Genomic DNA, 144179 nt, shown 5'->3' on the forward strand with positions numbered 1-144179 from the left:
AAAAACCGGGAAGGCAGTCCAAGGCAGAGAAAAACAGAAGCAGGGATCAAACACAGAAACCAAGGCAAAATGGCAGGCAGAGACAAAGCCAAGGTCAGCACAGGAATTTCCAAAACAGAACATACAGGCAGAACCGAGACAGGCCAAAAAAAAAAAAAAAAAAAAAAAAAAAAAAAACTGCAACAAACTGGCAACAAGGCAGAGACAAGCAGGGTATAAATAGGGCTGGGCTGATAAGGACATAGGATGCAGGTGAGCAGGCAGGCAGGTGGGGGCGATCAGGTGATCAGGTGGGCGGGGACAGGGCAGAGGGCAGGACAGGGCCGGAACACATGGGAACAGTAAACAAAAGCACACGGAAGACACTGACAGACAGGGAAAACACAAAAACAACAGCTAGGGGGCCGGAGTACTGACAATTACTGTTAATGTTTAAGGTTATGTATATTTTTTTATTATTATATCCACGAATATAAGACATTTAGAGGTAGTGTATGACAAGATATCAGGACAGTAGGAGATGAGCTGTCCTCATGTCAGGATGGCTCTTACAGTCTACAGCTCTTTATTAGCTGCAATAAATTTTAATGTCATTGTTTCAGAGAAAGTCACCATGGACTTGGACCCATGGACCCGTTTGTTCAGATATCATTTTTGCATCATTCGTTCATTCTTTCCTTTTTTCCTCATTTCAGATTAAAGACATTCACGCACTGCCTTCGTCGACTATACATATTATTTTGTGGTAAGAAATCCCCAATTGTGGACACGCCCAGTAACCGCTAGTGGTAAAGTAAAAAAAAAAAACTGCGTCAACTCCGTATATGAAACTGAAACTAACATTTAACGCCATTAGATGAGCGAGTTGGAGAGAAGAGAAAAACGGAATTACCCAGAAGTGTGGTGGGTGAGGAACTGCATCCAATTTTATAATCTTGTATTAAGACACTATTTCACCACGAAGGTAATTGCCAGCAGAAACGCATACAAAACGATGATTTTAACTTTAAACGCTAACATTTACGTTTACATTTTATTATTTTATTTAGCAGACGCTTTTATCCAAAGCGACGTACAAAAGTGCATACAGTAGCCTAAGTATAGCACTTGTTGCACAAATTCCTGTGGCCGATTTAAATGGCGTTTTACAAATTTTGACATCCATTTGTCTTACATAACAAGTAGGCCTAAGACCTGGAGCTGTTATAGTTTTTATGCATTTCTATATGTATCCACCTGGTAGGTGCGCTTTATACAGTTTTTAGACCAGAATAGTTCAAGGAAGTAACGTAAGGTGTAGTATTCAATTAATTACTTTTACTTGCTAATTAAATGTTTCTTCAGTAGAATGTGCAATAGTGTATTTATACAATTTACCGCTAGCCCAAAATAGTACTTACTGCTGCTTCTTCGAATGTGACTTGTAGCGTCTTGTATGTATAACTTGTCATGCCGTTTTCCTAGATGCGTGTGTACCCACACATTTTAAGTCATAGGCCTACTGGATAAGCGAATCGGCTAAATCAGCGGTTCCCAACCACCGGGTCGCGGACCGGTACCGGGCCACGGCACATTCGCTACCGGGCCGCACGGAAAGGATAAATATATATATTTTTTAATCGGTAAAATAAAGTAATATTAAAATAATAATTATATACAATTGTGGGCTATTCGTGCAGTAATTACACTGAACTTGGTGCAGTCTGTTGGTCCTATCTCTCACACCCACAAGTTTACAGATTTTGAACTCGTGTAAGGTGCGCGCCGCGAGTTCATCACTTACTATACGGTCTGCTTGAGCTGTGTTGCCAACTTTGTACTAGCTAGCTAGCTGAGATGATAGAAGTCGTTAAAATCAAGGCTGAATATCCTGAGAAAAGCACAAAAGCACTGAAAACGTTGCTTCCCTTTCCACTATCCCATCTCTGCGAAGCGGGGGTTTTCCTTAATGACAGCAACAAAAACGAAATTTACGGAGTAGACTGGACATAAGGAACACACTTCGGGTTGCAGTGTTTTTAATATATGGTCATTGAGAGAAATATGCACTTAACGTTTTTAATAATATCATCACGTTAGACCTACTTAAACTAAAATGTTATGAAAAAGCGGCAATCGATATTCCGGTCGTGTCGTGATACTCTCCAACACCCCCCCCCCCCCCCCCCCCCCCCGCTGGAGGACCGCTGGGCTAAATGACAACATAATGTAAGCCCAGAGGCGACTATATTAGTCAGGAAGTGTGTGCTAACAGAGTGGGTTTTTCTTTTTCTGTACAGAATCGTTGTCCACTTAAGAGCAGATGCTTCCTCAGAAGTTGACTGAAAGAGGTCACTATGTTTTTTTTTTTATTGAAACGTTGAAATATGAAGCAGAAAAGGTTCGCACTCTGAGTGACTGAAAGACAATGTCTACAGACGTTTCAGCCCTCTGGCTTTTCTTGCGAAGCCAGTGGAAAGCCAGAGGGCTGAAACGTCTGCTCTGTTATCTATATTTATTAATAAAAGTAGCTCCTTTTCTCTAAGACTTTGTTTTTCAGTCACTCAGAGTGCGAACCTTTTCTACTTCATTTTTCTACAACTGGTTTTTACGCACCTGTCCTAAAGTCTACATCTGAGCGCAACAATATTCTCCTCTTTTTTAATCAACGTTAAAATAAAAGTTTTTGTGTAGGTGAAATTTTCCTGGATGTTATTATGTGAGTGACTGAGGGTACATGTTGACTCCCTGCGTTACGATGTGTAGATTTGTAACGCACTTAGTAAGTCAACAGATTCTTACACACGAGTGTAGGTCACTCCATTTATGATGTGTGAGTATGTGTGTGTGTGTGTAATTGAGTGTGTTTGTATCAGTATGTTTGTCTATTGTCTATCTTGTGTGTATGTGTAAGTCTATCTGTGGTGTGTGTGGCAGCTTCAGATTTGGCAGGCAAGTAGAGCCTTTAGCCGAGCCTTATTGTACTGATCAAGGGTGGTCTTATGGCAATTAGTTTTAATTCCATAATCTGATTTAAAATCTCTTTTATATTTCAGAAGTCTGAACCTTGCTCAGTGCACTACAGCACTACTGCACTAATTAAAATATCTAGTCATAGCAGTAAAGCCTGTAAAATTTAAGTGAATGAAACTGAACTGATTTGACCTGCACCAAAATGTATTGTGTGTGGAAGCTGAATTGATCTGTCGGTGATATTTGTGATTTGTCATTCTGTGTTATGCTTGATTAAAGGTCTGCTGATCTGGGTCAGAAGCCCATACTGGACTGTGCTGGTCTGAAATGGACCAGACTCCTGAGATAAGGGGTGCTGTTCCTGAAATGAGGGCCTCTCGAAAGCGCAAGAAGGGGGCCACAGACTCTGAAGTGAGTCTCTCTGGAGAGCTTGAGACTGATATTGGAGCCCTCAGCCCTGCTAACAAGAGGTACTGATATATATTAGTTTATTATAGTGCTAGCTCACTGGGAAATTAGCAAGGTAGCAAGCTCACTTTATCTTGAGCCTTAATACCTCATAGATAAAAAGCTGATACAGTTCAAAAATAGATTTGGTACTTGCCAGTATTCTGAATGGTATTTCCACTAACTTCAGTAAACATCCATTTGTTAACACATTTGGAAATGTTTAAGATAGTGAAGCTCTTGCCAAAAATATTTACTTTCTATTAATATACCGTTTTCACATGTTTTCTGTTTATATAATAATCTATATTAATATGTTCTGAAATAGGGTATATTTACCTTTCGGTATATGTCCAGGTATTGCTTTTGTATGAAACAGCTATGTTTTTAATAAAATGAAAATTATCTAAATCTTTGTTTTTAAAATATATTTTGATCAATATGGAAAACTGTAACGTTCATTTAACTACATTTTTGTTCTCTTAATGTGTGTTCAAGCGGGGAAGTTGATATTCCATTCAAGTCGGCATTGGGTGCAGGGGTACTTTATTTTTGGGGGTCCAAATGTTAATGCAGGAAAAAAAAATAATTATTCTGATTTTCTTTGGTATATGACTGATACACTTGAGTATAACCGTTTAACTACCACCACTGCTACTAGCAGAACTGTACAGCTCTATCCATACCTCTACTGTTTTATGCCAACTGTCAGCAGGGGAAAGCCAATGGAGTAAGATAAAGTAAACAGCCAGTTCATGAGGGATCTGTGATGTGTCTGGTGTAGCAAAGAGTTGTTGCTGAAATTGTGAAGTCCCCCAGTAATCTAGCCATAATGGTTATCTATATATTGTATATAATTTATTGTAGATTTCCGTTATTACTCCTTCAAGTCCTGTACATGTTTTTGTTTCCAATATAAAACATAAAAGCTAGTTCCGATTATGCTAACATTTTGACTAAATTTTGCTCTAATTCCAGGCGTTTATTAACAGAATCGTCAAACAAGCAGGCAGTCCAAAACAGGCAGGGTCAAAATACCAGGCAGGCAGTCCAAGGGCAAAACAAGGATCTAAACAGCAACAGGCAGGGTCAAACCATGAAGGCAGGCAGATCAGGCAATCAGGACAGAAGGGCAGACAAAAACAATGTCGAGGAACAGGCGAGGCGCAAAAAAAAAAAACCCCAAAAAATCCAAACGGGGAACCACAGGCGGTAACGAGACAGGCAGAAACACTGAAATGATCTGGCAAACAAGACAGAGACAAGCAGGGTAGATATAGGGCTAGGCTGATGAGGTGATGGGAAGCAGGTGTGCAGGCAGGCAGGTGGAGACAATCAGGTGGGCGGAGACAGGGCGGAGAGCGGGGCAGGGCTAGAACACAAGGAAAACAAAAGCACAACAGCTAGGGGGCGGGAGCCCTGACATTTCGTCCCAAACTTAGCTGTGACAAGAGTCTCAGCTCAGTGGAGTTGAGTTTCCTATTTTACTTTCACCCTGCTGATATTTCTGCCGTAGTGCTCATCGCCATTCCTTCTGGACCACATGTGAGAAGATTGTGCAGCTTTTCATATGTTGTGAATTAAAGTTAGAGTAAGAGGATGAGGGTAATTGGAAGGGTCTGTCCTCATATGCTGTGGGCTATGGCAGCAGTAAGAGGATGTGGTTAGCTGGAGGCTTGGTCTCTGTGATGTGAGTTAGATCTGCGGTACGTGGAGGAGGCTAATAAGTGGACGCTCTGTGTCCATGTTTGTTTTTCCACAGTATCCACCTGGAGAGAGCAGGGTCACCTGCACCCAGCTGTCTGTCAATGAAGAGTGACGACTCAATGCATCATCCAGTCAATATGAGCGGAGAGCACACAGGTGATCCAAGGTAATCTAAGAAATTATCATATTTTATACGGTCAAACTGTGTAGGCTCAGTGGTCTTGTGGGTAGTCTTCATCTTTACAAGGGTAAGATGTTAGACTGTGGTCCTGACATAGACAAAAGCCAAAACGTGCTATGGCCTACCACACTGATAATTACTCAACAGTAGAGTTTAAACTGGGTTCATGACTTTGTAATAGATTTAATTGTATAAGGAATAAATTAACAAGGGGATCCAGCAGACATAGAAGAATGAGGTCAGCTGGAAGCTCTGTCTCCTTGTGCTGTGAGATAGAGCTGCAGTTAAGAGGATGGGGTTGACAGGATGCTCTGTGTCCATGCGTTTTTCCACAGTATCCACCTGGAGAGAGCAGGGTCACCTGCACCCAGCTGTCTGTCAATGAAGAGTGACGACTCAATGCATCATCCAGTCAATGTCAAAGGAGGTCACAGAGTTCATCCACGGTAATCTAATCTTTGGATTCTACACAGTTAGTCCATGCTGTAGGCCTTGCAGGTTGAGTGCTTGCAATAGTATGGAATTAGCAGAGGAATTAGCTGTCACGACTCAGGCAAGGACTCAGTCGCAGACCGCAGGAGCTTCGGGTTCCAGACGGGATTTATTCAAAACGCTAGGCAAGATCGCAAACAGTGACAGGCAGGTTCGAAACCAGAAAGGCAGTCCGTGGGCAGATCCAGGATCAGGGAACAGGGAGGATCGAGCACCAGGCAGGCAGAATATCGGGCGATCAGGGCAGAGCATCAGGCAGGAATCGGGTCGAAGAACACTGCACACTGACAAACACCGGCGGGGATGAAACAGGCGAAAATGCACACTGCTACAAACTAGCAACAGGACAGGGACACGCAGGGAACATATAGGGCAGGGCTGATGAAGGAATGGGAAGCAGGTGTGCAGGCAGGCAGGCGGGCAGAGACTGGGCGGGGAGCGGGGCAGGGCTAGAACACAAGGAAAACAAAAGCACATGGACAGGGAAAAACAAAACACCACAGCTAAGGGGGCGGAGCACTAACATTAGCAGTAGATTATAAAATACATATTTTTGATGGTGAGGACAAGTTATTCAACCATTGTCACTGGTCAGTGTTAAAGGATCAGTAGCCTTGTGGGTGGAGTGGGTGGAGTGCCAACTCATCGCCATTCCTTCTGGGCCACATGTGAGAGTTGGAAGATTGTGCAGCTTTTCATATGTTTGAGGCTTGGTCTCTGTGATGTGAGTTAGATCTGCGGTACGTGGAGGAGGCTAATAAGTGGACGCTCTGTGTCCATGTTTGTTTTTCACAGGATCCAGCTGGAGAGAGCAGGGTCACCTGCACCCAGCTGTCTGTCAATGAAGAGTGACGACTCAATGCATCATCCAGTCAATATGAGCGGAGAGCACACAGGTGATCCAAGGTAATCTAAGAAATTATCATATTTTGTACGGTCAAACTGTGTAGGTTCAGTGGTCTTGTGGGTAGTCTTCATCTTTACAAGGGTAAGATGTTAGACTGTGGTCCTGACATAGTCAGACAAAAGCCAAAACGTGCTATAGCCTACCGCACTGATAGTTACTCAACAGTAGAGTTTAACCTGGGTTCATGAGTTTGTAATAGATTTAATCGTATAAGGAATAAATTAACAAGGGGATCCAGCAGACATAGAAGAATGAGGTCAGCTGGAAGCTCTGTCTCCTTGTGCTGTGAGATAGAGCTGCAGTTAAGAGGATGGGGTTGACAGGATGCTCTGTGTCCATGTGTTTTTCACAGTATCCACCTGGAGAGAGCAGGGTCACCTGCACCCAGCTGTCTGTCAATGAAGAGTGACGACTCAATGCATCATCCAGTCAATATGAGTGGAGAGCACACAGGTGATCCAAGGTAATCTAAGAAATTATCATATTTTGTACGGTCAAACTGTGTAGGCTCAGTGGTCTTGTGGGTAGTCTTCATCTTTACAAGGGTAAGATGTTAGACTGTGGTCCTGACATAGTCAGACAAAAGCCAAAACGTGCTATAGCCTACCACACTGATAGTTACTCAACAGTAGAGTTTAACCTGGGTTCATGACTTTGTAATAGATTATAGACATATTTTTGATGGTGAGGACAAGTTATTCAACCATTGTCACTGGTCAGTGTTAAAGGATCAGTAGCCTTGTCGGTGGAGTGGGTGGAGTGCCAACACTTACATGGCCAAGACATTTGTGTCTCAGCATTGTCATACTGAAGACTAAAAATTGTGCCAATTGCAAATAGTTACCTCTCAAAATTACTTTGTTTAAACAGGATTAATTATTTCATAACCAGGAAGTCTGTCTCCATATCCTGTGAGTTGGGCTGTGGTAAGAGGATAACTGGAAGCTCTGTGTCCATGTTGTCTGCACAGGATCCAGAAGTCAGCAGAGACGGGCTGTCTGTTAGAGAAGAGAGACCAGTCCATGGATTTAATTCTCATAAACAAGGTATTATACCTGTTCATATATTCTATGTTAATTAAGTTGGCTTGGAAAAGGCAGCTTATTGTTCTTACTATTTCTTCTGTTTATTCCACCCAATTTCTCTATACGTAACTCCTGCTATAGCTTTTAAGTTACCCTGACAAAACTTGGCAAATACGTTTAGCTGCTGTGTGTTGGCATTGCTTGTGCATTTTTGGTCAATACATAACTTTTTTTGTAGATATTTACTCTTTTATATAGAAAATTTTCCTATTGACTAACATGGGTGGAAAGTTCAGAATCTGCCCATTCTGTCGTATGCAGCTGATGCGACGGTCAGACTGCTACAGTTGCCACAGACCATCTCTTGCACAAAGGTTTCCTACTAAAGCAGCCAGAGATACAGACACAGGCCTGATACCGTCTCAGTCTGTCCACAGATCTTTTTTTAAAAGTAGAACTGGACTAGCAAGCAAGATACCTGGCTGAAAACATAATTTGCTAGCTTGGTAGCAAACTGCCTGATTTAGTGAGATACATAGCTACAATTAATTCTCTAGCTAGCTAGTGCATCAGTGATCAGAGGTGTAAACTAGCTTTAAGCAGCTAGTGATTCATCAACTAAGATAACAAATGAAAAAAGAATGGATTTGCTAGCTAACCATAATAGTAATCATGTAATCAGTTGTTTAACTTCTTAGCATGCTAGTTAGAAAGCTAACAAGCTGACTGGCTCAATGAATTTGTGGATGTAACCACAAGAAGTGCATGCTTATTTGTGTGAGATGGTCAGATTGACAATCTCATTCAAGATAGCTGACCAAAGTTTACAACCCTGATAACCGCTAGCTACCATGCTTTTATACACCAACATAAACGTGTTTCCTCAAATTTTCCTCTTAAGTCATTGTTATTTGTTTTTGTTTAATCTTGTTTGGACGATGATCTTACTCTGGATATCCTCCAGTTCTGATCATTCTGCTATTCATACAAGAAAATTAAACTCTTGCATTCCACTTTGTACAAGCTGAATTTTTTTTTATCGTAGGGACTGCAGTTCAACAGCAGGGACAATAACTCATCTTTAGAGAGAATTACAGCTCATTCCCTCACCCTGACCCCCAGTGTGTGTTAAAAATGCAGAGAAAGTGCTGAACCTGTGCTGATACAGCTCACCTCTTCGTGTGTTTATTTCAGTCACTGCATCACACGCTGAAGAAGTTGGACAAGGATTCGTTGGAACAGTTTAAGAAATGTCTGAGTCAGGATTACCCAGAATGCTTAGAGAGCCAGCTGGAGGACCATGAGGTGCTGGATGTTGTTGAGAAGATGCTGGAGAGCTGTGGCACAGAGAGGTCTGTGAAGATCACGCTGCACATCCTGAGAAACATGAACCAGAAGGATCTTGCTTACTCACTGGAGAACGACCACCAGAGGAGTACGTTTTCTTGCAATGACTATTCTCTTTTATTAGAAAGTGCATATGACTTCAAAAAAATGCACACAAACGTTAAGAATTGCTTCTTAAAAGCATTCATTCTTTCCATTGTATATGAACTGTTTGCCAAGGATGTTGTTCTTTGCAGAAATGACATGATGTTAGAGTGCTTGTGTTTCTTCTTAACCTCAAAATCTTAAGGAAGTTTATAATCTTATGTACATCACCATTGTATCTCACATATCCTTTCCACAGATGAATCCGCAATAAAAGCCCAAAACACGCTGAAAGCTAATCTGAAGAAGAGGTTTGAATGTATATTTGAAGGATTAGCAAAGCAGGGCCATGCAACCCTCCTCAAAGAGATCTACACAGAGCTCTACATCACAGAGGGGGGAAATGGGGAAGTCAATTACGAACATGAAGTGAGACTGATTGAGACAATGTCCAAAAGACATGCCACGCAAGAGAGAAAGATCCACTGCGATGACATTTTTCAACTTTTACCTTGTCAAAGAAAGACGATCAGAACAGTGCTGACAAAGGGGATCGCTGGCATTGGAAAAACTGTCTCTGTGCAGAAATTCATTCTCAACTGGGCAGAGGGAGAAGCCAATCAGGACATTCATTTTATCTTCAATCTTCCTTTTCGAGATCTGAATTTGAAGAAAGAGAAAGATTTCAGTCTAATGCAACTTCTGCAGCATTACTTTCCAGAACTGAAAGAGATTAAATGTGTTGAACATGAAGAAGTCAAAGTTGTGTTCATCTTTGATGGTCTGGATGAGTGTCGACTTCCTCTAGACTTCCAGAACAATGAGATCCTGTGTGATGTAACAAAGCCAACATCAGTGGATGTGCTGCTGACGAACCTCATTAAGGGGAATCTGCTTCCCTCTGCCCTTCTCTGGATCACTGCCCGACCTGCAGCAGCCAGTCAGATCCCTCCTGATTGTATCCACCGGGTGACAGAGATACAAGGGTTTAGTGACCCGCAAAAAGAGGAGTACTTCAGGAAGAGGATCAAAGATCAGAATCTGGCCAGCAGAATTATCTCACACATAAAGTCATCCAGAAGTCTCTACATCATGTGTCATATACCGATCTTCTGTTGGATTTCTGCTACAGTTCTTCAGACTGTGATGAGTGAAACAGACAGTGGAGAAATCCCCAAAACTCTGACTGAAATGTACACCCACTTCCTGCTCATTCAAACTAATGTGAAGAATCAGAAGTATCATGGCACTAATATAATAAAGTCGGATGCAGAAATCATCCTGAAACTGGGGCAGTTGGCTTTTCAACAGCTGCAAAAGGGAAATCTGATATTCTATGAGGAGGACTTGAGGGATGCTTGCATTGATGTCCGTGAGGCATCAGTGTACTCTGGGATTTGCACAGAAATCTTTAGAGAGTTGCCTGGGTTGTTTCAGAAGAAAGCCTACTGCTTTGTGCATCTGACCATTCAGGAGTATCTGGCTGCCTTATTTGTGTTTCTTTCATGTGTAAATGAGAACAAAAATGTTCTCACACCACAGAAGTCTAAAATTCAACATCACAGACTCCAGCTGTCTGCGTTGCACAGGAGTGCAGTGGATCAGGCCTTACAGAGTAAGAATGGGCACCTGGACCTTTTCCTCCGATTTCTTCTTGGCCTCTCGCTTGACCCCAGTCAAACTCTCTTAGGAGGACTACTGACACAGTCAGGATGTATATCTCAGAGCACTGAGGAAACTGTGAACTATGTTAAATGGAAGATAAAGGAGGAATCCTCAGCAGAGAGGACCATCAGTCTGTTCCACTGTCTGAATGAACTACACGACAGCCGTCTGGTGAATGAAATCCAGGCTTCCCTGGAGTCGGGAACACTTTCAGAAAAAAAGCTGGAACCAGACCAATGTTCAGCACTGGCCTTTGTGCTACTGATGTCAGAGGAGGTTCTGGATGTGTTCGATCTGAAGATGTACACAACATCAGAGGCAAGTCAGGAGAGACTGGTACCAGTAGTCAGGTACTGCATGAAGGCGAAGTAAGTATTGCTGTGTTATCTGATCCATTTCAGTCTGGAGCAGCTCAAGGCTTAAAACAGGCTTAAAAGTGTGGTTTCTTAATGTGGAAGAAAGGGATATTCACTGGTGCACTTCAGCACTGACTTTTTTTAGGAAACATTATCTCACTGGGTAGAGCAGCTATTGGGGAATGAGGATTGCTGAAATACAACCAAAATTTACTGACTGAGTGATGTTCTCTAATAATCCAAAGCAAACGTACATACAATTTCTCAAGTTTAACCTATTGTGAAGCTGCTGAGTTCAGTATGACCCTGTTGATTAACTGCACAGCTGCAGTTGATCGTACCTTACTGTAAACTAAACCTATGGGCTGCCTGTGTATCTGTACTTTATCCCTCTGTGGTTTTACTTGTGGTGAATAAGTGCATGTACTATGTACAGACACAAGATATAACACAATTAATGCAGTAGCACATTTTTTCCATCAGGCAGTAGGAATTATGTGCATACAGTACAGCGTTTGAATTTCAGGTTTAAAGTTGAAGAGCTTAGCACATTTTCCTCCAAACAACCATAAAATATCCTGTCCAATCATAAAGTGTTTCACACTGAAAATATTCATAATGTTAAATGTTTTTATATTAAAAATCTTTTCTACAGACTGGACAGCTGTGATCTCACAGAGAGGTCATGTAAAATTGTGGCCTCATCTCTCAAGTCAGTTCCCTCACACCTGATAGAGCTGAACCTCAGCTTCAGTAACCTGGGAGATTCAGGAGTAGAGCTTCTCTTCCCTGGACTCAAGAGTCCAAAGTGTAAAGTACAGAGACTGAAGTAAGCACTGTTTTGGATTACTTTATTTTTGGTAAATGGTTATAAGTAACTGTGGCTGTATATAGAGGTGCAGTGAAATTGTACACAGCTCATTTTCTCTGCAGGCTGTCAGGCTGTCGGGTCACAGAGAAAGGCTGCGCTTCTCTGGCTTCTGCTCTGCGTTCAAACCCCTCCCACCTGAGAGAGCTGGATCTGAGCTACAATCACCCAGGAGAATCAGGAGTGAGAGCGCTCTCTGCAGTACTGGGGGACCCCAGCTGCAAACTGGAGACACTGCGGTGAGTACAGAGTGAGAGCACAGTGTGTGTAAATCTTACTTTACTCCTCCCTCTCCCAGCCTTGCTTCTTTGTCTGCATTAGACCCACCTTCTCTACTTATTCCTCTGTCATAGGCAACAACATTATGAAAAACCATAACAACTTTCAGATGAGTAACTGTACAGTATCATTAGAAAGAAGAATCTCATAATGTATATGTGTGTGTATTACATAATGAGCAGAGGTCTTTTCTCTACAGGTTGGGTTGCTGCAGTCTCTCAGGGGGCTGCTGTGATGATCTTGCCTCAGTTCTGCATTTACCCCTCTCAGAGCTGAAGGATCTGGAGCTCAGAGACAATGACCTGCAGGATTCAGGAGTGAAAGCGCTTTCTGCTGGGCTGGAGGACCCACACTGTAAACTGCAGAGATTAGGGTGAGGAACATTTTGTTGCTGATGTGGTTTCACACAGAGGAGGATGTGGGACAGTGACAGACATAATCAAATGATAAAGCGAAACCCATCATTCTCACATACCCCTTATTCATTCTGTTGCTGTGCTGTACCCAGATAATTTATCAGCAACTTCATTCACATGTATGTGTCTACTAACTATCCTGGATTATGGCTTCCTCCTCACCAGTAATTTTTAAGTGACTGTGGCTGTATATAGAGGAACAGTACTGTACATTCAGGTCATTTTTTCTGCAGGTTGTCAGGCTGTGGAGTCACAGAGAAAGGCTGTGCTTCTCTGGCTTCTGCTCTGCATTCAAACCCCTCCCACCTGAGAGAGCTGGATCTGAGCTACAATCACCCAGGAGACTCAGGAGTGAGAGCGCTCTCTGCAGTACTGGAGGACCCCAGCTGCAAACTGGAGACACTGCAGTAAGTACAGAGAACAGGAGAGGCGTGACAGTGTGGGAGACACTCCCATTGTCATAATGCCCTGCGTTTCCACATTGCTCCTCATAGACAGGCTGTGTGTCTCTCAAAAACTGCCTGCTCTTCTGTTCCTACAGTGTGGACCATGGTGGAGAGAGCAGAAACAAACCAGGACCAAGGAAATGTAAGTTCGTCTGTACATTCTCTAAACAAATGTCACTCAGACAGGCGTAACATGTGGAGAGAGTGACAGAAGAGGAAAGGTCTCCCTCAATTCCCTCTCCTCCTTCATTCCCTCATTTCCATCGTTCCTTTGTGTTGTTAGTGTTTCTGCTTGACAGCTACAACAACAAACTGCACACAAACTGTGCATTTCTCTATAAGCAGAATTGAAAACAGAGCATCAGTCACACACACACAGTTACATTAATATTATTTACAGTAATGAACCTCACTAATCTTACTCTGGTCTACAGATGCCTGCCAGCTCACACTGGACCCCAACACAGCAAACAGACGGTTGTCTCTGTCTAATGGGGACAGGGCAGCGGTGTGGGTGAAGGAGGAGGAGCCATATCCTGGTCATCCAGAGAGATTTGACACACTGCTCCAAGTGCTGTGCAGAGAGGGCCTGTGTGGGCGCTGCTACTGGGAGGCTGAGTGGAGTGGGAGAGGGGTTGGTATAGCAGTGACAAATAGGGGAATCAGCAGGAGAGGATGGGGTGATGATTCTGAGCTGGGCTGGAATCACAACTCCTGGAGTCTTTATAGCACTAATGGCGATTACTCTGTTTGTCACAAGAAGAGCAAAAACATTCCTCACCCCTATACCCTGTCACAAAGGGTGGGAGTGTATCTGGACTGGCCAGCCGGCACTCTGTCCTTCTACAGCATCTCCTCTGACACAGTGACCCTCCTGCACACATTCCACACCAGGTTCACTGAGCCCCTCTATCCTGGGTTTTATGTTTGGTCTGAGTCCTCAGTGTCCCTGTGCCAACTGGACTAGTGTCCTGTCTCCTGGAGGGACACCTGCTTCTCTCTCCTACTCACCCCCACAAAAAGACACACATTCCCTCAACTACACAAACAAACACACACACACACACACACACAAGTGCTGACCAATAAATCGCATTTTCATTGTCATCGCGATATGAACATGCGCGATAAACACATAGCAAAAAACTGCCTGAAATGCGATGAATAAGAATCATTTTATTTACACGCGCCATGCATTCAGACTCAGCACACGAACATTTGACCTATCACAGGGCCGCCCAGTTTCGCTCCCTTTGTTTTGGCCCGCCATGAGATAAACGCTCCAGCCACCACGTTCTTCCGGGTAAGATGACGCGTCCCTTGAAACTGATGTTCCACCAAAGGGTGGAAAGGGGCAGGGGCGTAGCGAGCGCTGGTTGTGATAAACTACAGGTCGGCCTTTTCTTGACAGGGTTGCCAGTCTGATTTCAAGTGACGTCACTTAAAAAGCTGAAATCGTGTTACACGCTGTCAAAACCGATTCCCGACAAGGTTTACTTTGGAAAAAGCACTAAAACACCACACTCTGCCAAGTGTTTACTTACATTAAACTGCTAACCGTGGAAACACACCTTTAGAAGAAAATATTTTAACGAGAGCAGGGGAAATTAAACTTTAATTTCTTATAATTCTTATTTAAATTAATGTTCTGTTTAATTGGTTGGGTATTCATGTGGAATTTATTCAATAAAAGCATGTTCGAAATAAATTATTTCATTTCTTTATTCAATGGGCATAGGCTAGTCAATGTTTGGGGTCCATGTTAACAGTGTACCTATTAAAACAGAAGGATATAGGAACTGTATAGCTAATATGCATACTTCAATATTTGTTTATTTGTTGTGAGTCATATCGTCATTGCAATATTGAACAATGTTATTGCACATCTCAGATTTTCCTTATATCGTGCAGGCCTAACACACGCACACACACACACAAATACGCACAGCTGGAAACACACATGAACTGTCGCATTTTTAAAAGCCTTTTACCCTCTTTCCCCCTGACTTTGGAAATGGCAAATCCTCTGTTGCAATGGCATGTGGCCGGCAGCTGTTTTTCATACTACAAGCCCCATAATGCACCACAGGGGAGTGAGTGTCGAATGGAGAACAGGCCTATGTCTCATTTATGGCTATTGACACAGCTCCGACTCAAAACAGCTTATGTTTGGGGCTACAGGACTCAGGATTCATTCAAAGCAAGTGCCTCTGCTGACTGAGCCACATGGAAGCCCTCGGGCAAAATACTGCTAGAGCTGCAGTATGTGTTTATCACAGTCTTGTGTCCATAGTTTTATAGGACAAGTGCCTCAATAAACCACAATGACTCAGATTCTGAAGTGAACTTGTTTACCATTGATGTTTATCTTGTAAAGTAGTACTGTATTTTTTTCATTCCTGCTTTTAACATGCGAGTCCTGGAGGACCTGCAACATTTGACGTGGGGAAGATAGGGTTTACAGATGTCTGATTTTAGTGCAGTAGAAATTTTTAGATGCACAGTTCTTGAAAACACCAAGCTCATTGTAAAAGATTGATTGCAATTTATAAGTTGTGTTATTTTTTTCATTGTTGTTCTGTGGTGACTTCTACAGAACCTTGTTAACAGATGTAATTATGTTCACTAGACGGAAGCTCTGAAAGAGCTTTGTGAGCTGCTGTATATGGGCCACATTGTAAGCAATCATGAATAAAAGCAGTTGCTAGTTTTCAGATTTCAGTGTTGTGCACAGCATGAAGGACACAATTCTAATTATATACTGTGGGCAGAGTTAATCCAAGCAGAGACACTTGCACAATCAATCACTCTGTTTATAATAGTTTTTTATAGATGCAATTCTGCTGAAGTGTCTTGCCAGCGGGGCTCAACCTTCACCCTCTTGGTAATGAGTTAATTTTTAACCATAAAACCACAAAGTCATGTCAACACTTCACTGTCAGTTAAGACATTCAAACCCATTAGGGTTCAGCCAAATCAGGAAAGGAATGAAAGTATGATTTAAAAGCATTTTAACATGTTTTGCATGAAAACAGCTGGATATTTACCAAAGCAGGTCACTGACCTGTGCAAACTCCACACTTAGTGTATGACTTGTATGATGATGACCTCTAGTGGTTGTAATCTGGTATGATAGGTAAAAATCTCAAACTTAAACCTGCCTCCCTGAAGCTGTATTTTCACACAATCATTATGAATTTGATAGTACACAAAACATGTCTTCATAAAATGATAGTACTCAACAAATTCATACCATGATTACACCTCAAGGGACCAAGTAAATGTTGCTCATGATGAATACTGGAGCTTGTTGGAAAAATACACAGAAACTTTCCTCACTGAGAGCTTCCAACCTTACTGAAATATAGTTTTTGTTGATTTTGAATCAACCTTAAGGAAATAACACATATGACAAGAGAACGGAATCACAGACATCATCTTTATTCCATTAAGCATTTCAACTCTCACAAGCAAAGCGGCATATTTGTCAAAGCGTGGGATATACTTAGTAAAATATGGTGAAGAAATATACTAATCCATTTGTTGCTTTGTCCTGTCTACAACAGCATGTTCAGGAAAATACTACAGATAGAACAAATCAATGCGTTAATCAATTATCTAAGTGCCAAAGACACCCCCCCATTCAGAAAATCACATTTATGTCATATTTTAATTATTAACCTGTAAATAACAAACAAGATCACTCCTTCCACTGCTGTCCTGTATTGGTTTTAGTATGCAGTGTGTTTTGAATGTAAAGGCTGTTCATTGTAGAGACACCTGTCACAGACAGAGCCTCAGGCCTGGCTGATTTGGTCTTTCTGATGAGGCATGAGGCTGATGATTGGGATGGTGCCCACCAATTGATTGTGATGTTACGCCTCCTCTTTCTTTGGGTGATCTGGAGAAACAGTCAGAAACACCAGCATGCTTTAGTAACCTCTGAGGGTGACTGCCTTAGGCCTTCCGGTAGCTATTTAACCTGATAAGATGCCTTCAGGACTCCAAAATACTTGTAAAATTAGGAACAATCTTAAAGCTAAAAATGCTTTATCATCAGCTTTTATGTTTACTTTTAAAAATTTGAGGTAAATGTGTCACAACACTCAACACTTTTCACAACCTGGATGTCTGTTTAATACAAGTAAAACATTAAACTATAAATATGTTATCGTTCAAGTTTGAGTATTCAAGTTGAGCATTTCAACACTGCTTTAAACTACTGTATGTACTTGGGGTATCATTACATTACATTATTGACATTATTAGCTCTTATCTTACCCATTTATACAGCTGGATATTTACTGAGGCAATTGTGTGTTAAGTACCTTGCCCAAGAGTATAGCAGCAGTTCCCCCATGGGGAATCAAATCAGTGACATCTTAGTTACAAGTCCTGCTCCTTAACCACTATGCTGCACTGCCACATCGGTTGGTGTCACTGTGGAACACACTATGTAGTGTGGTATCCTGGTCATTATTGGCCAATGATGCGACTCATTTCAAACCTGGTCCACAGGCCTTTCTGACCCTTTCAAAGCCAATATTGTTTCATTTGAAATATATGAAATAAAACAAAAATCAGTTAGTACATTAATGTGGTGTCGGAGAGTCCTACCTGAGCAGATCACTCCAGCGTCCTCCTTGTGACTGCAGACGTGTAGATGCCAACCTGCTGAGTGACAGTTTTTCAGAAAGGCCTCTGACCCACTGCAGGCCACTTTATCCATCCAAATTCTCCCATCTCCAGACCCAAAGTGAGCAGAACCCGGAGCTTCTAACGCAGCTCCACAGCCCAGCTGTCTACACACCACCTCAGCATCTTTCAAATCCCAGTCATCATCACACACTGTGCCCCACTGTCCTTTATGGAGAACCTCCACTCTCCCAGCACAGCGACTGCCACCATCCACAAGCCTCAGGTCACGCTTGCCTGGGCACATAAGAGAGAGAGAGGCCTTTTGAGTAAAAGTAACTAAGGAAAAGGTTACTAATTTTACAAATTGGCACTCATACAATTTTTCAGTCAGTAAGAAACAGACAATGAAGACAAGTAATTATCAACTGTGATATATTTCACTGTGTTTTGAGTTATTTTTTGATTGTGGTTAGCCTATTAAATGGTTGTGTTGCAGTTGGCCTTTTCTGTGAACAGTAGGCGTCTGAATTGTTTTTCTCGTGTTGCAAGTAAGATGCTCGATGGTAATGAATGGAGAGTGCTGACGTGTTTAGCCAGATAGCTGGATATACAAAAAACTGTAGACGACAGAACACATTATGCAGGTGCTAAATTTACATTGCACTTTTACCATGTTCAGTGCTCATTAATCATTTACAGCAAAATGCATTCTATACAGTAGCCTTACATATTATGAATATTTAATTTATCATTAAACTTTTTTTGTATTTTACAATATCTAAAATTAATATCAAAAATGCTATTCATTTAAAATAAGATAAAAAGTGGTATTACTCCGAATATGCACACTAAGGGAGCAGAGCTGGTGTTTCCTACCTGTGCAGATGACTGCAGCATCCTCTGCATGACTGCAGCTGTGTTCACCCTGACCTGCTGATTTGCAGCTCTTCAGAGAGGACTCTGACCCATCGCAGGACACATCGCTCATCCAGATTTCCCCTGCCCCAGAACCAAACTTAGCACCGCGTAGTGCTTCCAAAGCGGTCCCACAGTCCAGCTGTCTACACACCACCTCAGCATCAGCCAGATCCCAGCTGTTATCACACACTGTCCCCCACTGTCCTTCATGGAGAACCTCCACTCTCCCCTCACAGCGACTGGCACCAGTCGTCAGCCTCACATCTGGACACATAGTAGAGAATGACACCATGTGAGTAGGATTATTTTTCCAAGACAGTCACACACTTCCTCTTTAGTAAATACAAAGACAGGGCAGACATCACTTTGAGGATTGGCGATCACATGGAAAATATGTCAGTATACCAATCCACCACTCTGTCACGTATGAATACTCACCATGGAGCAAGGAGAAAAGAGGACTGAAATTAAATGGACTCAATCAGTTTAACTCTTGCATACTGTTTTATGGTGATTAGTATTAGTTATGGGGGAGGGAAGGTGCACCCTTTTCTTTGGGTAGGTTTATTGTTTTCCTGTCATAAAACTGTGTAACTTCCATGCTGTTTCTTTGAATGTTATGACTCATCAACATAGCAGGGGGGCTATGGCATGTACACTCAATGCGTTTTCCACTCGTAAGTCAACCAATATCACTTCCATATTTGTTTTTAAATGTTTGTATGGTGTGAGGTTGGTGACATTTGGAGATAAGGATCTGTAATGGAAGAATGTGCTTCATAATTTCACATCACCACTTGTGAATGTAGAACAAAATCTGCAACTGAAAAGTCTTGAGGTGTAAAATTAACAGCAAATTAGCATACAGCACATAATTGTTTGGCCTGAAAATGTTTCGTTAAAATTAAAATGCAATTCATTTTTGCAGGTTCATTTTCACTTTCACCTCCAGCTCTTCCGACCTTCAGAGGTTTGTGCATCTATTCTGTATGCATTTGGCCCAACTGTAGCAGATATTTTTGTAATTTAATGAATTTTGAGATTTTCAACAGTTGGCTTCCATTTGTGATTTTACATCTATTTTCAAAAGTACTGTACATCAGCAAGAACAGTCGTCAAGAATGTGACAATGGTATCTACCAATAAATCTAACTTCATGTAACCTTATGAACTGTCATAAAGTTCTACTTTAAACTTCACACAGTCATGGCATACAGTTATGTTCTACAGACCAACAAGTCATTGGCTGTTTCTCAAAGTCAAGGATGCTTGCTTGGTAGGACGGGTCTTTCCAAGTCGGGTCCTTAAGAGGCTAGGCAAAACTCCTTCCTAGCATTTGGAGAACAGATAATGGAACAGTCTAGCGAGTGTGCACATGTGCGTCATTGTGTCTTGTACGTGCACACAGGATTGTGGGTGCTTTAAGAACGCTGAGGATACACGCTTTGCATCCTTGAAAATTGTCTGAACGAAGGACTCGGTCCTTGGTAGAATTCGAAGGATCCTCGACATCGGAACAGTCCTTCAGCGAGATTTGATGATGTAGCATCCTTGAAATGCAGCTGTTAAGGATCCTTTCTTGACTTTGAGAAGCAGCCATTGTGCGAGACTGGATATTGTTGCTAGTCTCAGAGTTGTTCAAAAATGATTTTTATTGTACTTATTCTAAAAACTTACAATAATAGCCCCAACTAACAAATGGTTCCTTGAGAACATACAAGATTTTGCAGGTTTCTACAAAGCTATGAGATGCAGAATTGAGAAAACATGCCAACAGCCCACATTTTGTGGCTGTAATGCTGAAATTTGTAGCAGGTACTGGAATAAAAAAATCTTCCAAATAGTCACCAAATATGATATAAATTCACAACACTCAAATTAAGAAAGTTTTAAGAAACATAAAAAGCAGTTTCTTGTTTGGCAAGTATTGTTGGGCAAATAAGTGAACTACCATCTATCATATTTACAGAATGCTGAATTTTAGGTCACCCAGTATATAGCAGCTACATGCTAAGAAAATTGCAACTTTTGTGCATGAAGTACAAGTGAGTAAATCTCATTCACCATTTGGTCAATTGTAATTGATATGAACCACATGAAAACTAACACCTGTAATTACCACATAGTATATTAAGATGCAATCACATTTCACTTTGCATACTGCACTCTGATGGTTAGAGACAGACCCTGTACATCAGAAACAAAAAATCTAATATCCTCCTTGATTTTCCAAGTATATGTTTTGATTTATAACTATGTAATTCAATTTCGTTTCAATATAAATATTCAAAAGTACAATTAAAATCAGCTGTAGCACTGGTAGAACATGCACGCAAGAATATAAACCGACGAATAACTAAGTGTGTTTGTCCTACCTGAGCATATGGCACCAGCATCCTCTTTATGATGACAGTCATGGTTACCCCATCCTCTTGAGCCACAGTCCTTCAGTGAGGTCTCAGACCCATTGCAGGCCACATCATCCAGCCAGATTGTTCCATCCCCAGGTCCAAACAGAGCAGAACTCACTGCTTCTACAGCAGCTCCACAGCCCAGCTGTCTACACACCACCTCAGCATCAGCCATATCCCAGCCATCATTACACACTGTTCCCCATTGGCTATTATGTTGAACCTCCACTCTCCCAGCACAGGGACTGCCACCATCCACCAGCCTCAGTTGACGGCTGCCTGGACACACAGGTGAGAGAAACAGTGTAAAACTGTTAACAGTCATAATAAAGGCTGTTATTATGACTGCTCCCCTTCTGAGTCTGATGATTGTCATGGCATCATTTCAAAATGTGTACCGGAAGGTGCATTAAATAAGTGACATCTGGAACAAACTTGATGCACGTCTCTCATTTGACTGCAGGTAAGAGGACGAACCTTATTCATATAAGTATGTCTTTTAAACTTCTGTTTCCTGATGTTCCAAGTCAGGCTGATCTCTTGGTCCATTGCTCTAATGCTGGCAATGCTGTTCCAATCAAGCAACACACATACCATGGCCCTGAATAACGGGCTCACCTGAATGAAGAGGTTGCTTAGGTGATTGAGAATGGCATAGATTAGTCCAGCCATGGTTAATGATAATGTCTGTTTCAAGCCGTTCAGAGACACAACTATTCTGATGTGGAGGTGGTGGAAGCCACAAGTCTGAGGTTCTTTTTTAGTTACACAATTATGATTCAGTAGCTAGATAGTAGACCTTGCTACCTTTCTTCACTAGTTGTGGTAGCGTAAGCCAACAGTACATAAACTAGGTAGCTAGCTAGTGTTAACTTTGACTTATGTGGCCTAAATGTTTTTTTCTGTTTCTGTTGGAACTAGCTTGCTAAACATTAATGTCATTTGCCTTCTGAAAGGGTTTTTGTGTGGTTTGATGCATAGCTAGATATTCATATTAATTAGCTAGCTAAATTGATTAACTAGTCATTTTCAATTGTGGGAAAGCTTATTATGTCAAAGTCATACAAAAACAGGGCAGGAAGCCAACTACAGAAGCATGATCCATACAGCTGACTAGCCACTTTAACTGTTAGCCCTGGAAGTCTATATGGAAACAGTGCTAACAACGGTCTTCATAATTTCTGGTATTGATTAGGATGCAAGAACGGATGCTCAGTGGAGTGTACTAACTGGAGAGTAATGTTAAAACTTCGATACAACTGACAAACTTAGCTTGCAGGCTAGCTTTATGTGAAGTCATAGGACTCATTCAGTATTAAATCACCTAGAGAGAGGAGGCTAAAACACCAACCATCTGAGAACTTGTTGCCACTCTATCAGAGGGTGTAACGGGATAGAAGAGGTGTTACCCAGCTGCTTATGTGAAAGTGTTTAATGGCTATGTGGATAACAGTAAATAAATTTTTACCAAGCTGGCCAGGTGTGGGTAGCTTTGTGGTTGGATTGCAGTGTGTTCAACCCAACCAATAAGTGACTAGCAGGAGCAAGCAAGCTAGCTAGCAGGTTTGCTGCCTTCCCAAGAGAAATTTGACAGCAAATTATTTAGTGTATTACCCTGCGCTGTGATGAAGTGAACACATTTTATTTAACTCGCTAACCTGATTTTATTTCTCCATATCCAGAGCAGGACATGGGAAACTCGACAACACTGAACTGTTGCCTTATTCATTCAAATTGCCAGACTACAGTGGATAAAAAATACTTTGTGTTCAAATAAAGAGTTGAATCCTGTTCTGCTGTCCTCTTTTGTTCTTAGAGGATGGGTGTATTTCCTCACCACTGTCAACCTGGTCTTGCTTACATGGATGTTAAACATTTCACAATTTATGGAAAAATATTTATAAAAATTAATTAAATTTTTTCTCCCCTCAGAAGTCACCAAAAGTAACTATTTTCAAGTGACATTTGGCCAATAGTTTTCTTCCAACTAATAGATGATGAGCAGAGCTGGTGTTTCCTACCTGTGCAGATGACTGCAGCATCCTCTGCATGACTGCAGCTGTGTTCACCCTGACCTGCTGATTTGCAGCTCTTCAGAGAGGACTCTGACCCATCGCAGGACACATCGCTCATAAAGATTGGCCCAGTTCCATTTCCAAAGTGAGCATCACGCGGTGCTTTCACAGCAGTCCCACAACTCAGCTGTTTACACACCACCTCAGCATCAGTCATATCCCAGCCATCATTACACACTGTCCCCCACTGTCCTTCATGGAGAACCTCCACTCTTCCCTCACAGTGACTGCTACCATCCTTCAACCTCACATCACGACTGCCTAGACAGACAAGAGAAAAAAGTCTGTTTGATTAGAGTTATTTCTCATAGACATTCATATATTTCATCTTCAGTAAATATAAGAAGAGACAGAAATGACTTTAAGAACCAGAGATCACATGCTGTATTCAGTTTTATGATAATACATATTATAATACAGGGGCTAAGAACACAAAGGTACAGGGTGCCAAAGTATTCTTTTGGTAGGTTTTCATATTATTTGGCAAAGCAATGTAGCGACCTGAAGATAATCAATTTGCCACAATTGTGTACTAACTTAAGGAAACCTCATATAAACTTTGACACTTGTTGAGGGACAGCAACTGAATCCTCATTACAAATTGTGGCCGATGAGATCATATGATCATTTATGATTTTGCATCTATTTTCTGATAGACTACACTGCAGAAATCTTGATCGGATTTTGAAGATAGTATTGCCCAATAATACCTCATATTTTCATGAAATCTGTCTTGAATGAAATCCTATTTGTTTGAGTCATGGAATATAGTCATACTCTACAGTCCAATAAGCAGCTGTGTGAGATTGGACATGGTAGCATTACATTACATTACAGTACATCATTTACAGGTCACGTGGTTTGGAAGTCAATTCTTTACAGAGTGGCCTCAGAGTTGCTTAACTCTAATTTTTATTTTATTTTTATTTTTATTATAAACATTATTCTGTTGATTTACAATAGTTTGCTGAAAACATACACAACTGCAGGTTTCAAAGCTATAAGATTCACAATTCAGAAAATTTGTCAATAAAAAAATTTGTCACCCATCATATGGTTATAATGCTGTATTTAGAAGAGTTCTCGTTTTTCATTTTCTAAAGAAAAATCTTCCCAATATTTCCCATTTAGAGTCATCAAATTTCTCATATTACAATGATTCTGAATTCCATTTAAGATTTTTAAAGAGGACATTTTCTCATCTATTTTTTGGCAATATAAAATATTGGGTACATAAAATATGTGAATTGCCATCTATCACAAATTAAAAAATAAATACAAACACAAAAAATAAATAAAAAGTAATAAGTAATGATTTTTAGGTCACAGCATATAGTATGGTATCTCTAAGCCAATTAAATGTATGTAAGATCTGCAAAAGAATTTCGTTCACCCTTTAGTCAGTTGCTCTCATTAATGTGCAACTATACGCATAGATGTGTGTATAAAGATCATATATTACATGAAATAGCATAATATGATGCAATAATATTTCAGCTGTCCCTTCACAGTTAGATACAGATAGATCATGCACAGCAGAAACATATGTATGAGATATTGCTTTGATTCTGCAATATCTCAATCTATGTTGAAAATACACACATATACACATATACACGTATAAACAGTATATACACAACATATAAACAAATTTACTTTGTGAATTTATAAAATATAACCTTGTTGTTCATAAATATTAAATTTAGTATGACACATTTTAATTTTAAGTATAAAAACACAATCAGCTACAGCACTGTTGGAACATGCATGAATGAGGATACGTGAATAGCTGAGTGGGTTTGCCCTACCTGAACATATGACTCCAGCATCTTCTTTATGACCACAGTTACTCATCCCCCATCCTCTGGAAGCACAGTCCTTCAGTGAGGACTCTGATCCATTACAAGACACCTCATCCATCCAGATATGTCCCGTCCCGCGTCCAAAGTGAGCATCACGTAGTGCTTCTACAGCATCTCCACAGCCCAGCTGTTTACACACCACCTCAGCATCAGTCATATCCCAGTTATCGTCGCACACCGTCCCCCACTGTGCTTGATGGTAAACTTCCACTCTCCCATCACAGGTGCTGCCGCCACCCACCAGCCTCACACCACGACTTACTAGACACACAGGAGGGAGAGACCATTTGGTTAGGGTTTTTAATTATTTATATATCAGCGGTGGCTGCTTGGAGGAGACAAAGGAAGCTAAGACTCCTCTAAAAAATTAAGCAATAATTTTTGTGACACATTTAAAATTTGTAATCATGAAGTAGCATTGCATGTGCTTTTGCAATCATGCAATCAGCCCACCATTCGATCCTTTCTGGTGGTGGTGTGGGTGGGGGCGAGTAACATTTGCGTAGTTTATCATGCAGTTTTACCATGTTTAGTGTTCATTCATCAGACATTGCGGCTATGTTTGAATTTGTCTATATACATAAAAACATCAGTTTGATCAAAAATTACATTGGTCAATGGCATTGAACACATTTAAACCTCTGGGCTGGGGCTGATCAGATGCCTGATTGGTGCATCAGTGCACTTGTTCATAGTAATATAATATGGCACAAGCAAACTTCAGCTATACCTTAATGGCTGGATTTATTTTAATAGTAAAAATGTATGCATGAAATCACATTTAAAGATTTAAAATTTAGTGTTATAAATATTTATTTTTGTGTTTAACATTTGTCTTATGTTTTTAATTAGCATTATTAGCACATTAAACATTTTGTTTAATCTTATACACCAAAAAGCCTAAGAGTTAGTTGCATTGCTTTGAGATTATGGACAATAGGTGAAGAACAGAGCTGGTGTTTCCTACCTGAGCAAATCACTCCAGCATCCTCTTTATGACCGCAGCTGTTTTCACCCCAACCTGCTGATGTACAGCTCTCCAGCGAGGACTCCGACCCATTGCAGGACACTTGACTCATCCAGATTTTTCCGCTCCCGTGTCCAAATTGAGCAGAAGTCAGAGCTCCCACAGCATCTCCACAATCCAGCTGTCTACACACCACCTGAGCGTCAGTCACATCCCAGCCATCATCACACACTGTCCCCCACTGTCCTTCATGGAAAACCTCCACTCTCCCCTCACAGTGACTGCTACCTTCCACCAGTCTCACGTCACGGTTGCCTGGACACACAAGGAATAAAGAGTCCATTTGGCTATGGTTATTTCTTGTAGACAGTCATACAGTTTCTCTTCAGTAAGAGACAGACATTACTTTTAAGATCTGAGATCACATGGAAAATAAGTCAACATTAGTACCATCCCGCCACTGCGAGAATGCTTATTGGCAAGTAAGGAGAAAATAGAGAGAAAATCAAATGGGTTTCATCAATTTAACTGCTGCATTCAATTTAATGATAATAATTGTTATAATAAGGGGGTAAGAACCAGGGGTACAACGCATTGTATTATTTTTTGAGGTTTGCATTAATCTGCTGGAAAGACGCTACTGGGTTACTAGCCACTCTAGCAATTGCTTTTTGTTCAAATAGATAAATAAAATTGTCACAGCCTATTATGTTAGTCAAGGAATCCTTGACAAAAAAACACAAGATATACAAATACATGCCCATTTCAATCTGGTTCCAGTAGGTTTGTTTTTTGTATTTTCTTGAAATTGCTGAAATAACAGTTGTAGTGGTGCACAACAGCTATCTACAATTCTAGCACTTTTTAAAAATACAAATTCTTATTTTGGCTTGTAAAAAATCCAACTGGCTGGTGAATTTTTCCATCTACCAGCTGGTGGACCAAAAAGTTAATACTGGATGTTTCCACTCCACCTTGATGGTCAGACACAGACAGATCATGTACATCCAAAACATATGTTGAGATTTGGCTGTAACTACACGTATTCTGGAATCATGTAAAATCATTAGTTATTATTAAAAGACAGTTTTATGTCTCATGAATATTTAGTGTACCATAAAACATTCTGTTAAACTTCATATATGAAAAATACAATTAAATTCATTTAGCTGTAGTACAACATGGATGAAAAAATATGGAATGAATGAGTGGGTGTGTCCTACCTATGCATATGACTCCAGCATCTTCTTTATGATGACAGATATGATTACCCCATCCTTTCAAATCACAGTCCTTCAGTGTGGACTCTGAACCATTGCAGGACACATCACTCATCCAGATTGTTCCATCCCCAGATCCAAAGTAAGCAGATTGCAGAGCTTCTACAGCAGCTCCACAGCCCAGCTGTCTACACACCACCTCAGCATCAGCCATATCCCAGCCATCATCACACACTGTCCCCCACTGTCCTTCATGGAGAACCTCCACTCTCCCAGCACAGGGACGCCCACTATCCACCAGCCTCACAGTAATACTGTCTGGAGACACAGGGGAGAGAGAGGCCATTTTGGTTCATTTCATTTCGAATGGTCATTCCCACAGTTACTGTGTGATAAATATAAGTATGAGATCAGATGTTAATTTCAGAAACAGTGATCACATGAAAGTATAACCATAGCTCTTCACACATGGAGGAAGTCACCTTAATGCCTGAATGCATTAAAATGAACTAACCCTGTAGCTACCACCACCACCACACCAAGAGCTATATTCCATCAATAATCTGTTCGAGTGTACATAATGTATGCATCATTTGTACCAATAACCATTGAACATTAAATGCCATCTGCAGATATGAGTAGGAGAATCCCCCTCAGGAGGATTAGAAATGGTGAAGGAAATGATGCAGGCAGTGTATAGCTCCACTGATGTGAAGGAACTAGTCTTAACATATGAATATGATTGAAATTGCACCTGTAATTATCCTTGATTTTACAAACTACCTCATTCTTTACCACAACTTCCTGAAAAATGCAGTGCGGATTATTAAGAATGAATATGTCTGTCTGTCTGTCTAATATGATATGATACTGATGTGTTCATATTGTTCATGTACAATATGATCAACAGAATTAATAAAAATTTGTAAAATATCCCTTTGTTTGTTATATTCTTCAGTCCATAACCAAGAGTCATTACAGAATCATTGTGATCCACTGTTGCTTTATTTAACATTGGCCAAACAAGACAATATTTATCTGGCCCCTACTGCGGCCCAGTTTGTGAATCCCTAATTTTGTTACTTTAGGCTCACCCATTCACACACTGTATACTGGCATAAGTGACATAAATGCAATCCTATAATACACTTGCAGATACCTGATTAGCAGAAAGAGGGCGGAATAGAGGGGAATGGGCAAGTACAGAGCTGTATATCTAGCCAATGTGAAACAATTATCTTACAGTCTGAAGCCAGTGAGATTTGAAAACATGTTTAGTAAAGGCTGTGTTGATTTGTGGCTTGAATTACACTGTAAGGTACATTCATTTCCAGTAATAATTGTTACTAATTATAAACCAATGACTAACTTTCCATTAAAATGCAGGTTTCATTGAATCATGTGGCCACAAAACAGATATCTGTGTGTCACCCATGTAGACCTAATGAAAGTCTGGTAGAGGTGGGGACAGAGAATGGAAACAGCTCTTACCATCAGCCCTAGTCCCCACCAGTAGGAGTGAAGCCCAGACCGTGTAGAGAAGGAACAGGGTCACCCCTCTCTGCTCACTCATGGTGTCTCTGTTGGAGGCCAACACCTAACGTCTCTGCTGGTTACTGAAGCTGCATTCACGTAAAGATGAACAGAAAATACTTCCATTGGAAAATAGGACAGCCTATGCACTGGAAAAAAATGGACTTATGATTCCATAAGCAGGTAATATACCTTCATTCTCAGATATTCACCTTTTTTTTAACATGCTCTTTTTTCCTGATCATGGTCAAAATTACTCATGGAGCATTTGTCATTCGTTTCCACTGTTTCTGAAATTCTTGTGAAGCTATTACATTTTGTAATATATTTCCTTTGAATTTAAACACATGTCAATTCAAGAGATCATTTTGAAAATTAAGCATCGTTGGAAGTAATTTCTTACACATGTCCAGAGGAAGACCAAATACATTGGAAATGCATAGTCATGTGAATTGAAGAACAAAGGAGACAAAACACCTTCAGATAAACAGACATGGTGATTTCCCCTGACAGTGTATCTGAAAATTAAATTTCAATAACTCACATAGCCATACCACAGCAAACCATAACATGCTTTTGTTGGTGTGGCCACTTCTGAAATCTGGTTCATATGAAGTAATGCCAGAACAGCAGATAAATTGGATTCCATCTGGATTAGTGTGATAATTCTGAATGCAGGTCTGTATGATAGTGATTCAATGGCACTTGTACCAGTCCTGTGGTATCCTAACATTCAGACATAATGACTTACACAATCTTCTGTGCAGAGAAACAGGGATTTCTTCAGGAAGTATTGCTGTCATACTCTACAACTAGCCAACTCTGTGATAAAGGCTACAATAGGTGATCCAAGAGATTTTTGTGCAACAATAAATGTTACAGACGTGTAAAGAAAATCTGGGCTGTGAAATCAAATCTGTGACAGAATGAGCAGAATTTGTACAATAATTTCATCTTACATGATTAATTTTGTCTTTACAGTGAGAGAGTGACTGACTTTTATCGCCACCAATTTGTGCCACCCACCTGTGCAGCATGGCATGGTTTTTGTGCAAGGACGCTCGCAGCACATTGGCTGAAGTGCAGAGGGAGGGACTATTTACCTAATTAAACCTGCTGATGATTGGATGAAACAGACAGACCAGGAATGTGGCCAGGAAGTCTAGGAACTACCTCACAATTCACAGTAAAGACCCTTCTGTCATTACTTTAGGTGGCTCAGACGCAGACTTTCTCTCTTAGGCTCAGTGCACTCTATAACTTCCCCCAGCAGCCCTGTCTGTGTAGACCTGGACACTAAGCAGCAGAGACTCCTTAGTAAAGGGGATGTTAAGCCACGATCAGGCCACGAGTCTGAACTGGGAGAAAAAGGGTTACAGATCTCTTATTTTAGTTCAATAGGAAAGGTATTATTATGGGCCCATTCTTGAAAACACGTTTTGTTTCATATAAAAAAAAAAACTGGATGCGTTGTTCTTTGCTATAAGCAATAGGAGGTAAGCAAGCCATGGAGTGTAAAAACCAATTGCCTGAAGATATTTAGTGTAAATCACTTATGTCCCTCTGGAAGGAGATTACGTACTGTATTTATTTGCCTCTACAAACATGCATTTAGCCTGTATATTATGCATATTGGACAGATGGATATTTGTAAAGAGATTATTTTCAACCACTACAACACAACTAATGTCAATGCTTTGGGATCAACTGAAATATATTAAGGTTCAGCCAAATCTGAAAAAGAGCTAGAAAAATATAATAAAAATAATGTATTGCTTTTGTCATCCTTTAAAAACAATGACAATTTTTTTTTTTTTTTAGCATTGGTGGATAACAGGTTGGATATAGTTGGATAATTACTGCAGCAGTTCAGTTACATTGCTGAAGAGTATAGCCACCACACCACAGAGGTTTTACGATGAAACATTCAGGCACATTCTATAGGAAAATAAATGAAATTGCCATGGTGGAATAAGGGAAACAGTTAATGTAACTGTTCTTTAGTGACCCACAGCCTGTGTGGGTCACTAAACTGTACAGAGTCCATATTCACACTCAGAGGTTATTTTAACCCTTTCTTTATTAATTACAACAGTCAGCCCTAGTTCTTGAGAGCTACAGCTGTGTCTTTCTCTTCATAGCTACCGGTCTCTATGTTTCAACTGTTCTAATTTGTTTAAATGAGGTATGTAATCATCATTTTTCAAAATGTTTCAGTTCTGTGAGCAAAGCAGTCTTTTGGTTATGGTGCAGTAGCTGTGAAATATTCCTCAAAAAGTGTTTTGTTTTCATAAAGGCACTGTGAATTTGATTGTATCAAAATCCTGTTCCACAAAAACATAATAATGCAATAAAACAATTTACACCTGAGGTCACCCAGCAACAGTAGCTGCCACAGAGATACCCTGAGAGTTTTCAGTGGCCTGATATATAAAAAGAACCTCCATTTACAGACCACATAACCTTATATCAATATAATTTTAGGGCTCTGGAATAATCCCTCAGGAAATAACACAAATAAAACCATAAATAGCATCTTAATTGTATTATGCATTTTAATTGTCACAAGCAATAAATAGGACATGCAAAGTAAAACACAGAGTTGAAATCATACCTGTGTAAGAGCTTTGTCCAGTTCTGACAGGGTATCTTGTGTTGAGTGGTAATATTTAATAATTATAATATTGCCGGTTTGCACAGGCTACTGTTGACGGCTTATGCCCTTCTATTCTCAGTGACAGCTGTCAGTATTCTGCTAGATTCAGCCTATTATGCTCAATGAGCAACCTGTTTGATTTGGGCAGACAGGCACCTGCTTATAAAGGCTGTTATTTTAGCATTTCGCAATAATGTTGAGAGAAAGGGACTTCCAAATTCTGAGGTGAATGGTGAAAGGTGACTGTGTTGCGACATATTATCAGTTTTATCTGAAACCTGTTTAATTTATCCTTTTACCTATGAGGGGGTGTTGGAGTGGATGCTGAGCCCAACTATGATCAGGACTGCAATGTTGGACCCTTTGAACGTATTTGTTTTGGACCAAGTTCATTGTAAAGGAACCATCTGTTGCCATTTAGGTTGTGTTATTCCTTATTGATTTCATTGTTTTTTATGGATACGGGTGTAAGTATGCTCAGTGGTTAGAGAAGTAGTTAGTAGTTTTACTGCAAATGTATTTAATTCTCTGTTTTTCAGGTTTCAGATTTCAGTATTATGCCTAACATGAACTCAAAACTCTTTAAACTTTTAGGAGTGGGCCAGCAGAAAAACTGCCTAAAGTTCTCCTGTGTAACTGACTTGTGACCCCTTGGAAAGGGGTTTCATATATTTTTGCCTTTATCCAGGGGAACATATATTCTCTCCTACATATTATGCATATTTAATAAATTCATATTCATTGTGGAAAGTCAAGATAAATGGCTTGCTCAGGCTGGCACTGCAGTGCACCAGTTACAAATAGAACTTTCATCTTCTCGGTGCTGAGGTCATTTTCAACTTGTCAGTTTACATATTCTAACACATTAGTATTCAGCCATATCAGGAGAATAGTAGAAATCAATTTCAGAAGTGCAGTGAAACTATTTTTATATATTGTACATGTAGTTTTTCTCCACCACAGGACATGCTGGTCTTTCAACCTGTATTTAATCACTATCCTCCAGGTGTCCCTGTAGGCATTCCTATCTTAGCAATCAGCATAGGCAAGTGAAAAATTCCATGTAATAATTAGGATTTTCAAACAAAAAATGTGTTACATGTAATGGAGGAATAAATGAAACATGAATGCATAAACAGTGTCATCAGTGTCATTCATGATTAGACAGATGCATTCTGACTATTCATGCATTCATCCAAATATTGCCCTTAAAAATAGGTCTGGCAAAAAGATATGTATTTCTGAACAAGCACTGAAAAAACAGCAAGGCAATTTCATTAACCGGTCAACTCCAGGAGCTGCATCTGCTGTGGACTGCTGACTTGTATGAAATCAAAATCAAAGGACTGATCAAAACCTCTGACAATATGTCAGTAGTCACAGATACAATATCATTATATTTTCCATACTTTGTTTTGCAAGGACATTTAATTACAGCTGTATAAAAAAGGGCCAACTCCAATCTCCACAAGAAAATGGGTTTATTCCAATAATAGCAGTGCTAGACTTTATGAGTGCAAAATACAAGATACAGGATATAATGTGACATGCAGTCTGGAATCAGTGGAGTTTTACTGAATAACCAGATATAAATCTGCACATCTCTTATCCTGTTGTAACCCTTTCTTTGTACAAGTTCCTGTGCTTACCCCATGGCCAATTTTATTTATAAATATTAGCCTACAGGTTGGTTTTCATTAGTTGTCAGGCTCTCCCCTGCAGGCCTTTTGACTTCCATCACAAGCCTCCAAGCAGGAGAACATTTACACATCTAACTGTAACACAATTCTGATGGCAGCTTTGTAAGATGACCTTTATTAAAACCATTCAACCCCACTTTTGATGCCTATTTGCAATAAAACATCATGCAAAGTGAACATGGGGAATGTTATGGACAAATATACCAGTGGCAATGCTGTCTTGGCAAAATTCAAGATCAGACCTTTCAGCCATTGATTTAATATACAGAGTGATTTATTCAAGTGTTGCATGAATTAATGAATACAGGAAAAACAGTGTGGACATATCAATTATTATTGTAATTTAAAAGCTTATCAAGTATACAGTACAGTTCCAATCATTTAAACTTCAATTACACCTTGTGGGCAATTACCAGCTGATAATATCTTGCTTTCATGGTAAGAGAATGTCAAGTTTAGATTTTATGGGAAAAGTAGTAAGTTGCTAAAATAGACAGTAATGTATCTAGCCTCTAAAGCTAACTGATGTATTGACCTCCAGAATGTATATATTTAGCTATAGGAGTGCAAGAAAGTTGAACCAGTGAGGAGAGCAGGTCAGTTGAACAGATTGCTAGCTACTTATAACTTTTGTCACCATTCTAAATAAAGGCTGCTGTGCTTTTCCCCTTCGAAATGATTGAAATGACCACTGCAGGTCATCTTGGACAATGCCATTTCTCTCAGAATTTTATTGCAGCTGCACTCTCAGATTTTTGTTAGCCAAGTAAAACAAGAGACCAAACATGAGACTCAGACAGAGGTAATGGCTTGATGATATCATTAGTGAATGAAATGTTTTACTGTTTCTATAGGAGGGTTTGGGTTGTTATAGTTACCTTCTGTTTGAGTTTGTTCTATTTTAGTTGCTGTGCACCTGTCCAGTGAGAAACTCTCAGTCTGGTTCCAGGGGTCTTGAATTACTTTCTAGTGAGCCAAGCAAATTTCTCACAGTAGTTGCAGGTCAAGAAAAGCCATTGAGATACTTTCTGGCAATAATGTCATGGAATTTCCAGAAGGTGGTTGTAGTGAGGCTCTTTACTTGTAGTCACTCCTGTTTGAATTCACTGTTCAGGTCTACGGTCTGTGCAGTCAGGTTGACAAAGACTGGCACACGAGACCATGAATCCATGATATTGATGCTCAGCGTACCTGGCTGTGGTCTGGGGTCTTGCAGGATGGTGGTCCTGGGTCATCCTTGCATCATTACCCCCAATTGCTAAAGGACCCCCAGTTTTCCCATACATATCAGCATGCTGTTTTATTAGCATTCACTTGCTTGGCATAGTATATGTGGTACCATTTCTTTGAGAATTTTTCTTTGTTGGTCTTGCAATAGACATTATTTACTGATTTTCCAGTTTCTCCAGGCCCTTTTCCATTTGCAGCCCAAAGATCTTCATGATGGTAAATATTTACCACGGTTTCAACATCTTGGTAAAATGCCTTTTCCTTTATCTGTTGACTTAATTGACCATTCTGTTGCACTTTTGGCCCATCCCAGTCTGGTGGGCTGCTTGGCAGTGGACTGTAGGGATGTGCACAGACTTCTCTGAAAAGCTTCTGATGTCCACCCCTTAGCCACCCCCCAACAGTCAATGTTTGGGCATTTGCATCTTCCTTCCGGTCATTAGTTCACACAAAGTGTTGTCTGTGCTTGCTTGACTTTACAACAGACCATAGAGCTTGTGTGGGTCCAATGTGAGTAAGCGCTCATGAATCCTTGTGTTTGCCTGAATTAAACACAAATGCTGAATCACAACAGATACTCAGGGATGACTCTGTGGAAATAATTGCTTGTAGAACTGACACACTTTTTTCTTTCTGTGCTCAGTAGTGGTGTGAACATCAATATGGATAGAACAATACGGGAAACCTTTGTCTGAATGACTGGCAAAAAAAGGTTTGTACTCTGTCTCATGCCAACAACAAGACCCGTCAACATAGATGTGCTTCATCAATTGGACCCCTCAAAAACTCACCCTGAAACAAGTTCAGATTCGGAGTTATGAGGCATGACTGATAAAGATCTCAATCCTGTGGAACCGGAAGCCTTTGAACAATTTTTACCTTGTATGGATCTTGTTTTCTGTTCTTAATGCCTAAATATGTGACTCCTGGCTTAAAGAGATGGGCCTTTTTGCACTTCAACTTTGCACTCTTAAGCAAAACATTTAATTCAACCATCAGGGTTATGTGTTCCTATCTAGTGGCTGTCTGTAGCAATCGATCATCATCATACTGAATGAGAAACTCTGGCCTTGAAAAGGCCGAAAGCAAATTTGCTAAACATTATTGAAACAGAGTGGGAGAGTTGATTAAACCTTGAAGTATCACAATCCATGTGTACTGTATGTTCTTGACTTTAAAAGCAAATTTATCTTGGCAGTCACGATGCAAAGACATAGACCAAAACTGGTCTGAAATGTTTAGAGCATTTCCCTAAGTCTTCCCCCTTGTCATTTGACAAAGATGCGATGCTTGTCATGGAGGCCCGACATTCGTGTCCTACACATGACTGCTTACCGTATTTTTCTGTTCATTTTTTTGTGATGCTGCATGCAGGTCATTATTCTCTGAGCTCCGTCTTGTAAGGAATGCCAGCAGGTCACTATCCTTCTTACTCAGATCCTAGCACTATAGCTGGATCCCTCACTGTGAACAGATTTCCATTCTCTACATGTATGTGTCCCACTGTGCACCATGCTTAGCAAAGAATAACCCCTTCAGGACTGAACAGTGGAAGTTTCTCCCCCTTTTTTTAAGATAAGAGAGATTTATTGTCATTGTTCAGGTCAACAAAATTAGTTGCGACCCAATGTCAGTGCCATGACAACATATAACAAGAACTTCAAACAACAAGGATCTGTACAAAACACACGAATGTATAAAATTTAAGGAGTGTATGAATAATAAATAAATAAACAATAATAATAAAGTATCTGTGCATTGACAGGAACAGTCAGCAAGAGTATGTAAAAGTGTCCATGTAAGACACTTGAAGTTGTGGTATAGTAGTAATATACTCCATAGCTGTTACCATAAAAATCTCTGTTGCACACGTATCTGAATTCTCAGTGAATATCATCCGGTGCATATGCTTCTTTTTACATGACAGTTTTGCATGCAAATTATTTTGAAATGATAAGCTGCTGAAGGTTTAATATTAGTTTATAAAAAACTAAAAGTTCTGAAACTTCTTGAGGAGGGACAATTTAACTGGAGTAGAAATTATGCAATACAGGGTTGTCTGGCTCCAAGCTGGGAAGCTTATCATATCAGGTTTCACGTTAGGCCAGTGTCACTGCCCGATCTGCTTGGTCTACCTGTGTCATGCTGCATTAGTGGGTGTGGGTAAACATGATACAAACTCCCTTCCTTTCCAAGAACATGGCTGGCTAGCTGGCTGGTCACCTGGCCATTTAACTAGTTAGGGAAAGTAGGTGAAATTAGCTAGCTAGCAGCAAACTCATTTAGTTAGGGACTAACTCATGTAGTTAGCGATGGAGTTTTTGTTTACCAGCTAGACTGCTTGTTTGAGACAAATATCAATGGCCCTTTTTATACGTTTCATTGTAAATGTTGCACATTTTGTTCAAACTGCTGCATGGCAGGCTACGTATGATTAATATATGTAGCTATTTAACTTTACTGTACACTCCACAGATATTGGGGCCGTGACTGGTTGTTGGTGCGGCAGAACAAATCATTCCCATTGCATTGCATCTGATCAATTGACTTGGTTGACTCACAGCCAGCACATGCACATGGGAGCACCTTATACTAACACTTTGTAAGTTACACTGGGTAAGAGTGTCTGCTAAACTGTGATAATGTAATGTAATGCACCAAATAGGACTAAATAGTGTGTTCTGAACAAGTGCCATTCTCAAACAAACAATTCTTGAATTTTTCACAGATCCTCCGGCCACAGTTTCAGTGATTTATTGTATGTTATAGGTGTTACACACACATTTTTTTTGCATAATCTAAAAGTCAACAGCCTTTGTCGAGTAGATTTTATTGAGAGGGGGAAATCTGATGTATTTGTGACATTGCAGGGGATATGCCCCCCTGTCCATCCTGTTTCTGTATCCTTGAATAACACAAGCTCCTGCACCTGTAAGTGTATTCAAAAGGAAGTGCATTCATGACTGGCAAAAAGTTCAAGTGGATCTTGATTGGATGGTTAAAATGTGCCAACATCCTTAACCAGAGCACCAAGTTTTACTAGGGCTTAGCAGCTTAACAACTGTACTGGTGATAATATGTTCTCTTTGATCTTTCTCTCTGGAATGTTTGGTGTTGTCTTGTGTATTAGTGTCATTGGAAATTTCATTGTTGCATCACAATGGTTATCCTATCAACTGACTGAGTCATGCTGTGTGTCTTTCCCAAAAACCGTTAAGGCTGCAATTGAAACTTAACTAAATTTAACCAGAATACGCCCCCCCCACACACACACACACACCAAATAAATAAATAAATAATGACAAAGCCAAAATTTGAGAAATTTTTATTAAAAATTAAAAATCAAAAACTGAAACCTCATTTACATAAGTATTCAGACCTTTTTATTCAGTACTTTGTAGAGGTACCTTTGGCAGCAATCGCAGCTCTTAGCCTTGTTGGGTAAGTCTCTACAAGCTTTGCACATCTGGATTTAGGCAGTTTGTCCCATTCTTACTCACAGAACCTCTCAAGCTCAGTCAGGTTGGATGGGGAGTGTCTGTGAGCTGCCATCTTCAGGTCTCTCCACAGATGTTCTGTGGGGTTCATGTCCAGACTTTGGCTGGGCCACTACATTCAGAGACTTCTCCCAAAGCCACTCCAGCATTGTCTTGGCTGTATGTTTTAGGTTGTTGTCATGCTGAAAGGGGAAACTTTGCCCCAGTCTGAGGTTGTGTGCACTCATAAGCAAGTTTTCTTCAAGAACCTCTCTGTATTTGGCTAATTGACAAAGTGCTTCTGAAATGGTTGTCCTTCCAACAAGTTCTCCCAACTGTGCAGAGAACTTCTGAAGCTCTGTTAGGCTGGCCATTGGGTTCTTGGTCACCTCCATGACCAAGGCTCTTCTTGTCCTATTACCGAGTTTGGCCAGATGGCTAGCTCTAGGAAGAGTCCTGGTGGTTCCAAACTTCTTCCATTTCACAATGATAGAGCCCAGTGTGTACCTGAGAGCATTTAAATCTGTAGACATGGTTTTATACCCTTGCCCAGATCTATGCCTCGACAAAATTTGATTGCAGAGGTCTGTGGTGAGCTCCTTCAACTTCATAGCTTGGATTTTGGTCTGACATGCACTGTGAATTGTGGGACCTTACATACACAGGTTTGTGCCTGTCTAAATCATGTCCAATCAATTCAATTTGCCAAAGGTGGACTCCAATCAAGAGACATGTCAAGGATAATCATAGGAAACAGGTTGACCTGATATCAATTTGGAATGCCACAGCAAACATTCTGAATAATTATGTAAATTAGATATTCTAAAATTAAAAATTAAAAATTCTAAAACATGTTATTTGCTTTGTCATTATGGGTTATTGTGTGTAGATTGACAGCCAAAAGAATACATTTAATCCATTTCTAGATTGTCATTACACAACAAAGTGTGCAAAAAATGAAGAAGTTTGAATATTTTCTGAAGCCAGTGCATTTTTCAGCCTGCTCTGTGGTGTGCCAGCTGTTAAATTTGTACATTTACTCATCAAACAGCAATCCTACGCCTGTGCTTTCTGTGTATCAGTTGTGATAATTTATCAGAACAAGTTATGTAAATACTGACCTTTTAAGACCTGTGCCACTTTCCTGAAACTGTATTTTTTCACACTGTGAACTAGATTTTAAACATCAGAATGCTCTTCTTCAAAATAATTATGTTAGAATTTTTTTATTAATAATAACAAGACATTTACAATTTCATATCACATATGATATCAGCACCAGCATTCTTTGTTTCAATTCATATCACATATCAAGATTACACCCCAAGTGATCAAGTAACAGTTGCTAATAGTGAAACACTAAGGACAGCTTTGCATATGTGGAAATATACACTGAATCTGAAAAGCAGTATTAAAATATTTTTTGATGATTTGGCATTAATAAAAAGGAGGAAAAAAGGCATGGACAGCATCTTTATTTCATTAAACATTTGAGCTCTAAATGAGTGTGAATTTTTTGTCTTATGTCTAAGAGGTTTACTGCCTCAGGTCACTGCCATGTATAAACTTGAGACTGAGATCCTTTTATTTCAACTTCATCGATTTTTCACAACAATAAACAATGCCTCCATACACACATTCAATTGGTCACTTTTCAGAGGAACTGTTTGGAAAGAAGCTAAGATGGTGCAAACAGTAGAATTAAGTGCTTGGCTGCTATGAACCCACGTTGCAGGTCTCCACAGATTATATATTTTAAAGGGCAGCACAAAAAACAAGCAAAAGTTTTTGACAAGGGATACGTTGATGGTGACTGTTTTAGAGTTGTGGTTGGAGTGATAAGATAGTAAGATGGTACAGATAAATGGCTAAAATCACAGGGGCATCAGGATCCGTATTTATTAAGTAACTGAGAGTTATTCCTAAGACCCCTGTTAAAAGCACTTTTAGGAATAAAAAAGTACTCAGAGTAGGCAATGGGAGTTAATCATGAACCCTCCTATTCTACCCTCCTACTCTCAGATGGGAGTGAGACCATCTACTTTGAGCAGATCTGAGCTGATTTTTATAACATGAAGTGCCGCAAAAAGATGACAGCAATGAGATTTTTCACAGTTTGTCCCATATGTTGAGAAAATGCCCAATAAATTCAATAGTTGAATGGAAAAATGCTGTCATGGCGCTGATGTTTGTGAACATGATCAAACGTGTCATGAACGTAAATAAATGGCAACAAATTTGCACGGATGATTTCAGTTTTTAATCATCCTGATAGCAACAAAATCTAATTATTTCAACTGGTTTTTGTTAACAGTCTGGAGGACAGCAGGCTCTAAATGCCACATGTACCAACTTGAGTCTTTTACATATAGCAGGGCTGCACAAGCTGATGTCATGCAGCTGGCTTTCTGGGGGCTGTTGCCCGATTTATGTTTGGAGAATATGAAATCTTGTTCTCCAACTGCCAAATTCCTGTCTCCACAATGCTATGCGTTTATGGGAGTCATACAGTGCCATATGTTGCTATAAATACTGAAATGTAGCATAAATGCTTGACGTGTATCTATGATGTGTATATATCAACGCTGTGAGGGCTGCCAGAAAAGGGGGTGATGGGGATGAGCCACCTAAGATTTATAAGCTGATTTATTTGATCAAAAAACTCTTTCCAGAGCTGCTGGACCAGTGGAAATTCCCAAAAGGTATGAAGGTAGCTGCCTATGGAAGAGTGTGAGAGAGTGTGTGCATTATGCATACTATGTATGTATACACTATATGGACAAAAGTATTTGGGAGTTTGTGCCCATTCATTCTGTAGAGCATTTATGAGGTTAGGCACTGATGTTGGATGAGAAGGCCTGGCTCGCAATCTCCGTTCCAGTTCATCCCAAAGGTTCTCGATGGGGTTGAGGTCAGGGCTCTGTGCGGGCCAGTCAAGTTCTTCCACACCAAACTGAAGCATTAAGATTGCCCTTCACTGGAGATAAGGGGCCTAGCCCAAACCCTGAAAAACAGCCCCATACCATTATCCCTCCTCCACCAAACTTCACAGTTGGCACAATCCAGTCAGGCAGGTAACATTATCCGGCATCCGCCAAACCCAGACTCACCCATCTGACTGCCAAACAGAGAAGCGTGATTCATCACTTCACAGAACACGTTTCCACTGCTCCACAGTCCAGTGTCGGTGTGCTTTACACATTGGACTTGGTGATGTGAGGCTTGCATGCAGCTGCTCAGCCATGGAAAGCCATTCCATGAAGCTCCTGCCGCACAGTTTTTGTGCTTACATTAATGCCAGTGGAAGTGCGGAACTCTTCAGCTATGGAATCAGCAGAGCGTTGGCGACTTTTATGCACCATGCGACTTAGCAGTCATTGACCCCGCTCTGTGATTTTATGTGGTCTTCCGCTTCGTGGCTGAGTTGCTGTTGTTCCTAAACGCTTCCACTTTCTAATAATATCACTTACAGTGGAACATCCAGCAGGGATGAAATTTCACGAACCGTCTTATTGCAATGGTGGCATCCTATCACAGTACCACGCTTGAAGTCACTGAGCTCTTCAGAACGACCCATTTTGTATCACAAATGTTTGCAAATGGAGATTGCACGGCTAGGTGCTTGATTTTATACACCTGTGGCAACGGGTCTGATTGAAACATCTGAATTCAGTAATTAACAGGTGTGGCCAAATACTTTTGTCTATATAGTGTATAATATTATGTATATGTATTATGTGTATATTAATATTATGTATAATAATATTATTCAAGATGGATCTCTTTTCCCCATTTCTCAGTAGGGATAACTGGATTGTTGTCAAGAATGGATATTAACCTGTACTGTATATGATGATAATGATATGATATATGATATGATATGACATGATATGATTATTTTATCCAGATTTGTCAACCAATCAGTAGTTCAGAAAACATGCGCCATTTTGAAGAAATAAGCAGATGATTAATTTTGTTTGTGGCAAATCATTTAAATAATGGCAGACAAAGTTAATTTCATCTGTTCATCAGTGTGGTTGGAAGTTTTCTCTGAAGAGGGTATTGGAGATATGAGAGTACATTTGAACTCTTTATTGGAGCCAATCACAGAGTACTATAATATGACACAAATGCACTTCAGCTACACCTTGGCTCGATGGTGAACTACAGAGACTTGTCATGCGGCCTACTCCTTACCACTATACCACACTACTGTCCAAATTAAAAAATAAAATGAAATGAATTAACTGTACATGAAGGTGATAAGCAGAGGTGGTGTGTCCTACCTGAGCAGATCACTTCAGCATCCTCCCCATGATTGCATCTGTGTTTACCCCAACCTTTTGATGTACAGTCCTTCAGTGTGGACTCTGACCCATTGCAGGACACAAGACTCATCCAGATTGTTCCATCCTCCTGCCCAAAGTGAGCAGAACCCAGGGCTTCTACAGCAGTTCCACAGCCCAGCTGTCTACACACCACCTCAGCATCAGCCATATCCCAGCCATCATCACACACCGTCCCCCACTGTCCTTCATGGAGAACCTCCACTCTCCCAGCACAGGGACTGCCACCACCCATAAGCCTCACTTCATGACTACCTGGAAATAGAGGAGAAAAAAGTCCATTTGATTAGGGTTATTTCACATAGACATATAGTTTCTCTTATGCAACACAAAGACAGAGACAGACATTACCAGAGATCAGATGGAAAATATGTCAGTGTAACAGCCCACCATTCTGTCCTGTAAGAATGCTCACCAGCAAGCAAAGTTACAAATAGGCTTACTTAATTGAACTATATGTAACCCAGCTAAATTAGTAAGTTAATACTAATAATTAGTTAATACTTTTCTCTGAGAGTATACAACCATATCTTGTAAGGAGTGTTAGATGCGCAATTGCAAAGAGATTGTCCCAAAGCGGAGCAGAGATTGCTGCCCTTAAACAGAGTGTCCATTCTATGACAAAAATCTTTAATTTATTTAAAGTTTTATTTTCCCACAAAATACTGAAAAAAAATCTGGTGAGTTATCTTTTCTTTTCATTGTTAGATATCTGAGAATTGTAGCTTAATAGCTTAAAAGCTATATAGCTCACCATGAAACATAATAGCGGTATTTCACATTTGGAAGTGCCTAATGTTGAGCTGATGATATATACACCCTAAAATTTTGAGTATTGTATTAAAAAAATGAATTATGTCTGAAAGTGAAAGTTTACCTTAATTTTCCAGAGTGAATGTGAATGTAAGTGAATGTAAAATTGTGCAGTAGCCAAATTATCATTACCAGTGATTAATGGTCTGTGCAATATGAATATGAAAATGTTCTATGTGTAAGGATTACAACAACGATCACCAGATGGCCTGGGTCCATAAACCCCATATTGCACAACCGTTCTCTGAAACTTTTTACATGCTAGGTGCTTTGGTAAAAACACGCCAAATCTCTAGATGAGATGTCACTGCAGCGAGGCTCGAGCCGTGCCTGATGCTGCTCACGCGGGCTGTGTGGCTGCTCTAACCTGTTAATACGGGCACCAAGATGAAAATCGAGAGGTTCCGTGACTGTCACGCCCACGCGACGCAACTGGTGTGGCTAAGCACTTTTGGACGCAACAGGGCAGCGGTGTGGTATGGTGGTAAGGAGTAGGGCTGGTAACCCAAACATTGCTGTTTCCCCACTGGGGCACTGCTGTTGTACCCTTGGGCATGGATTTTAACCCAAAATCACCTTAGCAAATATGCAGCTTTACTAATGGATAACATATACGAATTGTAACATTAGTTCCTCTGGATAACGGCATCTGCTAAGCAGCCAAATGTAAACACTGCTGAAGTCTGAAAACAAGTTGAGTGAAGGCTATATTGATTTGTGGCCTACAGTACACTAGACTGAGTACATTCGTTTCCAGTAATATTAACAGTTACTGCTTACAGACTAAAAGCAGAATTTATATCGAAAACGCAATTCTAATTGATGAACTTTGTGGCCACATATCAGAAACGTTGTAGGGCAGAATACTTAAACTCTGTGTCCCTGACCATGCTTTAAGTGATAAAAGGATGGTAACAGCACTTACCAGCAACCCTGGTTCCCACCAGTAGGAGTGTAGCACAGACCGTGTAGAGAAGGAACAGGGGCACCCATCTCTGCTCACTCATGGTGTCTCACCTGGTGTCCGCTGACTGGCGGCTCTGAAGTTGTGTGGGGTTAAGGCATGAAGAGGAAATGATTACTTTAATAAAGGAAGCTTAGTGCTTTCATTTCTTAGTGAGATCCTGCACTGCCCCACCCCAGTGCGCCCCACCAACCCTGAAAATAGAAGGACAGCTTTACACACCAAGATAGAAGCTGGACCTGTGATTCCTTGGGGGATAATAATCAACATTCTCTCTCTTCTAATTGTGGTACACCATTAATGATTAAAGCATTTGCTGTTTGTTTCCAAAGTTTCAGAAATGTTTGGAAGGCTCTTTTATCCCTTTCAAATGAAACACAAGTTCATCCAAGAGAGGATCATTTTGAAAATCAAACATTTACATTTTACATTTATTCATTTAGCAGACGCTTTTATCCAAAGCGACTTACATAGGTTACAGTTATTTACAATGTCATCCATTTATACAGCTGGATATTTACTGAGGCAAGTGTGGGTTAAGTACCTTGCCCAAGGGTACAGCAGCAGTGTCCCAGCAGGGATCGAACCGGCAACCTTTCGGTTACGAGTCCTGCTCCTTAACCACTATGCTACACTGCCGCCTACATCCTTGAAATCAATGAAATCATTTCCTAGACTTGTCTGCATGAAGACCATGTACATTTGAGCAGTAAAGTGACGGCAAATGAAAAAATGAGAGAGGAGACAACACACCTTCAGATAAACAGGCATGTCTATTTCACCGGACAGTGTACTTACAGATACAGGGGCGGACTGGCAACAAAAAGGAACCCGGGATTTGCTGTCAAGCGGCCCCAATTTGATACACCAAATTCGAACTGAACACATTCAAAAACAACATGTTTGTCGATCAACAAATCATTAAAAAAAAACACACACAATATGTTAATTTGTATTGTTTGTGTTAGGCTAATATGTAAAACGATGAAACTAATTTTCCAGGGTTTTCCTCCCCATGTTTGTGTGTACAGAAAGCAAAAATTCAAAGTTAAATTAATGTAACGATCACCTGACACCTAATTTGACTTAATAGCCTGCTTTTATTATCAGAATTATTTAAAATATTGCAAAACAGTCAACAGTCCTTTCCCTTTCTTGTTCAGAGCCATGTTCACCTGTTTGCTTAGATTGTAGAGTAAGTATTTAACAAATCATTTTTATTGCTGGGCTGGCTATCAAATATTATATGCCTTATTCCTTATAAGGCTATAATGCGAAAAAGGATTGATGAGTAGGCTAGAAGAAAATGATCAAATTTACATGTTCATTTTACCAATTTACAGTCGAAGTTGATGACCATTTTTTAAACAATTTAGAGAAATTTAGCATAAACTTCTCTAAATGTTTGTGCACTGAGTCTGACTAGTTAAACCTTGGAAATGGTCAAACCTGCAGTGGGACTCTAGCATTGAAACCCCAAGATTAACAAAAACATTTTGTTCTTTCGTTCATTTCGCTAGTTCACAGTGCATAGCATGTAAGCATGACAACCTGCTCCCTGCTCACTCCTCTTTGATGTTTCTGCCTCTTCGCCACTGTCCTCATCAGTGGCGTCGTTAGGCCTGGGCATCCAAGGCTACAGCCCCGAATGTTTTATGATCTTTTTTTTTTTTTTTTTACAAAATTAAGAATAAATATAGCTGCAAGCAGCAATGAAGGGGCCAAGCACCACAGGGCCACCAGGTAGACAACTAATCAGAACAACCCCTGAACAAGACACCGGTCCGGCACAGGGTGAACAGACACATTGACACCCACTCTTACACTCACACCTACTGTATGGGCAATATAGCATGTCCAATTGACATTACCTGTATGTGTTTGGACTGTGGTAAAAAAACAGAATACCCAGAGAAAAGCCACATGAACACAGGCACAAGGTACAAACTGAACGCAGACGCACCCCAAACTTGAATCCTCCATATTGTTAGGCAGTAGTGCTACTCATTTGCAACACCCTACTGCCCCCCCCCCCCCCCCACTACATACTGTATATGTCAAGCTTAAACATAAGTAGTGCCATAAAATGCAGTGTGCCTTCTTGGGACATTGCAATAAGAAATGCCAATGCTGTTGAAGGAGTGCAATTTTTTGGGTATTTTAAAAAATCCAAAATCGTGGGAAAAATGGCAGAGAACATACCATATTAGCTGAATATAATAACATGTCCCTGATTAGTAAAGGACCCCCCATTTTTCAACACCTGTAATAATAAGATCAGATCTTATTTTTTAAAGAAATCATTTCATTTGATATCAATGTAATAAAACACACTGAATAAAACAAGGTATGGTGATATATTTTCTACATCTTTTAGATGAAATTGCCACATTTAAATAAAAATAAAATGTAATCACATTTTCAAATGAATAAGTTATTTAAATAAAAGAGTGTACTGGGATTTCTACTACCACTGAAAAATCTCAGATAAATGGCGCCATCTGTTGTTGTTAATGTATAATGACATTAAAAAGTTTAGTCCTCTCGTGTAAGACACACTTTTCAAATGTAATTTCTGAAGTAGGAAAAAAAAACCTTTCTTACATTCAGGCCAATATGGAAAGTCCAAGTGTTTCTTCAAAAGTATTTAGTGTATTAGTTGTGGCAATAGGTCAAAAGGTGCAGGAGATGTGCCTATTTTAAGTGCTACAAACTGATTGTATTTTAGCAGCCATGCCATTTGGACATTGAACTGTGTTGTGTTGAAATGTGTTCATTTCCCAGTTAGGACCTGACATGTAATGATCTACAAAAACCTGGTCACAATATCTGTTTTTCTGTGCCTTGTGATGTCCATTGGAACAAAATGTCATTAAAATCTACAGTAAAGTACATGGACACATGGTGTTTAATCCTGTATATCAGTATAGTGGCCAAATTTCACTAAAGTTGGTGTATGTCACCTAGGCCTCATGGTAAGCATGTGTATTAACTTTTATGCCAATGAACAAAAGCATTGCACAGATATGGCCACTCTTCCTTTATGGCGCCTTCACATGCTGTAGCAGCAGAGGAGTCGTCCTGAGAGTGCCACTGCCTCATCTACGAGCTGAGGTTGGTGAAGAAGAGGACTCTTTAGCTAGCTAGCTAGTCTAGCTCAGGGGTTCTCAAAGGTTTTTGTCACAAGGCACACCATTTATGAAAATAAGTATTTCCACGGCACACCTTTACATATGATTATAGCTGTGTAAATCATCATAAATAAGACTAATTCCAGGCACACCTGGCCAGCTCCCAAGGCACACCGGTGTGTGACGGCACACAGTTTTAGAACCACTGGTCTAGCTAGCCTGCACTCACTGTGATATTAATGTGGAACATGGGCTAAGCATAGAAAGAAAGTGGGATGACCTTACTTTGCCTTTGTAGAATCCAATTGATAAGTCTTTAAGCCATAATTCGTTTCCCCTGAAGCACATGTATGAAGCATATGCATCTCTGCAACTGATTTGGCGACTGAAACACGTATTCCACAGATGGGTAGCTAGCTAGGTAGCTACCAGGATACCATAGTTCAACAAAGTTAAATGAGAACTCAGATTGCACTTATTTTGTTTATTTTGATTTTATGTTGTGAAAGCCAGCCTATGCACCTGACCGGAACCTTTTGGTAGAGTACAGTGTCTCACATCTTATATTCATTTTAATCTGAAATAACTTGTAAATGGTGCAATTATCAGGTGAAAATCTATAGATTTTTGGGCTGGGCTAAGCCCCCAATGTTTCAAGATCCTATGTATGTATGTTGTATGCATGTATCCTATGTTTCAAGGTATGTACCCCTTTATGAAAATAGAGCTGAAATTGGCTCCGGTCCTTTTTCACTTTTTCACATACATGAATGTAATATGTTGCTGATGATTCAATCTGGGCCAAATTTCAAGATTTCCCTTTCAGAATTTTAACCCCTTTTTTCTGTTGTTAGGTCTTTTGAATGCATCTCAATGGGATTTTCAAGTGTGAAATGGGTTCTGCTACAGAAAATATGGGGAAATTTTTGGAATACAAGGTTAACTCAATGATTGATTCAAACTCAAAGCCATGGACTTGCAAAGCATCATCCTCATGCCACTTTGTAACAGAGAAGGTGCAACTTTCAGTGGTTTTGGTCAGGGTAATTTTCCTGTTGGGCTCAATAGTAAAATCAGCCTGAAGAAAACTGCTTCCAAGGGGGTGCATACTTTTGCATACAACTGTATATCATCCCAAACTAAAAAGCGATGGAAATGGTTTTGTGCTGGTATATGGCATACTTTGTCTATGTTTTTTGGGTCCATTTTAAAGGAAAAACAAGTTCTATTCTAGAAGCAAATTGACGTCCATCTGAGACACGCTTCTGTCCTCCACGCCCTCCCTGCTAAAACTGTGGGATGTAAGTCAGTGCGTTTTTTTTTTTTTTTTTACATAAAAGGATATATAAAGGATTTGTAAGAGTTTTTGTAGCTGTTGAAAAGACAAATATATTTTTTGTCCCTCTGGGAACCAGGGGCCTATACGTCACCATGTTGTCCACAGTTCAGAGCAGCATATCTTCAAATTTAATTGGTGGATCACCATGCATGTTGGTTAAGCCTAGAGCATGAAACCTGTCACTTTGGGTGACCCTATGACGTTTCCTCTTGTACCACCAGCAGGATACATGATGACAGGTTATCATGTCTCATGTGGGCGGCCCTGGAATATTTCTGTGGACATGGGGGGGGCCTTGGCGGCAAAAAGGTTGAGAACCACTGCTTTAGAAAGTAATGGATTTTGTGCTCATGTCTCCATATCAGGTGGCCCAGAGCAATGAACCTGACCTGGGTGAAATGCCTGTTGGGCTCCTCATAGTGGGCAGTGCAATGGATGAAACCCACCTGAATCCTGAGAGGACTGCCATTGTTTTGGAAGGTAACATTGTAGTCCATGGTTTTTCCACATTGGCTGAGGCCTTTGTGATGCTGTTTGGTTTGATATATGCCCTGCATCTTAAGTTACCCAGAAAATATGTCCAATACCTTTGACTTCACACAGAAAGTCTTGATGGGACTAGAGGATGGGAAGTTGAAGCCTAGGATGTTGTGTCTGAAAAACGATCTTTTGGCATTGGAATAATTTAGGTGACCAAAGCAAATGTTCTAGTCTTGAGACGAAACAAGCGACAAGATATTTTAATGCACTACTATTATTAGCTTACTATTATGCCAATTTGTGTTTGAGTTTTATGTTCTCATCAATTTATATGATTGTAAGTGACAATTTAAATGTCACTGTTACTGATGACTATTCTTTCCAAAAAGCAGTGCTATATTTTCAGATTGCACTTAAGGTTACAATGCACTTGTTTGTCATAGTTGTTTTATGAGTTATGGCTGCACTTGAATTTGATGGGCTGATAAGAAACTATAGAAGTTTCAAAGTGTTTTTTCTACACAATTTTAATACTTGAACACTATTTTTACTGTATTGAAGTTATTAAAACTTGAACTGTTGTTCAGTGTTGCTGCTAATGATTAATCTGGTTGCGTAAGAGTAATGCAATGCAATAAGTAATCAATTAATTTAATCAGCTGTTTTGTTTTCAATTAATCCATACAATTACTTTAGACCTAAAAAGAAAAATAAGGTTTCACACATGATTGTGGAAATGTGCATCACAATGTCATCGGAAGCCAAAGAAACATTTTTTTCTTTTTTCTTTTTTTTTTTTTTTTAGCTTTACATAGCCAGCATTAAATATAACTTTGCAACTTTGGTCAAGTTTTAGATGTTATACTTTGTTTGTAAACCAATCAACCAAAATTTGATTAAGTTTGTGTATTGTTGAATAATCGATTATTCATTACTCACAGCACCAATTTTATTGCAGCTTTTGACACATTTTGATGTTAGCTTCTTTAAAGAAATGTGTTTCAATGTGAATGTAAAAATATCTGAATGTTATTTCTTGGGCTGGACCCGAATATTTGACTATTCGGATATTCGTTTGTTGGGTAGGTATTTGGTTTTCAATTTTGGGATTCGGATATTCTTTTTTTTTTTTATTTGCTAAATGTAGACTATCAATAAAGGCAAACTGCAAAATACATTTTGTCAGCACATTCTTGTACTATATTTGTACTTTTTAATTGCACTGTTAAAATGTGGAAATATATACCATCTCAGCCAGACGTCCCTCTCACTCACAGCAGTGAACGTCATGGGATTTTGGGACTCGAACGGAGGGTCCAATTGTTTCAACCGATGCTTAGCTAAGTTTGTCACCCTGGAAGGATGCTAGCTGCAGTGATTCCATGCTTCTCTCTGCTTCCGGAGGGGCGTGAGACCATTTTTACCGCGGCTCCGTAAGCAGCAACGGCGATGAGTGTATAGGATGGGTTAAATGCAGAGGACAAATTTTGTTTCAATGTATGCGAGTACTGAGAAATGATAATAAAGAAATTACAAATACATGTAAATCTTATAAATATAAATCTCAAATCTTAAATTTGTTGGAGCTAGTAGGCCTATGCTGTTTCTGTGCTTCTGTTTCACAGTGCTTTGTCAGGCATTATCTCGGATTCGGAACCTACACTAAATGGACAAAAGTATTTGGCCACACCTGTTTTTCAGGGTTTGGGCTGGGCCAACATTTTGGACAATGCTATGCTTCCAACTTTGTGGCAACAGTTAAGGGAAGGCCCTTTTCTATTTCCAACATGACTGTGCCCCAGTGCACAAAGCAAGGACTATAAAGACATGGATTGATGAGTTCGGTGTGGAAGACCTTGACTGGCCTGCACAGAGCCCTGAACACAACCCCATCAAGCACCTTTGGGATGAACTGGAATGGGTATTGCGAGCCAGGCCTTCTCATCCAACATCAGTGCCTGACCTCATAAATGCTCTACAGAATGAATGGGCGCAAATTCCTACAGAAACACTCCAAAATCTTGTGGAAAGCCTTCCAAGAAGAGTGGAAGCTGTTATAGCTGCAAAAGGGGGACCAGCTCCATATTAAAGTATATGTATTTGAATACAATGTCATTACAATCCCTGTTGGTGTAATGGTCAGGCGTCCAAATACTTTTGTCCATATAGTGTATTATGAGCATTTATGTAGGTCTATAATTTATCCATGATAAGAAAAATTGTCACAAAAAGTACATAGATGGGACCTCGTTCAACCAAACCCCTCGGGATTACAAACATGCATAAAACACACCAAACCTTTTGGAAAATGTTTTTTTTTTATTAACAAATAACAATACAAACAATACTGTAGAATAACAGAATCCTTAAAAATTAATGCCTTTAATTAAACTGAAAGACACGTATTGCAGTGCTATGCCATCCATTTCAGCTGAGAACGGAGAAATGTCTGGCTGAGTCCTTCCCGATTCATGTTCAGCAGCCCGCACCACCCCAACCGAAGCTTTGAAAATTCGCTTTTGATTACTACCGAAGCTCCGGAGCCCTAAACATTTGGGACAGCCCTAGTTATTTCTACAAATGCTTGGAATTTCACACTGGTCTTGGAATGTATATACATTACCATTAGCATTGAATTTATTTCCAAATAAATAATACCAAATAATATTTTAATGACATTTTTTAATAAAAAGGCCAGTAAATTGTCCATACATTGTCTTATGATTTTTGTATGATATTTACTTGAGACATTGTTTATGGTTGTGGATTTTAAGTTAATTAGCGTGGTTTTCATTGAATTTAAAGGTTTTAAATATGGGTTAGCAAGCAGAGGTTTGTGAAACTTCTACTTACTTGTGAAGTGAGTGTGCCTAAAATAATAAAAAAAAATACTTTACAGATAGACTAAATATTTAGTTAATTTTAAGTTAACTCTGAGTTAAGTGTACTCAGATTTGTTAAGCACACTGAGAACAAAAACCCTAAGTAAAAAGTACTTTAATCAAAAAAGTTAATTATGCTTGGATTTGTTAAGCACATTGAATGCAAAAACCCTAAGTAACAGGTTCTTGAATCGAAAAATTTAATTGTACTTGAATCAAAACTTTTGTTGTACTTAAAAGTTTTTGTGTAATCAGTTTCAACAATTTTTTGAGTTCAATTAACTCATTGAGTCCCATCCAAACTCTTTCCTAAAGATCTCTCCTTTGATTGGTTAATTTTGTACTCAAATAGAATCAGGTGGGTAAATAATTATGTGCTTGATTTAACCAATTCAACTTGGGGTTCACTTATTTTTGCACCTGCACTACTTTTTAATTTTGTTTTTCTACCACACGCATGATTTCCTCTAAACCAACATTTGGGCTCCTGTATGACTACTGCTATACCCTTAGGCCCTGATATAAGCACTTCACAGAAGAACACATTCTCACCCATAAGACTGGGGTTATCAATGGTGAAACATGATTTGCGGATCAAAAGTTTTCTTCCATCGTCCCTGTGTGTAAAATTTCCCAAACATGCATTCATCATTGTCTCCAGTGAAGTTGAACATTGTTGAAAAATTTAGCTAAAAAAGTTGTGTAAAGCAATCACACAATAATGACAGACATACAAATCAATCTGCTCTTTTAGGTTACAGTAAACATGATGAACATTTACCCTCCATCCCAAAAAACAATTCTTCAACCACCAGGTTAACTGCTACAAATATGTGAACAATATTGCACATCTATTTTGTTGTGAAAGGGGACAAAAAACACTACATTTTTCCACATTTCAGCACATTTCTGAGGTTTCAGAATACAATTCAGAATACAAATGTAATTGTGTTACATTTTCTGTTGGTGCTGTTTAGATAAAAAGATTCTGTAACTTTATGATCTGAATGTGCTCCAGTGGTCAAGTAGCTTAATGTCACAGCTGAAACTAGTCACATTAATGAAAAAGTTGCATCTTCAGTGGTCACAAACATATGTGCAACTGCACTCTGAAGTGTGGGAAACTGAATGTTCTATACTAAAAATAATACATTTTGATCTCACTTTTTTGTGGGTGAAATTCTGTTGAAATCTGGGTGAAATGATTCATAACATCACTACCTAGCTGTGATCAAGGGGTTGATTGTACTCCTCCATGATAACACAAGTGGATGAGAAGTTTTTTTTTTTTAAATTTGCATACTTAAAGCTGACTAAAGTTCAAATTCGTGGATTCACCCACTATTTAGTTTAGTAATTAATTAAGTAAATATTTTAGTAATTTTTTTACTTAAGTAGAATGGGCCTTGGAAACATCCAATAGGGGTGATCAATTCAAAACTTTAGGCAAGTTGTTCCTCGATGCACTCACAGCTGGGCACAAAGCACTGTTCCTGACCCTGTACTTCCAGACTGGGGAATTTAAGTAAAACCCTTATGGGCAATGCTGCAAGGACTCACGAAAGAAGCTCCAAGGATCTGGTACATCGTGGCTACAAAATCGATATGCTCCAAAATATTACAGTTACTCAAAAAAGTCAGTGACATGCATGTGATAGTGAGTGCTGAGCGGAGGGTTTCACCACATGAGAGCAAAAGCTTTGAGCTGATCTTTATCTCAGTCTAAAGGACAGCTAGCTGCAACCACTACGTGTGGTTTAAATGGAACATCGATAACGTGACTGACTGTGGGCTCAGTAAGAAAAAATACATTTAACCTCATAGAAGTAAAGCAGAGGGTTGCTCAACCTGAAAGCAAAAAATGTTCTGCATTCTGATCTTTATCTCAGTAAACAGGTCATGATACAGCTTGCAGGAGGTGGTGGTTTGATACTGCACATCATCATTCAACCACATATAACAGATAACGCACAATCCCCCAAGAGTTTTCCGTGGCTAGAAATAAACATCAAATTACTATTAGGGGGCACATAACCATGTTTAAATATGGTATTTAGGATTTGACATGATTTTAAAGGAAATAACACATCCAGCAGAGAACAGAAAACCATAGAGAACCATTTGAGTTCCACTGCATTTTCAATGCGTGGAAAATGCATGGTATATGAACACAGTTCTGGCAGGTTTTTAAGCACAAAATTCAGGAAAACACCATAGATACAAATTTGCGCATTAGGCACACCTCTGCTAAGAATTACAAGTGAACACCCTACTGCTACATGTAGTTGTGCTTCTGAAGTGGGGGCCCAAACGTTCATACAAAGTGTGTTTCATTTGTGATTGCAAATTAGAGACAGATGGCTGTTCACTATGGAGATTATTAAATTAAATTATGCACATGGTGAGTAAAAGTGATGAATCTTTATTTTTCAGCAATTCATTGAAAACAGTTACAAACTGCACACGCTGTTGTTTCTCACACCTGTTCCACAAATAGCACAGGGGTCTTGTATGCAGAAGAGGAAGTTGCACTGGTAATCTATACTTCATGCCACGCTAAGTGTTTTAATGGAGGAAGTCCGTTGTATTAGCAGTGATAAATGAGCGCTAAGCCACACCCCGTTTCACCTGAGTCACGTGCTGCGTGTAAATTTACAGGCCCCAGCAGTGCATGCTGTAACCACAGTTGCTTTGGAATTTGGCTGTGAAAACACTGTGTTAACCCCCCTCCATGGACCTCAAGGTGCTTGCGATGATGACCCTGTTGATGATGTTGATGGACACTCAGCTGACACATGGTGAGTTGGATGGGCTCTGAGAGAGGAAGGGACAGGATCTGAACCATGTACCCCTGAACAGTACATTTTGTGTCTGGTGCAGGATGTAGAAAGATGTCAGATGCAGCTGCCTTTGAAGTGTGATGGTATCGGCCTACATGCTCATTTTGGTTTCATTATTTACTAGTTATGTGTGCAGCTGAGTTGAGATGCAGAGGCATCCATGTGTGTGTATGCGGGGGCTTTACAGGGGAAGAGTGGGGTGGTCTGTCCCAGCTGTGGTCAGAGTAGCACCTATGCAGGAGGATAATCTCATGCTCCCTTCTCTGAAATTCCCTTCCAGAAAATCTAACAAGACCGGTAGAGAGGTGCTGGTGTCTTAAGACCATGAACACTATCCCATGGAAATTCATCAAAGAGATCAGGATCATTCCAATCCCTCACTGCCCTCTCCAGGTCGTGTGAGTATAACCGTGCCTCGGCCGGAGCGAGCACGTTGAGCTCCTCTCTACACCTGTTCAGCGTGCTAATGGCAGCCAGACCTTGTTAAACAGCCTTTAGTTTGGCCTTTTATCCCCCTGTTCAGGCAGTCTTTCTTTATAGGAAGGGTTTAATAGTGCATAGCAGGGTGTGTCCTGTCCCATTCTAGGACATATTAATAAATTAAACACAGACAGGGAAAAGAAGGGAGGCAGTGAGAGCAAGAAGGTGGTGGCAACAGGAAGTGAGAATGAAGGCTTGAAATAATTGTACTTTCTGTAATTGAAATAATTGTACTTTCTGATATTTTTTTCAGTTTCATAATGTTATCTGTATTTATGTAATGCCATTGCCCTGCTTACTCACAAATTAAATGTTGTGGAAGCCGCTAACCTGTTATCACCTGTTAATGGGTTAGTGAAAAGAGAGTCTAGAAAAAGAAGCCAGCCAAGATGCAGGACTCAGGATTGAGCCCCCTGGGGTCCCTGGCTTCCCAGTTGAAAAAAGCACTTGCTATTACTTAGCTTGCTATTGCTATGAAGTAATTACCACCTGCTGTCTTCATTTTAGACCAATTCAATTACATAGGCATGCAGGCTAGACTGATAACCAGGACAAAACTCAGACCTGACAGAATGTGTTATTGATTTATTTTAGCACACCTGTCTGTGATGAATGCTGCGTGGTCCATTGGTAATTCCTAACTCTACATAAGCGGATGTGACACAAAAAAGTACTACTGGGCAAATTAAACTTTTGCTTGCGTTACTCATTTATCACATTATAAATGTTAATTTGTTTATATTATTTGTTAAATATGTTGCACACAGTGTCCTCCTATATAAAGAGCATTCTGTACAGTTTATCCCTCCAACAAATTTATAAAGACATCAAGCAGAGGGTGTTTGGGGCTTTTAGTGTACAAATGGACAGAGGCACCAAAAACGTAAGATTGTTAATCAAGTATAACAGTGAATCCTCAAGAGATTAGGGTAAAACATCCTTTGTACTTATTTAAATACTATAAAAATTCGTTTTAATTTACACTGATCTACAGTTTACATTGAACATGTTTGAAAAAACACAAACTGATCTTTACCTTGTATTGGCATGTGTGCAACATTTAATCAGAGAAATCTGTTGGGTCCAGGTGGTTTATCAAATAAATAAATAAAATAATAAAAATAAATAAATAAAATAAAACAATTCACAAGCCATAATCCCTGAAATAGAACTTGGACCGTCATTCATAGCCATGTGCTGTGTCTTGCTGTATCTGTAAAATTTCATTTAAATGCTGTATATTCCGTATATCATTGTGGAGCTGTGTTGGACAAACTGGGACTTGGTGAGACTGAAGAGAATTTAACGTGCACACACAGGAGAAGAGAGACAAGAAGTTTCAGGGAGTTGCTGGAAAGGAGAGATGGATAGACACTGCCAAGATGTGTGTGGAGCCCACACAGGCTATCAGATAAGGGGCCAGGGTAGTAGGAACTGTTCTCTTTCAGTGAACCCTAACCCTAACCCTAACCCTAACCCTAACCCTAGCCCTAACCCTAACTCCTCTCTTTCCCTCTTTCCACGCAGTGCCACACTGAAGAACAACAGAGAAGTCTGCCTTGATCCGGAGAACAAAAAGGTCCAGCAGTTACTCAAGAGAGTTCATAACAGGTGAGGAGAAACCCCTACTGTGTGAAACAGGAAATGAAATACACCCCTGTTTTAATGTATACCTTACCATTGTTGTAAATAATATATATAAAAAAACATATTTGTTGGCCTTGTGTTTGTTTTCCAGCAACATACATGTTAATATGGAAGGAAAGCCACAAGTTTTTATTCTGACTTTCTACTGGAATAATGATCACATTGATTGGAATAAAATACAGGTATCTTTCAGTCAGAAGAGTGGAAGCTGTTATATTGTACAGTATTGTAAGTATTCGGATGCCTGACCATTACATTGTATTTGAATACAATGTAATGGTCAGGCATCCGAATACTTTTGTCCATATAGTGTATGTTATCCTACTAGGTGTATTATGCTACTATAGGTATAGCATCCTACTAAGAGTTGGTATACAGAAAAAATATTCATTCTGACAGAAGGATGGGGAAAAAAATTCTATTCATGTTAGAGATTTGGTAAAAATCCTCTTTTTGTGGCCCCCAATTATACCATGTAAAAAATTCAGAAGGTGAATTGTGCACGCTTTGATGGTATGATTGATGCAAAGGGTTGTTTGTGCTCTATTACTTATATATTTCTTATCTATTAAAGTATCAAGGCCAGAAGGGAGCACTAACTGTGAAACAGTGACTGCTGGAGAATGGCTTTACTGGTGTCCTGTGTGGAATAAAGTGTTAAATATAGTGTCATCTGTGCCGTGGTGGCTAATGAGCAACTACTCACTAAGTCAGCAATGTAGAATTGCAGGGTTTCATTTCTACAGATTCTACAGATTCTACAGATCTGAAACCAGGGCTCGCCCAAGTCTTTATGGGGCCCTAAGCAGAATTTGATTTTGGGGCCTCCCACCGCCTCGGCGCCGCCAGTTCTATTGAATATTGTCCATGCTTGATCATTCAAACGCAAACCTACTGTAAATCTAACACACCCATTATCAATTTTATAACATAATATTGCGTTTTTGTATGATTAACATTGACATAGTATAATATATCACAAAAACATTTCAAGCTCTCTTGTGGGACATTTCAAGTGCTCTTGGGGGTCCTCTGGTGGCCACAGGGGCCCTCAGCAGGTGCTTAGTTCGCTTATGCATCGGGCCAGCTCTGTCTGAAACAGTGGGGTCTCCTTGAGTTTACCGCCTCATCCCCCTGTGCAGGAGAGTAATCTCACCCTCTCTGAAATTCCCTTCCAGAGAAGCCACAAACGCTTATGGAGATGCACTGGTGTTGCGCAATGGTCGGCAATGTCCTGTATGAGCCTCCGAGAGATGAATCTGCTGCAAACTCCTAACTGCCCTCTCCGAGTCACGTGAGTACAGCTGCGCCTCGGCCATTTAGAGCCCATTGAGCTCCTCTCCCACCTTCCCGTTTGATGTGCTAAAGGAAGCTGGCCTTCCTACAGCAGCCTTTAGTTTAGCCTGTTTCAGGCAGTCTCCCTCTCAGTGAGTTTAAAGGACACAGACGTGCTGAATCACAAAAACTGACATAAGTGTGGCCTGCAGTACATCAACAACAACTGAAGCTGTTAGCTCAGCCAACCCACAACCTGTATATTTAAAAAATGGCTTCAACATATGTCTTTCAAAATAAAAGCCATTTAGTGTTATCATTTATTATACTTATTTATTATTATTTTTCTCTTTCTGCAAGGTTCTCGACTTGTTCAGATTCAAATGAGCTGTCTGCCTGCAAGCACACCAGTCATGAGGAAATGCACAGAGTCTACAGAGTTATCTGGCTTATTTCATTGCATCACATTTATAATTCTAAGCAGTTCTAAGCTGCCCATGTGACAAGCAGAGCTTACCTTTTCAGTGTATTATGCCTATGATGTTTTTACCTTTCAAACTGTATTTCACTGTTTTATGCAAATCTTATTCAAATCTGAATTCAGTTTATCCTTCAATAAAACTTGTAACAATATGTTTAATTCTTCATGTTCCATGCTGTTTTTGTTCTGCTTATTCTCCTTAAAATCAGCACACCCATCTAGTGTACATTACATACATTACATTATTTAGCAGACGCTCTTACCCAGAGCGACTTACAAATAGTGTATATTCAAATGGTACCGTAGCAACCTTTTTTTAAAGCAGGAAACTTTTTAATTGGGCCGTGTTGAGAATTCAGTAAAACCAGATTTAAAAGTTTGACGTCTTTAAATAAAAATAATAATAATAAGAAGAAGAAAAATAAAAAACCTCAACCACCAAGGTGTCGAATGAGCTGGGGGTGAGAGACGGGTTACACTCCGTGGCAGGTGTGAAGCCAATGTTTTAGCATCTGGGGTTAAATATATGTGTAATGAGTTCTTTAAGTTCATTGACCAGGATTTCCCAATACTCTTTCCATCACTGCTTAGTTCATAAAAAAGTCTTAATTGTTTTTAAAACACTTGCAGAGAGGCAAAACATAATATTTAAAGAAATGAAAGGCATTGCGAATGCTCTCCCAAAGAATGTCTGGTTGAAATATCATTGCAAGGGCAACCACACAATAAAGTCCTAATATAAGACTTGATACACGTGATTTATCAAATTTTAATTTTTGACCAGAGGTCTTCTTTACGGGCATTTTTATTACTCCATTTTATTAGTCTTTGCAGCTATCTATGACCATCACATGTGGTTTAAATGGAACATCAGTAACACGGCAGACTCTTTCTTACGGCTCGGTAAGAAAAAACACCTTTGAGTTCTTAGAAGTGAGGCAAGAGGGGAGGGTTACACAAAAGCACCTTCTTCAGCTGATCTTTATCACAGTAAACAGGTCTTTATACAGCTGAAAAGAGCTGTATCAAGTAATAGATGAGGGATTATATCCAGAGACCTTTTGGAGTTGGAAATAAATGGCAAACTTCACTACAAGGTGCACGTAACAATGTTTAAATGTAGTATTTAGTTTTTGACATGATTCTTATGAAATGTTCACAAGAGAACAGAAAACCATAGAGTATATTCATTTCACAAAGTATTTTATTTCTCACTATCAAAGTGACATTGATATTTACAGTATCAATGCATGAAACATGTACAGTAAAACATCAATTGGTCCAGGTTATGAAAACCAAATTCAGCAAAATACCCCAGAAACAAACTTGTGCATTAGACACTCCTCAGCATTGCATATGCAGACAAGCTTTCATCCCATAACTTCTGCAGGATCTTCAGAGGTGGAGTCCCGCTCGCTCAAATACAATCTGCGCCCCGTGTGAAGGCAGTGTGGGGACTGAGGGCTGTTCACTGTGGTGATGTCTGTGCTACGCAGAGATCCAGTGGCTGTTTTGGCGTTTCTGATCTTTAAGGTGATAAACATGATGCTGTCCACCAAGACCAGAATCCCGATGCACAGCAGTTTCACCAGCAGACATGTTGGCTCACAGCCACCCGCAGTGGCACCTTAAACAACAACAATAATAATATGAAACAAGTAATGGAAACAGAGGCGAGGTTTTTCATACTCAGGTCACAGGCCATCACATGACATATCACTAATCCAGTCACCCCTTCACTGTAATGTGCTGCTAAGGGAACTGGCTACCTATGCAATTTTTACATGCTAGGCGTTATAAAAATTACAGACAAATACAGACACATTCAGTTATAATTTTCCAAAACCCAAAACCACAACAGAAAAGAAGCTGAGCATCTTCAACGTCTCATCCCTTAAAACACGTTATCGGCATATTGCCTAATCAAAACAACGTAACCTTACCAACCACGCAGCAATTTTAAGATGATAATACAATACACATAACCAGCATTGCTTTGATGTGCTAACAATGCTTTATTGATGTCATTGTATTTCTGACATGTTTTTACCCTCAGAAAACAGAAAACAGTTGTTATCGGATTATTTAACTCTCATGAAGACTGGGACATTTTTCAAATATTTGTTTGGACACCAAGACACTTGGCTCAAAACAGGGGCTGTCACAGTCAAACCGGGACATCTGGTCACCGTATTTAATAGGTGTTTTGCGCTGTGAGTGAGCCCAAAATTGTTCTTACAAGAGGATATTCTGAAAAGCACAGTATTTGAACAACAAAAGATTGAGTCTTTCCCTGTGTTGATGCGGTTGATTATTACTAGTGTACCTTATAAATGGAGTGCAGTGTAGTTTGGCTAAGTACATGTTTTTGTTCTATTATTATTTTATTTTTGAAATTAGTTACGAGCACCTGACCCATTTGAAAGTAACTTAGATACACCATCTTGCATTGCTTATTTTTGGAATAATCATCAGTAATGTCACCAAATGTTTTTTTTTTTTTTTTTATGTGCTCACAAAGTATTTCATAGTGCTCGATCTGTGGAAGCAATTCCTCACAATCAATGAAAACTGATAGTTAAGGGTCTGCAGTTACATCACTGCAAGATTCACATGGGTTTAAATTGCATTTCTGGGGCATTACTATACAGCAATACAGTATAGTAATACAGTAAAGATTTTTAAAACAGTTAAGTTTTTTGTGTGTTGACGTCAGCTATTAATATGTATACATATTAATATGGATTTGTCAAATTCACTGTTTCCCAGAAAGTAAACTCCATTTGCTATTAATGATTAACTGGGTCCCTGTGTTGGGTCCAGGCATGCCCCTTGTTTGCCTGTGCAGTAATGTAGCTTAGAGCAGCGTTTCCCAACCCTGCTCCTGAAGGCACACCGTCCTGCATATCTTCTATCTATCCCTGCTCTACCTACCTGACTGAACTCATCAGTGGCACTTTTGATTAGCTGAGCACACCTGATTTAGTCAAGCAGGAAGGATACATAGAAGATATGCAGGACAGTGTGCCTCCAGGAGCAGGGTTGGGAAACACGGGCTTAGAGCATGGATAACAGGTTAATAACCTGCTTGGTGTGTCCTACCTGAGCAGATGACTCCAGCATCCTCATTGTGACTACAGTTATGATTACCCCATCTCACTAATCCACATGTCTGCAGTGTGAACTCTGACCCTCTGCAGGAAACATCATCCATCCAGATCGTCCCGTTCCCGGGTCCAAAGTGAGCAGAACCCAATGCTTCTACAGCAGCTCCACAGCCCAGCTGTCTACACACCACCTCAGCATCAGTCATATTCCAGCCATCATCACACACCGTCCCCCACTGTCCTTCATGGAGAACCTCCACTCTCCCAGCACAGCGACTATCACCATCCACCAGCCTCACATTACGACTGCCTGGACACACAGAAGAATGAAGACATTGCATTAGGACCATGTGAAATTTGAAAAACCTGATAACAAGGGGGATGAAATGAAATTATACTGAGTGCTAAATGCAATATTAGAATGTATTGACCAGTCAGGATTAGCCAGTGACTGGCAGGACATGATGTGGAATAGTGCACATAAATTGCACCCCCCAGGGATGGTAAACTGAAATACAACATTTGCAGAGTAGCAAAGTATTAGCAGCATCGGACATTTACAGTGTGTAAGCACTGCATACTGCCTGAAATGCGCTGATGAACAGCTTGTCAAGGATTTGAACAGTGTGTACCTGCCCATGTTTGACAGTCAATCATGAAACATGGCTCACAAGTGTAACATGAAATGAAATGAATTTTTTTGCAATTTACACTTTTTACTTTCCACCCCGTTAGATTGTTTGAAAGAACGGTTAAAAGACATTTCTAATGAGCCAATTATCTGATTTGTGCAAAACAGAATGCACATAATGTATGTACTGCCATCTATCAGATTTGCAAAATGTATTACTTTGGACCAAACAAAGACAGTCACTTTGCATATTTTTTAGAATGCAGATCAGGTAACATCATTTATCCTCAGGTCAATTGGATAAATAAAGGACTGATCCACTATTGCACATGGGATAAATATGACACAATGCACCTTGAGAGAGTGACATACAGAAACAGGCCAAGTGCATCAAAAACATGTGAGATATTGCTGTAATGACACAGATTCTGGTTGACTTTTGTTTGTGGTAGTTTCATCCACATTTTCCAAAAAACAAATTACTGTAAAGATGTTTTGAAATTAAAAATTTTAGTTCACTATTCATATTTCTTTAATTATGAGGTTAAGAGATCATTCAGTAGGTGTGCCCTACCTGAGCATATAACTCCAACATCCTCATGGTGCCCACAGTCATGATTACCCCAACCTGCTGACCTACAACTCTGCAGTGTGGACTCTGACCCATTGCAGGACACATCACTCATCCAGATTACTCCTCTCCCAGGTCCAAAGTAAGCAGATTGCAGAGCTTCTTCAGCAGCTCCACAGCCCAGCTGTCTACACACCACCTCAGCATCAGCCATATCCCAGCCATCATCACACACTGTCCCCCACTGTCCTTCATGGAGAAGCTCCACTCTCCCAGCACAGGGACTGCCACCATCCACCAGCCTCACGCTACCCCTGACTGGATGCACAGGACAGAGAGAGGCCATTCGGTTAGAATTATTTGTCACACACACTCATACTGTTCTTCTGTAGTAAAAAAAGGTGAAGGGTTAGTGATCAAATGCAAAGCACAATTCATGACCATGTTTATCAAAATGCTTGCAGCATCAAGAAGAGTGTAAGGTGAAATGAAATCATAGATGAACATGAAGAATGGGATACAGTACAGATAGTGTTACAACTGTACACTTGTCGCACACCCGGTATATATAGGTTGTTAATGTAAATAAACACGCTAGTGACAATGTCGCTGGACAAGAGTTGTTGCAGTCACTCCTAAGATTTGTTGTTTGATTTTTGTCTGATAACATGACACAAGAAACACTTTTAACTTGACAGAATCAGAAATAATGGATGGAATTAAACTGCACACCTACCTAATAAATACTAGAATTTAGTGACCAGCAAAGGAACACGATCGTCAGTGGATGGCAGAGCATGGTGCGAATTAGTGCACCTGAATCATATCACCCACAGTAAGGGAGTGTACACTGAAATAAAACATTAGAAGAGAACTAAGCGCAGCAATATCTGAGGTTCAGGTGAGTGTGCACTGTTAAATATAGTATTAAAGTGATGAGTGTTCTTCCCAACATTCAACGGGTGGACAGTTATGAAACATGGCACACAGGAGCTCTATGAAGACACATTTTTTTGGTAATTACACTTTTGACTTCCACCATTTTGGACCGTTTTTGTATTTTTTCAAAAAAAAAAAAATAAAAAAAAAAAACTTACAGGACATCTTCTATAATGAGTGGATTGGACTGGACTTCACAAATCTGGGCACTGCCAAATTTGCAAAATGCATTGCTTTAGTTCAAAGACAAATGTAACAATTACCACTCAGTGCATTAGTTTAATTCACTTATGTATGATTAAAGGGCTGAACAAATATTTCAACCGTTTATAGTATTGAAATTCTTCAACCTTGACAGTGAGTTACAGATCATGTCCATCAAAAAGGTTTGTATGAGACATTGCTGTAATTAAGTGGGTCTGCTTCACCACTGTTTATCACAGAATTACTCACTTCCTCAGTGAATGGTCTTTTTGGTATTGTGAAATTCAATATTAAATTTAACTTATCATTTCTGTAATTACAAGGATAAAGTATGTATGTCCTACCTGAGCATATGACTCCAGCACCTTCTTTACCACATTTTTGTTCACCCAAGCTCACTGATCTACATCTCTGCAGTGTGGACTCTGACCCCCTGCAGGACACATCATCCATCCAGATTGTCCCATTCCCAGATCCAAAGTGAGCAGAACCCAGGGCTTCTACAGCAGCTCCACAGCCCAGCTGTCTACACACCACCTCAGCATCAGTCATATCCCAGTCATCGCCACAAACTGTGCCCCACTGCACTCCATGGAGAACCTCCACTCTTCCGGCACAGGGGCTGCCACCATCCACCAGCCTCACGTCACGACTGCCTGTATAAACGAGAGAGGGCATTCGCAAAATAGGCACAGGGTTCACCTGAATTAGATATTAAAGGTAGCATGTTAGGATGTTTCTTTGAGGGCCAACAATCAGTTGCTAAACTCAATTTAAGAGATGTGGTTGTAGGCCTATATCCAGAGCACCAACAAACTTGATTATATTGACAATATACATTCCACAAAAATGCATTTAGCACACAAAACGCCAAGTTAGTCTAACAAGCAGTAAGTACTTATTCTCTGGGTCTCTCGAAACACTTGCAAAAATATTACATGGATCCGTTAAATTATTGCTTAAAATGGAAACCAAATTACACAAGTTTCGCGACATTACCTTACTGACATTGGAAAAGCATTATTCCAGGCATATCTGATAGGTACTTGCTAAATGCTGGCGTGTAGCTTAGTCCTATCATTTTTCATTACATCATATAAGACAATGAGGTCTTTAAATGTTTGTGTCGCCTCCATGTCAGCAATGTGAGAAAGACTCTAAATTTGAAGTCATAAAATAAGACGTGGGCGCATGATGTAGTCGCGTTTCAACAATGTTTTACAAATACAGTTTCATTTCCCTGTAAAACATTGTACAAATCGAGTGATGTGCTGACTTAGCTAGCTAGCCTGGTAGCTAGCTACATTTTATTAGAGATAGCTAACTCTTTGTGTACCTATTCGGTGTCTCGGCTAGCAGGTTTGGTAGCACATTAGGTATCAAACAGAAATTGTAGGAAAATATAAGTAGGTCGTAACCAATGTAGCTAGTTAGTGAGTTAGCTAAATACCCAATGAGTCTGCTTAGCAAGCCCACTGGCCCAACAGAATTAGCTCAGGGTTAACCCTGCTCCAGAGCAGGGCCAACAAGCCCTAGGCTAATGTCGGGGTTATCCCACTTTGGAATGTGCCAGGATTGTGCCAGTGTGAAAGCTTTCTTAGCCTGGGGCTAACAGCTCCCTTAGCCTGGGGCTAAGAAGGTTCTAAGAATGCTCTTAGCCCTAGGCTAAGTGCACTGTGAAAAGCCTGTCGGTTTGCCTCGTAAGAGATGATATTTTCAAAGTTTTTAATCGGAGATGAAGAGTAACTGTGCTTAATTTCTATTGATAGCCTGACTAGCCATGTCACGTCTCATGTAGTTGCTGGCTAGACATGAAGAATAGTCTCAAATGTTTTTATCGGTTAATTTGGGGAAAGGGAGCATAGTCGCTAGCCTAACAATGGCTATCGGTAGCCTAGCAATGTTGCTTGCCTTATGCATTTGTAAGATCATGTTGTTGCGTTATTATTGTTGTCATCGCTATTGTGCTTACAACTCCTTTCATTTTAAAATATCCTCAGCTAACAAGCTGACTAACTGCATGCTTTTGTTAAAATGACGCTTTGTATATGGTGTCCCCCCCCAAGGTAGCATTAGTAGTCAGTGGATTGCAGAGCATAGTGTGATGGCTTAGAACACATGAATCATGAATCCCCTCAATACGGCAATGTATATTGTGTCCTACCTGTGCATACGACGCCAGCATCCTGCTTATGACTGCAGTTATGGTTACCCCATCCTTTTGACTTGCAGCTCGGCAGTGTGAACTCTGACCCCTTGCAGGACACATCATCCATCCAGATTCTTCCATTCCCAGATCCAAATTGAGCAGATCCCACTGCCTGTACAGCAGCTCCACAGCCCAGCTGTCTACACACCACCTGAGCATCAGTCATATCCCAGTCATCATCACACACCGTCCCCCACTGTCCTTCATGGAGAATCTCCACTCTCCCAGCACATGAACTACCACCATTCACCAGCCTCACATTACGACTGTCTGGACATAGAAGTTAGAAAAGGCATTTTGTTAGAGTTATTTGAAATTGTCACTCATTTTCTACTCGGTTCCTCTGCAGTTAATGTAATTAAGGGGCCTAAGGTTACCCAAAGGCCCAGTGATAGCTATAAGATGGAGTGATCTTTACTATCCTTAAAGCAAAAGCTGTCCTGGACATACAAGCAAACACTGCTGCTTCCACAAACGGTCATATGAAACACCCAAGGACTTCAAAGTATGAAATACAACATACAGTCATGCTAAGGGTAATTTATGAATGTTTCTTACAAAAAAGCACTCATAAATAAGAGAGTCATTTAATATGAATTCAATGTTGGACAGTTGTGTAGAATGGGATTCGTAGTGATGGCATCTACAAACATTGGACCCCGTACTAACATGTGTTGCATTACATGATTGACAATGTTAATAAACACACAACTATCAGTGTTGCTGGACTTGATTTGTTGCGAGTAGTGGAATGAAACACAACATTTGCAGACTACAACTATTATGCATGGGATGAAGAAGTCTACTATGGCATGCACACTCCTCTCTGCATTCAGATAGTGAGTCACATTAACAGATCAAAACATGTGAAAGCAATATTACTGTAATTACGAGGATGCTGGATTACAGTTATTCCTCTTTGCAGTAGACTCACATTTACAGAAAAACAAAATATCTCAGATATTTTGAAATTAAATATTATATTTCAAGTGGAATTTTCGTAATAACTTTTGAAAAAGATTATGGAGCTGGTGTGCCCTACCTGAGCATATGACTCCTACATCTTCATTATGCACACAGTTGTGTGTATCCCAACCTGCTGATCTGCAGCTTTGTAGTGTGGACTCTGACCCCCTGCAGGAGACTTGATCCATCCAGATTTTTCCATTCCCAAGTCCAAAATGAGCATAACTCACTGCTTCTACAGCAACTCCACAGCCCAGCTGTCTACACACCACCTCAGCATCTGTGATATCCCAGCCATTACCACATACTGTCCCCCACACTCCTTTGTGGTGAACCTCCACTCTCCCATCACAAGGACTGTTGCCATTCACCAGCTTAGTGTTACAACTGCCTGAACACAAAGGACAGAGAGAGGACATTCAGTAAGGGTTAATTACCATAGATGCTAATTCTGTTTCTCTACAGTAAACAGTTATAGGATCAGATGTTACTTTTAGGGGCAATGATCACATGCAATTAGCATATGCATGAAAAATTTCTGAAAATCCTTCACAAAAAATGCTTGCAGCATAAAGAAAAGAATTATTTTAAATGAACCTAATTCATGGGAAAATGTGTCAAATGGGACATTTAATGACACAGTTGCATACCCAGTCTGATGCACCACAGTTGCATCAGTCTTGGTTATAGTCACATCAGGTATAGGTAATCTGAACAAAAATGCGTTCAGCATACAAACATGAGCATGAGCAACTTTTTCTTTATGGGGCCGATTCAGACTTGAGATATATGTAAACCCACAGGGTTGCATGGCACAAGCAAGTCGAGCACTGCAGTGGCAGCCATATGTAACAACAACACTGGGGGTAACCAGACAGCAAAACGTGGAGTGACAATAAAAAAGTCTTTGTCAGACTTTTTTCACCAGCTGGTCAGCAAATGCTGTTAATTTTGATACTTATTAGTTAACGTACAAACTCAGAGTTTATGTTGTGACAACCTTCAGAGTCAGAGAACTGGCTTTTATGTTTAATACATGAATAAACTAGCACCATAAGATTTATTCATGGAAAATATTGTTTCTTAAACATTGTCTATTGGCATGACCGATGACAAAACACAGCATTCTATATTAATTTTGCTTGTATACTTGCTATAATACTCACATTTACAGGTGAACTCATGTTACTGGCATTCTGATTTTCAATATTACATCTAGTTAGCATTTCTGTAATACAATGTTAAAAGATTATTGATTACATTGTCTTACCTAAGCATACGACTCCAGCATCCTGTTTATGACCACAGTTATGTTTATCCCATCTCACTGATCTACAGCTCTGCAGTGTGGGTTCTGACCCATTGCAGGCCACGTCACCCATCCAGATTGTCCCGTTCCCAGGTCCAAACAGAGCAGAATCCAATGCTTCTACAGCAGCTCCACAGCCCAGCTGTCTACACACTACATCAGCGTCAGTCAAATCCCAGCCATCATCACACACTGTCCCCCACTGTCCTTCATGGAGAACCTCCACTCTCCCAGCACAGGAACTGCCACCATCCACCAGCCTTATGTTCACACTACCTGATCACCAGAGAGAGAGGACACATGGACTTTCAGAAACTGTAGTTTTAACGTTGGTGTGAACATGTTTTTGTAATCATGAGAAGTAACCTAGCTAGCTAAGCTGCCCCACTAGCTAGCTGCCATGGATGAAGTAGAAGGTGTCATGTTTACCCAGTGGTTTAGGCCTACACGATGGGACTAAAATGAGTCAACGAGTCAGCTAGCTCACTACGCTAGTAGCTTATTGTTGACACATCTAGGGCCATATGTATCAATATTTGTGTACAACTTGCCATAGGACCATGTGTACACACAATCCCACGGTGTGTGTACAGAGGTTTTTCGTCAGAGTTATCAAACACCACGTACGCCTAATTGTCTTCATAAATCTGATTGTAAATAAATTTAGCGTGAGATTATGTGCACATGAACGCGCTTAACGTCCACTCCCACAATTGTTCTTATATGGACCGAGACGCGTGTAAATCGTCGAATTAGCATATTAAAGATCCCAGGTAAATCTGAGTGAAATGCAGAGACTGATGTTAAGGATCAATGGCAGGATGTGAGAAAAGAAATTATTTGGACACAGAAATAGAGGTAATGGTTGATGAGGGGGAGAGGAGAAAAAATGTCCTTTTTTGGAAGCTGGACTAGCGGCATTTCAAATCAACGGAAAAATGCGGAGTGGCTCAAAGTGGTGACTGCTATGAATGCAGTTTCACCAGAGGTGCGTACGGTGGAGGAGGTGAAGAAGAAGTGGCCAGATTTTAAGAGAGAGACCAAAAAACGAATAAGCGCGCACAGGACCAGTGTGTCTGCACCTGGCGCCATGAGGGGGCAAGAGGGGGGCTTTGCCCTTTCAGTTGTATTTTCTGCCCCCCCCCCCCCCCCCCCCGTTTAAGTTTTATGTACCCTATAGAAAAATAGCAAAAACAACAAAAAGATTGGAAACCTTGGAATACCCGTTGGAAACGTCACAGAAGTAAAATTTCGGTCAACGAGGGAGAGAGAGAGAGAGAGAGAGAGAGAGCGCTACATGGCATGAGCAGAAAGACAGAAAAAACAATCTGATCATCTTTTTTTTTTTTTTACTTAATGACCCTGATACTGTTGGCTATCATTTTGTTGATTTCAGCAGTCATCTCTCAATGGTTAGAATCGTTCATAAATTCTATTATTTTGCGACTTGTAGACCCATTTTTAACTGCCCCCTCAGTCCGTTCATCCTGGACTTGGCACGATAGCATTCATCTATAGACACAAAACCTGTTTACTTGCATCACCGTTAGTTCCTCTTGGTGTCGGCAATCGGCAAATTACAAATTTTATGCGTATGCCACCTCGATACCATGCGCAGAGGTACGCATGTTTATGAAGTATCTTTTCATAAATACCGTTTTATGTGTAAAAAAGTGCTCAGCACGTTTTTTTTTTTTTTTTTTGTGTGTGTACGCACCATTGATACATGAGGCCCGTTATTTAATAAATAAATCTTGCAGTGAATTCTTTCTCTTGAGAGTGAAGTATTTGATGACCATTTAAAATTAGCATGTGGATCAGTTTCAAAAAAGCAATAATACATGAGGGTGGTGATGCCGATGGTACTCAGCTTCACCTCCTACTATGTAATGGCGTCAGTGCCAATAATCACAATAGTGCACACTGTCACATGCACTATTGCTTTAATATTCCACAGAAAGACAGTTATGAAATGTGGCTCAGTTGTGCTCTATGAAAAGAGACATTCCTTGCATTTCCAACCAATGACTTCCACCATTTTTCATCCTTTCAGATTTTTTGAAAAGCATGTGAAGAGCAAATGTCCTTTTTTGAGAAGGACATCTTCTAATGAGCCAAAAGACTGGTTTGCACAAAAGTGGGTATGGATAATGTATGTACTGCTATCAATCACATATGCAGAATGTGTTGTTTTAGGTGAAACAAAGTCAAACCAACACGCAATCACTTTGCATCTTTTTTTGTAGTGCAAATTAGTTAATCTCATTTATCTTTGGTTAAACTGTTACTTCGTTACATTAGTTTAACTCAATTACATATCAACAAAGGGCTAAATGGCTACAATGTGTGGGATGGAAGTGGTGTAATACTTCACCGGCACCCTGGTGGTCAGTTAAATGGATAATTTGCATCAAATATATATGTATAAGATACTATTGTAATTTGATGGATGCTCTGTTACTTCTAGTGGTAGAATCACTCACATATGCAAAAAACAATTTATCACATAGGCATTCTGAAAGTCAATGTTATGCTTCAAATGGCATTTCTGTAACAACTAGGATAAAACATTACAGAGTAGGTGTATCCTACCTGAGCATATGACTCCAGCATCCTCGTCACGATAACAGTCATGATTACCCCATCCTCTTGAATCACAGTCCTTCAGTGTGGACTCTGACCCATTGCAGGACACATCATCCATCCAGATTGATCCATTCCCAGACCCAAAGTGAGCAGATCCCAGTGCCTGTACAGCAGCTCCACAGCCCAGCTGTCTACACACCACCTCAGCATCAGTCACATCCCAGCCATCATCACACACTGTCCCCCACTGTCCTTCATGGAGAAGCTCCACTCTCCCAGCACAAGGACTACCACCATCCACCAGCCTCACATCATCACTGCCTGGATACATAGGGGAGAGAGAGGCCATTCAGTTCGGGTTATTTATCAAACACATGTTCCTATAATTATAAATCTAGGGCATTATATTTAGCTGTTGACTTTAAGAACCTTGATTTGTTTAATCTGATTTTGTGTCATGAATTGCTGTAACACTTTTGTAAACTTCCTCTGAATTTGTGATGATACACAGATATGCTTTAGCCTTTCCTGCTTCAGAGAGAATTTCTGCATAAAGATTTCTGCTGAAAGAGGCTCCCTTTCCAATGCTGAAAAAGGAGCATAGTTTTTAACCAAGAGAGAAACACCTGGTCATAGTAACAGATGAGGAACTTGGTTAACTTGTTGGATTGCTAAACTGCTATTAAATTGGATTGCTGGATCTAAATTAAATGCCCTACCAGTCCAAAGTCGATTGAGTGACACAATGACTGTGTGATTGATGTAACATATCATACCACTGATTATGTTTTCTAAATACAGGGAGAGAAACTAATAATTAAGTGTTTTCATTCAGTGCCACTCTCCTTTTGAAATCTTGAGAACATCCATGACAAATTATTAGTGACATGGCCAATGAATAGACAATTGCACTTTTTTCCTTTAGGTGTATACTTTGAGAATGATTAATATAACCAATGATTCCATACTTAACTGTACACTGGTAAATTTAAGTATTTTCAATTCTTCAAACAGGTGGCAAATGAGCTACCCATAAGCTAGAAAATCTGAATCTCTTACAAAAAATGCTGTGAGACCCTTTTGTTGTCATACTGGCAAAATTGCATTGGGATCTTGTGACATGAATGAAATCTTGGTCTATCAGAACAGGGTTAAACATTACATCATAAGTGATTATTATTCATTCTAGTGCTTTGTTGGATATCCTGAAATTTGCATCTTTACCAGTATGCAGTTTTGAAAAAAAATCACTGATTTTCTGTGCCTCCAGGGATATTACGTAAATTCTTTTTTAATATTTTTCTAAATTATTGTGAGAAGTACTCATCAGTGATGCAACTCCTACAACAATGTTAAGGACCTCTCTGGAAACAACAAAAACGTAACTATGAAATAATTTGTAATATTATTTTAAATCTTTTTTAAAAAACTGACAAGCCCCTGACAAGTATGGATTCAATGAAAATTAAAAGCCAACTTTAGTGTTGAACAAATAAAATGGACGTTCACATTTTAGTAAAATTTCCCCTTATTTATTTGTGAAATATCCAGGATGCAATTCTTATCAAATATGAAAAAAAATGTAATTGGGTGTGCATTTTAGAGAAACCTTTATGAAATAAAATTACAATAATAATAAACATGACTTTTTAAATTTATTTTGGAGCTTCATATTTCAGTTTACTTTTGCTGGATAAACTACAATGCCACAGGACCACTATAGTCCGCAAGTATATTATTTCAAACAGTAGAATAATAATTTGAATCATGTAAATTATTTTTGATTTCATCCATGATACGTTGTGCTCTGTAGGCCATAATACCATAGTGCTGTCACTGTTTTAGGTGTCACCCCGCTCACAGGTGCCTTTCTGCTTTGCATCCATTTCTGTTCCCTTTGTTCTGTGTGATATTCTAACGCTCACAAAGCCTGTGTATTTCACCTGCAGAAAGCACGCATCTCTTTTTCGTCGTGTCGACTGGCACCTGGGCACAACTACATCACGTGCTGCATGCTATCATACTTACTATTGTAAAATACCAGATTCATTTCAAAATGTACAGTAAGACAGTAAGTGGATCATTATGCCTCTTAAAAACTATGAAAAATCAAACAAAAACAAAACAAAAAGAAATTTCCTATTTATTTTCCTTTTTCCCTTCTCTCTTCTCATGCTATCCATGTAAGCATCCTTGCTGATGTTTAAAAACAAACAAAAAAGAGAAACAAACAAACAAACAAAAAAAAAACAAATTATATTATTTTTGAAGACATGATAGATTCTGGGTTAGTATTTTAAAATATGACCAAGAAAAGTACTAAAACAATCTGGGTTAGTATTTTAAAATATGACCAAGAAAAGTACTAAAACAATCTGGGTTAGTATTTTAAAATATGACCAAGAAAAGTACTAAAACAATGCTACCTATTAATTACACAGGATTTTAGGTGGTTTGCAAATAAAAAGCAGAAACCAGGAAAGATCTTCCAATAAAACATGATAAAATGGTAGTATTCTTTAAGGTCCCAATAATTAACCATTATTGAAAATAATGAAATGATAATTTAATAAAATGATTATTTAATAATCAAATTTAATTTTCAAATTCTTCCATTTCTTTTACTCCTTTTCTTTTATGACTACAATGACATGCCAGAACTCCAAGTGAAAATCTCACTGCAAGTTCGCACCTACCTTCTGTTTGTTAACCACTTCAGAATATTATATATGCTTAGCTGATATATACTAGCAAATTTATGAAATGTCACCTAATAGCATAAACAGATCCCTAAAGCACAATGTGTTCTTGTACCCTGTCCTCTTTTTTCAAATTTATTTTCTGGCCGCCCTCTGCTGCATTTGATTAACTACACTGAACAGCACAGTGCTACTGATATGTCTTATAACTAAGAACAGAAAACAAGTTTAGTGAAAGCTCTACTCAGTTGCAGCCTGCACAATTCTGTACAATACCTTGCATCTCCTGTAAGATTAATTATCCATGTTTTTGTGTTTTTTTTCTTTTGTAACATGAACTTTGACCCAGGGACTAATTATCGAGTTGTATAACAGCACACTTACGTGGACAAATCATGTGGCCACATATCATACATTTGCATGTGCTAGACATAATAAGTGTCCTACAGCAGAGGGCTCAGTGTCTCTGTCTGTGAATTAAATGGGACAGAGGATGGAAACAGCACTTACCATCAGCCCTGGTTCCCGCCAGTAGCAGTGGAGCCCAGACCATGTAGAGAAGGAACAGGGTCACCCCTCCCTGCTCACTCATGGTGTCTCTGCTGGTGTCCCTGTTCTCAGACACTGAAGCTGAACTGGGGAGAAAGATGAAGAAGTGGTGCCTTTTTGATAAAAAAATCCTGAACTTGTGTCAGAAAATGCAGAGGAACTACACTATGATTCAGGTCAGACCTTTACAGCAATTTGCCCTGTTTTCTTTTATCTTGTTCCATCTCATGTCTTCTTCCTTCGCCTCCTCCCTGTACATAGACAGGAAGCTCATCACCGCATAGCTGGGCCTCTTTTCAGTGCATGTTGGTCCGTGGGTGACTTTCTGAAGTCCTAGATTCTCACAGTCTCTCCTAATTACTCTGATTCTCTCTGTCTGAATCACCTGCCACTTGGCTTTCTGAAGAGTAAAGCTATACCTAGAGTAGCACTTCACTCCTGAGAAGAATGCATTAAATTGTATTCGTTGTGGAGTGTGATATGTATTTTGACTGTCTTGCAAAATTTCAGCTTTCCAGAGATATGTTCTACAGTTCTACTAATTTAGCTCCAACACCAGAAAAATACAATAAGATTTATGATAAAATCATGACACACCCTCTGATGCTCTCTTCAGATACCTCCTTTACCCCCTACAACTAAAGCATATGCACATGAAAATCAGTGTTTGGTATAATAATTTTGAAACAAACAGACTGAAAAAATGATTAAGGTTAAGATGAAAAGAAATTATTAATGTTACTGTTAAATTCAAAATGCCATTTCAAAACAATGGTCCAGGTTAGGTGATGATGCTAAGATCCAATTATTTAAAGTGTTAGAAAAATGCATACCCAATTTGAACAAAAATGCTAGCCTTGAATAGATTTTAATTTCCATAGAAACACAGGAAACAAGAATGCCAGCCTTTATAATAATATTCTGATTGTGCCGTGTGTCTGAATGCAGTAAAACAGCAACAGTGTGTTGCTATTTGACATAACAGTCTGGTTCAGCATAATGCATCCAGATTGAGCAGTTCATTTCACCTGCTGAATGAACAGTGTCCAACATTGTACTGTACAGCAGGCACAAGAGTCATAACTGCAAAGTCATTAGTGCTGTGTTATATTTTCTTCCTAGTTGTGCTTACGTAGGATACATTTACATATGAATACAGCTGGATATTTACAGAAGCAATTCAAGTTTGGTGCCTTCCATTTGGGATTTTAACATGCAACCTTCTGTCCCAGCTTCCAATCTCATTTCGTCTCATTACTTAATCTGTGAAAAAACAAATGAAATTGTCTTGATGGTATGTGGGAGACGTGTGACTACAACCATTCTTACACTGTGTGGGTAACTGACCTGTGCAGACTGCACACCTTTATTCCTTGGGCTGACATACTCAGCAATCTCTACGAAATGGATTATTTTTTAGTGTAGTTGTTACTGTGGTTAAAAAAAAAGAAGAAGAAGAAAAAAAACTTAGTCAATTCAGTGAGTAAAGCTGTTACTGTTGACCTCTTGTGGTCATAGTGTAGTACAACAGGTACATATCTCAAATATAAACCTGCCGCTTACTTGAAGCCGTATGTTACTCATAGACATTGTGAATTTTATTGTAAACAAACCCCAAGTGACCCAGTGAACCTTGAAATACTCAGAGAGCACTTCTTATCTGGCAAATTCCTACATAGAGATCATATTGAAAAATACTTTTTGGCAATCTGGCAGAACCTTTCAGTAAACATATTCCTCGAGAAGAGAAAAACAGAGGTGTCATTTTAATCTTTATTTTATTAAGGATATCAACTCTTACAGGCAAGGTGATATTTCTGTCAAAGTATGGGACATGCACAGTAAAATATGGTATGTAACTCCTACCCTTGTATTTATGCATTTGCCCTCTTTAAGGAAAAATATTCAGGAAAATACAAAAGAAATAAACTTATTCATTAGTCAATCCAATCAGACAGATATCTCAATTTATTTGTAGGCATAAAATACACCACAACCTGATGTGAAAATATATGAAAGATGTTGATGTCAGACCTCCTTTACCTAAATCGATCTAAATGAGAAAACACAGTTCTCTCTTGTTTGTGATGGAGCCTGACTCACGAACAAAAATCATAACAAAATCATCGCACTTAAAATGTTTTAAATGTTTGAATAATGAACACAGCACGCCACATGTATAAGAAGTTTATTATAATTTACTCTTTAGTAGTGGGGCATTCCTGGTCAGTCTTCAGTCCTGGGTTTCTATTGAATAATACAGTACTCTTGCTACTATTAAGTGGTATAGTGCAATCACTATTTAGAACTGCAAAGTGACATATAATTAAGATAAAAAAAGTCTCTCGTCATGCTTTCTTCCAATGTCAATGTGACAACAACAAGTACCATCCAACAGTAGTGATACAACAAACAACAACAGTAGTGCAGGACACATACATGGAATAAGGATGGAATGAGTGAAGTATATGTGAAAGAGGAGGTCGGCACTCCTCTCCCTCAGCCTTAAGACGAAGTCCTGGGAGTCCCTCCTCACCAGGTGATCATCGAAGGTGAGCCAGCTTTTGCCGTTGTGGCTATCGCTGACATAATGACCTGCACAGTGACAGACTTGTCAGTCCCTGTGAATTCTTGCTTCCCTGTGTATTCCTCTTCTAAATACTGTATGTTTGCATACATGTTTGTCTGTGTACATGTCTTACCACAGGTCATACTCTGTCCAAGATGGGACAGCACACTTTGTAAACAATAATGATGACCCTGGAGAACACATTGAAAGCAATCAGGAAGTGTACAGTCCCACCCCATGTCTTCCACCAGAACCTGGAGCTAGAGGTCCTTTCCTCTTCACTTTCTCTCTCCATTCCCTCCTTTCTCCTCCCTCCCCCTATTTCTCTCTCCCCTCCATCTCTCCCTCTCCCAAGCTTTCTCTCTCTCTGCAGCACTCTCTCCTTTGTCTTTCTCCCTCTCCCTCTCTCTTCCCTTCTCCTCACCTGATTTGCCGCTTTTCTCTTTCTCTGTCCTATTGGGCTATGATTGTCCACTGCTCCAGGGGAAAGCACAAATACGATTTATACGATAGAATCTCCTCACTACTCCTGTAGGACTCACATTACACTTTCCCACTGGTCAGCTGCCACTTTGCAGTCTGTGCTAACTATGACCTGCTTACTTCACTATACTTGCAGTTTATCTCACTGGTTGCTGCCTTTCACTGCTGCCAGAAAAGCACCAGCAGGGGGAGACAGAGAGGCAGCAGAAGTCAGATCTCCACTCACAAATACAGTACTTAAACATCCCTTTTCCATGGCTGGAAGAAGGCGGCCAGATAAGGCTGTGAAGATTTGCCTGGGTTGCCAGTACAGTAATGGGATGTAATGTGTTACATGCATTTTAGTAAGAGAAATGTTAAAGTTACCTACGGAGTACAAAAATAATGTAACTTTGGAGAATTATCATTCATGAAACCAAAGCTTGAGATGTTAATTTGCAAGCTAATATGAAAAAATATTTACTAGTATGAATATTTTGCATTAATCTTTGTTAGACAACAATGAAAGCTCCATACTTGATATATGGCCTTTCAGTTTCAGCCTGCAGTGGTCATCCTGCCTCCTGATGTCATTCACAAACTGCTGTAGCCCAAAAAAGCACTGCAGTGTGGAATTCATATAACATGTGTTGCTGGTGTTTGGCAACACATGTTATATGAAGGACAGATCTTGGTTTTCAGTTTTTGGTACTGTAGACTTTCATGTGAGGGCAGACTAGTCTTAAATCTCTTTAACCTCCACTGATATGGTCTGCTTGTTGATTTCATCGAAAGCAGGATTTCGAGGATTTGAGATTTTGAGGATTTCGAAAGCAGGATTTGCGAAGCAGGGTTTTCCGCAATGACGGCAACAAAAACGAAATTTACGGAGTAGACTGGACATAAGGAATACACTTTGGGTTGCAATGTTTTTAATATATGGTCATTGAGAGAAATATGCACTTAACGTTTTTAATAATATCATCACGTTAGACCTACTTAAACTAAAATGTTATGAAAAAGCGGCCAAATGTATGGGCGTAATCGATATTCCAGTCGTGTCGTGATACTCGCCAACTAACAAATTTTAGGCCATACTGCCCAGCCCTAGACCCAAATAGGGGCTAAAGTCAATCACAATGTATGTGTTTGGATTTAGAGATAAAATAACACGATGTGGCTGACAAAATGATCTCTCTCTCTATCTGCTGTGAGTTAGAGCTACAGTAGGAGAGCGAGGATAACTGTAAGCTCTGCCTCCATGTGTTGTGTGATAGATCTCCAGAAAGAAGATGAGCTTAATTTATATGTTTTTTTATATTCTTTTCAGTGTCCAGTGACTTCAGGTATTCAGGCATTAGTTAGAGAAGAGACCAGTCATGCATTTCACCCTCTCAAAGAAATTGATATTGTTTTTTTTTTTTTTTTCCAATTGACTTGCATTCTGTCAATGGGTAATTTTTTGTGCCTGTGTGTAAGAAATTTTGCCCAACGTACCATTTAGTCCTAAAGCAATGGTTTCAATATGGTATCGTAGGTCTATTTGTTTTTAAACTGCTATACTGCTATATATATGGGATGTTAGACATACGGGTCACCAATTATTTTGCATTTCACAACAAGTTGTATACTGTTTATTTGTCACATACACAGCTATAAAGTTGTTGAATCTTGAATCTTATGTAGGGGACATCATTATCGCCACAGAGGCAATAATAATAATATATTATTATTATTATTATTATTATTATTATTATAAAACACGTTTTTTTGACATAACGGAAACACTGACGAAACGAACATGAAAAGGGTTATTGTCGGTCAGCACAACATGAAGGGCGAACGTAATAATAATGTTTTTTGTGTGTGTGTTTCGGAGTGGCTTTCAGCAGCTGAGTCATCATGACGTGATAACCGTAGTTCGACGTCCGCTGGCAAAACATTAATTGGGCTTGTGTCTAACCGTACAAGTCACCTTATTTGACGATCTTAGCCTGCAAATTTGCCCTTACAATTTTTTTTTTCTGTAATTTCTGTAATTTTCTGTCAGTGATAGACAAAGACTTTTTTAACTAAGGGATGGATTGTTTAAAAAATTACAATGTGAAAGTGAAAGTAAACCTGAGCAGTAAACAAGGACGTAGGGAAGAAAACTTCTCCTCTTTGAGACAGACGGAGGAGGGTTGAGAGAGGAAGAAGGAGAAAAGAGGGATCAAAATAGCTTCGTAAGTACTGCTGAATGTGATGAGGTGAGGAGAGAAGCTAAAGGTGGATGGATGTGCGTAGAATTAAGATATTGCGATCACTGTCGTCGCTTAATGTACTTATTTCACGAACAAAAAACAATGTACAAGATTGTAAAATAGTGTTGATTGTAAAATAGAACAACACCCTAAACACAAACTTTAAATGAACTTTAAACTGGTAAATGTAAACATTTTATTTTTTGATATAAAAATAAATGACAGGCCCTTAAAAGTAATAATTTGGTTTTGTGAGTTATGCGAGCTGGGAAGAGAAGTCCCGCTTCAGCCGTGTATTACTCTCTGTTGGATAGAATTATTCATTGTTTACATATTTCTGTGGCAGAACAACTGAGAACCTGTGTTGATCCACACAAACAAGATTCTGGGACCTGTCGTATTTTACTCGGGCCAAATGAATTTCAGTGTAATTCAGTTTAGCTTTTAACATACAAACTGCCACAATTTTCAGTTATCATGTTTTCATACTGGGAGAATCATAATTACAACACTGTTATTACTTCAAGAACAAAAAGTAAAGTTTTAATAAACCCAAAACCAAAAAACTAAATTATTACTAATAGTGTGACCATGGTGGTAAGAATTAAGCATCCTATCTGCTGATCAAATTGTTTGTTGAAAGTGCAGCTGTGTTTGAGTATCTATGTTTGTGGGAGTGTGTGTGTGTGTATGTCAGACTGTCTTTACCATGCACCTGTCAGGGTGTGTGTGTTTACAGTTCCACTGATCTTGGTCAGCGGCCTGTCCTGAATTCCTCTGGTGTGACATTATCCAGACTCCTGAGGTAGGGGGTGCTGTCTCCGAAATGACTGCTCAGAAGCGTAAAAAGGGGTCCCCTGACTCTGAAATGAGCCTCTCTGTGGAGCCAGAGGCTGATTCTGGAACATTTGACCCTACTGTCAAGAGGTACTAAAGTGTAATAAATCCACAAAGCAAAGATTTAATTCTAACTTCATATCAGTATATTATGTTAAATATTTGTGGTACATATTAACTGACTGATAGTTAATATGGTTAAAATAAATAGAGTTCAGGAAGATGACGTTTACATTTGTTTGCTTTGTTGCCTACTTCCTCAGTCCTTGCTTGCTACAGTGGATCACTGGCCATTGGTTCTATAAGCAGACTGCTTCAGAATGCATCTTCCTACCCTTTCACACATTCCTCTGCTATCCACATACTCTGTAGTCACTTGCCTCAATTCTGTCTCAAGTCTGTCCTAACACTGTTAGGTTTCCATGCCAAATGTTGCTCATCCTGTTCGCCATTGCTCATCCAGATAGGAGCCACTGATACTGTTGCCCAATGGAGAATTCCAGACAAAACTACTAAACTCATGAGTAGATGCAATTCCAGTACAAACTCTCGAGAAAAATCAAAACAGTCCCAGTATTTTTTTAGCTCAGCAACATACAGTGACTAGATTCTTCGTAAGTATTGTACTATCACCTTATGCCATCCATGAACATACAGTTAGGACACCCTCAGACTCTAAAGCCAATTGAATTCCCCCTTTGAGACTATGTTAAATAACCATTCTTATTCTCACAGCCATGACTGAAATATAAATCATGACATTGCTGACCTGTTCATTAGTAATGCATTAGTTATTTTTATGTTTGCATTAGAAAGATATGCATTAGTAGATTGCATTAGTTGTGTGTGCCTTGATAACATGTATATGAGTGAAATCAGTCCATAAAGGAAAGCCTTTCTGGAGGCTCTAATTGTATCAAAACCAAACAAATGCTGAAGTAAGGGTCAGTGTAAACTAAAAGATACCACTTTTTGAATTGCAGTAAGAAGGTGAGATTAAATGTAAGTGTTTCTGGATGCTAAGAGCTGCAGCAAAAGAATGTGATTAATTGGTAGCTTTGTCTCAATGGACTATGGGTTACAGCTACAGTAAGAGGAGGAGATTAACTTGTGGCACTGTCTGCATGCTCTTTTTGCAGGGTCCAGCTGGAGAGAGCTGGGTCACCAGTACCCAGCTGCCTGTCAATGAAGAGTGATCACTCAATGAATCCACCACTCCAATTAAGAGGTGATGCAAGGTAATCCAAGGTCAACAGATTCTCTCCAATAAGCCTGCGATATATGTTCTGTGACCTTGTTGTCATTACTATTAGCAGACAGTAGTTGGTGCTGTGAGATTTTGGCATGACCTGTTGATGTGTGTCATTGCAATCGTTTAATTATAGAAAGAAGAGCAGAAATGGCTATCATTGTGTTCGCCTGCGTTTGTGTGTTGTTCCAGTTTCTCTGTCCAAAATACATATTAGCAAATGTAATAACTAGCATACATTTGGTTGATCCCATTGCAACAGACTTATATATGTTATAACACATAAAATATAATGAGAAGAACAGGACATTTAACACAGTGAAGCTTGTTATTTGGCCATATCCAGAGTTAAACTACGGTGTAACAGCATACAATGATTCTAGAGCCTCTCATGAAAAAGGCTAAGGCTGCATTTTTAGCAGGATCTCTAGGTCCTGACTTCACTCTACAGCAGCGTCTAAAGACTTTCTCATATTGTGCTCTAACTGGATGCCAGCATAGAAACATTTCCCAGTCCTTCCAAGAATTATAATGTAATTATGTCAAATATGAAAGAATCTATACTTTAAGTGGAATTAGGAGCAAGCACTAGTTACTAGACTGAAGAACCAAACATTAAACCTGTAGCAAGAGATAATTATGTTAACTCAAAGCTTTGTTTACATGTGCCGTGAGAGCTGCAGTGGGAGAATGTGATTAATTGGTAGCTTTGTCTCAATGCACTGTGAGTTGCAGCGGTGCAGAATGAGATTACAGAAAGCTCTGTCTCCATGTTCTTTGCACAGGGTCCACCTGGATAGAGCAGGGTCACCTGTGCCCAACTGCCTGTCAATGAAGAGTGATCACTCAATGAATCCACCACTCCAATTAAGAGGTGATCCAAGGTAATGTCACACACTTTTTCTGTGGCCTTATGAGTAAATTGTGAGACATCGAATGAGGTTAATATTGCCTTGCATCAAGATTATGATATTTAGAACTGTTAAGATTGTTCCCTGTATCAATCTGGATGGCACTTCAAATTTCACTGTACTTCATGTATTTGATAATGTGGAGACCAATGTGAACACAGTGTACTAATTTGGTCTATACATGGTATGAAATGAATTTATCTTAACTTACTTTGACTAAAACGATATGCTATTAGTTTTTAACTCCAGAAACCTTTTTGCATTTCATAACACTTTAGCACCTTGTCTTAATCCTGACAGCCTCATATTCTCTTCCCAGGGTCCAGCAGTTAGCAGAGTCAGATCAGTTCATGGATTTAACCCTCACAAAAAAGGTACATTTGTTGTACATGTGCATTCTATAATTATTGTTTATGTATTTCCATTTTAGAAAACCTCTGAAGATAAACTATTCAACAAACAGTTTAGATTTTATTATTTCACCACACCATTGGAGGGCTGTCTGAGGTTTTGGCCTCTTGGAGGATTTAGTTTTCTCACTGACAACTTTAAAAAAGATATGATTGTTTTGACAAAAGCCAGGGCACATTCTTTTACAGCTGAGGAAGAAATTTTTATTTCTTATTTATTTTTTATTTGATCATGAAAACAGTTATTGGTGGGATACTGGATTTCAAACATTTTTAAATCTTATTCAAACTTTGCTATACTTATTAGTTAGAGTTGTCACTAATCATTATGGACTGACGCAACTTCAGACATGATTAACTTATTAAATTGTATATATATATATATATATATATATATATATATATATATATATATATATATATATATATATATATATAATTTAGTGACAGCTTCTATGGTAAGAAAAAGTATATTTTCTGCCTCTAGGGAGGTGCAACTTTTTTGCATGAGTGTTGGATGGTGCCTTGGTGTGGCTGACCCCCAGGGTATGTTAGAAGTGTAGAGAAAGTTCTGAACCTGTTCTGATACAGCACACATCCTCATGTGTTTATTTCAGTCAATTCAGCGCACCATGAAGAAGTTGGAGAGCAAAGAGCTGAAACAGTTTCACAGTCATCTGAGTCAGAATTACTCAGAATGCTTTGAGGGTCAGCTGGATGACTATGAGGTCCAGGATGTTGTTGAGAATATGCTAAGGAGCTGTGGCAGACAGAAGTCTCTGAAGATCACACTGAACACCCTAAGAGACATAAAGCAGAGGGATCTTGCTGACTCACTGGAGAGAGAGGAAAAGAAGAGTAAGAGCTTTGCCTCAAAATTTGCATGCATGTAAAGTTTTCATTTCAAAATCAGTCACACTTTCTAAGAATAAACCATGTAAACAGCAGTGACTTTTCAGAAAGCACTCTATCAAATGTGCTATTCATTAACTGTTTCTTCTTGACTTTGAAACTTGATGGTTTAACTTATTTTCAACTTCACTGTCTGTCAAATATTTCCTCTCCTCAGATGAAGCCATAATAAGAGACCAACAGAAGCTTAAATCTAATCTGAAGAATAAGTTTGAGTGCATCTTCGAAGGGTTAGCAAAGCAGGGCCATCCAACCCTCCTTAATGAAATCTACACAGACCTCTACATCACAGAGGGGGGAAGTGGGGACGTCCTTATTGAACATGAGATGAGACAGATTGAGACAGCATCCAAGAGACACATTACACAGGAGATTTCAGTCTTCTGTAGTGACATCTTTAAACCTATACCTGGTCAAGGAAAGACTATCAGAACTGTCCTGACGAAGGGGATCGCTGGCATTGGAAAAACTGTCTCTGTGCAGAAGTTCATTCTCAACTGGGCAGAAGGAAAAGCCAATCAAGATGTTCACTACATCTTCCCTCTTCCTTTTCGAGATCTGAATTTGAAGAAATGGAAAAAATTCAGTCTGATGCAACTGCTCCAGCACTACTTTCCAGACCTGAAAGAGATAAAAAGTATTGAACGTGATGAAGTCAAGGTTGTCTTCATTTTTGATGGTCTGGATGAGTGTCGCCTTCCTCTAGATTTCCAGAACAATGAGATCTGGTGTAATGTAACAGAGTCAACATCAGTGGACATGTTACTGACAAACCTCATTAAGGGGAATCTGCTTCCTTCTGCCCTCCTTTGGATCACCACCCGACCAGCAGCAGCCAGTAAAATCCCCCCTGAGTGTGTCTACCGGTTGACAGAGTTACGTGGGTTCAATGACCAACAGAAGGAGGAGTACTTCAGGAAGAGAATCAGGGATCAGAACCTGGCCAGCAGAATGATCTCGCACATGAAAGCCTTTAGAAGTCTTTACATCATGTGCCACATTCCTGTCTTCTGTTGGATTTCTGCTACCGTTCTGGAGACACAGTTGGCTGAAACAGACAATAATGAAATTCCTAAATCTCTCACTGAAATGTACACACACTTCCTGCTAATTCAGACTAATGCAAAGAATCAGAAGTATCCTAGCACCAATGAGACAAACCCAAAGAAGATGTCAGAGTCAGATGCAGAAGTCATCCTGAAACTGGGAAAGCTGGCTTTTCTACAGCTGGAAAAGGGCAATTTGATATTCTATGAAAAAGACTTGAGAGATGCTGGCATTGATGTCAGTGAAGCTTCCTTGTACTCTGGGGTGTGCACAGAAATCTTTCAAGAAGAATATGGCCTGTATCAGGAGAAAGTGTACTGCTTTGTACATCTCAGTGTTCAGGAGTATCTGGCTGTCTTGGATGTGTTACATGCATGTGTAAAAAAGAACAGAAATGTTCTCAGACGAGGAGAGTTGAGAACTCAAGAGGAAGGAAATGACTCATATCCTTTAAGACCACAAGGTGACAGAATTCAGCTGTCTGAGTTATATCGGAGTGCAGTGGATCAAGCCTTACAGAGTGAGAATGGACACCTGGACCTCTTCCTCCGCTTCCTTCTTGGCCTCTCAACGGATTCAAATCAGAAACTCTTAGGGGGACTGCTGACACATACAGATGACAGATTACAGAGCATTGAGGAAACTGTAAAGTACATTAAGAAGAAGGTCAGACAAGAATCTTCTGCAGAGAGAACCATCAATCTGTTCCACTGTTTGAATGAACTGAATGACAGATCTCTAGTGGAGGAAATTGAAACTTCCCTGAAATCAGGAACATTTTCTAATAAAAAGCTAGAGCCAGACCAATGTTCAGCTCTGGCATATGTGTTACTCATGTCAGAGGAGGTTCTAGATGTGTTTGATTTGAAGACATACAACACATCATCAGCAGGTCAGGAGAGACTAATACCAGTTGTCAGGTACTGCAGGAAGGCTGTGTAAGTATTAATAATGCTAACAAGTGACACTTTGTTGTCATAATCCTTGGCTAGTTGTACATTCACATTATTTTTTCAGCAATTTAAATTAATCTTACATTTTTACTTGTATCCATGTATGGTGGGTATTTACTGAAGAAATGTACAGCTTCTACGCACCATGCTGGAATCAAAGCTCCATCCTAATAGCCTAGCTCCTTAACCTTTACACAACAGTACCATTGATAACTAACTGTGACTTTCTTTTGTAAGAAATTTGAGAAACTAAGACATTTGAAAGTCATTTTGGATTCCTAACTAAGCCTAAAACCCCACATACACAAGGTGACAAAGATTGCTTTCTTTAAGAAACACAGCTGAAGTGAGTACAGCAAGATGCACAATGATTGATGCATGCTTTTATATTAGTTCATCGTGGAGTATTGGCCTGCCTAAGGAATCAATTGATGAAGTACAAATCCAAATTACAGCTCCTAGAATCTTTACTAAAGCCAAGATGAGTGAGATCATTGCTTCTATTCTACATTAACTCCCTGTGTCTTTGAATTTAAGATCATTTTAAGTTGAATTTAAGATCATTTTACTGGTTTACAAAGCACACAATGGCTATTTAGTCCCTTTTTACATTTCTGACTGCTTGTCATTTTATGTCCCAGCTTAAGTGCTTAGATCCGTATTTGTAATGGCCAATTTGAACTGTTTCAGCTGTTTGCTAATTGGTTATATTTGTTTTGCACCCCAGAGGTGAAAATAGAAACAGCTTGAATGTCGATTTTGATACATTAGCTTAGCTAAAATTTTGTCTTTAAGCCTCTGTTCTTCTTTGTACATTGTCTTTGATCATTTTCATGTATTAATGTATCTTTTAGTGTATCTAAAATATTAAATTGTTGTTAAACATCACTGAACATTTCTCTGCAGACTGGACAGCTGTAATTGTACCGAAGAGTCATGTGACATTGTAGCCTCTGCTCTTCAGTCAGTCCCCTCGCACTTGATAGAGCTGGACCTTAGCAACAATAACTTGGGAGATTCAGGAGTGAAGCTGCTCTGTGCTGGACTGAGGAGTCCAACCTGCAAATTACAGAGACTGAGGTGAGTTGTGCTGTGTAATACATATTGCTTTACATATTATTTGTAGTACATATTCATATACTGTACATATTATAGTAATTATGGCATATTATAGTAATTATAGCTGGTCATTAGCTATACTGTGGATTCTCCTTTTCTCTGTAGGTTGTCTGGCTGTAGAGTCACAGGTAGAGGCTGTGCTTCTCTGGCTTCTGCTGTGCGTTCAAACCCCTCACACCTGAGAGAGCTGGATCTGAGCTACAATCACATAGGGGACTCAGGAGTGAGAGCGCTTTGTGCTGGACTGGAGGACCCCAGCTGTAAACTGAAGACACTGCTGTAAGTATAGATTGTGAGTTTGTATATAAATCTGTTTAGTCCTCTTTTCTCCATTCTCCATCCATATTTATCCAGCACCCCTTTTCTTACTTTTACACAGTTTGAGGGAGTGTAATCTCACAGAGGGCTGTTGTCATGATCTGGCCTCAGTCCTATATTCACACCACTTGAACCTGAGAGATCTGGAACTCAGAGACAATGACCTGCAGGATTCAGGGCTGAGAGCACTCTCTGCTGCTTTGGAAGACCAACATTGTCAACTTCAGAGGCTGGGGTGAGGAATACTCAACTGCTGTACACTCCCAATGTACAAAAAAGTGACTCACTGATAACAGTCCTTTATTGTCCACGCATCTTTACATTGACACTTGCAGAAATAGGTCTGCCATTTAAAGTAATGTTATCAACGTAAATGATTCCCACATTTCCATCACAATAACTCGCAATAAAGAGGTGCTCCAACTAAAGAATGCCATTCAGTATTTCTGTATTGTTGTATATTCACCCTCTTCATTTTACTGCATGTAGAGAATGTGCTGTTTTAACCTGTAGGACTTCTTCTAGTCTATGGGTAAAGGTGTAGAATATAGACCACAGGCTCCAAAGTCAACTACAAGCAAAGCATTTTTTTTCCAAAATATTTTGGTACTGAACGACATACACTTAAGCAGGCTACACCTACGAACAAGACACTCAGCACAAATATCATGATAACACAACAAATACTTGGGATGCTATAATGTAATACTTGGGATGATATATAGTTATGATATTTTGATATCTTACACCTCCAAACTTATATCATCTTGTTTAATAAAGCAACTGTAAAATATTACTGTGATATAACATTTGACTTGGAGTAACACTGTAGGACTGCTCTAATAAGCATGATTTATAACACATTCCCTGTTATCCAGCTGGTTAACACTTGTCTGAAAACACAAAGAACATACATTTTCTTGTAAACCCCCCTACTGACTGTACTGTACAAAGAAACCACTTCATTGTATAGATAATTTGTAAATATACACATATATGTGCACAAGTATGTATCATCCAATATGTGTTCACCCAAAACACTCTGTCTTCTTACACAGCATACATTATATTTTAATATTCAAAGTATACAATATACACTGTTTTCCTTATTATGTCTGTGCTATATATCTGTCTATCTGTCTGTCTATATATACAGTATATATGTGTGTGTACAGCACAATAGCCGATGTGCACTGTGTTTAACAGAAGAAGAAATGAGAAATATAAAAATATATTTCATTTGGATATGTTTTATCTAGCAACAGCTTTGCTCCTGGCAGGGAAGACATTCTTGTGTTTATGACAGCAATCTGTATGTTTTAATGGTTTCCCCTTCTCAGACAGACTATCAGTTAATGTATCTTACATTAACCTGCTCACATTAGCCACTCCCAAAGTTTTACTGTAGTTACCTAGCATACTCATTACAAACAACATCTCAAAGAGGAATTGAAATGCTAGAATGAATTTCTATGGCATTTTAAAATGACATACAGGTGTAAAGGGTGTTTAGCCTGGGGGATCAATTTAAGTGGTTATTTTAATTGTCTGACCGTCCATTATTATATCTTACGTGGTTGACATCACTGGATGTTCAGTCCACTGTTCAGTCCTGAAGCACAGAAAACAATCACAAGAGCAAGTGATTCATCTTAACGGTAGAAAGGGAGAGATGTTGTCACTAACTAACGAAGTAATTTATTTAGGCAGCAGCTATATTTCATGCTATGAGTCACACTGTGCACGACAGTGGAGCCAGCACTCACTGGAGTGTAGCTGCTACTCCATTGGCATCACGCCTGAGGGAGGTAAGATGAGGAAAATAGGGCTGATCCGCCCTGCCCCCTCCGCAACAGAATGAAAGCCAATTTTTCTGCTGCTGTCACAGGTTTCAAACCCACTTCAACACCTGTGTTTAAAGGGAAAGCTTTGCTGACTGAGTCCCTCTGAACCACTATACTTCATTTTTCAACAAATGGCTGTCTACCGAGTGATGATATGAAAACAATGCTAATTGGTAAAATACCCAACAGGTAGCCAGCATAGTTCCAGCTCAATAAGAATGGCTACTTGCAACAAGACAGAAATATATGTAAAACAGGACCCAAAATAATACAGTATTAACTATGGTTAGCTCATGAGCTCTGCAGATTGGTAGATGAAAGGGGTTTCTTAATAATTCAGCTGATTTCTCTGAAGAGAATTCTTACATGCACACAAAAGTATTACTTTATGAGCAAACTTGTTGTATCTTCCTGTAGATTTAAGACCTAAACTAAGTGAAGCCAAAATTAATTTGAAATTGGAATAGTAGCACAGTTGTGGTATGTCCTGCTCCAGCAGTGACTCACTGAATCAGGCAAGATCAGTCATTTGATCAGACAAGAACAACACCTTACCATACATTGAAATAATAAGTCTCGGTTTCTTCTCTTTTAAGATTTCTGTGTATCCTACAGTACTAAGAAGCAATATCTTCTTCCTCATAGTGCTCTTCTATGTACTTTTCAGGTATATTCATATGAAAACTTAAGGCAAAATTGCCTTAAGAGCATTCTGTATAATTTTTGACACACTGATTGAACATATATGGTATGAAGCATGTACTATAATTATAATTAAGTTCTACAGTTATTTCATATTAAGGTACTGTCTGGTTTATAACATGCTGTCATGTGCCCAATCCTTGCAGAAGAGCTCTGTTATTGTTGTCTCTGCAGGCTGTCAGGCTGTGAAATCACAGAGAAAAGCTGTGCTTCTCTGGCATCAGCTCTACATTCAAACCCCTCACACCTGAGAGAGCTGGATCTGAGCTACAATCACCCAGGAGACTCAGGAGTGAGGGCGCTCTCTGCAGTACTGGAGGACCCCAGCTGTAAACTGGAGACACTGCTGTAAGTACAGAGAACAACAGAAGTGATAATGTGACAAGTTCTCCCATTGTCACAATGTCCTGTGTTTCCATACTGCATCTAGACAGGCTGTGTGTCACTCAACCACTGTCTGCTCTTCTGCTGTACAGAATGGACCATGGAGGAGAGAACAGAAACAAACCTGGACTGAGGAAATGTAAGTTTCTCTGCACTGAAGAGCTACAGTATATTCATACAACAAGCTTCACTTAAATGGAGGACATGTCAGAGATATATAATGGGATGGTACATAATTAACCTCAGTATCCATACTCTTGTTTACAGATTACTGTCATCTCACACTGGACTCTAATACAGCAAATAGACTGCTGTGTCTGTCTGAAGGGGACAGGAAGGTGACACGGGCAAGAAATCAGCCATATCCTGATCACCCGGAGAGATTTGACATATTGCCTCAAGTTCTGTGCAGAGAGGGTCTGTCTGGCCGCTGTTACTGGGAGGCTGAGTGGAGTGGGGGGTTCAGGTTTGGGGTTGATATAGGAATGACTTATAAGGGAATCAACCGGAAGGGAGGGGATGTGGACAGTGAGCTTGGTCTGAATAACATCTCCTGGAGTCTGTACTACACTAATGGCCATTACTCTGTTTGTCACAATAAGAAAAGCACAGACATACTGGCCTCTCCCTCCTCCTCCAGCTCCCACAGGGTAGGAGTGTATCTGGACTGGCCGGCTGGCACTCTGTCTTTCTACAGCGTTTCCTCTGACACAGTGACCCTCCTGTACACGTTCCACACCATGTTCACTGAGCCCCTCTATGCTGGGTTTCGGGTTTGGTTTGACTCTTCAGTGTCCCTGTGTCAGCTGGAGTAGCACCATATTTCCTGGTGTTATCTCTGCATCACACACACACACATACACACACATATGCAGACATGCAGACATGCGTACACACACACACAGTATCTCTGATGAACACAGTCTGTCAGCGCTCCGCCCCCTTAGCTGTGGTGTTTTGTTTTTCCCTGCCCATGTGCTTTTTGTTTTCCTTGTGTTCTAGCCCTGCCCTGCCCCCCCCGCCTGGTCTCCGCCCGCCTGATTGCCCCATCATCTTCACCTGCCGTCCTGCCCACCTGCATCCCATCTCCTCGTCACCCCAGCCCTATATCTTCCCTGCATGTCTCTATCCTGTTGCTAGTTCGTTTCAGTGTTTTGACCTGTTTCGACCCCGCCATTGTTTGGTTTCCGTGTTTGCTGTTTTCGCCTTTCCTGCCCGTATCCTGACTACGATTCTGCCTGCCGCCTGGACTTGATTGCCTGATTCCTCGCCTGCCTGGTTCCCGACCCTGTCTGCTCCGATTCCCCGACTTTGGATATGCCCCCGGACTGCTTCTCTGTGTTTTGAACCCTGCCTGTTTCTGACCGTCCTTCTGCCTGCAGTTTTAATAAACGCCCTGAACCTGAAGATCGCGTGGTCCGCGTTTGTGGCCCGGTCACTCCCGTGACACAGCCTCTCCACAAATAGACACATGCACTGCCAGGGAGAAGACTTTTCTGTAAAGGTATTTGAAAACGAATTAACAAAGCAGCTGTTGTGATGACAAGAGAATCCTGTAGAGAGTAGTTATTAGGTATGCCATTTTAAAATGATCAATTATAGATTCATTAAGAGATTATGGAATTATTTAAGCAATTCATTTTAAAATGTATTTACTTCAAACCTCTGTTTACTAATTTAATTTGTTTTATTCTTTTTGGCTAAACAGCACGTGTGAAGATCAGGTTTATAAAGCATGTAGACCTGTGTTTAAGAATTGTTATTTTGAGGATAAAAACAATAAATCAGCAAGTGCATAGTTTTGGTTTGTTTGACTGGTGGAAAGCTTTGAAGTGATCTCTGGTGCATTTGATTTTATAATCTGTTTAGCATGGTGCATCTTTTTTTTTTTTTTGTCAGGACTGCGGATCCTTAGCCGGGTTTGTTTTTGTTTTCCCTGTCCATGTGCTTGTTTTTCCCTGTGTTCCAGCCCTGCCCTGCTCTCCGCCCACCTGGTCACCTGACTGGCTCCACCTGCCTACCTGCACACCTGAACCCCATCTTGTCATCTGCCTTGCCCTATATATTCCCCGTTTGTTTCATGTCTCGTTGCTAGTTTGTCTCAGTTCTTCTGTTGCGCTACAAGCCATTTGTTCTGCCTGCCCTTACTGATTTTTTTTCCTGTTGCTCTGACCTCGTTTTTAGGATCTGTTTTTGGTATTGTTCACCGTGTTTTTCTGGTTTTGACTTTGCCTGTTTTTGACTTTGCTCTTGGATTTCGTTTCGGATTTATTAAACAACCTTGTGCATCCTGCTCCTCTGTCTGCACCTGAGTCCCTCCCTGAGCCTTGACAGATTAGAGTTGATGAGCCTTATGAGCCTGTGCACCTTCCGTACAAGGCAAGGATGCAAATTAAGAGATTGTTAGCATTAGCTGGTGAGGCTAGGAGATCAGGTTTTCTACAAGCCTGGTAGGAACACTACTTGTGCAGGGTTGTAGTCCTGCATCAGTCCAAAATCAAAACTTTATAGTAAATGATATGTTAATGTGTTATACGTCAACAGTTTGTTGCATGAAATGAATTGTCCTGGTACTGTAATCATTTGTTATGGTTTATATGAGAATATGCTTGCTATGTACTTGCATACAGAAATGGCGTTAACTGTGAAAGGTCAAATGCCTGTAACTTTGGTGGTGGTTCAAAGGCTGTGTGTGCTGTTTCTGATCCAAACCCTAGACGTCTCCCACCAATTGTAGAACTGTCTTTGTATGCAAGCTCAATTGTTGATGCGTTTATTGAACTCTGGACTCTTCATGACACCTAGTGGCCACTGTCATCTTTCAAAAACCACACATCTCAGTCTCAATGAATGCAGTTTTTTGCTCCTATAAAACTCAATCAAAGCTTGAGCCCACAATTTGTATATATTTATTGTGAATCAATTAACTACTATTAGCTATGGCTTTTCCCAGTTAAAACAAAAAGCTAGTGATCTGCGACCTGGACTCAATAGCTCGTTGTTAATGGCTCACAAAAGTACCTGTCTCCTGTGTGGAGAGTGGTAGTAAGCTAAGGTTGTCTGTAGCGCCCTTCCTTTGAATTTTTTGTTTGGTTGGTTCACTCATCCTGTAAAAGTATTGGTTTTCTGTCTATTAAATGCCTGGTCACGTCACCTTGGTGACCATATTTCCCGTGATTGGCTGTACATTATCGTACATGTTAAGCCTTTTCCAGTGGCCTATCGTCCACAATGTCAGAAGTGTTGGTGAATGCGAAGACACAGCACCTCCTAATGCCACCTTTGGTAACATATGCTAATGACAAGCTGGCTGTGCTTGGTCTCTGCTGGGGTGACAGCAATGAGGACAATGTCCTTGAGTTCTGATGGATTGCCAAACAGGAGAGGTGGGAAGAAGGGGAAGTCTCCTTCCTCAATGAGTGTTTCAGGAGGAAAACTTGTATTTCAATACAAGTTCACACTTCAGATTTCTTCAGATCTCCAAATCAAAAATAATTTCTACCTCCTGGAGATCAGTTTACATGCTGTTGTGACAGGCTCATTGATTGATTAATTAGTCAGTGAATCAATAAAACTGCAAATGCTATACAGCATTTTTTATACCAGTCCTGCTCCTTAACCACTATGCTACACTGCCACCCCCAAAAAGTAGTTATCACAGCCTGAGAGCACTGTGATAGAAGTACATTCCTTATTAGTTCTTTTCATTACATTACATTACATTACATTACTGGCATTTAGCAGACACTCTTATCCAAAGCGACTTAAATCGGTTACAGTTTTTTTTTTTTTTAAACAATGTTATCCATTTATACAGCTCGGTATTTACTGAGGCAATTGTGGGTCAAGTACCTTGCCTAAGGGTATAGTAGCAGTGCTCCTATCGGTTACAAGTACTACCTCTTAACCACTATGTTACACTGCCGCCATATTGGTGGCTTGTCTGGAATTTAGGCTAAAGGCTGTAACAACAATTAAGATTTCATCTTTCGTCATCATTTTGGAGTCTGTTTTTTAAATTAATGTGATTTGCAGATACAATCACACTTTTATAACACCTAGAACCCAAACTTTTATCTTTATCTGCCTGCTGTCTCTTTTCACAGTGTTATATGTGCACACAGCCCATCGTTCCCAGATCAGAATTTGCCTGATAATTACCTCTGTGCTGCCTTCATTCTTCTTCAACTTCTGTCTCAGATTTATCTGTAGATGACTGCCTAATTTGGCCTTTTCAAGACCAACCTTCACCATTTCAATATTTTCTGATACTTTGTTCATCATTTCCACCATCTTTCTGAAACAATTCTTTTAGAACTATGTAATAACCTAAACGTAAATGGCTGTTTTGAGAATGGATGATTAATTCAGCCGAGTAATAATAATTTTCAATTATTTTTCAAATTCTGTGATTCTGAAAGTAGGCTGTATCTAATACAATTTTAGGTGTTATTGACTGCCCAGATGTTCAGGTGCCATCTAAAATGCACAAGCACAGGAACAATAATGATTAAACGTGTTCCTAAGAATTATTTATAGGCCTACAAAAAAAGGCTTCTCAGATTTACTCTCTCTTTCAGCTGTAGAATCCTGTCTACAGTTGCAGTCTTCTGTTCTGCCAGTCTGTCAGTCAGTGCTGTGCCAAATCCCTTTCTTTGGCTAGAACAATAAAATGAAAAATTAAATCAAAACAAATATTGCCATTTATTAAATATGGTTCAATAACACGATAAGCAGCCATGAATCAAATTCATTAGATAACCTCAAACCACACTTTAGAGTTCAAAACTTCTATCCATGTAAAAATCCATTTTCTTGGTTATGGTATTTTAATACAATTTACAACACACGCAGAACTGATGATGTTTATTAATCTGACCACTAGGGGTCAGACCTGACAGTTTACAACAGAGGTCTTTAAAATATCCTTAACAAGCATACACCTCTGAGAAGATTTTGAGTCAGTGATAAAGATAACCCATGGATTAATTAATCTATCTCATCCTCTATTAGAGAAAGTGATAATGCATAGGCCAAGGCTAAAAGAAGTAATGATGCTGGGGACTGGGTACATTATAGGGCGTTAAGAAACAACTGCACTAAATTGATAAAAATGCAAAAAGTGACTACTACCTTAACTTAATAAATGAAAACCTTAATGATCCCAGTACATTTTGGAAGTTAGTTAAATCATCATCAGGGTCTATGACACTCTCTACTCTTCCTGATCTTTTAAAGGTAAATCAAAGCGAAATCAAGATTAGACATAACATAGCAGATGCTTTTAATATGCATTTTATCAATGCAGGCTTAACTACCCTCTCTAGTCTCCCTATAGATGTTAAAGACAGTGTAGCCACCACCTCAAGTTGCCCTGGAAATAGTTTTAATTTTCCCCGTTTCTCCCACTCAAGTTTACAAAGCTCTATCAAGACTTGATTGTATAAAGTCTGCTGGTCCTGACCAAATTGAGCCTTATTTATTAAAAACAGCTGCAAATCTGATTGCGAGACCCATTGCCTCCATTTTTAATCTCAGTCTAAGCTGCGGCATGATCCCCAGCTCTTGGAAGTCAGTGTTTGTCCTTCCTTTATTAAAAGATGGAGATCCCACTGTCCTGGATAATAATTGCCCTATTTCCAGACTGTCCGTTACAGCTAAAGTATTTGAATCTCTTGTAAATGAACAGCTAAAGCACTTTTTATCTGATAATAATATTTTAAGTCAAACTCAGTCAGGTTTTAGACAAGTGCATAGTACTATAACTGCAGCCATATCAGTCACAAATGATATTATTACTGCCCTGGATGATAAAAAAAATCATGTGCTGCACTTTTTATTGATTTAACCAAAGCGTTTGATTCAGTGGATCATGGTCTTCTCCTGCAAAGACTCAAACAAATAGGTTTTAGTGACCCTGTGCTGAATTGTTTTTCTAACTATTTGACTGGGAGAACTCAGTGTGAGTCCACAGACAATTATAACTCTGCTCCTCTAATAGTAAAGACGGGTGTTCCTCAAGGATCTATCTTGGGACCAGTTTTATTTTCTATTTATATAAATGATCTTGGTGTAGGGCTAAATCCAGCAAAGGTGCACCTCTATGCAGATGACACTATTATTTATACCGTGGCACCATCTTTAAAAGTGGTAATGGATTCTTTACAGACAGCTTTTAACTTATTGCAGATGTCTCTTGTTAAATTAAAATTGGTATTAAACTCTAAAAAGACCAAATTTATGACTTTTACATGTTCCCGTTCATCACCCACTGACTGTATGGTCCTAACGCTAGATGGCACTCCCCTAGAGAGGGTTACCTCTTATAAATACCTTGGCATCTGCGGGAGCGGCTCCAGGAAGTACACAAGCTGACCAGAGGGGCTCTCTCCAGTGCTGGGACTCGACTGAAGTGGGCTTATGACTCAAATTGCATGGGGGAGGACTTTGCCCCTGGGGTGCAGGTGTGGGTGTACAGCCCTGAGCGGAGAAAGGGTCTTTCCCCCAAACTGATGAGCCAGTGGGTCGGTTCGTGCATGGTGCTGGAGAACCTGTCAGACGTTGTGTACCGGGTGTGGCTGGTCAGGCAGAATTGGATGGTGGTGCTCCACCGTGACCGGCTCACACCCTACCAACCCTTTGCTCCCATCACATCGCCGAGGGCCACCGAGGAACCTCCACAGCGGGCTCAGTGTCAGCGCCGGCTCCACCAACACCTCTGGGACTTTGTCGTGGGTTGCTAGGACCAGCTAACCACCTAGGTGGGGGCTGTGTAGCATGTTGGAGGTGGTGGGCGGGGTGTATGCCCTGTTGCTGTTGCTTAATAAACAGCTGATTAGTCAAACTTAGCCTACTTTCCCAAAAGGACCCAGCTTGTTTATATATATATTGTGAGACCTAGGCAACAACCTGAGTCTCCAGGATGACACTAAGTGGCCACACCAGCTCAGCAGTAATCAAGCAGGTCTCAGGATTCCCAGGGAAAGATTTTTATTTGTTACTTGAGACAAAATGGCAGCCACCAATGTTCCTCATAGACGGAGTGCAGACACGAAAACCGAAACAAAATTCCAATAGAAGAATAAAAAAAACAAGTTAATAATAACTTAAATAAAATTAACTCAAATTAGTCAGCTGCACCCAGCTGCAGCATGCCGGCCTACACAGACACCAGCTCACTCTTCCATTCTGTCTCTCATGCTGACTATATATAAACTCGAACACCCACTGAACAGGGGAGTCCTAGTAGATCTATATTCAGAAACTTGATAAATTATATTCAAATAACAGTTTAACAAAACAAAAAGGTAACATTATACTCAAAATGACAACCACAACAAAATATCAACAAAACAAACATTACATATACTAATATAACAAACTACCAATATCCCTTCCTCTCCCCCTCCACTCCTACGATGAACCTTCCTTGAAGTTCGTGAGAAACCTACTGCGAAATCTCAGAAAAGGGCACGCGCTTCCTCTGACCACCTCCTTCCCCGAGCAGCTGGCTTCCTCCACACACCAAGACCGCGCATCAGGAAGAGAGAAAGCGGGAGAACACAAACAACCAATGTACACGGTACCTACTTAAACTGCAAAACTAAACAAAACATAACAAGTACTATAACTGAATATAATGATAACTGGAGGAGTGTTGTTTAATGGACTGAAAACCAAACCCGGAAATCATTCAGAACCACATTATATGGTACCGAACTACTGTGCTGTAGGAAACCGGCTAGCAACTAGTGAGGCACCCATCGTACGCCTGAGCACACTCGCTATGCGTAGCGATCTCTCTGCATTTATTTTAGGAACGAAGGGACAGTGGAGAAGCATCAGTTAGCTTCTTCACATATATATATATATATATATATATATGTATATATATATATATATATATATATATATAGTTAAAGTAGTGTAAAATAAACCTGCCATATGTAGTGTAAACACAAGAGGGTGCATTTGGACAAAACCAATAGAAGGAGGCTGGTACCAATATGGACCAATAAGTGTCAAATGGGGCTGATAGTGGCCAATATATTGGCAAAACTGATATATCAGTCAATTATTAAGTGTGACAGTGACTTGCAAAATAGAGAAACATTCATTTCTTACCAAACAGCTGCCAAAATAAACTGATAAAATCTGCTACGGCAAGCAGCTCAGGGCTGTGCATAATATTCTAAGATTATACTCTCTAACATGTTTGTACACTTCAGGACTGGTGCTTCATGACCTTCAGTTTCCAGTTTTCCAATGAGAAAGGGAGAGTATCAACACTGGAACCAGTCTTCAGTGATCCACAGATCTGTATACATGCAATGCATGTACTGAATTCTGCTCAATTTCTTATACCACAACTTCCAATGAATGTCTTGGTTCTGTTAAGTAAGTCAATTTCCAAAGTTTGTTGCCTGTCTTTCTCACATGTATTCAGTACTCACTAATGGTACGTGCAAGTCAGTGCACTTGTGGCTTGTATTAGCACTTAAAAAATAATTTAAAAAAAGATCATTTTGGAATCAAAAGTGGTATGATCTCAAACAAAGACATTTACATACTGTTTTAATAGTCAAATTGATTTATTAATCAGTCAGTAATAAATAAATTTTCAGATTTTAAAGTGCATTTTTTACAATTGAACTTTCACACAGTCAGTTTGCCAGAGGGAATCAAAAAACCAGAAAACCCTGAGATAATAGGGAAAAACTGGAAAATTATTCCCTGACCCCAGGAAAAGGCGGCCGAGAGACTCCTGGAAAACAGCGGCGAAAACCGCCAACAGTGAGATGGAAACTCATGGGGGACTCTGAATGAAACATCCATGAGTTCATTGTTTAAGTCCAAACACTATTTGGTGGCTGGAGGGATGGCTGTGCTGGACTCAGGCATCCAGCAGCATCCAGGGGAGGGACATCATGAGCTGGCTAATGCAGTCCAGGCGTCTGTCCATTCAGGCAGGATACATGCTGATTGGCAGGGGGCGGGGCTGCAGGAGCACTTGTTACTCAGATGGCATGGGAGACAAAGACAGAGACAGACAGAGAGTGAGAAGAGAGACAAAAGTTAGAGGTTGTCATAAGAGGGCCTACCAATTTAGGCACAGTATGTACAAAAGCACATGAGCACAATATAAATCAATGGTCATGAAGGCTATCTGAGACATTTAGAGCAGGAAACTACTACAAGCACCAGGACAATCCCACTAAAAATGAGCTGCCACTATTTCTCGGCACCAGAAATTTTCTATAGCCAAAAGCCAACCTCCATCTCAGAACCTAGTTTATCTATAAAGACATACTATGAACATAGGTTTTTAATCCTTGCCAGTATTGAGATCATGTCTGATTCTCAGATGAAATTAGATTATTTTAGCTGTCGCCCCTGTCGGTAATAGGAAAATACTGGGGCTGACAACTACCCCGTGGAATCAATCCTTTGGAGTCACTAAGTGACAGTGTAGGGTACAGAGGTGGAAAACCCCGGCTTCAGAGAGTAAAAGTCCTACCATGCATTTGTTCTAGCCATTCACTAAACAAGGTAATTTCACTAATTAGCTCCTCTACCTGGCCGAAGAGTTGTGCTAATTAAATTCAGGTGGTGTAGTGCATGGGTGGAACAAATACGTGGCAGGACTTTTACTTTCTGAAGCCGGAGTTTTCCACCTCTGGTAGGGTAAGTGCCAAAATTTTATGGTGCTACAGAAGTTTTTGGGGCGCATGACTATCATTTCTGTTTTGTCTATAGTCAGAAGCAGGAGGTTTGATGTCAGTTTTATATATAGAACTGGGCAGCGAACAGTGTCTGGAGCTACAGTACCCAGTTTCTGGCTGTATGTAGAACTTATTAACATGATCATGCTTAAATGCACTTGGATAGCTGTTATCTGAACCAGCCAATGAGTAATTTTCAAGTGGTCACTCAGCATTTCTGCGGTGCAAGTCAACACAGTGAAGGACACATAGTAATTATACAAGAATTTATCTGAAAATTATCTAATTTCTTATAAGCTGACCATAACTTTTATGAAGTCACTAATGCTGGTATAAAGTCCTGTGCATTATTTTGAACAATAGAGGGCCATCTTTTTTAACGTCTGCATTACAAGAATTACTGCTTCATTGATAACAATAGCTAAAATTTGTCCAGAGTGTTTCCACATATTACTGCATGTACCCAAGTGCCAGTGTCCATGACTTAACACAGTCTCATTGCATAAAAGACACAGTCTAATAATTCACTAATGATTCACTGACGGTACAGTAGCTATTTATTTTAATTCTTTTGGTTATTTTACTAATTCTGAGCTGGGCTACTGACACCATAAAAAAACCCTGTTTGCCTGTTGTAGACTGAATACGTACCTCCACTTTGAAACATTACAACTGGTCCAACTGAATTTGTTATAAATGATCAATGAACAAAGTTTATTCAAATCCAGCCATCCACCAGTCTGGAAAGCCGGGGTGTGTGTGGGGGGGGTTGGGATGGGGATGCGGGGACCTCTCCGGATGGATCATTCATTGGTCTCTCTGGCTCAGTTCACCACCTCCGTTGTGCTGCAGTGTCACTGCAATAGACACCACCATAGTCATGCTCCCTGTGAAGCTCTTCCAGGACAGAAATATACAGAGGCCGGCATTGCCGATGGGTCAGTTCCTACCTGTATACATAGAAGAGGAGGTAGGCACTCCTCTCCCTCAGCTGTAAAACGGAGTCCTGGGAGCTCCGTTGCACCACGTGGTCATCAAAGGTGAGCCAGCTGTCACCATTGTGGCCATCACAGACGTAGTGACCTGCACGGTTACACACTTGTGAGTCCCTGTGATTTATTGTTTTCTTATTCATTTATTTTTTTATTCTTTATACTGAGAATCTGCATATTAGTGCACTTGTGTGTTTGTGTGAGTCTCTCTACGTGTCTGTACGTGTCTTACCACAGGTTGTGCTCCGTCCAAGGTGGGACAGGATGCTCCTTAGTTTGTAGCGATGACCCTGGGAAGCAGATTAAAAACAAGTATAATCAGAAAGGGTACAGTCCCACCCAATATCTTCCTCCAGAACCTGGAGCAAAAAGTCCTTTCCTCTCTCTCTCTCTCTTTCTCTTTCTCTCTCTCCCTATCTCTCCCCTCTGGCTTTATCACTCTCCCTCTCGCTTTCCATCTCCTCACCTGATTGGCTCCTTTTCTCTCTCCCTGTCCCACCTGGCTCTGAGTCTCTGCTTCAGGGGAGAGCACAAATATGATCAGACTCTCCTCACTATGACTGTAGGACTCACTTTACACTTTCTCACCACTTACTTGTCACTTTGCAGTCATGGCTAAATATCACCTGCTTACTTCTCTTTATTGGCTCTGCTGTTTTGTCTCACTGGTTGCTGTCTTGTACATAATTTGTTTCTCACTTTACAGGTGTTAGAACTGAATACAGTGTCATTACCTGAAGAAGGGGAGGAGGCCTCCATGCTGAGCTTGATGGCCAGCTCAACCTGCTCCTCTTCACTCATCGTTTCTATGCCACTGCTTTGGCTGTGGAGAAAGAGTCAAAAAGTCACTGGTATGGTGGGGAAGAGATGGAGTTTTCCTCTATGAGCCAGTGAGTGGTACTATAAAGATGTGAACCTTTGTGAATGTGGGAATAGATACAGTCCATTACACTGGGTGTGTGTGCCTCAGTTTGTGAGCACAGGCTCACCTTCCTGTCCCGACTGGCTCCTGAGGTGTCTCTACTTTCAGAGCACAGTGCGGGTGCAGGGAGAGCTCCGGCGGGATGGCCACTTTACTCTCCAGCTTCTGGAGGGTCCAGCTGGAGGTCATGGTGAACCTCTTAAGCTGCAGGACAAGTACCCTGTGCAGAAACAGAAATGGGGATTTAACACTAATACCAAACAGGGCTCATTTCAGTCCACTTCCAACCATAACTGATGCTCGTATGCTCTCCTGTGGGTGTGAGGCTGGATCTGTTAGACATGCTGAAAGTGAGGGGATGAGGTGGTGCTTACCGAGGCAGGGACAGCAGCCTGGTCTGAACGGTGGCCTGCTGTCCAGGGCACTTCGGGCACCTACAGTCAACCTTGGTCACCTTTAGACAGAAATCACAGCACGGCATCAGCGCTTTGCTCAGAGGCAGTGGCCAAGATACACTGAACTGATGAGTACAATTACCACAAGTGCTCTGAGTTTGTGTGTGTGTGCGGTGTGTGTGTGTGTGTGTGTGTGTGTGTGTGTGTCTGTGTGTGTTTGTGTCTGTTCCTGGATGAGGGGTGGCACTGACCTTAAAATACTGTTTAAGGCTGTCCTGTAGGTTGCCTTGAGGAACCAGGTCTAGGGACAGATTGCTGTAAAATTCTGTCCCACAGACCTGTGCTCCACACCTTCCAGAGAGAGAAAACCACAGAGAAACATACGTTAACACACACAGAACAAACACTGTTTTACTTCACACAGTAATTTCTTACCTTCTTTTTTACTACTCTTTTTTCATAAACACTGCTTGTGGTAAATGTACACGGGTAGTTTCAACTGAAACGGCCCACAGCTAACAGGTAATACCGAAGTGAAGACCGCTTACCTGCAGCAGGTTCGTACTACCTGCACCCGGAAATCAAAATTTGATTCTACTGGGCAGGAGTACGAACCGAGGGCAAGTCTCCTCTTCAGGGACTCTGACTCCTCCTTGAGTTGAGACAGCAGGACACTCAGAAATTCATGTGCATCCTGCAGGTTGATGAAAAGAGATACCATGAGGCATGGAGCATGATTCAAAGGGCGTGCGTGAGTGCGTGTGCCAGAATGAGACATCTCCCACCTGCTGCTCGTCCCCGCAGAAGTCCCTGTAGTTATCAGAGACAGTCTTTTTCAATGCCCTCACTAGCTTCACCTTTTCATCCATGTGGCCAGACCTGGCTAAGTGTAGATCTGAAAAGCACCTGCAGGGGGAGACAGAGAGGCAGCAGAGATCAGCTCTTCACTCACAAATACTGCACCTAAACAACCCTTTCCTATGGCCAGAACTGGCCCAGACAAGGCTGTGACGGTATGCTTAGGTTTCCAGTACATTACTGGGATGTAATACGCTACATACATTTTGGTAAGAGAAATGTTACAGACAGATGCAGAGTAGAAAAATACTATTATTTTCCATAGTTAACAGTTTTGAAGCCAAAGCCTGAGATGTTAGTTTGCAAGTTAATGTGAAAAAATAGCTAGTGGTATGAATATTCTGCACTGATACTTGTTGGACAGCACTGATATTGCCATACTTGGACAGATGTCCTCTCAGGTCTGGCCTACAGTCATCCCGCCTCCTGAGCTCGCCAACAAACTGCTGCAGCCCAAAAAGGCACTGCAGTGTGGCGTTCAAATAGCAGGAGTTGCCGATGTTTGGCAACCTATTGCAGAAAAGAAGACATGGACACATCTTTATTTTACAGTTTTTGGGTACTTCAGACTTCCATATTGGGGCAGAATATTCTTATACCTCTTTAACCTCCACTAACATGGTTTAATTGTTGATTTCACCTAAATCAGAATTTAAAGGATTTCACCAAATGGTGTCTAAATTGAAAACACAAAAGAGTTTGGAAGGTACTGATGTCATGCAGTAGTAGAACTAAGACTGCAGGACACTTCAAGTTTTAAATTACAGTGGAAAATGCATTACTGGTAATGTTTCTGTTTACCACACAATCTCTAAATCCTTGTAAGAGATCTTCACATTCTTACCCTAGCAGGGTGTGGTCTTTTGCAGGCCTTTCCAGCGTATCACAGGAGCTGTGCGATTGCCGGCGGACACTGCCAGAGCTCCAGCACGAGGTGGTGCTTTGAGTGGTGGTGGAGCTTCTGCCATCGTTTATGTAGTCCCAGATGGTTGCCTGTCTTGGTGCTGACCTGCAAGAGGGCAACATCTCTTGAGTGATTGCCACAAGAGCACTGTTTAAACTACACTGGCATCATCACACACGTGTGCTCCTCTGTGTGTTCCTGAATTCTTATTACTGATCAAGTTGATGATATTTTCTGTCAGAGTCACTAAGGATTAGTATCTAAAACAGCAGAACTTAGATAAATGGATATTGGAAATGATATGTGCTGTAACGAAAATGACCAATTACCATTCCTGAGGCATGCACTTTGGGATGGGACTAGGAGATGGCGGACACTTGAAAAGAGCCGAATAACTTTTTGTTGTTGGAGGGAGGGGAGCCGCCTTTGGTGGTGCTGCGTGGGAAGGTTTAGGGGGGAGGGAAGGTTTATGGGGCGGTGTGGGGGTGGGCTTAGGTAGGACACAGGGAGAAGGTTTAGGAGCTGGGGTGGGGGAGTGCTTAGGGGGGAGGCAGAAGGGTTTAGGTGATGGAGTAGGGGAGGATTTAGGGGGGAGAGAAGTAGTTTTAGATGGCACGGTGGGGGAGGGCTTAAGGAGGAGGGATGGCCCTGATTTAGGAGGCGGGGTTGGGCAGGGCTTCTGGGGGAGGGAAGAAGGTTTAGGGGGAGCTGTGGCAGAGGGCTTGGGGGGGAGAGAGGAAGAATGTTTAGATGGTTGGGTGGCAGAGGGCTTCGGGGGAAGAGAGGGAGAGGATTTTGGGGGCAGGGAGGAGGAGGCTTTAGGGGGCTGGATTGGTGGGGTGGGAGAGGGCTTCAGGGGAAGAGAGGGAGAGGATTTTGGGGGCAGGGAGGAGGAGGCTTTAGGGGGCTGGATTGGTGGGGTGGGAGAGGGCTTCAGGGGAAGAGAGGGAGAGGATTTTGGGGGCAGGGAGGAGGAGGCTTTAGGGGGCTGGATTGGTGGGGTGGGAGAGGGCTTCAGGGGAAGAGAGGGAGAGGATTCTGGGGGCAGGGAGGAGGAGGCTTTAGGGGGCTGGATTGGGGAAGGTTTTGGAGGTGGAGAGGGGGAAGGTTTCAGCGAGGGAGTGGCAGGCAGAGACGAATGACAGCTGTCAGTAGATGTACTCTGCGCTGCCTTCCCTTTCTTCCCCTGCTTCCTTTGCTTCCTCCTTTTCTTTGATTGTTTCCCCTTTTCGTCAGGCATGGGTTTACATGCCTCGCTGGGGGAGGGTTCAGGAGTAGCAGGGGGTGGAGGGACGAGGGATGGGATGGAAGGAGGGGGAGGGATCTGGGAGAGAGTGGGAGGGGGAGTGAGAGAGGGAGGGGGAGTGAGAGAGGGAGGGGGGGTGAGAGAGGGAGGGGGAGAAGGAGCTGGAGCAGGGCAGGGGATGCAGTCAAAGGACTTTGTCTTTGCCTTCTTCTTATTGATTTTTGGCCTTTTTCCCTGATCCTTAGCTCCAGAGGAACGGGAGGGGGAGAGTGTAGGATAGAGGGGTAGGGAGGAGGATGGTTTCGGATGTAGTGGAGTGGATGTGGTAGAGGACAGGGATGGAGAGAGCTTGGAGGAAGGGGAGGGAGGGGGTGTAGGGTAGAGGGAAGGAAGGGGTGGGCAGGGTAGGGCAGGAGAGGTTTTAGGGGGGAATGGCAGGGACAGTACTAGAGGGAAAACAAAAGAAAAGGTTTGAGGGAGGAACAGATCGTTAGGGTGAGGGAGGGGCAGGGTGTAAGGGACAGGGTGGGGAAGGGCAAATGGAAGAGGCAGGAAGTGGTGTTTCCTCTCTGCTGCCTTCCACTGCCTTCCATAGAAATGGTCCTCCTGTTTCAGAAAGGATGCAGGCATTTAGAAGCTCTGATCTATTGACATTAACTCTATGTCTGTTTAAAGCAGCATTCAAAGAAACTACAGTCGGTAAATTTTGGAAACCAATAAATCAGTATGATCTAACATAATCGCTAAAAAGTATAACCAAGAAAAAAACTAGGAGGAATCAAAAGAAATCAGTTAAGTTGCCATTCTAATTCATCAATAATTGATTGACTGATTGATTCTGATTAATTAATTTGAATGATTCTGATTAATTCATTCAAATGTTCATCACTCTAAATTAGAAATGTCTTTGGGAAGTACAATTCCTGCTTAATGTGTATCAAACATTGCAGATGTGATCACTGTATAAAGTTTCCAAGGAAACTGTACTTATGAAGAATCTTCTCTGAGAATAAATTTATCTCTGATCAATATTGGAGTACCTGGACGAAACAAAATTGTAGCTTCTGTAGGTGCTGCTGGAAGGACAGCTGAATCTTTGGCAGCTCTCTAGCCTTCTGCAGAAGAAAAGTAAATTTACAACTTTTGCAAAAGTTATTTATTACACATATTTATAGCGGACTTAAGTAAAAGTAATTTCAGTGTTCTAAGTGATTCATAACCATTTAAATAAACAAAGCTATCTGTATGACTAATGTGCAGGGCATGTATATTCTATTGCTCCTAAAATCGAATATTAACAGATTACTGTTTCCTTCCAAATGTGGAGGGAAACAATGGGGTCAGATTAGGTGAATATTCATTTTTTTCACTCATACTTTAAGAAAGACAAATTAAAGATGTCAATGAAGTACATTTGCTATTTTGAACAGCGTTGTTAGGCTGTTCTTTTTACAAATACTGATACTGAAATCATGAAATTGGACTTTTAATTTTTTGCTCACCAAATGAAAATAGTTTCTCTCATCAACATACCTGGTGAATCACAGCATCCTGCTGGATCAGGTGTGATTTCCTGCAACACAGAGATCAGGGGCTTTTCAACTTCCTGCTGCACAAGTCGTTACTTTAGGATCCTTACTCCTGTTGTTTTGTAGCGCTGTCACACCCCATGACACTAATATACATCTTTCTCCTCCACCAACAGTTTGAACAATTTAAGAATTTACATAAAGGTCAAAGACATTGGTGGCTTGTCCGGAGTTTAGTCTAAAGACTACCATCAATTAAGCTTTCAACTTCCTTTCAACTTTCATCATCATTTTGGCATCTATTGACTATATTGGTATTATTGCAGCTATAATCACCCCTATAGCACCTAGAATCTAAACTTTATTTGTCTGCCTGTCACCTCTTTTCAGTGTTATATGTGCACGCAGCCAAAATTTGACTGATAATTACCTCTGTGCTGCCTTCTTCATCCGGCACGCTTCCAGCTTCTGACTCAGATTTTTCATCTTTAGGTCATTGCCTCTCCTGTTTGTTTCCATGCTGGACACCATTTCATTGCTTTCTGCCATTTCCTTCATCCTTTTTTCCATTTCTCTGAACCATTTCTTTTAGAAATATGATATGATAAATGTAAATGGTTGTATTGAGAATGGTGGACTCTATGAGCCACAGATGCATGCGAAAGTCAATTACAGTTATTTTTCAAATTCTGATATTCTAAGCTGTATCTCTTATGTTGTTAATTGTCACTGACAATATAAACAGTTGGGCCAACTGATTTCAGATTCTCACCTTCAGTTCCTCATTTTCATTTTTGATCAAAGCCAGCAATTCTTCTACACTGTCTGAGTGTTCACCACTCTCTTTCATCTAAAATGAACAAGTACAGGAACCAGCATGATTACAGGTGTTTCTATGACCCATTGTATATGGGAAAGGGCTTCCCAGACTTACTTTTTCTTTCAGCTGCAGAATCCTAACTTCAGTAGCATGCTTATCTTTTATTTGTCTGGATATTTTCTTTTCCAAATCCTTTTCGTTGGCTAGAAAAAATAAAACATTATGATTTTTTAAATATGGTTCTATAACTCGATCAGCACCCATGAATCAAACTGATTAGATATCGTTATAACCACACTTCAGAGGTCTGAACTTCTATCCACGTATGAATGCATTTGCTTTGTATGATATCCTAAAAACGTAACTGACAATTCAAGTCAGAACTGGCTGTGTTTCCTCATACCAGCGATAGGGGTTAGATCAGCCTCTCAAATGTCTTTTCAAAATTCCACTTTCCTATACTACTTACCATTGCGCTCTCCGTTTCCTAATAGATTTGCAACAAAAAACTTATCCCAGATCATCGGGAAATTCCGCAATGGATATGATAACCCTGTTAAACTGCAGCGCATAGCTGCCATGTTCTCAAGGTATCCGTCTTTATGAGCACCAAACTAACAATATCAGTCAATTGATCGTGAGCGTTTGATGCAATATGTTTCTCTGATCTCGAGTGAAGAAAACCGCAAATCGCTGTAAATATATAGACCAGCAGCAACTGCAATTCAGTCCCAACGTCCCCAGTAACGTCACAACAGAACGCGCCACTGTATGCATTATGACGTAGGGAGCAGCGATTTATTGTTTAAAAAGTGATTATGAATTTGGCATAAAAGCTTTCAACATGGGCTAATATTACAGAAAATCTCATTTCAAAGCATCTTTTTTGGCCAACGTTTTTCATCTCCATTTGTTGTTTTCAAGTATATGTTGTATTTGTCACTTTTCCCCCGATATAACTGAATAGGCTTAGTTAATAAATCCTCATTTTAAAGTGGTCATATCCACAGAAAATGTAACAGTTACGTGTAAAACGTAACTCCTTTTAAAGGCAACCTGGGAGAGGCTTTCTGTTTTCAAACGCATTTCTTCTTTTCACAATTTGACCGCTTTTTCGGTTAAAGGCAATTTTTCTACACCTGTACCAAAAAACCTCAGCGCGGCACAAAAGAAAAAAAGAGCAGCCAATTCGTTTGTTAAAGAATTACAGCAACGATGATTTTGCGAGAAAGATTCTTCTCTGCCGTCACCCCAGCACCTAATCGGCCCCTACAATTTGAACCGGTCCCTCATCCCCCGCCCCCTTTTATACTAAAATTTATTTAAAATGTATTTTTATTAATGCAAAAATAATTTTCAAATTAATTTAGAAATTCATTGCTACACGTTCACAAATAGCAAGCTAGAATTGTAGCCTATAGAAAAATACGAGCATGGACGTACAGATAACATACAAAACATGACAAACTCTACACATATATACTTATAGGCACTTGAAACAAACACGAGTTACAAACCGTCAAAATTCGTCTTGCCTTTTCATTTCTTAGATTATGTAAATTCTTAAAATAATTTTCAATTACCATTTGAAATTATGTACAAGTAAAATGCGACACGCAGTTTCTTCATGGTTAAAACTCAGCAAAACATCTTTACATCTTATCTGTACCTTCTTTCCTAATAATAAAAAGATGCATGTCTAACCAGAATATTTTGTAGGCTATACATGCCGATATAAAGTAGACGAGTAATGGTACCTATCTTGTTCTGTGCCACAAAACAGTTTTCCCTACATGTGTTATATAGCCTATCTAGATAGTATATGTTTGACTATTGATCTCGCTTTTATTTTGTTACTGTTTCTCATTTGGCATCATCACTTGGTTCAGGTTAACTCTCCATCGGAGATTGAAAAAGTGTATCGTGTTGTGTTTATGCAAACCTAGTCTCGACAAGCACTACCACAAAAAAAAAAACAACGGTAAAAAACGAAAGGGAAGCTTAAAAAGTTAGGGATAAAAATCTGAAGTTCCTTCAGGCTTATGCAGCCGAATGTGCAAAAATCTCAGATATGTTTTGATCCCAACTTCCCGCCAGCAGGAACTGAGCTGAGAGTGCCAGTCCGTCGAGTCAGCCAGATCAGGAGTCAGAAAACAGCCCGGGGGATGATGCTCGGCTAACCTCAGAGAGTAAAGTTCAGGAAGATACTGATCTGCTAACCTCAGAGAGTACAGTTCAGGAAGATACTGCTCCGCTAACCTCAGAGAATACAGTTCAGGAGGATACTGCTCTGCTAACCTCAGAGAGTACAGTTCAGGAAGATACTGCTCCGCTAACCTCAGAGAGTACAGTCCAGGAGGATACTGCTCCGCTAGCCTCGTAAAGGACGGTTTAGGGGGACAACCTGAGGATCTGGATGGTGCAGGTTCTCACACAGTTACTGGTGCAGCGGGAAGATGGAGCAGTCTGATTTGCGTGTGGAATGTGCTTTCTTTAGGTTTTTTTTTTAAGTTGAGGTCAGTGCTTCTGTTACTTTGTATGCATTTTGTCCATTTTCTGTCCCGTCAGCTGTCTTATCCGCCTACCTATCTTGCAGGCTAACGGACATCCATATAAGGTTTATAAGGCTTATATTAAGCAATGGGCCAGGGGTGTCCAAACCTCTCCTGGAGGGCCACTTGTTCTGTTTTAGATCTCTCCCTGCTCCAACACAGCTGATTCAAATGATCAGTTTGTTATTCAGCAGCTTCAGGAGTTCATGACGAGTTGATCATTTGAATCAGCTGTGTTGGAGCAGGGAGAGATCTAAAACATGCAGGACAAGTGGCCCTCCAGGAGAGGTATGGACACCCCTGCAATAGGCCTATGTGTGGCGCCTTAAGTGGCACCGATGTGGTGGTTCAGAACCTTGGACAGAGACCGAGCGCTCACAGCCGGCGCACCTGCTGCACGTTTCTCACTTCAGCGACTGAAGGCAATAAGCTCCTCAGTCTAACAGTGTACAAAGGCGACGGAAACCCCTGCGACCGCACTGTCTTCACAGACAGCGCAATGCCTTCCACTGCTCTGTCAGCGTCAATACAGTATCGCCCGAAGGTAAATCTTTGCTGGTGAGCTTCGCCTACGCGTTATTTTTTTTCTTCTTTTGTGACAGCAGCCCTTAAAAAGCTAACATTCTGAAAACCACTGTGACCTGTTGGTTTGGATGTGGTTGCACATTGGCAGGTTTCACGCATGCGCATAGTAATACGTGAAATTTCGCAGAGGAAGCACAAAAACGTAGTATTTTAATTACCGAGTTTCAAAAGGTCGCAGAAAAATAGGTGTACGCAACCGGTGTACCTCATCTGGAGGAGACAACGCTGTGACCGGAGCCATGCTGTTGCCTCGCTCTACAGTTGACCGTTGTGATTATCTATCGCGACGTCACAAATCAGAGCGCACTCGAATGCCACGCCCTTTACACCCTTCAAAAGAGAATCTAAAAATAGTTATATTGCCCTCTTTCTTCCTTTGAAATAGGCCAAACCATTATTTAAATCAACCCGTGTTGCAACGGGTGTTCATATAAATCACGTGTCTAGTTTTTGGACTTACCGCAGCCAAGAAATGGCGAATTAAAATGCTTGCTCAAGTGAACATGGCCCTACTTTGACGTGAGTTGTCCTTGAAGCCCAAACATTGCGTGAAAAGGAAAACATCTTTAAATTATTGATGCATAATGAATTCCACTTGTACAATGATCAAAAATATGTTAAATATGTTAAAATGTGACACCCTGTATGCCAAAATCCAGTTTCACTGATATTACAGCTGAGTAATTTATTTAGTAAGAGTTTGTTTTCATCTCATATTTGGCTTTGGAACAGGTTTGTGGCTGTAATGGAACCCACCCTCATCATAAAGTGTCCCATGGTTGGATCAGAGTGTGACCAACACTTATATCTCTCTAAATTATTGTGTTATGTTTGGTTTCTAACAACTCCCCTCAATTTAGACTACCTGGTCTAAACAGCTGCAGCAGCGTGAAACAGTGGTTAAGAAGCTGGCCTTGTAAACTGAAGGCTAGAAGTCTGAATATCAGACAGAACACAATACTTAACTACTGTGTTGTTTTTAGCCCAGATTTCCTCATTGAATACCCAGCTGTATACATAGAAATATATGGACTGTATAATAGACTCAGAGCTCTACACAGCACCTGGTGAAAGCTGAAAAATGTGAATGGAATTAATGGAAAGGAGACATGCCTTTACTCTATCCTAGTGTCTTCCACTATCGGTATTACATGACAGGGCCCCAAATTTCAAAAGGTGCACTCCTCTAATTAAAAAAAAAAACAACTCTAAACTAACCTTTTTGCAGACACCTGGCAGTGTAATGTAAGCACTAGCCAACTGGCAAAAGGGATCAAATTATACAACTGTAACAGCAAATTAACTCTTAATATCTTATATACGTACCATACCATATATGTATATGTACCATATATATGTACCATATATGCAGAAAAATGCATGTTAATAGCACTCATTGTATACAGTTAATTGTATAATATTATTTCTAAGCCAAATTGTCTAAATGTTATACTCAACAAAGTGAGGGCAAAGCATGTTTTATGTCAAATTAATTTCATCAGTCTCACCTGATACATATTCTTTGTTCATGTATTTAGGGGCATTAAGATGCAATAAATTGTATTGGCTCCAGTTTTTACCCATACTGTGTGTTTTAATATGTTTCTCAATAAAAAAAAAAAAAATAAAAAATGTAATGTCCTAACAAACAATAAACCAACCTGAGAAATACTGATCTTGACAACTTGAGTATCGGTGACACACAATAACAATTGATAAAATATGATAAAATGAGTGGCAAATACTGCAGTTTGTGGCTTCCAGTACAAAGAGATGGGAAACACTTGCAAATGCCATTGTCCATGTTATGGATAATGGTGCTGTGACCATAGTAACCAATAACCTTGAAAAATTCATTAATGTCCTTATGTAGGCACTGCAGGAGTTTCCCATACAAAATTACGTTAGGCAGATCAAAGGGAGAATGTTGTGCACAAAAATAAATGACATAATGCATTCTGAAATTTCTACATTCCCATGACAACAAAAATAAACAAAAAATAAGACTCATCATCTTTAGGCCACAAAATCTGCACAAGGAAGCAAGCAAGCAAACACTGACATTTCCATTTTGTCCTTTATCGTGTCCTCTTATCCAGACCAACTTCCAAAGTGCTAATAGAAAGTGCATTTAACAAAACAGCATGAAATGTTATACACACCTGACACAGTGTTTTGACAGTATTAATCATATTACCATTTAGAGTAATTCAGTCATACACCTGTGAGGTCCCATTAAAACTGCACTGGGAGGGATCTACATGGTAATTAATATTTGAGAATTTTTTTAAGTTCATACCTAGCTTTCATCCTTAACATGCACCCTCTCCAGCACATATGAACAGAGTCAAAGGCGGGAAGGATGTTTCTAGACTCCTCTGAGATGCCCTAAGTGCCAGCAAGTGAAAGGAATCAACTAGCAATCTGTTGGTATTTATACATATCAGTTTCAATGAGCTTTGGTTTACATGGAGCAGGGTAAACTCAACCACATTGGAGAAAGTTTAATGGACATGACATGCTTAAATGTATAATTTAGTAATAAGGGCGTGTTAAGATATAAGCATCTGTCAGTATTTGCAGTGCTATTTTATGCATGCTTGTGTGTGTGAGTCAGATGAGAGAGAGAGGGTATTTGATAGTTTAAAAGTATTTTTAAAACCTCAAACACAAGGAGACTCAGATGGTTAAGTCTTTGCATTGTTCTTTTCGAATTACATTTTGAATTCATTTTTACATTTTGGGATTCAAGAAAACTGCGGAAACTGGAAACTGCGGGTTGCAGCGTAAAAGTGAAAGTGTCTTTTATTAGGCCTAGTTCACCACTAGATGGGAGCATTTATCTTTAAACAAAATTCGCAGTTTTTTCAAGCCTTTTAATTTCAGAACTTCCAAATTACTGACTGAATTCCAGTACATTAATCTATTTTTTTTACAACACATTAAACACGTTGTTAAAATAACACGAACAAAGACAGCCGTTTTGTAAAATACCCTATATTTAATACGCTTACAAATACTAGATGTTGGGTGAATTTAGTTCAAGCTTCGATCCAAAACTCCAGTTCCAGCCTCAAGTTGTCAAGATCGTATGCAGAATCATAATCAAAGACTTGTGATAAATTAGTTTGAGAAATGATGTTCCTTGATATCATTGTTCGGCACGACAGTACGTTAATATATTGCAAAATAACGCGCCATTTAGACCGTGATCCAGGTATTACAAATATGTTCCCCTCTCAAGGGCGTAATTTTGCATATGGACGGTAGGGACATGTCCCTACTAATATTTGAGCGAACTCGTTCGCATTATCTTTGGAGTGAAGTCATATTAGATAATTCCAATGTCCCCTCGGTTGTTGTGTCCCTACCAATGTTGAGACCACAACTACGCCCTTGTCCCCTCTGTTTATTGGTAATGGTCCCCTACGAAGCAGTACTATCCAGATTAATTTATTTTGATTTCTTGGTGGGGTACGATGAAAGTCTCCAGCTTCGTGGGTGAATAAAGAAGCAGCCATCCGAGTCTGCCCGACCTCGGGCGAACGACGCTTCAATGCTTCCACTTGAAACAACAGGTTGAAAACGCAAAGGACAAACTGTTAGTCAGGCACAGTGTAGGCCTAATTACAGCGCAATCAGGGAGCTGTGTGTTAACTATGGCGGTGCATAGTTTCATTTTAATTCACTTTTCCTCCAAGACGATATTTCAAACACGTAATAAAACGTGTTAATGGGCTTAATTCACCCCGGCACAAGAGGTTCATTCAATTTGTTTTTACAGTGAGGGTTCCCGAAAGCGTATCAACACTAGAGGGAGACAAAGACTTCATTACAACATCACCGGCACACTGCCTGGTTTGTTCGAACCTTCATAAGAGAACACAGGGTTATTTTCATTCGTTTGTAAGGGATTTTAGTCATAATGGAGATTGTTTTAAATCAGATTACATGTTCTCAGTTATTCACAATGTTGCATCCACAACGTCATTTACAAAAAAAAAAAAAATAATAAAAATAATAATAATAATACATATCAGGGCAGATGCGTTTTGTAAATGTTCTGAAGCAGAAATTTACAGTCCTGGTCCTGGATGGCAATAGTCCAATATGTTTTGCCATCCTTTTAAAATGAGCAATACTTTTGGAGCTGGGATGAATGGCAAAGATGGTTTAAAAAAAAGGCAACAATTAGTTGCAAATGCTAAAAGTGCTTGGTTTGGGAAAGAAAAACCTGCTGGATTGCCAACCAAAACAGAAAACTGATCTGAGTGATACCGCTGATACCATTGTGACTTGTGTGTGTTTCATATGAATATTATCAATTTGTGTTCACAAAGTAACACAATTCTACAGTGACCCTTGTATCCATATAAGGTGATATATACATTCATGCCTTGCACCTGTTCAAAGTTTTTGTTATATATGTTAAAGTAAGGTCAATGTTAGTGTAACAGTTGCCTATTTGTGCTGTGAAGTCAATAGAGGCATGGTCTTACATTGCCATGAAGGGCCAGGACACTCACCTCAACCCATTAATGCAGCAGGTTGTATCATTCGGCCAGGTTAACCTGCATTTATGGGGCTCTGGGTTATTGCCAGGTGTGCATTAGGTAATACCTTTGTGCCTTATTCTGATACAGCAGCACACACATACAAATATGAACATCTTTACAGTAACCAGGTCTGACATGACTGCTGGTGCAAGCCTGTAGCACATTGGGCCTCTGCATCTGATGAACCTGTCTCAGACCTAAGAGAGGGATATGCGACCAAGATAACATGTTAAAATTATATATAAAGCAAAACGTAGGCGCTTTGCACAGGATAAGGATGTCTGTCAGGTGAATTAATGATATGATCTCTTTGTTCTTCAATTTCCCAACTTTGATGTCACTAGATAACAAGCAGGGCTTCCCGTTTTTGGGTAATGTATGTCTCTAACGAAGCTCATCAGATTTGGATGCTGTCAATTTTTATTTTTAATGCAACAGTTTCCGGCTATGTTCAATGCAAATTATTCTTGCAGTGTGATTTTAACAGTGAAGACTATGTCTGGCTGTGGTGGATCTTAGTGTGTTTGATTATTCTCTGTTTGAGTGGAGAGATTACATGCTCAGAGACAACCCATGAGCAGCGGTAATCTATGCAGGTCGAACGATTTTTGATGTGACGCTTTAAAGATACAGGCATATATGAATAAACAACTTCCAGTTCATTATCTTGCTTACATTAGGAAATGTACTCATAGTGGAGAACGGAAGGGGCCTGGGGCGATGTGGCCCGAGATTGCATCCGATTGCATTAAAAAACGTAAACGGCGCATGCGTAAAATGTCACTTCCACGTCATTTCCTCGGACTGCCACAGTGAGGCAGCGTGGGACCGGCATCGCCAAGCCACTCTGCTGTCTGCAGTAATCGCGGTCATGAGCCTCTTTATTTCCGCCCGGAGGAGACTTTTTTGCGAAATTTAAGCACACATATCAAATAAAAACGCAACATCAAGGTAGTACAGTGGAAAAGGAAACATTTCATTGTTTTACTCGGTTGTTTATTTATATATCTCTTTTTTTTCGTTTTTGGTATGGGGGCGCCAACCCCAAAGGCCCAGAATGCCTTTCAGTGTGTGTGTGTGTGTGTGTGCGTGTGTGTGTGTGTGTACGTGTGTGTGTGGATAGGCGGGAAAGAAAGAAAGAGCGATAAAGAGAGAGAACATTCTTTATGAATCATGCACCCCAGATCTGAGACGAGTCCGTCCGCATTTCACTTAGGTTATGACCAATGGTTTGGTAAGGTGCTGGGCGTGTACACTAAGGGAATGTTCAGAGTTCATATGACACATGTCTGCCCGAGGCTTCAATCAGGGACCTCCATTTGGGAGAATCTGGGAGGTGTCGCCGCGGTACAACGGCAGTGGAGGCCGACGTTTAATTGAAATTGATATGCCCCCTTGGCGAGCGCGTGGTTCCTGCGTGTGACTGGCCTGTCTTGCTCTGAATTTGTGCAGCGCCTTTCAGCGCTTGCGGGTTTCCTTTAGGGTCCTGATACTGTACCTGTCCGACGATCTGGACAATTGCCTGCGCTTCGGGGCATGCTCTGTAAACCCGTCTCTTCCACTCTCTGTGAATCTCGTTGATACCGATGACAGCGTCTGCATTTACTCCGGAAACGTGTGAGCAAATGCGCGCGGTGTGAGAAGTCAGATTTATTTCATTCGCAAGAATCCGAAGTAAAGTGAGGGTGTTTCAAACTACCAACATGTTTGTACTGAGAACCAGAAGGATGTTATCACTAAATGCAGTTGAAATGAATCCCGTACTGTTGGATTTAAGACTTGTGCTGAAATTTTGAACATCTTAATCGGAGAGTATTTTACACGTTGAATGTTGCAATATTTTTGAAACTGATAAATTGACCATCTCCAGTCCAGTCAGATTACCAATCTGATTGATAATCGCCCCTGACTCAAATAATGTCTTATTATGATACGAAGAGTAATCACAACTACAGCATTAACAACAATGAATATATATCAACGCCACTTCCACACAAACAAAACCAATAATTAAAACAAAAGTTGTGCATTGTACAGTTCTGGCGTTTAAAAGGTATTTCTGAACCAGATTTGCCTGTAACACAATACATGTATACTTGAAAATGTATAAATATTCAAAAGTTTAGTTTCTCTGCTAACCGAAATACAAAAATATTTTCAGTCAGCGTAGATAGCCTTTTTCTTGTATTTAGAAAGCAAGGCGCTGGAAACCTGTCATTGCGGTTTTTCGGGTGTACAGTGTTTGGCAGGCGAACAATTAGCATTTCTAAACTATTTAATTTGCCAGCATTCACGATCCGTGTGGAAATATAATCTTCGTTTTCACTTATTGGCATTTTATTAGGAACTATTGAATAACACACACACACACACGTGTGTGTGCGCGCGCGCGCGTCTTATATTGTAACCATTAAATGAACGCAATATGTGTTAACAAAACCACAGTTTTCCGTTAAATTTGATCGATATCTGTTGTAATTTTAATATGCTGTTATTTAAGAAAAAAATGGACCGAGCTTAAATCCATTTCTTCCAGACGTTTTCGCTGTATTCCCGGGAGAGCATTTTTAAGCTCTGAAGTCGGGAAGGCAGCAATATTATAAATATTTAATTCGGGTGTCTTTTGCAGTTTTCCTAATTAACGAAAATAATACGCATGATAGAATAAACCGATGAATACACTCTGCTTCAAAATATTTGTTTTTTTTTTTGTTTTGGTTTTTTTTGGGCAACTAAAAATGCCTCTAACTACATTTCAGGTTATTGAAACCCTTCTATAGATCTGGGAATAAATTAAATATAACGTGTTTTCTTTATCTTTACAATAATAATAATAATAATAATAATAATAATAATTTATTATTAATAATATCGGTAGCAATCTGAATAGATCGGTTGTGTGGCTAGTATAATTACTTGTCAAGAGCAATAATGCGCCATTTTAGCATGACAATAAAGTTGCAAATCCGATTGAGCGCGTGTCTAATCTTATTACACATGCTTTCAATGATTCCTGTTCGGTAATTGCGCGGACGTTTCAGTGAAAAGCTCACAGGTTTGCACAATAATTGATAGCTGGGCAGGGTGTATATTCAGGCTGAATTTAAAGAATTTTGTAGATCAAAGTGTCAATCAATTAAATTTGCCTGTTCAAATTACCCTGTCTATATAGGAAAAAAACAAAAAAAACAAAATTCACATACCAAAAACGACTGAAAGTAAGCGAAGTTGTCAACTGTTGTACCGATTGGCATTTTCTTTTTTATGCCGTACAGAGGGCTAAAACCGTCTCAGCCTCCCGCGCTTAAAATGTCGATATTGGAATAAAACACGGAGAAGGACAGTGAGAGGAGAGATGAGTACATCGCCGTCTGTCAACGTCTAATTGACGTTGTCTGCTGTCATATTTTGGAAAAGACATCCAAGGTGTAACCCTGAGCAAACAGCTCCTTGCATCAGAACACGTTATGATACATGGAATTACTAGTCACATATCCGTTGCGTTCATACAGGTTTTATGTCATGTTAGAAAACGCAATCATTATCATGCATGACACGCTAACGTTTTATGCTTGACGTTTTAATCTGAGTTAGCGATTGTAATAATCCACAGTGCTAGTGGTGAACACCCCTTGTTCATAAATTACGTTTAATTGGTATGATGATTTGCCACGATGATTCGCAGCGTCTGCAATTCTCTTTTTTACAGAACGAATCATCTTTGTCGCCACTTAGCCTCCTCTTGTTTGTATCAGTACTGAACCGACGAATTTATTAACTCATCGGTGCTTTTTGCTGCTCGGATAACCTGTAACCTGTAGAACGAAGCGTTCATTTGTAACCACTCACTCATGGACACTGGTATTTCTCTCTCTGATGTCGTTTACCCTCAAGTACAAGTCTGAAGATTTTGTGCGGTGAATTTAAAAAATGACGTAGGTCGTGACTCTCACCAATTGGAAACGAGCGGCGGGGTTTACATTTAAATATTTTTCCCTTTTAAGGACGAATCCCCGCCTCTGCCAAGTCCATGCGTGTCTCCCCAGAGAGCCGAGAGCTTCCAAACCCGAGAGAAGGTGCGCTCCGTTGGGACAGAGGAGGCAGAAAGAAACGGGGAGGGAGGGAATGAGATTTCTTGCTGCCCAATCCCTCTTTTCCCCAGGGAGCGCGAGCCTTCCCTGGTCCATCCCAGCCTCTTGTTTGGTAATCATTTCATTTTACTCCTTTTTGAAGCAGTCGCCTGTTTTATCCCACTTTTCATTTCACAATCCCGTGCGCGTATGTTCGCCTTCTTCTTCTGAGCGAGCTCGGTTTCTCCCCTCTTTTTCCCCGTGCCGTAAAGGTCTCCAAGATCCCGGCTGATCACCCTCCTCTGAGATGCGTTCGCGGTTCTAACGCTCGCCGTCTCTCCCCCCTCTTTTAACTTGAGACCGGTTAATCTTGAGTGCACTGAACTTGGTTTGGGATCTAAACTAAAGAGGAAAACCCAGAGGGATACGGAGCTTGTCTTTGGATAAGGACCGCTATCCGCCTTCCCTTGTTGCACTTTGGGGAAGCTTTTTTCCCCCCATTTTCTGCTGGTTTTGTTAATCCAGGTGGCCTTGTTTTTTTGTGAGTGAAGGAGGATTATTTAGTTTGAATCGGTGTTCAGGAAACGATCCCAAAAGGCTTTTTTCATGTTCTCCATCCAGGACAGTCTCCCACGGGGAGGTCTGACCATGAAAGAGGAGCCCCTCACTAGCGGGATGACACCGGTCCGCTCGTGGATGCAGAGCGCGGGGATTTTGGACGCGAACACGGCAGCGCAAAGGTAAACACCGACTACGCGCGACGCAGGATGGTGAAGTCAACGCAGCCTGCTCAGAGCACCACTGTAATGATAAGTGTTGGACACGGATGGGCGATAAGTGCTGTTCATTATTTCTGGTGTTGGCGGTCTACCCATTCATAAAAACAAGAGTTATTATACAAAAAGAAATTCCGATAGTCATTTGCTTGAAATAATAGCATCTTTAATAATCTGCAATATAGCCGGTGTCTTCTTCCTTTTGTTAAAATAGTTCAAAACAAAACGAACAAACAAAAAAACCGTAATGTTGTAGAACTTCAGACTTAGGAAACCACTCGCTGTTTGGGTTTACTTTTGAGTTTTCTTTTCATGGCACGAGGGCATTTGTGAAAATCATTGCTGTAGAGGGTCGTAAACTGAGTACCAGGGATCAATGCTGCACATTACAGCTCAAAGAATACATTTCCTTCACGTGACAGATGTCAAAAAGGATCGTTTAACCCAATTTCGGTTGAAGCCATTGATTTAGCAAAACGTTGGCATGCTCGGGTATCAGGTTGCATGTTGTCGTTAGAGAGGGATGCCCCCGTCTGTGCTCATAACGTATGCGCGGATTTACCGTGAAATTATTGACACCGATTTGCAAGACACAGCATCCGTAAAAAGTGCTTGGGCCACCACTGGTCCACCGTCCAATCTCTCGCGGGGTGAAATCTAAGTCAATATATTATTATTCTGCAAGAATAGTGTAATTGCTTTACGAAAACATGTGCTATAGTCTCGCCTGAAGAGGACAATAAAAACAACAGGGAATCTAAGGCAGTTACACTTAAGGCAAACAATTTCCAGTTTTGCGGTTTCTATCTTCGATAACTGTCAGATAGGGTGGTGTATGCAGTACTATTATAGACTTGTGTGAATGTGATGTTGTTTGATTGCTTTAAGTTAAAGAAAGTTTTCGTATGGCATCAGGAGTGTAGTCTTTGACTAGACTTTACTTAAAAACATTCTTCTTCATTCAGCTAAGTCCGTGCAGTTTCTACTCCGTTTAATTGCATGAATTTACGTTAAATTTAGTAAAATAATTAGTAATGAATTAATTCAAAACCTTACTATTAAGATCAGCAAATGTGATACTGTACGAATTTTAAACGAAATAATACGTGTCATTTTCATTTTCTAGTATCATTTTCTAGTGGGAGGAAACTTATTAAAGGCATGATGTCAAGTGACAAGTTTTGTACAACTTTAAAGGACCAGCTTTTGTAATTTCAAGGTTATAATGAGCTCGTCAGATATTAGTTGCGGGTTAATGACCCTTTAAAACTTAAATAGACCACACACACACACACACGCACACACACACACACACAGATTAATCGAACGATTTGAGAACGCTAAGACTAATTAAGTATAAATATTCAAGAATAATAGTGGTAATATATGATCCATCGACGTAGCCTACATTAGTGCCGTCAAACGTGTCGACTGACACAGGTTTATGAAAATGCAACGCAATTTGATCTGTTATCACAACAAAGTTGCATCAAAATGTGCCTCTTTAACAGACGTATTTTCACGGAACATCCACTTGTCAATATGGAAATAAGCATAAATAAAAACATATTTTGTCGCTCTACGATGTACAGCTGTCAACGCAACTGCAAGTATTAAGAGGCAAAGCGCTGAAACTTAGGAATACAAATCAGTTTTAAAATTCCACCTGTATTTGCGAGTATAATGCGAGTTCTCATTGCCTTCACTGTTTCATAAACATGTAGTGTTAAACAATGCATAAATTCGATAAATTAAACACTTGTTAACGTCCCCTATTTTGTTAAGTGCACATTTGAGCCCTTTTTCATATAATGGCGTTTTGAATATTTTTACGTTCATGTCAAAATATTGCACCATAATTATGAAAGACAGAATGAGATGACGTATTAATACAAAATGTCAGGTTTTGTGTTAATATAATAATTTGAGTATAGGCTACTTTGTCTTGGGGGAGAACACGATGTCCTGTCAAAAACTGCTGCTGATGTTTCCTTCAGCGCGAAACATTCTTCTCGGTTACTTGCAGGATAAAAGGAGGCCGTATTGGTCGTTGAGATTAAAAATGAATTCACCACTTTCAATGATTCCTCCCCTAGTTCTGTCCCATGGAAGCTTGAGGTGGAGTGGTCCTATATTGTTAGTGGCGCACAGGAAATACAATTGATGTTATTCGTGTGTGTGTGTGTGTCTGTGTGTGGAGGGGGAGATCACTCACTTAGATTTCTCACAATTAATGCGTGTTTGTGTGTGTGGGGGGGGGGGGGGGGGGAGCGTTCTCCCTCTGTCGGCTGTCAGATCTTTTCAGCTTGATCAAAGAGCCCTTATTCACTTATCCGAGGGTACAGGTCTGAAAGCGAGGTCAACTGACACACTCTGTCAGGCGGGCGGGCTGCGGTGGCCACACAGCTTGCACACGAGAGTGGTGCAGAAAAGCCGTCTCCTCAGCTCCGCGAGCGCTCCCCGGGCGGGCGCTGAGGGGAGTCGCCAAATCGAATTACCCATGTCATATAGCCTAATTTACACCGTTGCTTTCGCGTTGATCCCTTTGAAGAGAATTGGATCCGATGCTTGTTATTGTTGCGTTGATTGGGGAAGCACTCGTAACGAAGCTGCAACGCTTAAATATTTGGTTTAGTCAGAGCAAGTGACCCACTCTGCACAAAACATTTATTGAATACATTGCACTTTTTTCCGTACCATCTGCCCGACGCGCTTCTGCTCTTCCGGCTATTTGTTATCGCTGAAGATCTGTGTATTTAGAGATACTAATGCCAAAATGTTGTTTATCGAGGAGCCCCCGAAAGATGGGTCGGGCTACGTCCATGTTTAAGTGGAAGGCAGTTCTTGCATCACAGCTGTAAGAAGGCACACTCAACTGGGGCACACTCAACTAATGTGGTGGTCAGTGTCGAGCTCTTATGTGGGTGGAAAAATAAGTAGGTGCTGAAGTCCATCAGCGAGACATGTCCATGTAGGCAAGACATATGCATCCACACTGATTGAACAAAATAAAATCTATGAACACACAGGCCCTTGCAGCTAAGGATTTTATCTTCATTCCCGAGAACAAAGTTGTAATAGCCAGAGGTTAATTTAAAATCTTTCTATTCTGTTTTTCTTCTGTGTTGTACAGGGCATAATCCACTTGTTGGAATTTAGTAAGGCTTAATTGTTTGCAATGCTCAAAGTCTTTGGAACCATCACAAACCTACACAGAGCAGTCACTTTATACAGCCCTATATCAACGGACATAGAATCGTCGGCTTGTAAGGGTCACTTGCTTAAGAATCATACAGTGTTGGCCAAATGATATTCTTGCTAGGAGATTGCTATATTTGTGAGAAGTCCCCATGTTCCTGTTGAATTTGTGTAATTTCAGGCGATGAGATATCTGAGTACATCCACTTGCCCCCCATATGTCTGATTATTTTAACAGTTTAAGTGCAGGTACATATTGCCATGCCACACCTAACCAATGGCAAATGTACAACACATAGTGAAAGTCTTTAAAAAAGACAAGTACAGATTGCTTTTGTTTGTAGGGTCATGACCTGAGTTGTAATACAAAGCTTTGGATCTGTCACATTTTTACAGGCATAACTGACATGGCTGTTGTCAAAACGTTTTAGGTGTGAGTTATTCCTTGTTTTTGAGTTTTGGCTGAACTGTATGTTTTGCCTTATCCTCCTGTGCGAAATGCTTGAATCTCTAAATATGAACACGGCCCTTTTTTTCCCATTTCACAAGCGCTCTCAGCGCGCTGATCCAGCGTCGATCTCTGTCAACAGCGAAGTGGCCCCGTTTCTCTCATTCAGTGCGACCCGACTTTCAATGATCTGCAGGGATAGTGTTTATCCATTAATCCCTTTTGTTAGGTGGAGTGATCCCTTTGGTCTGCGCGGGCAGATGCTGTTGAGAGTGCCGCATGTACTTCAAACGGCTTTGATCTCAAAACGATTTTCATTTGTGAGGGGTAAAGCGCAACGTGCGTGCGTCACCTTCAGTTCTGTAAAAAGAGCCTGTGTTTAAGGAAAAAACTACTGAAAACCTGTTGAAAGTCACATTGGAAACATGGTAATGCTTTATCTTAAGGTTACATTAACTAACCATTAATAAAATGTTATTATCATTTATTAATGTTATTAATGATAATTGATTTTTGCCGTACCTGTTATTAACATTAATTGTTTTAAAGTGCGTCTCCTGAAGTAGGCACTACTTAACAACACACATTGATCAGTTAATGCTGCAAAGTATTAGAAATGCTGTTTTGTAGTGACTGTTGTGAAGTCATCTGTGAGGGATAAAGTATGTATTCTTCAGAACAGGTACTGTAATAAAAGTTAATAATGATTTGAATGATACATTAAATGAATAGTAAATTAATGGGACCTTGTTGCAGACAAAATATTTTAAAAAATCAATGCAGAGAGAAATTCGAATAAAGGGCCATGTTAAATTGAACCTAATCTGACTCACCCAGTGATGCAGAACTGCTAACACTAATGGTTTCTCTGTGCACAAAAAATATTCTCCTGAGTTATAATCTGGAAACTGTCATAAGGAGATACACATGGATTGAATCTAAGCCATGGTCTTTGGGAAATGAACCTGCAAACTCCACAAGTCATGTCTAATCAATAAGTCGATGTCTTCAAACATTACTTCTATAAAAAAGTACAAATGAAGATGATGGCATTATGGGAGGTTTAAACACGCACTTTGGCCTTTAAAAGGCTGCTCAGATCTCTGGGTGGGTAACGATGAGCCATGTGCAGAACAGAAGAGAGAGAGACACTTTCCAAGTGCAGTTGGAGTCTTCAGAACAGAATAACCAAGTTAATTAAGAATAACCAAGTTTATTAAGTGTACAACAGTACTAACAATTTCTTCTTTGGGGATAGTGCAGGCTCCACTCTCCAGAACAGAATAACTTCGTTTAGTGCAATGGACTGAACGTAGACTCAGCCTGCACTATCCCCAAAGAAGAAAATGTAAGTCCTATTATACACTTAATAAATAAGTATGGCTGAATAACTGAACTATGACAATATATTTGCACTGAACAGCTTGCATAATGGTTGTGAATCATGGGCCATTGAGTGATCTATGCTAAAGGAAACTGCCTTTTTTTTTTTTTGCAAAGGACTGGGTTCAGCGTTTTGTGCTCTTAAATCCAAGCAAGGAACTAAAGCAAGGTTTACATGTAGCCACATCTCATGATACAACTTCTGGCAGGTGCCAAAGAGCGACATGAGACAAACAAATAAAAAAGCAACGAAAGAAATTTAATGTTTGCTTAGATTTGTTACTCAAAGTTAAAGACATGATGCATTGTGGGGAGAAGCTGTCATGGTGTTGCATTCTGCGGCTCTGGGTCATGTTCCTCTCCCTCAGCTCAGTGAGGAGTGGAGCAGGAGCACCCAAAGGCAGGTTTCTCAGGGACTAGTTGGCGCAGTGCCCCTCTGGACCTGTGCAGCTTCTGCGACCTGAGGGCAACTGCCAACTGGTCCTCAGCATTTCCCCAGGCTTTTGGAGTGTCGCATGGCATCATGGTTCATATGCAAATATAGTGTTTGAGAAAAGACCTGTTCACCTTATACCCACAGCAATCGATAATCACCCATGCTGATTGCATGGCCGTTGCTCCTCCTACATTCACATGTCAAATCGTGCTGCGAATATCTAAAGACATTTATCTGTTTTTCTGAGGAGGTCTCCCTGGGGTTTAATGGCAACGTTGTTAGAATAAATGTAAAATGATCAGGTGAGGTGGTGTTCCATTTGCTATTCAGCAAGCCATCTTACATTCACCGTTAAGAAGGGAGGACATTGATATTAGTTCAAGTTTTTTCTATTATTGTATTATAGCCTGATAGCCAGCCTGCATTTTTCCTGCTCTTAAAATAAGTGTTGGGAACAATAACTAACATGTTATGGCTTTGTGTTTGCTAGCGTAACCGCCAGCTGCTGCCAACAGAATAAAAACAGAGTAAGCATTAGTAGTGTATGTTTGTCATTTGGCATTGGCAGATAAAATCAAGGTAGGCAACTGTATAGATGCGACATGGTCCCTTGGTTGCAGTAGGGTCAGCGTGGGGGACAAAATTGTTGACCAGAAACTGCGTTAGCCTGCGCATGGTGGCTGTGTTGTTTAAGGTCAAAGGTACGTGTTAGCTTTTCGTGAGGGGTAGGTGTTACTGTTCATCTTTGCCCTGTTCTTTGCCTATGCCAAGCCCCTGCCACAATGGGCCGTCTGAACAAACAACGATTTAAGCTGGCTTTTTAAAGGAATACCGTTACAGTCTGTGGTCTCATCAACATGGCCCCCCCGCTGTTTGGAAAGAACTCTCCCTGCTGCGCAGTTCCCCAGCTGGGGTTAATGTATGTTGTGTCACTTGGCAATTCCCAACTGCCAGGATAAGAATTCATCAGTTACCCACAAACCAGTGCCCCAAACACATATGCAGAGCCGCTCTGGTACAGACACACAACGTGGCCAATTAGGGCCGCGGTAAATGAATCTGTTGCAGGTGAACTCTGGCCTGGGAGTCGTGTTACTCGAGCAGCTGAGCTTCACAGCTGGGCAGCAGATATCCTGGCCGACCTCTGGCCTGCACTGACACCGCTCCGACAGCACGGGTCCTGGGGCCTGGCGAAGCGGCTTATGGCGGTCCTGTTTTGTCTGCGGGGCAAAGTGGTAATAGAATCCAGACTACAGGGTTTCCGGAGGAGTGGTGAGGTACGATGCTGAGCAGAGCACCTACAGCTACTGCTGCAGCTGTTTAGCAGCATAATGCACTAGCTCTCTTCTTCTTCTTCTTCTTCTTCTTCTTATTATTATTATTATTATTATTTTTATAATTTTTTTTAATTCAATTAATTCATTAATGATTTGACCGATACTCAAATTCAGATTGAGTCACAAGACTAACACAGCATGGTGTACTGCATGAATTAAATTATCTTTTAATTTATTATTATTATTATTATTATTATTATTATTATTATTTTATTATTTTATTAACTATCTTTAATTTTATATTTCATTTTGATTCCTGATCAAAACATTCTAGTAGGGCATTGCATTGACTGCCATTTTAATACTCATTTTGCTCAATAGCCTACCTGGTGTGCACACATGGGGCAGGGTGTGTGTGTGAGTGTGTGAGTGTGTGTGCGTACGTGTGTGTGCGTGTGAGTGTGCCGCAGGAGAAACAAGAGTAACGGAAACATATGCGCAGAGCAGCCAGAATTTCACGTAGGCATCAAGCCGGAAAATCGTTGGAATGAAACCATAACAGTAAAACATAATACCTAACAATTATCTTTTAAGAGCAACGTGCTTGCATCACACTAAAGTGAACGCAGAACCAGAGAATACTCCATAAAAGCCCCATTATATCCCCCCATCTCTCCATCTGTCAGGCGGGCAGCACACGGAGGGGCCGGCGCCTCATCCCTCCTGCCGTGGCAGCTCAGAGCGGCTGCAGGTCGCACCGCGGCTCCCCGAAACCCGAGCAGTAATGTTACCGCCGGGGCGCAGCCGTCACGGTGCTGCGGGGCGGACCCGCGCCCGCTAACCTGGCCCGGGTTCGCGACGTGACTGAGTTTGACGCGCTGACCAGGATGTTTCACGGCATCCTCAGGGGTCCCTCGGCCACTGCACGCAGAGTTGTTTTTCACATGGAGGCCTGAGGCCGTAATCGCGTCGAAAGAGTTACTTTTGCAGCGTAGCTTTTCAAAAATACAACCTTTTTGACAACGTGTGTTATTAATTCTCATCAAATATAATGTCTACCCATCAGGAAACGATTACATAGTTAGTATATTTTACAGATTTTAATATTTCAAAGAAGAATGTGGAAGAAAAGTGGCCAGAAGAAAAGTGCGGACTCCAAATGTACTTCACTCATAAGACAGGAAAAAAAGGCATGACGCTGAGACTCAAGTATATGGCAGAGGTGCGTTTGCTAAAATTCAGGTGCCCCTTATCATGGAAACGAGGGGGGAAATGGCACACAACCCCAGCTGCCGGAAATGCGTGGGCAATTAGCCAGCGCCCGCGAGGCCGCGTGGCTTTATTTCCCCATTAGAGCGGTGCAGGTGACTGGCTAAGGGCTTCAGCTGCGGGCTGGCAGTCATGTCTGCGAGGGCCAATCCCCACCCTCGGAGAACCACCCCCCCACCCCCCCAAAATGAGAAAAGAAACCCAACCTCCCTTAGTTTCTCCCAAAAACCGCCCAAAGTCAAGTGGCCTGTCACTTTTACTGAACGCCCAAAGCCGAGAAACTTACACACGATCTTTTCATTGAAATTTAGGCATAATTGTTATTCTTAGCAATAAGATGATCAGCTTGCACAAATAATTCATGTTTGCATTTTGTAAGCATTATACTCTTATGCTCTTGTACTCGTATGTTTTTGTTAAAAGTCAGGGTTAAATTATAACTGCTTTGACATGAATGAGCAGTTTTTTTTCTGGGAATGTCTGAAGAAGAGGATGGTGTATTTTGGCTAAGTGGGATTCCTTTTCCCCCATCACGGTGTGCATGCTGTGCAGCTATACGCATGGGCTGTGTTTCTGTGTGTAAAAACAATGGGCCTTCCTCTCTCGTTAAGGGCTGCTCAATGCAGCCTCAGCCTCTGTCTGATTTTTTAATTTCTGCATCTTAATCGTTTGTAACGTTTGCCTGTAATTTGCTCAGCAAGCACCGGGAAATAATATCATGTTGCTAAAAATGGTTTACTTGTCTCACTGCAATTACGAACAAATTAGACATTAGCTGGGAGCATTTAGCTACGATTCGTAATAACCTTTTGTGATTAAAGAAGCGGCGCATTGCATTTCCGACATGCTGAAAGGCTGGTGGGCCCTGCCGCTCTGCGTGTGTGTGTGCGCGCGTGTGTGAACAGTTTGGGTGTGCACAGTGTGAGTGTGTGTATATGTGTGTACACAGACATATGTCTGCACATGTAAATATGATGTCATATCATGCTCAAATGACCGTGCTTACAAACTGCTGTTTTATTTGGTATATCTAAAATATAAAAAAGATTCTCCACATTCCCTAAATCATCTTTATCTTAATTTACTCAGCTTTGCAATTCCAGCAAATAATAGTAACTTAAAAACGTCATTGTTTGTAGAAGAAGTGTCAAAGTGAAATTGGGAGGGAACTAAAAAGCTACATAGGGTTTGAATTTCAAAGGACTTTTTCTTCTGTCTAATGGTCAAATTCAAACTAACAGCAAAGTGTTTTGCCCTCAACAATGAGTGAGTAATATAAACGTGCATTACAATTTTAAAAAATATTAGACAGCATTTATTTATCAATCTTCACTACCACTAAGCTAGTATCATTGTTTAAGTATTAAAAAAAATGCGCGTAAATGTAGTTAACAGTTTCACACTTTAAGAGTAGGTTGAATCTGGACCTAGAGGTCACTGGGATCAAACGGTTGTGTGTCAGAGGCCCCCCTGTTTAAAAAGGCTAAAGAGGTGCTCTTAAAGAGCAGTAACAGTGCGTCAGTGTCACTCTTACATCATTAAAGGGCTATAAATATCCCCAAAAACAGCTGGAGTGTTCAGCTCTCCAAACACCACAGCCGCCCCGTTTTCAGTGCCCCCTTTTGTGAATCGGAAAATGAATTCTGCAGGAAGCTCTGCCGAGGTCCTGCTGCTGTGAATGTTTTAAGCCGTTGTGACAGGAGGTTAGATATGGGAATGCGCCCGTCACAAGCGCCTTCAGTCCCCCCCCCTCGAGGCTTTTTCGTTTACTGGGTTTAAGTCCGCTCTGTGGGGCCAGTCAGAAAAAAAGGCAGAACTCCCTTTTAAAGCTCCAGTTTGACTGGAAAACACAGTCCATTCCATGGGGTTCATTGGCCTGATGGTTTTAGCATCAGGAAACTGAAAGGACCTGTAGTGAGAGCAGGGGTATGAACCTGTGTGTGTGTGCGTGTTTGTGCGTGTGTGTTTGTGTGCGTGTGTGTGTGTGTACGTGTGCGTGTATGTGTGTCTGTGCACGAGTGTGAGGGTCTGTGAGAGTTTCTTCCAGATACATACATCAGTTTGAACACTTTTGTACGTGTGGTTGTGTTTGTGTGTTTGCCACCATAGGCGTATTCTCAGTCACCGTCTTCAAGTCAGTGCAAAGCTTTGCACCCTGGTTCAGAAAAAAATGGGATTGGTATTGATTTTGGTCAGACGACTGTCATGCGCGCTTGGTACAGATATGGAAAGGGACCCTTATTAGCTGGACTAGCGTTGCGTTAATCTCCCGAAATCGGCGGGGGAGGCAGCTCTCCCCCCATCCTCTCAGCTGGCTGGCTCTCCGCACTTAGCTCACAGTCGTTAAGTGGTTCACTGATAAAAAATAATGCAATTGACTGTTTGTTACTGGCACTAATGGGAGCCGAGAGGAACTGGGCTGAATTTTAAGGGATGCAGGAGAAAGTCAGAGAGAAAGAGCTTAAGCTCCTCTCTTCAGTAATGGGAGTGGATCTGATCTTCCTGTTGTCTCATTCCACTTCAGTAAAAAGAATTTATACACACACACACACACACACACACACACTCACATACACATGTGTGTGTGTACGTGTGTGTTTATGTGTGTGTAGAAAGTGAATAGTCAAATATCAAAAGTTATTAGACCTCAGTACAAGGATGCATTTATTAAATTATTTAATTCTGTAGCAGGTGGCTTTACCCAGGCTTATTCATACATATAAAGCTTATTAATACATATTATACAGCTGGATATTTACTAAACTCACTCTGGTTAAGGATATTCCCCACCTAGGGTTCATACCTGAAACCCTATGGTTTGTATACCAGTTCCCTCATTGGTACACTTTAATTCCCTATGATCATGGGAAAAGGAACAAATGGTGTAATATCTAGAATCAGCAGCTGATGTAGTTGTATGTAGTTGTATGGTAGGACCCACTTTTAATATATATTTACTCAATGGTTCTGCTTTTAGACTGATAACCGGTCAAATGAAAAAAACATCCTTAAAGTGGTTTCCAGCTCATTCACTGATATTTGGGAATGATAGTTGAGAATATCAGTTGAGATATTATGATTGCCTGGTCAAACTGTCCATCACTCACCAGGGCCAATGCCTCCACCTCTCTCTGTTAATGTGTCCACATTTAACGAGTGATGCTTTGTTTCAGATGACACCCGCTGGTAGATAAGTTGCCCTATGTAAATGTGTCTTCCAAGCAAACAAACAGAACTCAGAATATCAGCTTACTTCAGTTCAATAAAGGTGATTTCACCTGGAATTTGGTGGAATAATGAGGTGATAAGGTGGTATAAAGGCCAGCAGAACAAGACAGGGGCAGATTAGCACTGTTCTGGTCTGTTTGACTGGCAGAACAGTGTGAGGGACCTTCTGTTTAAATTCTGGAGGCTCCAAAGTGCTTGCAGCACAGACAGCCAGATGTATGGAAATGTGTGGGACCTTTACAGGCTGGGCTTAGAAGGATGGCTGTCATGGCATAAGGAAGAGCCAGCGCTACAGTGTGAGGCTTTGATTGACACTCGACATGGGAGGGGATACATCCCACACAAAGCCACTGACCCTGGATCAGTCCAGGCCACGAACCTCAGGAGCCACTCACTGCACTTGCAGTTCTTCCAGGCCTGCAGCCCTATAGGTGAAGGCAACTATTCAGTAAGCAAGCGTCTTGTTTTGGAGACCCACAAACCCACACTGACCCACAGTCAGTAAGTATGCAAGAAGGGAGTGACCTCTCAGCCCAGATTCAATGCGCTTTGTCCTTCACTTATAATAATGAGGGTGTTCCTTTTTTCCAGAGCAGACAGAAGTTGCCCTGTAAGCGCTGATCTGGGATAGGTTTCTCTGTTTAGCCTACAATGGTTAATGATAGAATTAAGGCAGGGGAAATCTGACCCTTGATCAGTACCTGGGGGCAACTTTTGCCTTAGTAGCTGCTGAAATGAATGTTACGTGTCTAGTTAGGCTCAGAGGGCCAGTTGTGCTTACTTTAGTCTATGGAATGGCAAAGATGAGAAGAGTACTGTGGTGAGACTGAGCGCTGGCCTTACTGTTTTTTGGAGCACCGTCAGGGTCCTCGGCACCCTCTGTGTGCGGGACACAAGGGGGTGAATGGCGGTCAGGCCGTAGGGCAGAGGGCATTAAGGAGGGATGCTCCTTGAACGCCGCCGGTCAGGGGTTTCAAAACGGACTTGCCCTCGATGTTCCCCCCCCGGGCAGGGCCCCGTGTCATTGAAGCGGAAGCAGGAAGTGTGCCCCGCTCTCATTAGCTCTTATTACACACCTAATAGGAGCTCAGCAACAACGCGGGAGAGAGAGGGGGCCCCTGTGCCCCGACTGCGAAAATGTATGCAAGAGTAATTGTGTCTCTCCGAATAAATTACCCTCCCCCCCCACGTACACATACACTATGTACATATTTTAATGCTCCCTCGCCACTGTTTGCTTGTGCAATTAGCGGAAGACGGAAATCAGAGCCACCCCATCCTTCCGAGCGCTCCGCCCGCTCTGATGTCGAGAGGGAGCCGCTGCTCTGCATGTGCAACCTGAGAGAGGAGCCGCGTTTCCTGGCGGAATCTCACCCCGATGCAGCGCTTACGCACCCCTCACAAACAAAGCTCTGCCGCTTCTTTTTTAAGCCGCCAAGTGGTGGGATTTTTGACTTTGTCAGGAGTGAGGGCGCGTTGTGAGCTGGTGAGAAACTCATGAAAGTAGCTGATGAATGGGGCATGGTGGAGAGAGAGAGAGAGAGGGGTGGAGGAGAGATAGACAGAGAGTGAGGAAGTGAGAGAGATGGGAAGAGAAAAAGGGGGAGAGAGGGAGAGAGAAAAAGGGGGAGCGAGACTGAGAGGGAGGGAGAGACTGGAGAAGAAGGGGAGAGAGGGACAGAGAAGGAAAGAGGGAGGGTGGGCAGCTAGATTTACGGCTGTTTATTTGATTAACACGGTGGCCTAGGGCCAGCCAGTAGATGATTTTTAAGTGTCGCATTTGTATAAACAAGGTGACGGCGTTGGGCTCATTAATCGCGCGGGGCTATCCATTCTCAGGGAACGAGTAGGGCTGCAGCCGTTAAAGGCATCACGGTCGCTCCCCGTTCCCACCCCTGATTAATGCCCGTGCGACACGCCTGTACGTCTTCGCCAGCCTCGCAGACTGGGGGGGAGGGTGGGTTGTGGTGTCAACCTCGCAGGTGCTCTCTGGAGACAGGGGGTCAGGGAGACAGGCCCCCTGCCTTGTTTGGGCATATCACTTTACCCCAAAACAAACATCCAACTCAATCAGTCCGGGATTCGCTTGCCCGTAAAGCTTCCTGTTGGCCAGCATACAGGTTTCTTGTTGGCTGCACTTGGCATGTTACTATGCACTTGCTTGAAAAGGTCAGATGGAGTGAAGAGCTGTGTGTCTTCATTATTTTAATGTAGTATTAAAATGAAACACTCACAAAACTGAGAGGCAGTGCTATAAAGAAATTACTGCGATTAACAGTCATACTGACATTTACACTAACAGGAAAAAAAAAACAAGCACAATAATGGTAATACAAAGAGAGAAAGGTAGTAATATTCACAATAATAAGGATTTGTGCAGTATATGTACAGTGAAGTGAGCCCACAGCGTCCTGTTCATCAGCTGATTTCCTCTTCATCAGTGTCATAGTCTCAGTGTATGACGTCCGCTACCCTGCCACCTGTGGGTCCCTGAAGAGGTGGGCATTAAGCCCCCTGGAAGGGGGAGTTTGCGCCTTTTATTTATCATAATTATCACGCACAGCATCGACTTCAACCACAACCGTCGCCTGGTTCAGCTCCCAGCCTCTCTGCTTGCTGAGGAACTGCCGTCATGCTCGTGGCTCCTCCTGTAACATTTCACATGGATCCAGTGGCTGGCCTCACTGTTTGAGGTGGTGCTGTGAACCGGTGCGTCCACGTTTGTGGCCCAGGAGAGCAGACTGGCAGGGTGTGGGGTCCAGCATCACACACAGTGCTTCCTCCAGCTGCTGGGTGTAGAAATGTGTCAGACGGCACGTACTGCAGAGCTGGGAGAAAAGCCCCCTTTCATTTATTGGGTGTTTACTGCTGATTTACCAGCAGCGAAAAAAGGCACGGAAAAAACATCGATGCTCATTTTATTACATTGAGTGCGCCGTTTCACGGGCCGGCTCACGCGGGCGTGTAGACGGGTGGCGCTGCAATTAGCATAATTAAAATAATAACACTAACGAGCTTTCCGTGTCGATGGCTTGCACGGAGGAGCAGGAGCCTAATGCTCGGCACGCTGCCTCACCAGTTTCGCCTACCGTCTCTCGGCATTACCCATATTCTCACAGGCCTCAGAATTGCGCTAATGGTTGGGGGGGGGGTGCGGGATTCGGAGGGGTGGGGAGTTTCATGATGGTGAGAATTCAAAAATCGTAAAATCCTGTTGCGTTTTGTTTTGTTTTGTCTGAGACAAATCCTTTTTTTTCAGTGTGAGGGGAGTTTATTGCAAGTTCTTCATTTACGATTTTTATTACAAAAAATTGCAATCACCGAAGGACAGGTCTTTTATTTCAGCTGTAAGGGCAACAAAACCTACTAGAGCATCGCATGCTTATCCTACCTCTTCCACATGTCGTGGGAATCAGTTTTATTTATTTTCTTTTTTGAAAATAAACAGAGTGTTGGCTACTCGTATGGCCAGGTTATAAACACTCAGGTATCCGGTTCATGCCTCAGTCGAGGTGCTGCAACTGTAGCAGGCTTGTTGGTGGATCACTTAACGTCTCTTCTCTGCAATATTTGCATTTGCATAATATTCTATGGCCTGGATAGATAGTACACGGTGCTTGCAATACCTAAATCATTTTCTTATGCTCGTAAGGAGGCTAAATTCATTCCATCTGCCGTGATTTATCACGCAGGCACGCATACACACACACACACACACACACACACACACACTCATTTTTCTGATATTCACAGCAGAATAGAATCACAGACTATAATGCAGTAATATTCCGCATAACTCTAGTACATTCGTTTTAGCTTTTTCTTTCTTCCTTCCTCTCCGTGAGAGCTCGTCTCCCGCTGTGAATTCATAACCTCACCGGTAAACCCTGCTTTTGTCTCTGCTTCTTCAGAACTCCTTCTCCAAGAATTAGCTTCCAACAGAATGGGTTACAAATGAGGTATTAAGCATTGGTAATAGGGGTTGAGAAAGGTCAGGCCTGTATTAATCAGGTGCCTTGGGAATATTTTACATCAGCAACAGACAGAAATCAGGCATGTTTCCAAAAGGCAGGTCGTTCTTCTGGAGGCTGGGGGGGGTGGGTGGGGTGAATTTAAACGAATTATTATTGTTGAATTGGACTTGTTCAGTACAAGTCTATGGTAGAATATGTAAAAAGGACAGCTGTTTGAGCTGAGAGGGACTGAGATGATGACTCGTTGGATCGATTTAATGATAGAACTGTTCTTGCTTACAAGCAGCTTGTGGGCGTGGTTTGACTTGTCTGCGTTCCTTACAACAGGATTGTACTTCTGCATTCGACTTCCCACATTAAAAGCAAGGCTGTTGTTGAGCTTAGCCATGTGTGTTTCATGCTCTATGCTGAGGCGAATACAGAGAAGCTGCTTTGAACCCTCAGAGAGAAAGGACTGCTGGCGGCACTTTCCCATGTCACGGTTCGATGCGGCTTGATGCGGTTCGATGCGGTTGGATATGGCAGGCAGATGAGGGTCGAATGGTACGCAGTGCTAAACTGGACCGCTGAGCTGCACTATAAGGGGAGAACTGGGTCCAGTGGTGGTGGGGTTGATTTAGCAGAGGGTGGGCAGGCCAAGTTTAGCTGACCTGGGAGGGCCCAGCAGACTGGCTTGATCGCACGGCGAGGCTGAACCAGTGTGACCCTTCGGCCTGGTACTGGATCTATGGCAGGCAGGGACTCTCGTCCGTGTGGGGGCTTGTGCCACTGGCTCGAGGAAGGCAAGACACGGAGAGGTGGTTTGATTGACAGGTGGTAGTGGTTTGGGTGCAGGGGGTGTAGGGGGCCGGGGGGGGGACTCGCTGGCACTGTCGGCAGCCAGCGAGACAGACGGGCCTTCTGGGGGCCAGCCAGTGCCAAATGTCACACATTGTTACAGAGGAGACAGTGGGGGAAAGCACAAAGGCAAGGAAGCTCAGACAATAAATGTGAGGACAAGGGGCCAAATCTCACAGCATTTCTCCGTCTCCCTCTCTCTCTCTCCCTATGTCACTTTCAACATCACCCCTTTCTCTCCCTCTCTTTCTCCCCCCTCTTCCTTCTCCTCATCCTCTCCTTCGCTCCCTCCCTCCGTCTGTTCTCCCACAGCGGTGTGGGCCTGGCCCGGGCGCACTACGAGAAGCAGCCGCCCTCCAACCTGCGCAAGTCCAACTTCTTCCACTTCGTGCTGGCGCTGTACGACCGGCAGGGCCAGCCCGTGGAGATCGAGAGGACCTCCTACGTGGACTTCGTGGAGAAAGACAAAGTAAGGCCTGCACTCACACATCGGGTAGAGGGAGGGGACAGACGGACAGGGGGAGGGTAAAAGCACGCTAACAGTGGATCGCAGAGACGTCCCCAGTTTTGGGTCCCTGCCCCACACATCCCATACACCCTTCCCTGAAACCCATTTACACAGACACCGTTCGGCAAGAGCCTGTAAGTGGTATTACCACTCCTAAAGATACAGCTCGGTGTTTAAACCCACGCACCCCTGAGTTCAGGGCTCTAAACATCACAGCACAGACCGCTGGTAATGCGTCCTTATTTCAAACTGCAAGGCAGCTTTTTTTTTTTACATTGCTGTCATGTGTGTGTTTGTGTAAAGTACAGTCACATTTGGCATTAAAATCTGACCTATCATGCTCTGACAGTTAACTTCATATCGATAAAAAAAAAATAACAAATGAAAATCAATTTTAATCTGCCAAATGTCTCACCAAAACACATTTTAAATTACAGCGTATGATATATGGAAGCAGCAAGTCACATTTCATTAATGAAATTAAATTAGAGTCTTGCACCTGTGAGTAATTTCTTCCTTTTTTCAAAGTGTGGACAAATATGAAAGGTGAGAATAATGTTTTACACAGAGGACTGGATAAGAATACAAGAATACATATATATATATGTATTCTTGTATTCTTATCCAGTAGAATTATGCCGGAACTTATATGTACGTGTGTGTATATACATCTTTCTATCTTTAATCCACTGCCGGAACTTAACATGTGGATAGATAAAACCAATATTTTCTGTCTGTATTCAGTAATACAGAAAGAGGAGTAAATTAAATCAGTGTAATACCTTCACCTTGAACAGCGATGTATTTTGTGGCTGAAGTGATGATTAATTACCACCTCGTTAGCTAATCATTCATTAAAAAAGATATACTCATTTTGATTATAGGGATGATTGCATTTACCTTAATAGTTAAATTAATTTTTTAATGAATCTAAATATGTAGAATGCTATCAGAATCAATTCTCAGGTTCTATAAGTGTGTATATATATATATATATATATATATATATATATATATATATATATATATATATATATGCATGAGACATAATATGCATATCTATATCTGTATCTACATATATGTATATATGTGTAATTACTCAGTAATTACACATGAATACAGATTAATTTCCAGTTGGTACAACATATTTAGTTTAATTTTGCTTCATTTCAAGAAGGTAAGATGTCTCAATACATGCAAAATTGACAACTTTTCACAAATTATAAGTTATATGACAGGATATCAGAGGCCCCTCTGTTAAAATATATTTTCTTGTTACCTTGTGCCACTACGCTATGATTCTTCATCCCAGCAACCCTTAGGGGGCAGTATAGCCCCCAGGGCTATTTCTCTGGAGAACTTAAGAGGTGTGACTTCTTGTGCTTGACCTCCCGTCCGATGCTTTAAATCCGGTAATAGGACATTTAAATAGCGTTTCCAGCTGGGGCGATCATTGTTGCCAGCGAGCGGGGAAGTGGGACACTTGTCTATGTCGGACGGAGAGGACAAGCCCAGTCAGGTCCAGACCAATTGTGTGTGCTCGTGATTGCTCCACCTCCTACCCTGACCCTTTACGTAACGTTCAAACTTACTGCAAAAAAAAAAAAAAAAGTTCCGTTATTTTACATTCCGCATTTTATTCTTCCTGTTTCCACTCCCTCAAAATTCATACACGCGAACCCAGCTGCCTTGGTGTGTCACAAGGTCACTGAGCCGTGCACAAAAGAGATGTCTGTTAACGACTTAATGTAGCACTTGTGCGGTTAATTATGTTAGCGCTGTTAGAATCAAGCACGTGTGTGCAATATGAGCGGAAGGAGAGGAGCTGACTGGCATTGGGAATTGAATGCAGGGTTGTCTGTAACAGAAGCAGGTGTGCTGGTACGTGAGTGAGGGGCTCAGATGCGTCTGTCCACTGCAGTTGTCATAGCTGTTTCGGTGCTATCATTTTTAGATGTTGGATTGCTATTCATTTAGTTCACAAAAAAAAACCCTTCAGACTTTGAATTCAAACACATGCGGTGTCACTGGAGTGGAGTATAACCCCGAACAGGAAGGTGTTTTTTTTTTTATGGAGGCCGCCTGCCAATTGCGACACTTGAAAGCGTGCTTACGAAAGTTCACAGCTAATTGACCCAGTTTTTACGTGTCGCAATTGCTGGCGGCTTCGGAACATCTGCGCCATTCGTGCCTAATTTTCCATGCTTTCTTGCAAAAACGGCCAGAATGTAAATCCATCAATACTCAAATTCCAATTCACAGCTCCAAAATTTGTCCTGATGTGTTCACAACATTTTAGGTCCATATATATATATATACATACATATATATATATATATATATATATATATATATATATATATATATATATATATATATATATATATATATATATATATATTTATATAAACTTTTTTTTTCAAAAGGTGCAATGCATCTCTCTTAATCATTGGTGCTTGGATTATATTGTGGACTGGCTGCAGTATTTGGAGAGGAAGTTTTTTAGTGAAATCCTTAGTGAAAAGATTTTAAAGAGATTGAACACTTTGATGCAAAAAGACGTTGAGGAGTGCTAAGAGGGAGTGTAGTTTACAAAGTGATTATCCATTGGATTTGTGAGCTGTGTGACAGGGGGCTAAAGCTAACCAGTGGTGGTGTACAGATACGGAATCGGTCTTGGGCATTCTGTCTGAAGTAGCATTATGATAAAATGATAAAATGACTGAAAAAATGTGTGAAGTCTTCAGGTATATTCTCTTACTCTTACACTGACTTATCTGTGCTTTTTATCTTTTCAATTTTTTTCTTGTATATTTGTCATTTTCTGAATCTTTATTGCCTAGAGATCCCTGTAAAACCCAATACAATCTGTTTAGTCTGGTCCTCGTTAACTAACAAATACTCAAGCTGTCAGATTAATTCATAAGGTGTACGGGATAGCATTTAGCATGTTTTTTTTTCTCTCAAGAATGCTCCATTCAATTTTAGCCTAGTTCCCTTACCTGCTGGAATGGGTGCGGGGGCTGTTTTAGGAAGAGGACACAAGGGGCTGCTTCGCCCCGCCTCTCCCGCCAGCTCACTTCTCTCTCCACCTCTGTGTCCCCTGTGCTTCTGCCAAGCAGAGTGGGAAATCTGGTCCAGCACAAGAAATGCAGAGGAGAGAGAGGGAGGGAAGGTGTGTGTGTGTGTGTGTGTGTGTAGGTGCACCAAAACACACACTACAGCCTGTCGCACCCTCGTTACAAGCAAAAGTCAGTCAGGGCGGTCAGGTTTTTGTGCACCCCATAGTGTAAAATGCGCTGGGCAGCAGGATGGAGCAGCTGGTAATTCATACGTTGAGAGGAGAGATGGGGGGTGGGGGGGTAGACGCAGATATTGAAATTCCATGCCGCACTCCACGGAGAAGCTGAAGCGGGCTTCAGAGCGTGTGAGCGCACCAAAACAGAGGTGGCTTAGCGGCCTCACAAGTGTAATTCAATTGAAGTAACTGTCAGGATTATCCAGCGGCCTTATGGGATATGAAAACCCTGTATGATAATGTTTGCTGCTCAATTCGGGGGCTGAAGTTTCAGAATCTCTGAAAGTGTGCTGACTGTTTTTTTCCCCATACTCTGTTGGATTTGTGATCGATGTTTAATGATGTGGTGAGGCGAGGAGGTTAGGGATCAGTTGCACCCCATCGGAGCAGTTGGATTTTAACTCTTTATCTGCCACTTCACTGCTCCTCACCAGTTTTTATTAAAGGGAACCCATACTATACTTGACTAAGGCTTGCACATGACAGATTTATTGTTTAATCACTAAAAAAGTAACTGATCTATTAAATATTAAATAAATTATATGCTTATAACATTAAAAAAAAACAAAATGGTTCCATTTTGTCACAGGACAGCCCTGCAAGCAGGCACCCAGTGTAAGACATCAAGGTGGCTGTCCGCACAAGGAAGTTTACTGATAAGACTGTTTCCATGGCAATGTACATCATTTTCAAGATCTTTCATCATAGATCCTGAAGCACTTTACCCTCTGGTGCATTGGAAATGTGTGTCACCGAAATGCTGTAGCAACAGTCACCGGTCTCTTCCCTTTATTGTAACATCACAGCCTGTCGGATGCAGCGCTCATTAATGGATCTGTGACTTTATTACATGTCACAGCTGCAAAGGTTTCAGGTCGGAGGCCCCTGTCTGCACAAGGGTGACGGATGAGCCGTTTCTTCCTCACCCTCTGGCGTGATTCTGTGGCTCCCCTGATCACGCTTTCCCCCGTCGCCCGTCGCTGTGGGTATTTCCCTGCGGCCCTGGATGCTGGCTTTAGACCTTCAGTCCCTGACATCTGCCAGGATTAAGGCCCGGCCGCCGCATCTGGACGCGAGCGCGATGTTTGATAGGGGAGGATTTCCGGGGATGAAACAAAATGAAGGGAGGCAGCTGCGGCCTTTTCAAGGCCCGTGAGGGGGCAACCTGATTACTCTGCGCTTAATGATGATGTCACACAGGTGGGGGGCGTATATGTATGTAGTGGAGGTCAGGTCTCTTCGGCAAATTGGAGGAAGGGGTTTCTAAGGTTTGTCTTTCTTTGTCTTTGCCAGGAATACAATGGGGAGAAAACCAATAACGGCATTCACTACCGGCTACAGCTCCTGTACAGCAACGGTAAGGCTGCACTCTCCGGCGGGACCCAGGGTCTCCTCATGTCTCCGGGAATAAATGAGGCTGAGGCACAGGGGAACGGGCAGAAGATGAAAATCGCAGCCTCCAAAACAGAAGAAATAATCCTTTTTGCATTTGCATCAGGATTTGAGAACACCAAATCCTGTGTTCTTTTTTTTTCCCCAATGGGAAAATACAAAAAAGTTTTTTTTTTTTTTTTTTAAACTTGTGACGACGACAGAAAATGAGTACGTGCCAAAGCGAGTCTGGTCGAATATGTCTCTCATTAGGACTTTGTTGATTGTGCCAGTAGGGAACTTGGGGTTTGAAGGAAGTGCAAGTGCAAACAGTTCTGGGAACAGTTGTTTCTTCTTGTACTGATCAAATATTGGCCTTAAAGGACACCGGGGGCTTATCCAGTGTTCACCTTCGAATTCCCAGTAATGTGCATGTCTATACAGAGCCTGAAATGATGACTTCTGGAATACAAGCCAATGAGAATTTGAAAATGAATCCAAAGATAAGTGTTTATGAGAGCATACAAATGTGCACATTAAGTCAATAGGCCCTTGCAAAGTCCAGCCAAGCACTTTCCCTGGGATTTCCTTTCTCACAAAACCAAAAACCTTAAACCCCATTGTTTAAAATGCTCCAGAAAAACAACAGTAAACTTGGCTGCATAGGGGTAGGGTGTAGTGTAAGAGGATTACAGTGCCACTCCAGAAGGGAGTCTGCCTCTGTCTGCTCTCATTATTGGAAGTCTCCAAAAGCCATTCGCACCCCTCCTTGCCCCCTGCTAATGGAGAGAGGCAATAATGACAGATACCTGATTTGTTTTTAAATTTGAATCCCTCATTATCTTGGAGGAAGAGAAGGCAGGGCGTTGGGGAAAAATGTATTTTGTGTGTGTTTGTGTGTGTGTGTGTGTGTGTGTGTGTGTGTGTGTGTGTGGGTGCAGGGGACAGGGTTTATAAATAATAAACAGCTGTAGAGTAGGGTACTGTTTGTTTTTGCTGTGAGAAGTGATTGTTGTTGAACAGCTTGGTCTATATAGCAGGCCTTACAGACAGCATGGAAATGCTATGGGGATGTGGGTAATGACAGAATTCATTTCTAAGAGATATTCGGCAAACAGTCCCTCCTCCGTTTGGGCTGTGAGGACTGCATTTGCATTTGCTGGGGATGTTTATATTGTCGTTTGGAGGAATGTATTTAATTTAGCAAAACGGGTGATTAAATCCGCCCAGCCCTGTTCCCTGTGAAATATGACATTAACCCAAAACAGCTGCTTTCGGAGCCGGATGAAAACGTCCGAAAGTCGAATCCTCCCAGCAACGCGTCTAATCGCTTAAATTGGTTTCGTAAATCAAAGCCAAATGACTCCCAGCCGGCTCTTAATGTTCTCACTACATCGTCGTGGCAATGTAGAGCTGTGCTGAAGCACGAGCGTTCTTCCGAACGTCAGGTGCCAAGCGGGATCCTGCCCTTTGCTCTGTTGTAGAGTCTTTACTGTATTCCAGAGGTCCTCTGCCAAACCTTTGTTCTGTGGGCTGCTGGTCTGAATGGGGGGGGGGGGGGGGGGGGAGTGGAGGGGTTTAGGGGCTGGCTAAAAAAACACAAGGCATACGCTGGCCTTCTCATGACAGACCAGAGTGATTTTTAAGTGGCTCCTGTTACTTTACAGGTGCCTCCATTGTTGCCAGCTGCCCCACTGTTCACCTGTACTGATTTTGGGGGCCGTGCCCCTCTCTTTGCAGGCATCAGGACGGAGCAGGACCTGTACGTGCGGTTGATAGACTCCATGACCAAACAGGTGAGTGTGCTGTCCTGACCACAGCGTGGGCTGACAGGGTTGACGAGCTGCATTCAATTCCTAAAAGCTGCAGGTTCAGCTTCTGAGGGGTGGGCGTGGCGGGGTGGGTCGCTTGGGATACCTCCTGTGTCATGCAGCTGTGATAAGATTGTCTTTTGACACAACCTGTCCCACTCTGGATTTGAACCCACAGCTGCCTGCTGTACACCTTTCCTTCCTCTAGAATGTGCCATTTGCTGAATTTTTCATCTGTCTGAATTTTTGTCATCGAGGCATCAAGAAAGGGTGGATACTTTGCATGTACTTGTCTGGGCCTCTTAAATAACACAAATCTGTGGATGTTGTTAGTCAATTATTTCAAATTATTAAGTAGGTTTGGTTATTTGTTTGAAGTCCTCTCTGAGTAAACCAAACACATGTCCCTGGTTACAGGTGTTGCAGAGTATTTCATGCTGTTACGACATATCCCTCTGTCTGTAAAAGTTAGTAACAGTTGTAATGCACGTCTGTGCGTGGTTATAAATAGTTATAACTGCATCCATGACACTGTTATTAAGGTGTTATGTCTGCTGTGTGAAACACCCTAAAGCAAACTGTAAGCGACGATTCAACTATTGCCCACTGTCCTGCATCATGGACCTTCAATTGAAGCTGTATAGTGTTTTTTCCATCGCTGTAACACATGGATTCTAACTAGCCACAGGCAAGAAAAAATGTACATGTACATGTGCAGCATTCTATATGGAAACTTTTTTCTGTACTCATTGCTCCCATGAAGCTCATATTTATTCTAATTATAAGATGCAGTGTTATGTATGTGACCTGAAAGGTACCATTTGCTTCAGTTTTACAGATTTATTGATGAAAAAATACTGAGGTGACAATGAATCTGAACTCATGGTACCACTGGCTTATTAATGCACACGCACAACACACATGGCTGTGGTTCTTAAATTGCTATCA

General features: G+C 40.8%; 4 protein-coding genes across 6 annotated transcripts in view; 2 read left to right on the top strand and 2 right to left on the bottom strand.

Moving 5' to 3' along the window:
* Positions 1-836: 836 nt before the first annotated feature.
* On the top strand, positions 837-91081 carry LOC118792944 (NACHT, LRR and PYD domains-containing protein 12-like). The gene is made up of 18 exons (XM_036550818.1): positions 837-907; positions 2280-2330; positions 3232-3422; positions 5162-5272; positions 5623-5733; positions 6575-6685; positions 7039-7149; positions 7657-7732; positions 8906-9146; positions 9402-11175; positions 11819-11992; positions 12097-12270; positions 12510-12683; positions 12960-13133; positions 87124-87297; positions 90057-90230; positions 90359-90405; positions 90534-91081. The coding sequence occupies exons 3-18, from the start codon at positions 3280-3282 to the stop codon at positions 91079-91081; spliced, it is 4317 nt and encodes a 1438-aa protein (XP_036406711.1). The 5' UTR covers positions 837-907; positions 2280-2330; positions 3232-3279.
* Positions 16858-31608, bottom strand: LOC118792946 (deleted in malignant brain tumors 1 protein-like). Its single transcript, XM_036550824.1, has 10 exons — positions 31411-31608; positions 28755-28885; positions 27267-27581; positions 26044-26358; positions 25023-25337; positions 23161-23475; positions 21104-21418; positions 18687-18992; positions 17790-18104; positions 16858-17073 (listed from the first exon to the last, which is right to left on the bottom strand). The coding sequence occupies exons 2-10, from the start codon at positions 28834-28836 to the stop codon at positions 17048-17050; spliced, it is 2304 nt and encodes a 767-aa protein (XP_036406717.1). The 5' UTR covers positions 28837-28885; positions 31411-31608; the 3' UTR covers positions 16858-17047.
* Positions 91082-100934: 9853 nt separating the features above from the next.
* On the bottom strand, positions 100935-104181 carry LOC118793032 (ubiquitin carboxyl-terminal hydrolase 37-like). The gene is made up of 11 exons (XM_036550979.1): positions 104000-104181; positions 103537-103665; positions 103083-103203; positions 102846-102991; positions 102549-102648; positions 102277-102356; positions 101970-102122; positions 101715-101803; positions 101447-101496; positions 101213-101270; positions 100935-101071 (listed from the first exon to the last, which is right to left on the bottom strand). The coding sequence occupies exons 1-11, from the start codon at positions 104179-104181 to the stop codon at positions 100935-100937; spliced, it is 1245 nt and encodes a 414-aa protein (XP_036406872.1).
* Positions 104182-119934: 15753 nt separating this feature from the next.
* The window catches only part of LOC118793003 (transcription factor COE3-like), a 115797-nt gene continuing 91552 nt past the window's right edge, over positions 119935-144179 (top strand). For all 3 annotated transcript variants that reach the window (XM_036550923.1, XM_036550925.1, XM_036550924.1), the window contains exons 1-4: positions 119935-120157; positions 136556-136712; positions 141343-141406; positions 143161-143216. In XM_036550923.1, the coding sequence (XP_036406816.1) occupies positions 120024-120157; positions 136556-136712; positions 141343-141406; positions 143161-143216 (411 nt within the window). In that variant the 5' untranslated portion in view covers positions 119935-120023. The remainder of the gene's footprint in view (positions 120158-136555; positions 136713-141342; positions 141407-143160; positions 143217-144179) is intronic.

Source organism: Megalops cyprinoides, chromosome 18, assembly GCF_013368585.1.
Source record: "Megalops cyprinoides isolate fMegCyp1 chromosome 18, fMegCyp1.pri, whole genome shotgun sequence".
Lineage (NCBI taxonomy): Eukaryota > Metazoa > Chordata > Actinopteri > Elopiformes > Megalopidae > Megalops > Megalops cyprinoides.

Excerpts from the sequence above, each read along its gene's own strand:
- LOC118792946 (XM_036550824.1), bottom strand. The coding sequence starts at position 28,836 with ATGAGTGAGCAGAGAGGGGTGACCCTGTTCCTTCTCTACACGGTCTGG. Across the intron at positions 25,338-26,043 it reads TGCTGGAGTGATTTGCTCAG|TAAGTCGTGGTGTGAGGCTG; the intron begins GTAGGAAACACC and ends CTGTGTGTCTAG. Across the intron at positions 18,993-21,103 it reads TGCTGGTGCCATATGCTCAG|ATGTGAGGCTGACGACTGGT; the intron begins GTAGGACAAACA and ends CTATGTGTCCAG.
- LOC118793032 (XM_036550979.1), bottom strand. The coding sequence starts at position 104,181 with ATGTTGCCCTCTTGCAGGTCAGCACCAAGACAGGCAACCATCTGGGAC. Across the intron at positions 102,992-103,082 it reads TCTGCGGGGACGAGCAGCAG|GATGCACATGAATTTCTGAG; the intron begins GTGGGAGATGTC and ends ATCAACCTGCAG. Across the intron at positions 101,271-101,446 it reads AGAGAAAAGGAGCCAATCAG|GGTCATCGCTACAAACTAAG; the intron begins GTGAGGAGATGG and ends TCTGCTTCCCAG.
- LOC118792944 (XM_036550818.1), top strand. The coding sequence starts at position 3,280 with ATGGACCAGACTCCTGAGATAAGGGGTGCTGTTCCTGAAATGAGGGCC. Across the intron at positions 3,423-5,161 it reads CTCAGCCCTGCTAACAAGAG|TATCCACCTGGAGAGAGCAG; the intron begins GTACTGATATAT and ends GTTTTTCCACAG. Across the intron at positions 6,686-7,038 it reads GAGCACACAGGTGATCCAAG|TATCCACCTGGAGAGAGCAG; the intron begins GTAATCTAAGAA and ends TGTTTTTCACAG.